This window comes from Marmota monax, unplaced genomic scaffold, assembly GCF_021218885.2.
Source record: "Marmota monax isolate L192 unplaced genomic scaffold, Marmota_monax_Labrador192_F-V1.1 WCK01_AAM20220418_F8-fsc00200, whole genome shotgun sequence".
Lineage (NCBI taxonomy): Eukaryota > Metazoa > Chordata > Mammalia > Rodentia > Sciuridae > Marmota > Marmota monax.
Genome location: NW_026692549.1, coordinates 1107214 through 1248124, shown reverse-complemented (window position 1 = coordinate 1248124; position 140911 = coordinate 1107214). Strand labels below are relative to the sequence as shown.

Below are 140911 nucleotides of genomic sequence, written 5' to 3'. Positions count from 1 at the left end.
CTCGCCAACCCCCAGGCAGGGCCTCAGAAGCCCCTAGGGAAGGCGACAGTCCACCTTCCGCACCCACTGGCTCTGTGCAGTTCTGCTCTGAGTGATTGATGTGAATGAAGTCATTTAGTCCTGGCACCCTGTGAGATGTCTCTGCTGCCACGTCATGGGCACAGGGACCCACCCCAAGCAACACAACAGGCAAGTGGGCGATTGGCATCCCCAGACTTCCTGGCCCTGGGGCCCACTAGGACCCCCATGTTCACACCAGAGGTGAGCTGGGCTGCCCTTGCCTCCCCCCCACCTGCAGACTAGAGCTTCTTGGACAAGCCATGGGCTGTCAGCCAACATGCCATCCAGCCCGTGACTTCAGAGCCACCCCTGGTCCTGCCAGCTCCAGGAGCCACAGGGCAGGTGGGCTCCCAGGCCGGAAAACTCAACTCCCAGAACACGGGAGTCATGGGGACCCCCACCCCCAATTGCAGGCAGAGCCATGTATTTCAGGAGCAGACAGAGCAGCAGAAGAGAAGCCCCCCCAGGCGCTGGACCCACAGGAACAGAAGTGTCTGCAGAGGGCAGCTCCAGCCTCAGGGCCGAGGTCAGCAGGGAAGCAAGGCCCTGGTGCCCCCAGGAGCTCTGCTTTTCAGTTTGCTGCTGGGCTATGCCTGGCCCAGTCCTATCCGGGTCAGGGCCATGTCCCCCTTTGTTTTTCTTGTTAAATCCAAGTCTCTGGGACACACCCCATTTATGTTTATTTTCTTCCTCTGCCAAAAATGAACTCTGAGCGATTCACATTTACAGACAACACAAAGAGAGTAAGGCAGGAAAGAAGCCCTTGCCAACGGGAGAGTCTTACACAGAGAAGAAAAGAAAGGCCCCTGCAGCTCTTGCCTGAGGCCAGCTTTAAGAGTCAGGTTTCAGACAGGTGAAGACCTGCTCTCTCAGTCTCTAGAGCAGCAAGTGCTTGAGAAAGTCCTTGGGGGGGGGGGGGTGCTCACATAAGTAACTTGACCTAAAAATGGCAGGGTCAGACACCTCCTTGGCCACCAGGTGACCCGACCCTCGCTCAGAGAGTCCCAGGACCCCAATGTCCTGGGGGCCGAGCCCCTCCCACCCCAAACCCTCCCCACACCCCTGTGAGGCAGGAGAGGCCAAACTCCCCTCATCTAATGCATCTTCGGAAGCCCTGCCTGACGTCAGGACACACAGACCCTCCACAGGCCCTGCTGCTCCGGCCTCCCCTGGGGTGTGTGGCCTCAGCTCCTAGCAAACAGCTCTCCTGGGGCAGAGCAGACTGCAGCGCATCCTGCGTCTCTGGGCCCCACTGGTACCACCAGCCCCTCCGCCTCCCTGGCTCAGTCTCCGTGGGATTCTGCCACCTGCCCAGGTATGAGGGTGGCTGATCTGGTGGCTTTGGGAAAGTGGTCACGGTATTTAGGGCCTGGTGAACCTCCCCAAACCTCCCCTAGTTGGATGGTGTGCACAGGGACCTGAAGCAAGATGGAAGCCAGTTTGGGTCTCCACCAGGAGGGCAGCCACTGCTCAGAGGCTGGACTGAGGGACCCAGGAAGTTCAGCAGGATTTCCCCTCCTTCTCCCTCCCTGGGGGTCCTGGGGTGTGGGCCTGTGCACATCCTCCTCCTATATAGCTGATAGGACTCCACTGCTCAGACTTGCAACCTGCCAGCTACACTTCCCAACCTCCCTTGCAGAGGCCATGGTCACCTGACAGAACTCTGGCCAGTGCAAAGGAGCGGCCAGGCAGGACCGGGGTCCTCTGTGGGGGGGCATGGACCTCTCTTCTGTCTTCCAGGAATGCAGAGGGCAGGGAGGTGGCACAACCTCTAACCACAGGCAGCTCACATGTGTGTGCAAGTTGCATGCTCACACAATGACACACCCACATGTACACACACTGACACGCCCACATGTGTGCACACGTGATCATGTAGCAGACACAGTCATACGCTCCTGCAGGTATGCACACACCCTCACACCAACAGTCGCGCATGCTCTTGCTCCCACACATTTATACACTCACCTATTATACACAACACACATATGTATGCACACTGTCACACACGAAGACGTCCACACCAGCTCACACAGGCTAACACACTCAGTGCACACTGTAGGAAGACAGCCCTTGCTCCTCTCATGATGGACAGGCCAGCCCTTGACCACAGTTGGACGGGTGGTCAAGTTGGACAAGGAGGCCCAGGACTCTCCCTGCTGTGAGCAGCCATCCCTGAAAGACAGACATGGGACCATGGGACAGAATCCCTGGCAGGGGTGGGAACCTAGGTTGTGGCAGGCTCTCCAGGTGATCCTGGGGCAGTCCAAGTCTGAGAAGCCGCTGGATACCAGCTGTGCACTGGGGTCACAGTCTGGGGCTGTGGTCTGGGACTCATCCCTTGGGGAAGTGGAGGGGTGGTGCCAGCAGCTCAGGAAATGAGATGCTCCTCCACCATAACTCAGAGGGATAGCACCTGAGGACCCAGCTTTGACGGCCAGGGAGTGTGGGCACAGCCTGCTGCCCAGCCATTGCACTGGGGACACCCAGGGGACAGGTGTGGCCCCAGTGTCTCTGCTGGCTGTTTTAGGTACACCACAAGTTCCTCTGCCCTAATTGTCCACGTTCCATCAGGCAAGGAGAGGCTTGCACAAGCAGCTAGTGCTCCTCCTGCTCCCGCTCTCTATTAAAGACCATGTGTGGCTTTTAACTTATTGGCCAGGTTTAGAAGTCCAATTCAGGAACCACAAATCAGGCAAATATGAAAGCACCAAGGGCCCTTGTGTGGCCTCCTTAACTGCCCTATCCATCCATCTGCAGGCACACAACACCAGCCTGCCCACCAGCATTCCACCTGTCCATCTGTCCCTTCCTCACTGTCCATCCATCTTTCACCCACCCATTCCTTCCTTCATCCGTCCACCTCTCCTTCCAGCCACACAGGAAAGGCGCTGAGCAGTGCCAGGTCCCAGGCAGTGCTCTAGACACTGTTGTGCCCCAAGGATTAAAACAGCAATGTCGGGAGCTGGGGTTGTAGCTCAGTTGGTAGAGTGCTTGCCTTGTATGCACAAGGCCCTGGGTTCAATCCCCAGCATCACCAAAAAAACAAAATTTAAAAAAAAAAAACAGCAATATCCTGCCAGCTGATGCTTTCCTTATGGAAATGAGACTTTGAAAAGGACTGAGGCATGTTCAGGCTCAGCAATGTTCACGCCTGTGACCTTGAACTTGAAGCTCAGCCTCTCAGAACCCACCTCTTGGGACTGTGTCAAAAATCAAAAGTGCTGAATGAAACCTGGATCTGACCTCGGCTGACTGTGAGTGAGTGACTCCACCACATCCTGACCCTGCCACAGGGCACCCTCCCCCATCCTCCAAGCCAAGCTGAGCTCCCCAGCTGGAGGAAAGCCAGGCAGGCCATTGCCACACCTCTGCTCTTGTCCCCGGACTCCATTTTGGTCTCTTTCTGGTGAACTGGATTCTGTGGGACATGCCACCAGATAAGGTGGCAGAGGGACAATAAGTGATAGTTTGTTACGGATTCTAAAATGGTCATGTCAAAAGTTCTCGAAGGTCAGGCTGGACTTGGAGACGTCCTTCTTCACCACCCTTCAGGTCACAACCCCAGCCTAGGCCACTGAGGGAGGGGCTTCTCAAGGCAGCCGCATCACAGAGAGGCTGGGGGCTTCCTGACAACGGTGCTGCTGTCCTGACCCCAGCTGAGAACAAAGGAGGAGACGGGATGCATCAGACAGAGGGTCTGAGCTTTTTCACACAGGCGACTCCCAGGGGGACAGTCCAGGCCCACACCATGACCGCTCCATGAGAGGAGGTGCTCCCTAAAGCCACCCCACCAGGAGAGGGCTTCAGGACCCCAGCCCACCCCATCTCTGAGAAAGAGAATGGGGCGTCCCATGAGCTCAGCCCAAGGGTCCAGTGGAGGAAGGACAGTCAGAAAGAGCCCACGGCAGGGGCAGGCTGGGCAGCAAAGTTTCCAGGGGTGTACAGCCCACGTTCCAAGGGGAGGGCCACCGAGGCCCCAGCATTGCTGACAGGACGCTGGTCTGGCCTTCTCCACATTCCAAGGTGTGGCTCAGGCTCCAGAGGGGAAGGGAGGAGCCGAGCCGAGTACCTGGCTTCTAAAACAGCCCCTCCACCTTTCCACACGGGTCTCTACCTCGCGCTGGCTCCTGAATTATTCAGAACGCCCAATTCCGGCAGGTCCGCTCCTTTTGGCCCCCTCCAACTGTGGAGGGGTGCAGGAACCACGCTGACCCTCCTAATTGGCTCCGGCTTCCAGGGCGCTTCCCAGGAGGCCCAGCTTTTCCACGCCAGGAAAACCTCTCCAGTTGATGAGACAGTTTTACAGGCTGAACCTAAGTCTGATCCGTAGGAAGGAGTTCCAGATCCGTGCGAATGAATTATGGATCCTTTTTTCCCTATCCATCTTCCCTTTCTCTCTCTCAAATGGCTTTCAAACAGGAAAAATATTGTTTCAATAACACAAACTGCACAGCAGCCTCCCTGACAAATCCGTCCATCTGTCCGGTGGGGAGCTGCAGTAATCAGGCTCCCAGCTAGAGGCCCAGCCCCGGGGCACTTCTGCTCCTCCCAGGGACTGGAATACCCCTATTCCTGTAACATTTCCCTTCCTGCCAGGAGCCGGTCAAGTTTAAAATGCAGCGAGGTGTTGGCTCCCACGCTGGCTCCCAGCTGTTGGGGTCACAGCCCGACTGGGGCCCTCAAGCTTCTAACTCATCTTACATGATAGACAGTTGGTTCCTCTCAGGGTTCAGAGTAGGATTTCAGGAGCTATAATCTGTCCTGGAGCCGCCTGGGGCCAGCCGGACCCAGAGTCGGGGCTCCTGGTGTGTCACGCCCTATTTGACACCTTGAGTCTCTCATTCCTGAGATCAGTGCCTCTCCAGGGTGGTGAGAATGAGAACAGAGGCAACAGAGATGCTCTGTGACCCAGGCTGCCTGTGCCTCCCTGCAGGTGCCCCTGGGCCACAGGGCCCAATCAAGGAGAAGACACCTCTGAGGCCCCAGACCTCGCCCATCACACAGAACAGCTGTTCTGCCATCAGACAGCACAAGACCCGGCACAAACCATCAGACCCAGCACCATGCAAATGGATGTGGGGACTCTGAATACCATCTGTGGGCTGCACACATACCAATGGTCTACCTGTGAGGTTGTGCTTCGATATAACATTGTGCTACAATGTAACATTTAGCAAAATGTTCTCTTGAGAGGAGCCACTTGTCAAAAGAAACTAACTTTATTTTTAGAACCACACACGCCAAACAAAACAGCTCCTCAGGAAAAATCCTCAGAGCCTCAACTGCCACCACCGGCTTTCCACAAGCCTCTCTCTCCCACCCAAGCTTCTCCCCACCTCCCACAATCCTCCTGCTCTTGAGGCCGATTGGCTGGGTCACGTGGGCGGAGCCAAAAAAGTCCCCCAATGAGCAGCTCTGTGGTCTGAAAGGGCAGGGAAACAGCCCAATGAGCATCACCGCAGAGGAGCCAATCAGCTAGATGTTGCTGGGGCCGCTGTGAGCCAATCATCAGCTGGCAGCTGGAAGTTTGCTGGCAGCTGGAAGTTTGCTGGGGCCCCTTCGGCTGTGGCTCTCAACATCTCCCCCTCTCTGTTTAAACAACAAGCATGTGGCTTAGGGACCGTGCCTGCCTTAGGTTGTCCAATAGTACATATGGTCCTTAGGTTGGTACCATTGCAATTGGATCTTACCCGTCACTGACTACCGGTCCAGTATACAGCCACACCTGTGGAGAGGTCTTTGTACCAGCAGGGGGGTGAGGTTCTTTGCCTCACCTCTGTTGGCCCCCAAATTTTAGCTGGACGATCATGACAAGCAGAAGGGAGGAAGATACACCAAGCCAATTGACGGCTCCTTTTGGAAAAATTGTACCACCAATGACATCATCAGCAAAAATACCCCAACACTACCACAAGTCGCTGCACCAACAGATAGTTCACAATGCATACAGGTGAGCTCACAATGTGTCCAGGCAAGTTCTGCAAGCAGTTCAGTGATGGCTATTGTAGAAGCTGTAGATTGGTTTTATCTTTGATTTCACCAGCACTGGGATGAAGATAGGAATTCTGGCAATAATGGCTAAATAATGAGATTTGTTTGGCAATTTGTTTGGCACTAAAAGAAAACAATTTTCTTAACAATTTACATTGTCTTCACCGGCACTGGGATGAAGATAGGAATTCTGGCAATAATGGCTAAAGAAAAAATTATGTAACATTACAGAAGGCACTAAAAGAAAACAATTTTCTTAACAATTTACATTATCTTTAAGAGAATTATTAAATATAATGAAAAGGAAAGGTGAAAGTAAACAAACAGATCTGTTAACCTTCTTTTTTGTTTACATATTAAAACAATCCTCAACAGTTGTTTACCCAATTTAAATTAAACCATATAAATCACGTGAAAAAAAAATATTTGGATCCATTTTATCATGAGCGCTCATCTTATATGATATATGGACATACATACATTCAAACATATAACACAAAACACAAGTGTGCACACATAATATAATACATACAACACATAACATTATAGTAAAGGCCTTATAACTTTTTACAGGTGAAATCTCCATTGCAATGTTTAAAAACTCTATAGTCAAAAAATAGAACTGATCAGCAAAACATTAACCTAGGTCTGTATGAGCTCAAAAAACAAAATAGAACTTCATGATATGGCAAAGGGCAATAATAAAATAGATATTGAAAAAAGCATCCTGGTTCTGTTGCAGATGTAAGAATAGCCAAACTGGAGTTTTGGATATCAGTTGTTATGGATTTGAGCCAAATCATCTTCTTTTTGGTCTGTAGAAATCGCTTTAGTTAATCTTTCTGGAATCCAAATCGGCTGCTGTTCTCCCTGTGGAAACACATAAACAGACCCCCGACTCCAGACAATCACTGGGTCAGGACCTTGGTTAATCTCTCTGGAATCCAAATCGGCTGCTGTTCTTCCTGTGGAAACACACAAACAGACCCCCGACTCCAGACAATTACTGGGTCAGGACCTTTCTATTGTCCTGTTAGAATATCCTTCCAAAGTACCTTGGGCTTATGTACATTTTTTGGACACATATGCCTTTCCACAGCACTAAGTCCTGATGAATCCAAATTTTAAAAGTTTAGAGTAAAAAGGGTTATTTTAAGTTTATCTTTGGGGAATATATACCCCTTCTCAATTCCTTCTTTTTGCTTTAATAAGTACATTTTAATAGTTTGATGAGCTCTTTCAACTATGCCTTGTCCCTGTGGATTGTATGGGATTCCTGTTATATGAGTAATGCCAAATGTTGAGCAAAATTGTTTAAAAGAGGTAGAAGAATAACCAGGGGCATTATCTGTTTTTAACTGTTTTGGAACACCCACAGTGGCAAAATTTTGTAAGCACATCTTTAGTTTTTTCTCCGGCATGAAGGGAGCCCATCAAAAATCCAGAAGAAGTATCAACTGTAACATGCAAATATTTTAATTTTCCAAATTCTGGCAAGTGTGTGACGTCCATCTGCCAAATATGGTTAGGTATCAATCCTCTAGGATTGACTCCAAGATTAACTTGTGGTAAAAAGGTCACACAATTTTGACATTGTTTTATTATTTGTCTAGCTTGTTCCTTAGTTATTTTAAAACGCTTTTGTAAAGTATTAGCATTGACATGGAACTTTTTATGAAAATTTATAGCTTCTTCTAGTGTAGAGAAAATATGTATGTCATGTGTAGTTTTATCTGCTAAATCATTGCCCAAACTAAGGGCTCCAGGCAATCCTGTATGTGCCCTGATATGTCCTATAAAGAATGGATCTTTTCTGTCCCAGATTAGACTTTGTATAGTGGAAAGCAAAGAGAAAACAGTAGAAGAAGGGGAAATCCTACCAGCATCTTCAAGAGATACTCTAGCATTAACTACATACTGACTATCAGAAAATAAATTAAATACAGAATCTTTAAACATCACAAAAGCTTGTAAAACTGCATTAAGCTCTACCTTTTGAGCTGATTGTTTGGGTACTAAAAATGTAAAAGTTTGATCAGGGGTAACTACTGCTGCTGTACCATTATTTGACCCATCAGTGAATATATTTGGAGCATTCATGATAGGTGTTTTTCTTGTCATTTTTGGAAAAATTACAGGATGCAATGACCAAAAAGACAATAAAGGATTAGATAGTAAGTGGTTATCAAATGAAACATTAGATTTGCACATGATTATTGCCCAAGTATTTAACTCATTAGCTAACTCATCAATTTGATTCATAGTATGTGGAGTAATAATTTTATTGGGAGAAATTCCAAACACTCCCTTTGCTGCTTTTATTCCTTTGAGTATTAATTGTCCTACAGCCTCAGGATACCTAGTAAGAATAGTGTTAGGAGAATAAGATAAATGTATCCATAATAATGGACCTTCTTGCCAAAATACTCCTGTAGGAATATTTTTTGTTGGTAGTACAATAAATAATAAAGGCAAACTTATATCAATTCTATCCAAATGCATATTTTCCATATATGTTTCAATGATTTTTAATGCCTTTCTTGCTTCAGGCGTTAGCATTCGGGGTGAATTTGGATCTGATGGACCTTTTAGGATATCAAATAAAGGTCCCAACTCTCCTGTTCGTATACCTAAATAAGGCCTTATCCAATTTATGTCTCCTAATAACTTTTGAAAGTCATTAAGTGATTTGAGTTGATCTACTCATATTTGAATTTTTGGTGGACAGACCATGGTTGAGGATAATAGAACTCCTAAATAATTAATTGGAAAATTTAATTATACTTTATCTATTGCTATCTCTAGATTATAATTTTTAATAAGTTTGTAAGTGTGGCATAACATTCTAGCAATGTGTTTTTATCTTTGTGTGCTAATAATACATCATCCATATAGTGAAATATTTGTAGTTCAGGATTTTGATTTCTAAGTGGCTGGATTACTTTGTTAACATAAATTTGACACATAGTTGGGCTGTTAGCCATCCCTTGAGGGAGTACTTTCCATTCATATCTCTGATCAGGACCTTCATGATTCAGTGCAGGGATAGTAAATGCAAAACATGGACTATCCTCAGGATGAATTGGAATTGAAAAAAAACAATCTTTAATATCTATAACTAAAACATACCAGGTTTTTGGCAAAGCAGACAACTGAAAAATCCCTGATTGAGCAGGTCCCATAATAACCATCTCATTATTAATGGCTCTTAAATCTTGCAATAATCTCCATTTACCAGATTTCTTTTTGATGACAAAAATGGGAGTATTATGGGGAGATACAGAAGGTTGTATATGTCCTTCTGCTAATTGTTGTTTGACCAGGTCATGGGCTGCTTGTATCTTTTCTTTAGTCAGGGGCCACTGAGGAACCCATACTGGTCTTTCTGATTTCCAAGTAATTTTTATTGTCTCAGTGGCCCTTTCTGAAAATCCAACCCATGTCTGTCTGTTCCTTGATCTATTTGTATTGGTGCTGCTATGCCTTGTTCTTGTTTTTCTAATCTTTTTCCTTTCCTAAAACCTTGTCTAGTCATAATAGTGGGTGCATTTTGGTTGATGTTATTTGTTAATGTCAAACCTAATTGATCTAGGACATCTCGTCCCCATAAATTTACAGGAAGATGATCCAATACATATGGCTGTATAGTTCCTTCCAATCTAATACCATTGCACTTCTATGGGGATTAGTTGCCACTCCTAGGCCTCGAAGCGTTTGAGTGGCTTGTTGTAATGGCCAATGTTTTGGCCATTCTTGACAAGAGATGATGCTAAGGTCTGCACCTGTATCCAGTAGCCCATTAAATTCATGTCCTTGAATATTTAGTTTTAGCATGGGGCGAGAATCTAAATTTAAAGAAAGCATAGCCCAATCTACACCTGTGGAGCCTAATCCCTTGGAACCTCTTTCTACAGTACGACTGGAAAATTTATCATGTAGGCTGGGTATTATTAGTAACTGTGCTATTCTATCTCCTGGTGAAATTACTGATATACCCTTTGGAGAACTGGCTATAATTTTTATTTCACCTTCATAATCGGGATCAATTACCCCAGGACTTATCATAAGTCCTTTTAGAGTAGAAGAGCTGCGTCCCAATAATAAGCCTACTGTTCCTTTGGGAAGAGGTCCTTTCACCCCTGTGGGAATGATTTGAACTCCCATCTCTGGAGTTAGTACTGCTCTGGCGGAGGCGCAGATGTCCAACCCTGCGCTCCCTCTGGTTTGTCTGATGAGGGATCTGATGGACAATGTGTCCTGGGCACTACCCTGATGGGGTTGCTGGGTTCCTCCAGTGCTCCGTATATTTGTGGTTTTGGGCCCCGGAGCATTGGGCCCCCCTGTCCATTTTTTGGCAATGGAGCCCAATGCCTTTCTCCACGATATCGTGGATAAACACCTGGTCCTTGTTCATTTTTTGATAATGGAGTACCCTCTATGGTGGTTTGAGAACGGCATTCATTAGCCCAATGTCTCCCTCTACGGCATCGTGGGCAAATACCTGGTATTCTACTCCTTTGATACCTAGTTTTGTTAAACCCTCCTCCAATGGGGCAATTCCTTTTAAAATGTCCTGTTTGTTCACAATTGTAGCATGTTCTTGGCCTGGCATCTAAAGCCTGTTTTACTGCAGCTGCCACAATTTGCCCTTGTTCATTAATGTCTCTGGCATCTAAAGCCTGTTTTACTGCAGCTGCCACGACTTGCTCTTGTTCATTAATGTCTCTACATAATTTAATATATGTGTTTAAATCTTCATGTTTCCATGGTCTAATGATATCTCTGCACCAACGATTCGCTTGCTCATAAGCCAGGTGTTTTAGTAATGGCATTGCTTGTTCTGTATTCCCAAAAACTCTGGTAGCTGTTTGAATAAGCCTATCTACAAATTCAGCATAAGGTTCATTAGCTCCTTGTATTACCTTAGATAATTGACCTTGTAAACCTCCATGTCCTTGTAAAGTCTTCCATGCCTTAATTGCATCTGCAGCAATTTGTGCGTATACGCCAGGATCATATGCAATTTGTTGCTGCTGATCCTCATAAGGTCCCTTTCCTAACAACATATCTAGATTTCTCTGAGGATAACCAGCTGCTGCATTTCGCCTAGCCATCTCCTTGCAAAATTCCTCATTGGCAACCTTCCATAACAGGTATTGTCCTCCATTTAGCACAGCTTTACACATATTAGCCCAATCTGCTGGCGTCATGTTCAAGTTGTTAATGGATTCGACCATGCTTACAGTGAAGGGTGCTTGAGGACCATAGGTTGTTACAGCCTCTTTTAGCTGCTTCACTGTTTTGAAATTTAAAACTTGGTAAAATCGCTGCCCTCCTGCCTCAAATACAGGGCATGTTAATATTTGAGATCTTGTCTCAGGATCCCAATTATCAACTGCGGGGGTTGGGGGCCTCCCAGCATATGGAGGTGGTGCTGTTGGTTGGACACTTACGCCCTCTGGTGATAGAAAGGTGTTAGTAGCAGTCTCCTGTTGTAACTTTCCCCCTGATGGCTTTTTCTGTTTTACACTTTCTTTCTCTGTCTGACTAGCTTGAGAGGCCTTCTCTTTTACTTGAATCTTTTCCTCTGTCTGACTAACTTGAGAGACCTTCTCTTTTACTTGAATCATTATGTCTTCTCCTTCCTCTACCATTGTCTGAACTGAAGGCTTTGGACTAAGCAAACAAGATATGAACGTCCACAATGGCAATGTGCCATCTGGCAGAGTCCCTGGGCTTTTCTTTTCTATTCTTTTTAAATCTTCACCATGATGGTTCCATTGTGATATATTTAACAACTCCTCCTTAAAAAGCCATGGGCTACATTTTTGTATTGTATCAACATATGCCCTGACTGTTCTTGATTTTACTGAGATGCCTCCTTCCTCTAACAATTTACTTAACACTCTTTCAGTTTGTTTTTTACTGATTTCTGATCCCGTATTTCTACTATAATACAACCCAACAAGATGACGCCAAACAAAACCGAGACAGAATGAAATAAAAAGGGAACAACAAAAAGTCATTATAGCCTTTCTATCCTCCTGACATGTGCATCCGTCCTTTCTCCCTATCTGTTCCTCAGACGTAAATAGTTTTTCCTCAGATGTGAGCGGTTTTTCTTCCGTCTCACTCATCTCCAGGGACAGGCAACTTAAAATAAAAGTGAAGCAAAATAAAAGAGGAATCTTAAAATGGCTACCCATCCTCTCGCCTGTCCCTTTGGCCTTGCCAGTGGCCACAGGGGCTCTCTTCTAACCTGGCTTCTCTCTATGCCAGCAGGTTTTTCTCAGCAGATGGTCTGTGTCACTGGCACCTCTTACTTCCTGAGGTCCTCCTTCCAGATTCAGCTTCACCTGCACAGCTTCCTACAGGTGTGGCCCTCTCAGGGTCAGCTTGGGGGATTCTGACCCTGCACGATTTGCCTGGCCTCCCAGGTCTTCCTTTGAAATCTCAGTGGAAACCTTCGTGGCCCCCTAACTTTAGCCTCCTGTATTCCTGCAGAAGCAGCACCAGGAACAAGGAGATCTTCCACCAGATGGCTCCGTTCCTGGGCCCTGGGACCATGACCACAGCAGTCTCTGGGTGCCTGCACAGTTCAGCATGATAAGACAACTTCCTAGGGGCCCCTGTGTGAGCAGGAACCCCCAAAATCTCTTCTCAAAGGATTTGGCCCTTGTAGACCAGAACCTGCAATGGGTATGGTCTTGAGAATTCCCAGGATGCCCTCAAGGCATCTTTCCTACAGTCCCTGTGCAAAGTGCTTAGCTTCTCTTTAGGGATTATAATCTCTTCAACAAGGGCACCCACCGTCCTTGGTCCCAGCTTTACACACCCTTTTCTGACCAAATTGCAGTTTTTTTAAATCCTTTCTCTCCGCTTTCTGCTCATGTCTCTCTCAGTGAACCTGCTAAACTGCCAGCGACATCCATGCTTCTGACTAAGCACCGTGTTGTCTTGAAACCCCTCTACCAATTAAGTAGTCCCTCACTTTTAAACTCAGCCTCATAGAAAGTCTCAGGACATGGGAACATGTAGACAAGCTCTTTGCCAGCATAAGACCCTAGTGGCCTCTGGTCCAATTTCCAGTGGAGTCTTTGTCTTCCTCTCATGCCTCAGTCCATGTCCATATCACCATTCCAGTCCTCTGAGCACCCCCCAGGGTCACCCAGGTAGCTCCACCCAGTAGCTCTACAGCTTCCCAGCTTGCACCTCTAAACTCTCCAAAATGCCTCCCACAAGCCAGCTCCAAAGGCTTCTGAACCACAAGGTCAGGTTAGTGACAACAACAGCCCGGCTCCTCAGTACAAAATACTGATGACGACGACGTGGAGGAGCAAAAGTTTATTTGGGACTCATGGTTTCTGAGGTCTCAGTCCATAGATGTGCAACTCCATCGCTCTGGGCCAAGGTGAGGCTGAACATCTTGGGGCAGGTCCCAGCAGAGGGAAACTGCTCAGCTCATGGTGGGGTCAGGCAGCAGAGAGACAGACGGGGACAAAGCCACAGGGAAGATGACCTGTTAGGGTCCATAAACAAGTCAAGATGGCACCTGGCACTTTGCCAGAGGGAGTGGTTTGAGAAGTAACACCAGCAAGCCATTAAGATGATAGAGATCCCTTAATGACTGACTGCTGTGTCTAGATTATGTCAATTAAGTTAAGCTGTGTGTAATCATTATGATGAGGATTCCTTATTGGTTGACTGCTGTATCTAGTTTATGTTAATTAAGTTAAGCTGTGTATTCAGTTATATATATATACCCCTCCTGTCCTACAATAAACAGCTCCCGCTCCTGCTGTATCAACCTCCACAAGTTGCTCGTCACCCCCCCCAGTTAGTTTGCTGCAGCCAGACTGTGGCAGATGGTGGCCTGTACGGGGAGCCCCTGGACACTCGGGGGTAAGTGACGAGAAAAAGCTGCCCATCCCTAGAGTAGACAGGACGGGAGCAAATCTGCTCGTCCCTAGATAGGGCAAGAGGAAATATGGCCATTTCGAGAAAATAGAGAGGATTGATACAGTATGTTTGTGTCTTGTTTTGTCTCAGTGTATTGCTTTGTCTTTGTGAAGAAAATATGGAAGGGATGTTAAGTAAATTACTAAGGGAAGGAGGCACCCCAGTGGAATCAAGAATAGTTAGGGCATACATTGATAGAAGCCCAGGAACTCTAGTCAGAAAGAAGAAAAAAGTTCAAAGGAGGAAGGATTATCAGGAAAAAAATTGCAGCAAAAGGCTATTACTAAATACTTTTCATTACCGGAGGGTGCGTGAATCCGCGCGGCAGCTACCACGTGGGCAAGCCGGTCACGGCACAGCAAGGACTTTCCAAGCAGTGGCAGCCGGCTCTTCCCTGCCCCCCCACCCCGGAAGCGGGACGCCACTGCTGAGAGCCCAAATCCAGACCTGACCCAAAGGCACAGTCTCACAGGCTCTTGCTCCCTGTGCCTGGTGGCAGTTTGAGTCCGGGATACTCCCCGTCTGGGGCTGCCCGAGGAGGCTGCAGCCAAGTGGAGGATCATTAAAGGTCCTGACCCAGTGATTTTCTGGAGTCGGGGGTCTGTTTGTGTGTTTCCACGGGGAGAACAGCAGCTGATTTGGATTCCAGAGAGACTAGCTAAAGCAATTTCTACAGACCAAAAAGGTGCTTACATCTTCGATAATGGTTCTCCCACACCTGGAGGCCAATGAATAATGAGCACCATTAAGGCCTATTTCAAATGTAAAAAACCTAGAGATAATGTACTAAATTGTTCAGAAGGTTGTTTTCTTAGTGCCTACTGGTGCTACAGGATTTTCTTTAGCATCATTGCCAGAGTTCCTGCCTTCATCCCAGTGCCGGTGAGGATGAGCTGGGAACCGGACCAGTCTTCAGATCATCAGAGCTGATGCTGTTTCTGCTGCTACAGCTTAAGCTAGCTGCCTGCAGAACTTACCTGGACTGTGAACTTACCTGGACTTTGATTTACCTGGACTATGTGTCACTTATATGCATTGTGAACTGTCTGTTGATGCAACGAATTGTGGTAGTGCCAAGGTATCTTTGCTGATGGTGTAATCTGTGGTACAATTTTTCCAAGGGTTTCTTACTTGGAGCCATCAATTGGCTTGGTGGCATTTTCTATCCTCCCCTTCTGCTTGTAGCAGATTATTTATGGTGTTTGTGTAAAAACCACTATGGTCATTATCCACAAGTGTGGCTGAGTGTGTTGAGCCGGTAGTCAAAGACGGGTAAGATCCAATTACAATGGTACCAACCTAAGACAGGAGTCTGATGATTTGAGGTCAGAACATCCAATGATGGGTAAGGACCATATGTAGTATTGGACAACCTAAAACAGGCACGGTCCCTAAGCCATATACTTGTTATTTAAATTAAACAAAACGGGGAGATGTTAGGGTCCATAAACAAGTCAAGATGGCACCTGGCACTTTGCCAGAGGGAGTGGTTTGAGAAGTAACACCAGCGAGCCATTAAGATGATAGAGATTCCTTAATGACTGACTGCTGTGTCTAGATTATGTCAATTAAGTTAAGCTGTGTGTAATCATTATGATGAGGATTCCTTATTGGTTGACTGCTGTATCTAGTTTATGTTAATTAAGTTAAGCTGTGTATCAGTTATGTATATATACCCCTCCTGTCCTACAATAAACAGCTCCGCTCCTGCTGTATCAACCTCCATAAGTTGCTCGTCACCCCCCCCCCCGCCCGTTAGTTTGCTGCAGCCAGACTTCGGCAATGACCCCTCCAGGGCAGCCCCCCACCCACCCCCCCCACCCCCCCCACCCCACCCCCGTGATCCACCTCCTCCAGCCCCAGCCCACAGTCATTGCCTAGTCAGTCCATTCAAACCAGGATATAAGGCGGCAGCTCTCGCAGTACGATCATCTCCCCTTGGAACATTCCTGCACTAACAGGGACCCCTTATTCCAAATCATAACACAAACCCAAAGCAAAAAGAAGGAAGGAAATAAAAAGTAAGCACCAATGAAATAGTAAACAGAAAAAAAAATAGAAAAAAGAATCAATGAACAGCTTTATTCAGATATTAGTAATAAATGAAAATTGTGTACATTTAATGTACAACGGGATTTCTTGTTTGTGAAAAGAGTCATTGTTTCTTTGAAAAGATCAATGAATTAGATAAATTTTAGCAAGATTGAAGAAACAGAGAAGAAACAATCTGCCACTATTAGGAATAAAACAGGATGCATATTACAGACCCTGCAAGTGCCAAAAGAGCAAAGAACACTTCTGAGCAGCTGGTGCAGATTTCACAGCTCACACACAACAGATCAATTTCCTGAAAAGCACAGATTACCTCAACTCACCCAATATGATCCAGGTAATGTGATTATCTCTGCAACTATTCAAAATTGAATTCATAATTAAATATAGCTGGAAAAGAAATTTTCAGGGAAGGCCACTGGAGGATTCAACTGAAGGTTTAAACAAGAATTAGTGTCAACTGCAACAAGGTTTCCAGGAAACGAAGATGGGGAAGCAGCCCAGATCACCCCCAGACTCCAGAGCCACGGAGAAAGACAGACACACAAAACCAGAGGAGAGAGCAAAGCCACCCCTGTGTGACCACAGAGGAGGGATGAGCAACTCCACCCCAGGTCCGTTCAAGGGAAGCAGGACTCCAGGCACAAGAATCCACAGGGGACCTGTCATGCGTCAGGCCTAAGAGGGAGAGTGTGACATGGCAGCTGACTCAGGTGGCACAAACCAGGCCTGGTGGACTGGACGGTGTATGTCCCTGGGGTCCAACGCTGAAACCCCACCTCATGGTGGCAGTGGGGGCAGTGGGGCCTAGGGAAGTGGTTAGGCTGTGAGGGAGGATCCCTTGTGAGTGGGAGCAGCAGCCCTGACAGAGACCCTAGGAGTCCCTCACCCTTCCACCCCATGAGGACACAGAGAGGACATTGGTCCTTGCCAGACTCCAGATCTATCCAGCCTGGATCTGGGACTTCCCCGCCTTAGGACTATGGGACGTAAATGTAGGGGTTTAAGCCTCTCTGTCTACAGGCAGCCCAGTGGACCAAGGGAACTGCATTGGGCACCGCCCTGTGGGAGCTCTACTTAGCGCACCAGGCACTGAGCCCAGCAGGAGACAACTCTCAGGAAGGAGAGTAGACTGTCCACCCACATTACCAGTGACTTGGCCATGGTCACCCATTGAAGAAAGAGCTAGAGTTCAAATGCATCAGGGAAAACTTTCTGGTTCCCTCTGTGCTCACGGGCTCTCCGGACAGAAGGAACTACCTGCCTGGCCATCAGTGATTGTCCCCTCCCCAGAAAGCACACCCTCCATCCCTCAATGACAGAGACCCATTCCCAGATGCAGCATGCAGGACACCAGAGATCCTTCTGGGCTCAGACACCCCTGCCAAAGCGTCCTCTGAGATGCTCCTCCTTGGCACTGGGGGGCTTCTCTACCCAGGACCAAGAGACAGGGGCTTCCTGGGGGAGAAACACGGGTTCAGACCACCCCTCTCCATCATCAAAGATGCTTCACAAGATCACACAGAAAATTGGCTTGAGCAGAGAGCCACCCACCTGCGTGAGGCGCATGCAGAAAAAGGAGACAAGACACATTCCGGGCAGGCATTGGCGGAGTGGGATCCTCCGGGAATGGGGGGGCCAGCAGGCGTGGGCGGTCTGCAATTCACTGTCTCAGCAATCTCCAGAAATAAAAGGGAAAGTCTCTCAAAGTGACAGAAGGTCACTCAGCTGGAAGCTGGGCTTGGATCTGATATTGCAGTTGAAATTATTGAGACTGATCCTTTTGGGGTAAAATTTTCAATTCCCTATTGAATACTAGTCCTGATTAAGCCTCAATTCTGGCATCTATAAGAAAGAAAGCTGAAACAAAATCCTCAGACATAAACAACAGGCCAACTAGTTGAGGCCAGTAGCTGTCAGATAACAAACAGAAAGACTCGGACAGCAGTTCCACTGCTGGGCTGGGTGGCCTTGGGCAGATCACCTGCCCTGCCTGGGCTCTCCCTTGCCTGATTATGAAGCAGTGTGATACATGACCTGGGCTGAGCTCCGCCATCGGACATCCCTGGCCTGAGGCTGGATGCACCCTCCTCTCCCTCCACATGGCCATCTTTCCCCACAGCCCTGCCCTGCAGAGGTGCAGAGTGGGATGAGCAGAAGAATTGGGAAGCAGAGGGGCACATGTGTCAGGGTGGGTGCCGTCTGACCCCCTGCCCAGCCCCTCCTGCACACTGTGCCTGCAGGATGCCAAGTTCGACCCCTCCCTCCCAGAAGCAGAGGCCGTGACCTCAGGCTCAGTGCAGGACTGTCACTGGTTCAGGGAAGCCAGGCAGGCACTGCCCAGAAGAGCAAGTGTCCACTGAGTGCCAGACACCCCCCCTCAACTCAGCCCTTCACTGGCATTGGAGAGCACTCAACACTCCCGAGTACACCAAGGCAGTGTGCTCTAGGTGCTCCTCACAAGCCAGACAGGGCCCTCGCAGGGCCAGGTGAGGCAGTGTGTTGACACCCACGCCTCAGGAGGGTGGGACCACACAGGCATCACCCCGCCCACCGGGGCTTCGCTGGAGACTTGGACATGGCTCAGCACTTTCCCCCGGGGATCCTCCCAGGCCTCCTTCCCCCAGACCTCCTGGAGCCCACCCTGGGCGCAGGAGGGCAGCTGGCCTTGTCAGAGCAGGCTTGTTGGGCCCAAGACCCCAAGGCCTGGCCATGTGCACAGCCCTGCCCAGGTTCAGAGCCCAAATCCTCTTCCACCTCACCACCCGCACCTGCACCACCCAGCTCTGCAGACCCACTTTTTCTGAGTGGAACCCCAAGGACTCTCGAGGCCTTTGACCTGCCACTGTCACTCAGAGGAAAGCTAGTGGGATGCCCCTCCACGTCAGGACCTGTGGGACATGCGCTATACAGAAGGGGAGGGAAAGCCCTCCAGTGCTTACCCATGTGGCCGCACCGGTCTATGCCCTTCATGCCCTGAGACCCCTTCGGTCATGGTAATGTCCTCCTGAGGGTTGGGACCCCAAGGCTGGCTCCAGAAGGTGCCGTGCATGCTCCCAGGACTCAGACCTCTCAGCAGAGAAACTCCCCTACACCCTCATCCTCATCCAGAGGTCAAGGGCAACCTACGTGGTATTGTGTGCAGAGCTTTCCGGAGGCTGCCCCACGAGGAGGCAACTGGTGCTTGTGTCCCCAAGCCCAGAGATGACCTGGCGCCCAGGGCTTGCTGCACAGGTAGGAGAACCAGTGGCTGCTCTTCTTGAGGCCATGGGACGGCAAACCATCAGGGAGACAGATGGCTCGAGGCCATCTGTGAGGCAAGAGGCGACAGGCCCATGGTGTTTTCCTCTGCTGGGCGCTCCGCTGGGCCTCTCCTGTGCTGGTGAGTGAATGCCTCTTTCCTCCGTGGAGACAGAAAGGCAGACTGAGAGGCTGCCGTGGACACCCTTCGGTGCTGCATGGTGTCTGATCCCTCTTCAGAGACCAGCATCCCTGGGCCTTCTCTGGGGTCCCCTCTCCCCTCCCCTCTGCAGATGACCCTGGACCATGGATGACCCTGGACCACGGGCAGGCCAGGGGTGATCTTGACTGAGGCCAAGCCTGTGAATTCCACACCCCGCCCAGCCTCCCGTTGTTCCTTAGGCAAGGTCAGCAGAAAAGACTTCTCCCGGAGGAAGAAGGAGACCCAAGAGGTGGAATCCATGGAAGGGCAGTTGTCTCCCCTTTTTATAGCTAAGGTCTTCTTTTAGCTTTCCTGCATTCCTGTCACATTCCTGTTCTTTGTTCTGTTAAGTGTGGGGCACAGGTGGGCCAAAGGTGTAATCTGGGCAGGAAGGACTTTGGGGTTAGCATCTCTGTGTTTGCTGTGAGCTGTTTCATTAACACTTCTTTGGGATGGGCTCTAGGCCTTGGGGACATTAACATTCCAAGGCCTGCGGTGCACCCTCCCCTTGTATTTTCACAGACCCTGTGGGGTTGGACGGCTGGACAGTGAAGCCAGATTTAAAGTTAGGTAGTCAGTGTAGTTAGGTAAATCGGGTCTAATATTGAGTAAGATCCAAAATGGAGGCCATGTTGAGAATGAATTCCGGGGAAAAGCAGAACAACTCTTGGAATGTTAATGAAGTCCGGGAAAAGCAGGACAACTCATGGAATGTTAATGTTCCCAAGGCCCAGAGCCCATCCCAAAGAAGTGTTAATGAAACAGCTCCCAGCAAACTTGAAGATGCTGACTCAAAAGTTCTTCCTGCCCAGATTACTCCTTTGGCCCACCTGTGCCCCACCCTTAACAGAACAAAGGACAGGAATGTGACAGGAATGAGGGAAAGACCTTAGCTATAAAAAGGGGAGACAACCGAGCTCCCACGGATTCCACCTCTTGGGTCCCCTTCTTCCTCTGGGACAAGTCATTTCTGCTGTTCTTTAATAAACTTCTCTGGTGTTATACTTCAACATTGGGGAAGCAAGGACTCGTCACCGGTCAACAGCAGTAACAACAGCTGCCCTTATTGGTAGGGGACAGAAGCCTGGAGAAGTGACAGGTGACTTCCCAGGTCCTGCTGCTCGTCCTACAGGAAGAGGATGTGAACCCAGGGCCACCTGCCTGCAGGCTGGTGCTCAGAGCAGGAAAAGACAGGCTTGGGCTCCCCAAGGCCCCTTAGCCTCAGCAATGGGATGCACAGGGTAAATTGTTGTTGGTCAAATGCTTTGAATAACCTGGAATATTTGTGACCCAAAGCCATCTATGGTCACCACCTTGAAACCTCACAGTCAACAGGAGAGTGTCCACCTCAGTCTGACTCTGGTAAGTTCCCAAACACTCCTCTTGGGGACAGGGGCTCATCAGAACCCCATCACAGGGCAGCCCTGTGCTGCCCAGAGGCTGGGAGAGGGGGAGGCTGGGAGAAGAAAGTGGGAAGAGGCCCTGGAGCAGACACCAGACCTGACCTGGGCCTTCCGCACTCGCCAGCTGCAGCTGTAAGTTCATCCTGACCTATCCTGCCCCCCCAACCCCCTGTCAGGTCCTGGATGACGACCAGAGAAAGCCCTGCTCTGTGATGCCTGGGCCTGCTCCAGCCCCACCACAAGATCAACTTAGGCTCCCTGTAGGTTGAAGGAACCCTCTCCCTCAGGTTAGAGGTGCTCAAGGTCCCATGGACATGGACACCAGCCCTTCACAGATGTCCACAGGACCAAGACGTATGTCCAGGGGGACCAGGGAGAGAGCAGAGGTCACCTATCTGAAGGATATGGGAATGAGCCCACAGACACCTGTGCTCTGAATTTTAAAAGCTCCCTTCCTGAAGAGGTAGCCCCTGTACCTTGGCAGGTCCCATCACAGGTTGTGATCCAGGCCTGACTGTGCTCTGCCCTTGGGGCAAGCAGAGAAAGAGCCCCTTACCCACAGCCACAGCCCCTCAGGCAGCTCAGAGTCCTGGCTATTTTAACAGAGGCAGAAGCTCAGACCAACCAGCCAAGGGAATGCTTGTGTTCTGGTCCAGGCTACATGGGCAACGACCAAACAGACTCCATCTTACCCTGAGATCTCCCGTGGGAAGCCCGCCTCTGTGCCCATCCACAGTGGCTTAGCTCAGCAGGTTTGGCAACACAAAGTGGCAATTCTTATACAATGTAAAAGTGTTCTGTCTTTGGTTCCCATTTTTCCTGGACAATGTACCCTGTCAGAGATTGATCATCCAGATGTTAGTAACCATTCTGTAACTTGTCCTCAACTAGGACGTTTTGACCCACTCCCTTTTCTGCTTGTGATTTTAGATCTCATGATGTTTGTTTATGGTTTTGAATCATAGCAACAGCCACTTATGATTAATGTGGATTTGGACTATAACAGGTGTACTGAAACCCCAGGAGAGGGTCGAAGGGTGCAGACTTGCAGCCTGCCCCTTGGCCCACCAGCTGGTGGATCCAGACCACTGGCTGGTGGGTAAAGGTTCTGTCTCCTGCTCTAAGATTGGCTCCATGATTTACTGCATTCTCACCTTAACCCTTGGGACATTGGAGGACTCGGGGCACATGCCAGTCAGACAGAAATCTGCACATCTGTCCCCAGTGCCCCCAGCCAGCCTCAGAACATGGAACCGGCCTCAGCACCTCCCGGGACCTCCAGGGTTTTCTGATGTCTGTCAACATCAGTCCCCAACCTAGTTAATGCTTGTCCTTCTTCCTGCCCAAAGTCTCCAGGGGATACTACATTACAGCCTTTTCAGAGGTCCACAGGGCCTGACATTTTTGTTTTATTACAGAATTCAGCGGTGGAAACTACACATGGAGAACCCAATTATTAGGTATGCTCTGTAAAGATGGTTAAAACAAGCAAATAAAGCCCGACAGGCTCCAGTCCCAGCCTCCCTGCCTCCCAGCCTCCCAGCCTCCCTGCCTCCCAGCCTCCCAGCCTCCTAACACAGGCACTGCTGCCTCCTGGGCTGCAGCAGGAGTCGGCTCTAGTTTGAGCCTCTGGGACCACAGGCTTTCACTCCCTTCCGATGCACTTGACTTGGGTTCCCATTGTTCTATTCACCTCTCGGGGAATCAGTCCAATGCACAAATGAGACAGAAATAGAAACTCACCGCGGCACCTGTTAATGCCATGTGGCTGCTTTAAGCAACCTGGGAACAAGCCCTTTAAAATCCACTTATTATTGTTCAGAATTAAACAAACGCTCTGCACTCAGGGTTGCCGTGGTCTGACTTCCCTGCTGTTCTGAAGCTGCCTACCTCTCACAGGACGCGGCTGCCCCTGTTATGCCCTTTGCAACCTGGTCTTGGGCGCTGCCTGGTGCATCCACGGCTCCCTGCTGCTGGCCGAGGCAACCACCTGTCCCACCTGCAGGCCCTCAGAACGGAGCAGGGTGCCCAGTCCCATCTCCCACGGCAGCTCTGGCCCAGACACCCTACCAACTCCTGGAATGACCCCCACAGTGGTGCCCACAGGGGCTCAGAGGCTTGGTGGAGCCCCACTTCCAGAAGGCGGCACGTGGCCCCCATGGAAACTGGAGGGAAATTAAACATTAAAGAAGAAAAACACAAAGTCAAGTGTCTGCAAATGATCCTCAGGTCAAACACACAGTAAGTGACTATCAGTAGCAGAAAACCAGTGCACATGGGTGACAAAGGCAAGAGTCTGCAGAACCTGAATCCGCAGATGGAGCCTGGAGCACTGCCTCATCCAGCACACGTGGTGGGGTGAGGCCTCCTGGGCAGTGCCAGGGGTTCCTGGGTCCTCCCCACCCCTGCTTCCACTCACAGGGAGGGGGCTTCACAACAGGAGGGGCCTTCACAAAAGGCTGGGCTGGGCCCCTCCTAGGTGATGTGCGCACCTGCTGACAGCCGTCACCCTCCTGGATCTGCCCAGTGTTAGGCCGCTGACCTGGGCTGCTCCCCACCCCTCCTCCGCCCTGCCCACGACACTGCAGACAGGCTCTGGCCAGGCGCCTGCCCGCAGTCGTCTCTGCTCAAGAAGCCCCCAGGCCTGCCATCTGCAGAGGGCGCTGAAGAGCACAGAGACCCAAGCGTCTCCAGGCCTCTTGCCGTCAGCCAGGAAGGAGCTTGACCCGCGCCCAGCACATGGGGTCTGACCCTTCTCCCCCGAACCCACCCTCCCCTGGCTGCCAGGCTGCTTCATCTCTGTGTGTCCTGGCAGGAGAGCCACCAGCTGGCCACATGAAAGCAGCAAGCCAAGAGGGGCAGCTGCACTCACTGGACAGGAACAAGTGCAGGTCCACTGGGCCCCCTGTGTCTGCTGGCCCTCCGGGGACAGAGTCAGCTCTGCCCCAGAACACACACACACCCACCTGGACACACGTGCACACACTCATTGCTGTGGACACACCCACTGTGCTCTCAGCTTACTCCAGCTTGGAAGGACCTTCCCTGGCATTTTCTCTCCTATACCTTTTGCAAACCTGAAGAAGCCGGGCCCCGGTCACGACAGGCTCCAGCTCCTCCACAGGAGGCTGCTGTCACCGCTGTGGGGCTCGCCTTTGGGACTCTGGCTGCAGAGGAGGATGCATTGAGTGGGCCGGGGTCGGGGAGGTCAGCCCCTCCACGGAGCCCCTGAGGTCCCGGCAGAGCCAGCGGCAGCTTCCTGGCTGGAGAGACTGGAGGGAAGGGCAGCTGCCCCCAATCTCGCCTTGGAAATGTACCAGTCAGGATCCCTTGGTGGCAAGTGACGGAAAGGGGTACACCTGAGAGGCCATGGGAGAAGCAGTGTCAACCTGGACCCAGGCTTAGCCCCGTCATCAGCATGAAGCAGCCCAGCTTCCGGAGCTCACACAGCACCAACTCAAGGTGTTTGATCCTGTCCCAGCCACTGACAGGCTGTGTGACTTGGACATTCTGCTGAGCCTATCTGGACCCCAATTTCCCCATCTGTAAGAAGGGAAGTTGATTAGATGCTGGGAGGATTCCACAAAATGGTACAGGCCAGTACACACACACACCGTGCTTTGTGGTCACCAGGCCCACTGCCAGCATGGCCCTGGCCTGGCCCTGGCCATCCCCTGCCCTTGTTGCTTCTCCTCTCTCTGCCAGAGTGTAGCCAGATCCCCTCCCATGCAGGGAAAGGAAGCACAGCCCTGCCCTGCAGCTTCTCCTTCCTCTGAAAGGAGGGTCAGCTGCTGTCCCTGTGGCTGGTGTGAGATGACAGGTTGACACAGAGCAACACACATCCTTCCATTTCAGAGCTCATTTTTTCTTCGAATTTTAAAGAAGTTGAAACATTTCCAAGCCCCTAGTCCTAGAGGGCTTTGTACAGCACCCACGTCCTCAGGGGAAGTCACCTGAAAACCACGCTGGACTCCAGAAGGCCCCTCCTGGCTGGGCACCCCCAGCAGGGCCTCAGAACTCTGAGAATTGATTCTGGCTGGAACAGCCTGGGGGACGTGATGGCCAGAGCCCACACCAGGCGCAGCCCCCCCCCCCAGAGCCAGGGCCCACCCCAGGCACGACCCGCCCCCCAGAGCCAGGGCCCATCCCAGGCACGGCCTGCTCCCCAGAGCTGGGGCTCTGATGCCTTCCTGGGTCCAGAGGACCAAGTCTGGTCATGGTTGGGACAGGCAGGTGAGCACCAGCAGGAACACATGGCATCCCATAGGGACCATGTGGCAGGCATATCACAGTGATATCCACGGCCCAGAGAACTCCCAGGGTGATGGAACTGGCTGTCTGGGGAGGGGCAGCTGGCAGGAGGACACCTACAATGCATGGGTGGGGCCAGAGCTGACCACTATGACCCAGCCCTGGCCAAGCTCCAGGGGCTCTGTCCTCAGGGCAGGTGGATACAAGGGCATGTTCTGGGCCAGTGGTGCAGGCACATGGTGGCTCTGGGCCAGACCCTCCTCCCCTGGTCAGTCCAGGATAGCCTGGCCTTTCTGCACCTGGACACTGCTAGTCAGCCCCTCCTGGGCAAGGGAGGCCAGGTCAGGGCTCCACCAGACAGAGCCCCAGGAGGCCCCTCCCTTCCATTGCCAGGCAGTGCCCCTTGTGGGAATGTGCACACTTACCCACCCACTGTTACCTAAGGATTCACCAGTCTGGCCTTGTGAACAGAGCCGTGTGCACCAGGGGCAGGTGAACAAGGTGTGTGTGTGTCCTGAGAAGGGGCCTCTGCAACGCCAGAGATGTGCTGGACCTTTCCCAAGGACCCAACATGTGGCACTTCCAGATCAATGTAAGAAAGTCCCTGCCTGCTGTCCAGCTGGCAGTCACAGCTCAGACCACGCACAGGGAGCCACATGGACACACTGCACACACACTTCCTGAGCTCACACTCACAGCTGTGGGCCACGGCTATGCACAGGTCCCAAATGTGTGCACACAGCTGGCGTCACCCCATCCCTGGCCAAGGACCACCCAGCTACCCCGGGGCAGAATCTAGACTCTGCTTAGCCCATCCTGTGCTGGCAGCCCAGGGGCTTCTGCATTGGGGGAGAAGCAGTGGGTGGCAGGGGGGACTGGCAGGCAGCTGAGCTTCCTGCAGTGCTACCCACCATGGCCCCTGCTCCCTAACCGCCTGGCTCAAGGTGAAGGGACCAGGGTCAGTGGTGAGCAGGGGGCTGCAGCTGGGCCATCCTGGGGGAGGGTGGGGCGACTGTGAAAGGCCCTCAGAGATCCACACAAGGCAGCCTTGTGTGGGAACCAGCCTCCCCGGAGTAGGCGCTCCTCCCACACACAGAGGAAGGGGTGGTCAGGCCACGGTCAGATGGCTGCATTGTGTGGCTGGGTCACTGAACATCTATTTCTAGCTCCGGCCTCTGGCCTCACAGGCAGCTGGGGCCACTGAATGAAGCTGTTGGCAGCATGGGGTGTCCACCCCCTGCAGCGGTGACCTCACTGAGGGCAAGAGTCAACCCTTCTCAGGGTGGGAGGGAACCCAGCTGTGGGGGCACATGGCTGAGGCTTCAGTGCTAGCCAAGGGGCTCCCCGAGGGGCCCCGGGAGTATAATGACCTTCCTTCACAACCTTCCACGGCTCCCCATTGCTGTGCAGGCGTGACCACACCCCTCCTCACCCAGGACTCACCCCTGTCAGTCCCACCATCTTCCTCCTGTCCAGCCTTCAGCCTCCTGGAAGACCAGCAGACCCCAGGGCAGAGCAGGATGCTGCCCACTGAATGCTGGTGCCTGGAACACACGGGGCAGGGTCCACCCACAGCAAAGACAGACACGGCAAGTGCTCAGGGTGACGATGACCAGGACACCTGCCTCAGCTTGCTGTGAGCAGCTGGCAGGAGGACGCCTACAATGCATGGGTGGGGCATTATAGTGCTGCTCCAGGTTCCTGGAACCTGGGGACAAAGGGAACAACAGCTGGCCTGAGGGCAGCACAGCCAGGCAGGCAGCAGATTCGGCCCCAGTGGCCCAAGTGCAGTCTCCCTCCAAGTGTGGCCTCTCTGGTTTTGGTTTCCTCACCTGCCACATCTCTCTTCAGTGTGTCCAGTTAGCCATCGACACCATAGTGATGACATTCCCACTGTCCCCCATTTAAAAGTACAGCAGGGAATTCACAGGACCCTCTCTCCCCCTGACATCCCCAGCCTTCCCTTCTCCAGGACCGCCCAGGTGCTGGAATCATGAGAGTGACCCTAACAGTTCACATCCTGCAACAGGAAACCTCCCTCTGTCTCCTTCCATCTCTCTACATGCATATGATTGAAATTCTACCAGCAAGGTAATTCTTGTGTCTAAAAAGCTCCTAATGTTAAAATATTCTTCTGAATTGAGTTATTGTTGCATTATTGGCAGCAGATACTTCATCAAGACAACATAAATATCCTAACTATAGGTGCCTGTGATTATGGAGGTCCTTCGATTGTGAATTATATGCTCTGTGTTTCCTGTGATATGCGCTGGGGAACGCAAGCCCTGCATTCCTATATTCAGTATTACAGAGGATGAGTGCATCCCTAAGGACATGGCCTGGGCACTTTCCCACCAGGAGCAGCTCCTGTCACCCAGGGACTTCTCACCCCCAACCCAGGACCACGCACCTGGGGACTCAGCAGGCAGGAGCTCCTCTCCTGCCCAGGGCTGTCCTGCAGGGCTGCCGGCCTTCATCTGTCCTCAGCTCTCCCTGGTGGGGCAGCTCCTGCCCTGTCCTGCTGCCCCTGCCCTGGCATCTGCCCTGAGCAGGTGCTCGGCCTCCCGCTGTGCGTTACGCAGAAAAGGAGCCCCTCAGCTCAACTGCTCTGGCCACCTGAGTCCTCAGCATCAGGACCCCTTGGTGGGGGAGGGGACAGCAGGTAGCTTGAGTCCTTTCCCCACTCATGCTGTTGGGAGCGACTGAGGGCCAGGCCATGCTGCCCCAGAGCCTGGGCCCAGTGTGGTCAGAGAGACCCGGAAGGCTGGAGGACAGGACTCCAGTCCTCAGGCCTCCCTTCTGTCCAGGAAGCTCTGTCCAGGTCCCTCAGGTCCTGACTTGTTCCTGCAGCCTGGTTCCTGCTAGTCGCTATTCTGGGGACTCTCACTCCCCACCCTGAAGGAACAGATGTTATTGCCCCTACATCTTGCAGATGCGGGCACAAGGCCTGGGAGGCCACGGGTCTCTATGAACAAGGCAGGAGGGCAGCCCAGAGCTCCAGCCCAGTGCCCTGCTCTGCCCACTGCCCCAGGGCAGAAGCAGCTGCCCACAGCCTGAGGGCCTCAGGCTGCAGGTAAGGGGAGAGGAGGGGCTGCTGGACCCAGGCCCATGCCTTCCTGGCCCACTGCTCCCACTGCTGTTAATGGGAAGGAAGGGGATGCCCGAGCTACAAGCATGAGCTGCTGCTCCAGGAGGGGCAGTAAAACCATCTAGAAGCGGGTGGTTCTGGCACCTGTGCCCTGTGGAGCTGGGCTGCAGGCCTCAGGTGAGCTGAGCACAGCTCCGGCCTGCACAGCACTACGTCTAGGGAAGAGGAATGGCAGGGGCTTGCAGGGAAATGGGTTTCCTGGGACTGAAACTGGCCCCTACCTGCTGACCTGCCATTGCCTCCCTCACAGTGTCAGCGCCCCTGCCCACGCCATCCACCTCTGTCCAGCCCTCTGTCCACACTGGACCCGCTCACTCCTCCACAGGACCTGCACTTCGACACGGCTCCTGCAGCCACCCCGGGGACCACGACCCTCACAGGCCCCACTGAACCCAGAGCTTCCCTGGGCATCCCACAGGAGTGGCAGGAGTCCACTCTCAGCCCCAGAGCTCAGGGATGGAGAATGTCACTGTGAGGTCATTCTCCTGCTGGGACAGACAGAACAGGCGCCACCAGTACACAGGACACTGGCTGGAGAGCAGGTCCCTCTGCATGACCCTCGGCCCTGCTCCCCTCCCCAGCTTCCCAGGCCTCCTGTAGGGGGGGATACCCAGCCCCTCACCCCAGGCAGTTGCTCACCTGTCCACACCTTGCTCTCAGGAGATAGGGCGTGTGGGCCAGCATCCCTTCTCATCACAGAGGGCTTACCTGGCCTTCGCCCTGCCCATAGTCTGCTCTGGGGCTGGATATCCCAGTGTCACTCACCCTCCCTACTGGACCATACTTCATAGGTCTCAGATCCTTGGGGACACAGGTGGTGCCTCTGTGGGAACCCCTGGAGCCCACTTGGTGGACAGCAAGTATGTTGTAGCCTCCGTCTGTAATCCACCCACTCAGGTGAGCTGCAGTGCTGTGGGCCTGGAGGAACCCAGAGACCCCTGCAGGACCGTCCCACCAGGTGCTGGCCCTGTGCTCACCTCCCTGGGCTGCGGGGAGTGTGGGCTGAACAGAGCCTCTGACCCTGCTGGGGCAGCTGGGCGCCTCTGTGCAAGGGTCTGTGTGCCGCGCATCTCCTGCAGGGGGCAGCACTGGGAGGCAGGCCCCTGCCACCCTGGACATGACTGCACTGCTGAGGACTGCAGAATTCCTGCTGTGAAGCCACAAGAGCCCTGCCTTCACCTGTCCCTACCATCCCCCTGTCCCTGCTGTCCCCCTGTCCCATCCTGTGTCCCCCTGCCCCTGCTCTTTTCCTTCTTTTTACAAAGCTCTACCACTGCACTGGCCTCTCTCGTTGAGCCCTTAGTGGCCATTTCCCTCATACTCAGGACCTAGGCGTTTCTGGGCTGCTTCACATCTCCCACCTCCACTCTGAGAAGATGTAAAAAGCCTTCCCCAGTTTTTACAAATTGACTTCTTTACTTTGTTATTGAGCATTACTGTTGCTTATTTGTTCTGGCTACAAGCCCACCGGTGGTTGTCAGACGCATGAATTACAAACAGTTGCTTCCAGTCCGTGGCTCGTCTTATCAATTTCTGAAGAGAGGCTTTTGCAGAGCAAGAGATTTTAATTTTGATGAAATGCATCAATTTTCTCTCTTGCGGATCTTGCTTTCGACATTTCCTACCCCAAGATCCCACAACCTTCTCTCATTTTCTTCTAAATCTTGTGATTTTACATTTTTCATAATGTCCTTAATGATTTTGAGACAGTTTTTGTACAAGTTCTGAGGTACAAATGGAGGGCACTTTGTATGTGGATGTCCAGTTGCTAAAAGGCTGTTTTGTGAAGACTCCTCTCTGAAGTGCTCCAGAGGCAGACGCATTTTCAGTGTTAGCAGATACACAGATGGCCCTCCAGTGGGCACCAGGTGTTGAAGGCATGAAGCAACAGAGGCAGGCTGGGGACGGGCTGGGCCACGTGGCCACTCACAGCCAGGAACCACCCTGGCTGATGTGGATGTCCACACCTGTGTGTCCAGAAGGTGGCCAGGAAAGGAAGGCCCAGGAAGGTGGTCCTCACCCTGCTGCACCTCGCTGTCACCTGACAACTGGCACAGTCCCCGAGGCCCTGCTCCTCAGGGCTGGCATTCAGCACAGCATTGTCCACACTCCTGGGGCTCCAGAGAGCTCTGGATGGAGAGCCATGGCCCCTCAGGCCACTTGCTGACCCAGGTCCTGGCCAGGCTGCTGGCTGGCCCAGGTGGGGTCTGGGGCCTCTGAGTTTGAGGAGCATCCCCTCCTTCCCCAGGCAGTGAGGCCCCATGGCTGTGCCCAGCTCTTTCTGCTCTGGAGCCCAAGCTCCAGCTGGTGGCCTGAGTCTCCCCAGGGCTCCCTGGGGAGCAGTAATTGGGTCCCACACAGGGAATTGATGAGAATGGCCTTTCACTGACTAATGAGCTGCTGCCTTCTCTGCAGAGCCACTTAGTTCATTTAAGATGCAAATGTGAAATCAATAGAAAGTGGCAGAGCAGGTCTGAGAGTTAGGAGAGTCAAGGGCTCCCGCCTGGGGCAGAGGCCTACTCAGACCTGCCCCAGGAGGGCCAGACTCAGCAGCGCCCTCCACAGGTGAAGGGCTGCAGAGCCTGGAGCCAGTGCTCAGGCTAAGCTCTCTGGGCAGTTTCACCCAACAGTCCATGTGACCTCCTTGTCTCCTCCCCTCTTGGCCTGTGCAGGATGGAGGTCACCACCCATGTGCCGGCTGCCTAGGGTACCCCTCCACTGGCCACCTGGCTGACTGGCATTGATTCCCAGCCCTGGGGCAGATCGGCCTGAGCTTTGGAAAGCTATGAAGGACAAACCAATCCAGCAGACATCCAGGAAGGGCAGGGGGAGAGTGGACCAGGAAGACAGGGGGGCAAGAGGGGAGGCAAGAGGACAGGACATCATGTGTGTCGGCGGGCGGCAGGCAGGACAGTCGGGAAGAGGAGATGTGGAGGAGCTCCCAGGGGCTTCCTGACCCCCAGACTGTGAACTTGTAGGTGGACCTGTAGTGGAGCCTGAGCTGGCATGGACTGTGAAACTTTAGTTGGGGGACTGAGAAAAGACCCCAGGAGTGTCCAGAGAGAAGCTGTGCCCTCAAGAAAGAGACAAAGGACAGCATGAGACTCCCACCAGCCACCCTGGAAACCAGAGGCAGGGACCACACCTTCAGACTCCGAGGAAAAATGATCTTACAACACTCCACACACCACTCAGCTACATGGGGAGACAGGTCAGCACTTGTGCGCTTGACCATGGCTGTTCCTGGCTGGGAACGTGACCAGGCAACATGGAGCCCAGGAAATTAGGATCCCATGTCAGGGAGCACAGCAGGGGTCCCTATACTGGGGAGCAGCCTGGAGAGCAAGAGGGCCCCGGGCTCCAGGGGAGGAGGATGGATGGCATGGCCAGGGGAGCACCCCCTTTGTGCACTGTTGGGCTTAAATTTCTTCTCAGGAGGTTCTGAGAAAACTGCAGAGGACAAAGCAGAAAACCCAGGAAAACAGCAACAAAAATAGCCAACACAACAAACAAGAAGGCAATTGTCCACCAGGAAAACACCAGGTCACACAGGAAGGGGACACACCACGGCCACAGCGGGGCTCAGTGGGGAGGGTAGTTCTAGGTGGTGGCCCTGCTGTCCCCTGTCCCTTCCCTGCATTCCCTCCTCCTGGGTGTTGTTTGTCCTCTGTCTCTGAGCTCTGAGAGTCTTTTTTTTTTTTTGTACCAGAGATTGAACCCAGGGCTGTTTAACCCCTGAGCCACATCCAAAGCCTTATTTTAATTTTTTGAGACTTGATCTTGCTGAGTTGCTCTAAGTTGCTGAGGAGGGCCTCAAACTTGCAATGTTCCTGCCTCAGCCTTCCAAGCTGCTGGGACTATAGGTGTGCCATTGCGCCTGGCTCTTTGAGGGTCTTGACCCTCACACACCTGGTTGTGCCTGGCTGTGCAGAGGGAAGCTGCGTGCACACATGGGGGCTCATCCTGGGACTCACTGATGGGGACCCAGCGGGTAAGATGCCATTCATAGGGCCGCCACATGCAGTGGTCAGGGTCTCACATGGGGACTACTCAGTTTTGCCAAGTTCACGTCAAATGTCCTTCCAGGGACAGCGGGTGCCACATGTCCCATCTGCTCCACGTGTCGCACTAGGAATGGAGCAACCACATGCGGGTCCTCCACCCTGCAGCCTACACCACACCTTCCCGGACACCACTGCACAGAAGACATCAGGCCGCCCGTGTCTCCAGGGCTTGCCTCCTTTCCTTTGCCTGGACGCTCATGGCCATGTTGTTGACCTCCTGGTGCGGGGCAGGTTGGCATTTCTGAGACACTGACAGCAAAACAATAAAGATGCTCTCATCGTGCAGGTGAATAGCTCTGGAGATCTGCCCTGCAGCCCAGCACTGCAGCCTCACTGCACACCCAGAAACGCACTGAGAGGCCACATCTCAGGGCCACTGTTCCTACTGTGAGAGAGGAGAGAGGGAAGCAGAAGGCGAGGGACCTGCCTGGGCCTGGACGGGACGATGGCTTCACAGGTGTGCGCAATGTCCACATTCATCAGGTTACACGCGTTAAATGTGCAGTTCCTGTAAACAGATTTCCCCTCAATAAAGCTGCTCTAAAAAGCACCAACAATATAAAACATCCTCAGCATGATGGTTTCAGAATATTTGTGAGACTATGCAGAGGAAAAATCACATGAATTAGATTTGTGATGTCGAAGATTTTTAAAGGTGATGACATGTGAGATTATTTGCACAGCAGATATGACGAAACCCGACATTAAATCATGCATTTTGAAAGCCAAATTCAGCCCACATTTAACAAATGCTGAAAATATGGGAAACAAATTCCACCCCAAAAAGGTTATTGAACATTCAGTAATTGTACACTTCTTTACAGGATGTATGATAGGAGTGATGGATGCATGGATGGATGGATAGATAGATCATCCAATGGGTGGACAGGACAGTGGATAGATGGATGGGGGATGCATGGATGGATGAATGGATGGACAGACAGCCCAATCACTCATCTGTCCAAATATACCTAATTCAGCAAACCCAGCCTTCTAACCACCTGCCATAGAGCTCCTCATTCAATACTGGTCCCTGTGATGAGGAATGAGGCTTCTGGTGAGAGGGGTCCTGCTACATGGAGTATCCTGCAGGGAGCTGACAGGACCCTGGTGCTGTCTGTTCTAGGAGGAGGTAAGATATAATGTGAATTCCAGGGCAGTCAATCCTGAAGGAGGAGGTGGTTTGAACGGGAACCATGAATCTAAGGTGGGCAGAGGGATCTCCCTCTTGCAAAGTGGAGGAGGGATCTCAGGTCAGATGCACTGCATGTCTTTCAAGATACAGGTGGGCAATGTGGGAAGGGAGGGGGAGGGGTCAGGCAGGGAGGAGCAGGAGGTCCTGAGGAGAGGTCCAGGTGGGTTGGGAGTGTGAGAAACAGATGAAGATGGCCCAGGACATGTCACAGAGCATGATGTACAGAGACTGTCCTCTGCGCTGTGTACCAGCCCACAGACCCAGGAAGAAGGCAGGTATTTGTGGGATTCAGCCCAAGCATCACCCCTCCAGGAATCCACCTGGAGAAACACAGGTGTGCTAAGAAACAGTCCACAACATGCGCTCTGGCCCTATAAGGGACAGGCTGACCAGCAGCCAGCAGGTTGGGTGCATGATGCTCACCTCTGCCCCAGAAAGGGCCTGTGTTAAGACAGACCAGGGCTAAGGGGGCTGCAGCTTCTGATGCTGAAGGAGCCGGGGTCTAGACCATCTGGGAGCTGGCCTGAGCCTGCGGGTGTCTAGCCCACAAGCCCTGCCCAGGCCATGTGCCCATTATTGCTGCTGCCGCATCCATCCCTGCCATTTGGGAGGGGTACAGACAGGAACATACTTCTAAGTGAAAAACATCAAGTCCTGGGCTGGCTTGCCTTGAGGGGAGAGGGGAAAGGTCTCTCTGGGCTCAGGTGGCCCCACAGAGGGGTGCACAGTGGAAGCTCCAATGGAGGACACCACGTTTGTGCAGGCCTGGCCCTCCCTCCCTGCATGCCAACATCAGAGAGACCAGTCCTAAGCAGCAACCTGGCCTCACTGAACCAGAGCATGGGCTATTTGGGAGGTGGGGGATTCATCCCCAGGTCACACTGCTCATGGGAGGCCTAGCATGTACTGTGTGGAGTATGTTGGTTGAGGGAAGCCTCACGTTTGAGAGAAATGGGGACTTGTTCCCCCTTCATGTTCCCCATCCTCTCCTTGTGGACCCTCCCCCTGGAGACCACAGAGGGGCTTAAGGATGCAGAGCCTTCTCCTGTATCTCCCCTCAGGAAGGAGCTGCAGGGAGAGGGATGGGAAGATCCCAGCTCTTCCTTGCCTCGTGACATGTTCCAGTTGGAATAACTCTCAGCAGGACACTGAACCATCTAATAGTGACACTGACCAATTAGAACAGGGCATGGACCAATCGGGATGCAGCATGGGACATCAGGTTGGAGAGTGTGCCAATCAGGATGGAGAATGGGACAATCCAGATGGAGCATGTCCCAATCAGGATGCTGCATGAGGCAATCAGGATGGACACCTGCCAAAGACCCAGTGTTGGTGGGCAGCACATTCAGCCCAGGCTCTGTGCTGGGGCCACACTCCCAAAGTCACCTTCTTGTCCCAGCATCTCTAAGCAAGGGGTCTTAAAATCTGGAGGTACCTGGAGGAGCCAACACTAAGCCTCACTTCTGTCTGCAGGAGGGACACCCACCCTGGGAGAGGCTGCTGTGTTGGGTAGAGGGGAAGGGGCCCTGGGCCACCCTCTGTCTGTCTGTCTGTCAGTGCCAGAACCCAGAGCCCTCAGGCAGCCTCAGGCGTCAATCCCATCCTCCAGGGATCTGGGGTGGACTCTTCCATCAGCTGTTTCTTACAGACACAGAGATGATTTAGACATGTCCCCAGGAGCTGACACTGTTACTTAGGGTGAATTAATTTTTAATAGTCAGTTGACACTTATTGTAAAAGATGAGTCCTCCCTGCTGGTCCTGATCTATCTCATCCTTGAGATGGACGGGAGGACATCACTTTAATTCAAGGCAATGTGTGTTTCCTGGAGGCTTTATGGCTCTGTTTTCCCATTTATCATCTGGGGACACATTTACAGTGCTGTCCTCATCCACGTGTCAGGCTCTGGTAAGAAGGGGAAGGCCCATGGGCGGCATCCTTCATGCTCCAGGAGTTTCCTAAACCGACCTGCAGCTCAGGGCTGGATGCGGGGTGGGGGACACCAAAATCCAGCTGGTGGTCAGATCATAGACCTACCAGGTGGGTCCAAATCCCAGTGCTGCCTCTGACAGCTGTGTAGCCCTGGGAGGTGTCCTGGCTGCTCAGCTCTGTCCTTCCTCTGAATAGCAGGAGAACTGGCCATTTGGAAGGGCATCACTCAACGGCCCTTCATGCCAGTGCCCAGTAGCAGCCCCTGGGAATAGTCAGGGCTTGAGGACTCAGTCCAGGAGGTTTGGAGACCCACCCTAGGCCAGGGAAGATCACATGACCCTGTCACAGCCAATTAGCACACTTTCCCCTCCCCTGACACATGATTGGCTCAGACACAGGGGTAGGATTCCACCAGGGCCAATCAGATGCAGGGAGACCTTAGAGAGAATCTAGCCACACCTACTGGGTGTGGCCTGAGAGGGTGTGGACACAGGACCACCACCTGGGATGGAAGAGGCCAGCCTGAGCCTGGAGTCCAGAGAAAGCCAGGGCACAGGGCACGACCAATGCCCTGGGGGTGAGTGTCCCCAGCCCAAATGCATGGACCTGAAGTCCCTATCAGTGAGAGGAGCCTGTCCTTCCCCTATGGGTTCTAAGCCAGGGCAGGCTGGGCTTCTGTCACTAACACTGTGGGGATAAATGGTGCACATTTCAGAGGATGATGTGGGAGTGATGGGACAGGCCCACTGAGCACAAGAGGACACTCAGAGCGGCTCTCGGTGACTGTTACGTGAAGGTTGCTGCTAGGGTCACAGTGCCACCTGCTTCTGTGGAGCAGGTAGACCCAGGGGCTTTGAGACGTGCAGCACTCATTAAAGGGTATGTGCTGTCATTCTCACTGCAGTGCTGTTACTGTCATCACATGGCTGTCACTGTATAGCTGTCATCCCTGTGCCACTGTCATCACATGACTGTTACTGTCATCACATGACTCTTATTGTCACTGACTGCATGGCTGTCACTGCATAGCTATCATCACTGTGCCACTGTCATTGACAAGATGCCACTGTCATCACATGGGGGCTATCCTTGTCACTGCCTCACTCTCATTGTCAAGGGGTCAGTGTCACTGAAATGTCACCATCACTGTCACTAACCATATCATTGTTACTGCATGGCTGACACTGTCACCTGAACATTGTCACTACACTGCACCACTGTCACTCACCACATTGCTGTCTTTGTCACTTCACCACTATCACCAACTTGTTGTCACAGACATTGCATCATTGACACCATATCACTGTGGTCACCGTGGCTTTGCCCCACACCGCAGCCTGGCCCTGGTCCCCAGCAAGGACACCCCTTCTCTGTTCGCTGCCCCACTTCTTCCCTACAGGTGGGGACCAGGCTCGTCCCTGGGCCACTTCTCCCATGGCTATCACTCCCTCAGGGTCAGTTTCTCATCCAAACGCCTTCTAGACATCGCTGACCACATCCCAACACTCTAGCCAAACATCCCATCACACCATTGCCACCATTGCCTCTCTATTCCCTCATCTCCGTCTGCCAGTTCCACCTGGCTGTTTGGCTGCTCCATGCTGCAGCACAGGAAGCTCATGGAGGGAACTTCATCCTGTGCTCAGCTGTCCCCCTCCTGGAACGGCCACATGGAGGGCGCTGCCTATGACCTGCAGGGCTCATGTTCTCCCTCAGATGACTTTCTGAGTCCTCCCCTTACCTGGCAGCCCTGGTCACCTGAAGCCCACAGCTCAGGAGGACCCCAGGTGGGACAGCCTGCAGATCAGGGTGTGGAGGTTACTGTGCGTCCCTGGGAGGCGGGTGGGTCTCACAGCCTTTCTTCATTGGACCTGATACATAGCTGGCAGCCCGTTTTCCCAGAGTCCTTTAATGAGAGCTGGAAATTAGGCTCCGGGGCCTGTGGGAGCCAGGCCAGGCGCAAACTGCCATCAGACCCCACAGTGCTGCTCATCTGCATATCATTTGCATGGCCCTCCTGTGCTCCTACCTCCCGGCCCGCCTTCCCTGGGCCCCTGAAAGAGGGTCTGGTCCTCACATCATTCCCTGCCATGTGGCACAGGCATCATCACAAACACAAGTGGGTTCCCAAAAAGTGTGGCATCTGGGAGGGGCTGGTCACCCCCCTGGGGCCTGAGTCCACCCTCAGAATAACCATTGATGGGCTCAGGGGTCTATGAGCTCCTCTGGGGTCCACCAACAAGCCCAGTGTGGCCAGGGACCTGGCCCTGCTGGCTTGGTGGCTGAGTTTATTATTGGTATTGTTCTTGCTCTGTATAGACTGGACACTTTGGCATCCTCTGCTTGAGCTGAGGGACGCAGGAGAGTCTCGCCCCACCAGGAAGCCTGGGGACACCTGGGAGTGCTGTGAACCCTCCAGAGCTTGGGACGCAGGAGAGTCTTGCCCCACTAGGAAGCCTGGGGACACCTGGGAGTGCAGTGGATCCTCCAGAGCTCGGGCTACACCCTGACAACTTGCAGCAGAGCCTCAGGGGCAGGCCCGGCTCCCTGAGCTCTGATGGCCCAGGGCATCCACTGTGCAGCTGACCCTCACTGTGCTGTCTGGCCAGGGTCCAGCAGCTTCACGGCATGTTGGGGCCAGATCTCACCCAGACTGCTGGACCAGCAGGATCTCAGGTCCCTGTGGACTCTGGGGGCGCTGTCCAGGAGGCGGCAGTGCCCTACCTCCCTTTCACTCTTAGGGAGCTGCCAGCCCTCTCTAAAGTGCCCTCAGACCTGGACAGGCTCCCTTCCCACCCACGGGGCAGGGCAAGGACCAGCCAAGCCTGCCAGGCCCTTCCTCCTGGGGTTTGAGTCTGGGAGAAAGAGCCAGGGCAGAGGGAGAGGACACCAAGTCTTCCCATTGAACCCTCTGCCTGCCCCGATCACTGGGCCCCCTCTTGCCTGTTTCTCACTGTGGTCATCGTGGCTCCCCCTCCAGGAAGCCTCTGCTCAGGAACCATCTATTAAGTGGAATTGACCAAGTCACATCCCACTGGCTGCTGCTCGGATCAGGCTGCGCCCAGCTCTCAGACTCAGGTCCACAACCTGCAGTGGCCTCTGCCTTCACTCTAGCCACCAGCCCCCAGGCCTCCCGGATGCTTCCCGCTCTCCTCCCTCATCTCAGTGGCCACCATCCCCAGAGCCTGGGAGGAAGGGCTTTGGTCATACCACTGCCTGGGCATCAATACCTCCCACCAGCCAGGAAAAAGGAAGCCCTGTGGACATGTTCTCTCCCTGGGCCTCTGATTGGGGACCATGAAGCTGACCACCCAGGGCCACGGTGGGCCTTGGCATGAGGCAAAGGCCTGAGTCAGCTGATTGCCAACAGCTAGAGTCATTGGCCCTGCTCAGCACCTTCCACTGAGCTGGGGTCTGTGGGAGAAAATATGGGCTGCTGACCCTGACCCACAGGAGCCAGGAGACCACAGCAGGGCTCTGATTCTACAGAACATGTTGGGCACAGAGGCCCTGGCCCAGCTTCAGGAGGGAGCATGGGAGCCCCGGGGCCTCTGCTGTCCCTGAGGCTCACAGCCCATTGGCCAGACAGGGCACCAGGCACCCTGCAAGGAATTCTGGGGACAGGGAGCCAGAGCAATACTGGGTCCATGACCTCTTCCTTGTGCCCAGGAGGGAAGAGCAAGGCCACCCGTCTTGACGAGGCCTGGGCTGAGGATGGAGCTGAGCCAGGACTCTGCTGGCCCTGTCCCCAGGGGAACCCCAGCCCCTCCCAGCCCTGGACTCAGGGCCATGACAGTGTATGAGTGAATGACAAGAAGTGATTTCTCCCTGGGTGCGGTTCAGAGGTCACTAGGGGGGACACATGGCCTCCATGGCATTGGACATGTGGCTATTCTTGTGGAAGAAAGTGTCAACTTGAGCTTCAACCTCACAGCAACCCCCAGACCCTCCCAGGGATTCAAGAGCTAAACACCATGCATAGCTGGAAACTCATTGGATGGACAGGAAAGAAGGTCCAGCCTGAGACACGCAGACCCGTGGACTAGGGGAAAGGCCCGGAAGGCGAAACACACCAGAGGCTCAGCTCGACAATGTGCAAGTGTAAATTTCTGTAGGACCAAGAGCACCACGCAGCCTCAGGAGCTGGAGAGACCCACGCACAATGTGCAGCTCGGGGTCCCTCACTGAGTGTGTGGCTCCAGCATCATCACGCAAGGGGTGACCGCTTCATGATGTTCGAGCAGCAGGGCAAACAAGCAGCTCACAGGACAGGGCTTGCAAACCCTGGCCAGCTCAAGAGCAGAGGTCAGCACAGAGGGACGGGGAGCACATGGAAAGGAGGGCACCTGGCCTCTGACACAGATGATTAGGTGACAGCCTCGAGTGTTTGCAGAGTGCTGGGGGAACTCTGCCCCTGCGAGGCAGGGGCTGCCCATGCTGCTGGAGAGTGATGGGTCAGACCTGTCGGAACAAACCAAACCCACCTCAGCTCCCGGGCTCCAGCTCTGGAGGCCCCGGGAGGAAAGCTCAATGGGCAACAGGAACCAGGGTTAGGATGCCCAGGGACGCGTGGAATGCAGTGTGGACACTTGGCAGGATAAACGAAATAGATGTGGGCCAAGGAGCCTGGGTAACACCAGGAGGAGGCTAGGCAGAGACGGTCACTAGCCGGGCCCTGCTGACCCTTTGCCTGAGCTGGGGTGGGGGTCGCCAGGGCAGGAGGGGGCTGCCCATGCTCACTGTGCTGCCATGGGCTCAGGGAGGCCATCCAGCTGCACAGTGCTGCCTGCAGTGTGGACAGGCCAGCCCAGGAGAGACTCCCTCCCCTTCTTGTTGCCATTTGAGGGTACAGTGAGCAGAGACCTGTACCTCAGAGTGGGAAGAGCTCTCAGGGACCAGTTCAGTCAGGCTGTGGGCTCTTGCCCTTGGCACAGGACCTCGAGTCCACTCCACAGGGGCTGTGGCCCAGGTGTCCAGGGGTTGGGCCCCATCACCTGTCAGTGAAGACCTGTTATGCCCTGCCCGGACGCCCCATGGGTCCACTGCCTTCATCTTGGACTTGGTGTCCTCCCGTGTCCTTCCTGGGACTCAGATTCTGCCCACAGGAAATGGAGGCAGGAGACATGGGAGGCCAAGCTGCTCCGCTCCCCCGCCCTCACCTGCGGTTCTGATGAGCAGCTCTGGGGAGCCCGAGGGCTGCTTGGTTTCCACAGGACTCGGCCTTCTCCCTGAGCCAGCGCAGCACTCGTCACACACACCTCAGCAATGTGGGGACAGCGCACACAGGCGTGGGGTGGCCTGGCCATGTGCTCTGGGGCCCGGCCACCACAGGAAATGTTGCAGTGATCAGCCCAGAAAGCACAGAGGCCTGTCCTCGGCACTCAGCCAGGGGGCTCTGCAGACAGGGACGCTGAGCCTTGGCGAGTGACGGGAACAAATGTGGACCTCCTGGCCACTGGGTGGCACCTCTCTCAGTGGGAGGAGCAGGGTCTTGGGGTCTGAAGCTTTGCTACTCACATGGGCCTGACCAGCAGTGCCAGGAGTCTGTCCTCCACCCCGGTTCCCCTGTGAGGAGGGCCTTAAGTGGGGTCAGGCACACCACTGCCCAGAGCAAGACTGCACTGGCCAACCCCCCTTATGGCCTCAGGTGACCAAGTGACCCAATTCTGACCAAGGTTCTATGAGCAGAGGCCACAAGTCTGACCAGGTGAGGCCCCTCCCTCCCCTGGCTGAATGAGGTCTGCTTGCTGGGTCAGTGCTGCTCATCTCAAGGCCAGAGGCCCAGGGACCAGAGGGATTGTGTGAGCCCTGGAGTCAGACCAGCAGGGTTGATGGGTGACAAGGGGACTAAATCTCATCCTGTGGGCAAGAGGTCCCTTAGCTTCAGAGGCTTGGCCTACTCAGCTGTGACAGAGGAAAAATAACGATGATTATGGTGGTGATGGTGGTGATGATGGAGGTGATAGTGGACGTGATGGTGGAGGTGACAGTGATGATGGTAATGATGGAGGTGATGGTGAGGGTTATGGTGATGGTGATGATGGAGGTGACAGTGATGATGGAAGTGATGATGGAGGTGACAGTGGTGATGGTGGTGAAGGTGATAGTGGTGATGGAGATGGTGATGGTGATGGTGATGGTGCCTCATCCCAGGGACAGGAGACATGAACCCATGGCCAGGCTCAGAGCAGGTCCAGCCAATGACAGATGCTATATGAATGAACCTCTCGCTGTTCTCACCATCATCTCACATTCTTGGGTGGGCGTTGCTAACCCCTCCCAGTGGACATCTCGCCTCCCCTGGGCTCCCTCTTTATTGGACACGAATCCAGTCCCCTTTACCAAACCTCCCTGCTGGGCTCTGCTCAGCAACAGGCCCTGCACGAGTGACATGAACTTTCCCCATGGAAAGATAGGTGACAGTGGCCCCTGACCCTGCACCAGGCAACCTGGGAAGGATCATTGATGACATGAACCTGTTTTCCTGCAGAGGTCTGTGATCAGTGGCCTTTTCCTTGTGCCAGGTTGAGGGAGGCGGGATGACTGTGGATGGCAAATGCTGGGTTACCTTGTTCATGAGGTCGCTGTACAGGGTTCCCACAGGAGGCTCCCAGGGCAGGTCTCAGAGCCGCAGCCACCAGGGAAGTGGCTGGTGTCCCAGGCTGGCATCTGCAGTCCTAGTACGTTAGCATGATGGTGTGCAGAAGTGTCACAGACTGTGCCCAGCGCCTGGCAGGAGTCCGCGAGGGGTGACATCCCCCTGGCTTCAGGCTCCTTTTTCCGTACACATCCTGCTCAGAATGTTGTCCACTTTCTGTATCGAGTCCTCTCTGCTTGTTGCTGATAGGGCAGCTCTGTAGACGTGGCCTGTGCCAAACCTGCACTCAAGGGAAAAGCTCCGCGGGCAGGCTGTGCCAACCACCTGGGCCACTGGGCACAAGCATCACTTTGAGATAAACGCTTTTGAGCTCCTGAAATCCCTCGTGTGCCTAAAGCAGGGCCTCCTGAAATAACTCCAGTGCCTCAACTCTCTGCACAGGAGCAGCTCCAGCCTCCCACTGTCACAAACCGCTTGCCATCTGCTGTGCTAAGGGCCCCCTGGTCTTTCAACACTGTCCATTGTGATTCCACAAGTGCCCCCAGCCCTCCTGCCCCATTAAGATGGCATGAAGCTCTCAAGTCTCTCGGGCCTTCAGGCATTTACTATGTATGTGAGGCTCCCATGCACAGAGTTGTATGCTTTGTTTCGTGTTAATCTGTCTTTTGTCAGTTTAATTCACAGATCCCCAGCCACTGAACGCATGAGGGTGGAGGAAAAGCTGTTCTCCCCTAAGTGTCTTGAAATTGGTTTCCTCACCTAAATCTCCACACTGTCCTGCCCGGCAACCCTCAGAGATTCCCGCACTAAATGAGTTCAAATCGTGAGTTTGTGAAAGCAGAACCCTGACAAAGGGTCTAAGTAAAAGGATTTTTCTGGCAGAGGCTCCGCTGCACACATTCCTGTGGTTGATCTAGGCAGGCATTTTAACCCTGCTGCTCTGAGCCCAGAGGTAAGGAGGAATGGTCCTGCCAGGCCCAGGAGCTCTGCTCAGCGTGGATCCATGCCAGGGAGGCAGGCACCTGGGGAACGCACTGAGGATTCCAAGGGCCCACGAGGCTGCTCTGAGGAGCTGACATTAGGGGACCCCTGGAGCACAGCCACCTCCCTGCAGGGCTCATGGCTCAGAGCTGTCCCCCACGGAGCCCACGTGGCAGGGCAAGGGCTGGTGGACACCTGCGTCCATGGAGGTCCTCCTCGGCTTGCTCTAGATTGAGGCAGCTCACCCTGAGTCCCCTCCTGGTCCATGTCTTCCTCAGATGAGTGAGACGTCCCTCTAGAGCCTGGGATGTAGGAAGGCAGTGTCCTGAGGTCCGCCCTGGGGTTTACCACCCACCTGTCCCTAGCAGCCCTGATAGCTTGCACTGGCTCCCTGTGCACCCAGGAGGTGGGCCAAGGAGGGCCTCCAGGAGTTCAGGCAGAGGATGCAGGAGGCTCACAGCCACCGAGGCCGTGCAGCCCCAGCCCAGGGAGGCCATACTCACCCCACCAGCACCCCATACCCGAGAGCTCCCACTGGGGGCCAGGGTCCCTCTGGGCCACCTCCAGCCACATCCAGCTGAACAAGGAAATGTGAGCTGGTCACTTTGGTGGTTTGCTCTGCAAGTTAAATGCGCTCATATTTCACTCAGATGTAAAGAGCGCAATAATGCATGCTCATAGCGTTAAGGTTTAATTTGTATTCCTTACAACAATATTAAATGGCAAAAAAGAAAATTAAAAACAAAACCAAAATATGCCTGAAGAGGAGAGAGACCAAGCAGACAGAAGCCCCTTCATGTTCCAGCAGCTCAAACCTCCCTTTCCTGATTGGAGACTGGGCTGGCACTTCCATATTGGGCTGGGCCCTGTCCCCAGCCCCAGAGCCCCTGAGGGTGGCTTGTGCATGGCTGGGCACACCCTCAGCCAGGCCTGTCAGGACTCCGGGGGGCTCTGCAGGATGGTCCTTGAGCTCTGTCCCTGGGGTCCTGCTTCTCTGGGGCCTGCTCTGTGGACAGGGGCAGGGCCTCCTCCAGGTTGCTGCAGGAAGGTTCTCTGTGTGGGGCTGGGAGTGACCCTCAGGGAGGCCAGAGTGTCTAGGGATACGGGTGACAGGGTCTTGGAACCTGGGGCTGGGACATCTCAGACCCTTCAGCCCCCAGCCCTGTGGAGGTCTCCAGGGGCCCAGGGCTGCAGGCCCAGGTCAGGGGGTTTCCATGAGAGGTGGCAGAGGCCCCCGGGGCCCCCAGAGGCTGCCCCTCCCCTGCCAAGCCCACCTGTTCCAGGGGGCCTTTGAGTCAGGGCTGGGTCTGGGGCCAGATGAGAGGGGAGCGGGCACCTCCCCCTGGGCTGTCCTGTGCTAGGCGGGGTCTCCTGCCTGCTGGGTGCAGGCTAAGGACACAGTGGAATAGCAGCCATTATCTCAGCAGGGCCCCTCCCCCCTTCCCTGCCAATCACACTTGTTTTCAAAACAAATTCATGAATTGAAACATGTTGACAGGCCGGGGAGTGATGCCTGCAATGCCTGATGAATTCAAAAGGAACCTAAGAAATCCAGGCCTATTTCATCCTGCAGAAAATGGACTTGTTGTCCAGGCTCATAAATTTTCATAATGGAATTTTTACTTAAAAAAAAAAAATGGCAAGCTTCAGAAATGTCCTCTGATCCGGTAGCTGTGAAACCAAAACACACTGTCCCCATACTCAGCGAAAGCCAGCCCTGCCCTGGGGACACCCAGGGAACTTCATCTGAAGATGGAGGGTCCCCAGGGCCACCAGGGCACAGGTGCTGGGTGCTGGTCCTGGCGGGGTCCAGGGGGTGTGCTGGAACCCACCAAGGACAGCAGGCCTGACTCCTCCCCTCCAGAGGAGCAAGGGGAGGAGTCGAAGAAAGATAGTGGGTGGTGAGAGTGACAGAAGCTCTAAACACCAGCAGCTCCAGGGAGGCAGCACATGGCCTCTGGGAAGAGAATCCAAGGGAGGGGTCCTCTGCACCAGTGTTTTCCCCAGAACGTTGGCTCCTGCAGTGACAGAGGCAGGAGGCCAGGGGAGCCTCTGGGATGGAGTCTGTCTGCAACATAATCCCCCGTGGACCCCAGGAGCTCGCCTGGCTCTGTCCAGGCTCTGGCCATGAGAGGCTCATGCCAAGGAGGGGCCAGAACAGCCTCAGTCCTGAATTAAAGTGTAAACCACCCTCACAGAAACATCCAGAATCACGTTCGCCCAGATATCTGGGTGCCGTGGCCCAGCCACTGTGACACTAAATTAGCCGCGCGAGTCCCCTTAGGCCCTGCAGGAGCTGTCCCTACCCCGTCTCCTCTGGTGGATGAGCTACCCAGAAGTGACAGTCAGGACCCCGCTGAGGGATGAAGGCAAAGTGGGCACAGGACCTGCCCCGTCCTGGTGTAGCAACGTCCTGTAGGGGCACAGGCCAGGCAGAGATACAGGGGGGCCCGCCAGGACCGCTCTCCTCAGGCTGCAGCAGTGGTCCCCCTCCGGGCAGCTGTTCTCTGACCTTGAGTCCTCTCAGCCCGTGTGACCCAGGTCTGGCCCAGCAGACGGTCTCATCGTCCTGCCCAAGCACAGTTGTGGGTGGTGTGCAGCAGTCTGAGCCCATCAGCTTCAGGCAAGCTGTGCTCTGGAGCCCCTGGACCAGGTGACACCCCAACACCTGCCCTGGGAGGCTGAGAAGGAAGCCCCAGCCCCAGCAGAGCTGAGATAGCAGGATCAGTGTCCTCACGGCACCTGGGAGTCTTGCTACAGGGACAGGACAGGGAGCAGGAGGAGTGGAGGGGCCTTGCTGCTCCCCTGGCCATTGTCCTGGACCCAGCATGTAGACGTCTCTGCACATGGGCGGAGCATGGCATCTGTTCCCTGGTGGCCGTTGCCCAGCCTGTGCTGGTTGTTATGATAGTGGCTGCTGCTCCCCCGGCCTCCTGTTCCCTGCTAGGCACACGCTGGGGTGAGCACTGCCCACCTCAACCACCAGCCCCTGGGCAAAGGGCCAGACAGACCCCAGGGCCTCCTGCAAGGGCTCGAGAGAAAGACTGCCCACAGTGACCCACCGTGGGCACCAACAGCCCCATGCCCACACTGTAGGGGGACAGAGGAGTCTCACAGATGAGCTCCTGGGGATGAAGCACAGGGCATGGAGACACAGGCCAGGTGTGGATGCCACTGCCTAAGGTGCGATTCAGGCTTGGCCTGCACCTAGCCTGCCTGTGCCTCCGTTTCCTCAACTGTCCAGTGGGAGAGACCACCCTGCTGGGAGCTGTCCTGGCTAAACCAGGTGGAAGCAAAGGCTCAATGTGCCCCAGGTCTCCATTCCTGGTCTATCCAGGGGCTCTGACTGCTGCCCTCAAACACGGACCTCAAATCATCGCATTTGCCCCGAGACCCCATAACCTGGGGTCTAAACGGCCACCAGCCCCAGGCAAACACCTCACAGCCCAGCAGCCCAGTGCAAACAAACCGCCATGTGTCCTTGTCCTGAGTGACTGAGTCACAGCCCTGAGGTTCCTGGCTTGGGTGACACATCCATCCCTGTGTGGTCACAGTGGGTAGAGTGAGCAGGGACCCTTGTGGCCAGTGTCGTATGCTGGACCCCATCTCCTGGGTCATGATGCCCAAGTGGCCCTCAGAGGTGATGTGTCCCCCCTGGGTTCCTAATGATTTTATTGCCCCGAGGTGCAGCTGGGCCTATCTAAATTTCCACCATCTTCCCCCCCAAAATCCCACTTCAGGCTTCTCGGGCCTCCCCCATTCATGCTGGACAAGTCAGTGGTGAGGAGACTTATTTTGTTTGACATTTATTTTATTGACATTTACTTTTTTGATAAGGAGAGAGTGTGCAGTTTGAAGCCCAGTAGGGATATGGGAAGAGAGCCAGCACCCACTGTGGGGGAGATGAGAGCTTAGGGGCCCTGTGGTTACCCAGGCACACACAGGGACTCTCATGTTTGTAATTACAATACCGTGACACCCTTATTGGGCGTTCCTGGTGGCCACCAGGCTCCTCAAAAAATGCCTGTCTCGGGCTGGGGATGTGGCTCAAGCGGTAGCGCGCTCGCCTGGCATGCGTGCGGCCCGGGTTCGATCCTCAGCACCACATACAAAGAAAGATATTGTGTGTCTACCGAAAACTAAAAAATAAATATTTAAAAAAAAAATGCCTGTCTCGGGGCTGTGAGGCAGCCCATGGGAGGCCGTTGCACTGTGTGACCAGCATTTTCTTTCCCTGATTGACTGAGGCTCTGTTGGTCACTTCCCGTGATCTGGCTATATCAAAGTGGTCCTAGATGGCTGCCCCAATCCCAGAAGTCACAAAATATGTCTTCATGCGTAGGCATCCCTTCCTGCAGCCACATGGATCGAGCTACACTCACCTATTCCTTCATGATATTACCCCTTTGCCCTGTTTGGGATAGAATGTTCCATGGAAACGCCCTCTGTGTGTCCCCTTCTCTTGCTTTGCTTTTGGGTGTGGCCTTCCTAGATGTCAGTCAACCTGCTGACAGCAGACATCACGAAGCTAGATGCAAACCCCTGAAACCTGACCGCTTGCCTCATTTGAATGGCTTCTTCTCAATGAAAGGGGTCAGCATGTGCGCTCTCGCTCTCTTTCTGTAGACCCTTAAGGTCAGAGGAGCCATCACAGGACCCCCAAAGGAAAAGGTATCTCTGTCTCTGTGCAGTTATGTCATGCAGCCCAGTTCCCCTGGAGTGACCTCTGATTGTTTTTGTCACCAGGAACACAACAGCAGCCCCTGCAGGACTTCTGGGCCTGAGGATTCACATCATATCCCCACTGACAGTCCTCAGCGGGGACATGTGAGGCTCAAGCATCTAGGCAGCTCTTGGAGCAAAGTGTGGGGTCTCCATCAGGTGTGGCCAGCCAGGCCTGGGGCAGTTTTACTGTCAGTTTTACTGTACAGTGGAAATACCATCCTTCCTGCCCCGTCCACTGCACCCCCAGCAGCCACCTGTCCTCACCCTGGGTCCAGAGCTCCAGAGTAAGTCAGGCCTCCTGGGATGAAGTTGGGGCCCCTCCCCTACCAACTCTCCTCTGCAGCCACCCCCCCCTCACAGCCTCCCCTGCTCCTGCAGGCCCTGGGTCCCCTGCTCTTCCCTTCTGGTACTTGCCGCCTGTGCCCAGGGCTCCTCCCACCCTGCAGGGCCGTAGCCAGCACACTGTGGCCTGACCCCCTTTCTCTATGCCCACTTATTAACTCCCCCTCCACTCTCCCAGGAAGGAGCTCCAGGAGGGCGGGCTCTGTTCTGGTTGCTGATGGAGCCACAGAGCCTGGGAAGCACCCAGCAGGTAGGAGCTTCATGGGTGTCCCCTGTTGGTGAATGAGTTGATGGATGGAGGAGGGAATGGATGGATGGAGGGAAGAATGAATGGGGAATAGATGGATGAATGGTTGAAAGGATGAATGGGTGTGTAACTAGAAGGATGAATGGATGGATGAACAGATGGATGGCTGAGCAAATGAATTAATGAATGAATGAGTGGAGGGATGGATGGAAGGACAGATAAGGGAATTGATGGATGAATGAAGGGAGGGATGGGAGGGTACATGAATGAATGGTAGATGAATGAATGGATGGATGAGGATGGGTGAATGGTGGGTCCACACATTGAAAGCCATCTTGCTCTGTGGGGAGGACTGAGCTCAGGAAGATAGCACTTAACTCAGAACCAGCAAGAGGAGAGCAGAGGGAGGCTGGGCCGTCCATTTGCCCAATGAATTCAGGGAAATGATTCCAGTGGACTTTATGCTGCAGAAGAGCAGGGAGAATAATTTCAAGGTGTGTCCAGCTGATTTATCATCAGGCAAAGTGAGGAACCTCTCCCGGTCACTTGGCCACGCAACCTGCCTTTTCAAGCTGTTCAGAGGAGTCAACTGTGAGCCCTTGTCTGGGTCCTGGGCAGCGCTGCCTCCTCCCCTGCATCCTGGGTCCTAATTCTGCGGACTCCTGGGCAGAGCTCCCAGGTCCCCAGGAGAGAGGCCAGCTTGCTGAGACATGAGCCCCATTTCTGGGCCCCTCGTAAGCACTGCTCCATGTCATTGTCTCCACCATCTGTCTCCTCTGGGGGACCCCTATGTCACCTAGGACCAACTCAATCCGTTCTCCTTTGAACCTGCCCCTCTTGTCACAAACGCTTGTCACCTCTGACTCACCCCACAACTGCCCTGGAGAGCCCTCCCTGGTGAGGGGCAGGGCTGAGGAGTGGAGGGCCACTGTCCCTCCGGCGTCCCCTCTGTGCTCCCCACATCACCAGGAGAGCCTTGGGGCAGTGGTCACTGATTCATGTTCTGCCCCATGACATGACATGCCTTGGGCGGGTCCAGATGGAGGCCGCAGGCCAGGCCCCGGGCAGACGCCTGCCCCTGTGAGAAGCTGCCTCTGGGTGTAGCAGCCAGTGCACAATCACACTGCCAAGTGCAGCCCAGAGCCCGGAGTAAAGTTGTCCCGTAAATATTTGAAGAGCGCACAGGTGCCACTAGCTGTGAGTTTCAATTCAAACTCTGAAAACAGCTTTCGACTTCTGTAAAATTAAACATCTCAGTTGAATATTAGATTTGGGAGCAGGTGGGGTGGTCAGGAGCACGAGGCTGTCTCTCAACTAGGAGGAGTTCACTCCAGATTTCACCTTCCGGAGCTGAGCTTGATGGCTCCATTTCTCCCCCAGTGGCCTGTGCCTGGGTCCCTCGCCAGGCAGCAGCAGGGGATCTTTCCAGATGTACAGATCATAAGGTTGAGGTCACCAGGTACACGTCCCAGGAGATACCCCACGGCAGCATGGCCACCTGGTGCCATCACAGGGGTGAGGAACCCCTGGGGACCAGCTGCTCCTGAGCCTCCCTGCATCCAGTCGACCTGGGCCCAGCACCCACCAGGAGGAGGCAGGTGGCCAGTGCCCACTAGGAGGATGCAGGTGCCCAGCACCAGGCTCATGGCTCCCACCAGCAGCCCAGGCACAGCAGCCCCTGACCAGAGAGGGGAAGCACCTGTCCCTGCAGGGAGCTGTGCGGGCACTGCCCAGGCTCCAGCCAAGGGCATCTGGCCACTGGCCTCTGGCCTCGCTGAGGATGGAAGTGTCAGGCCTCCCAGTGCCTCTGCTCCGGGACCTCCTCTTGGGCTTGACCAGGTGCAGGATGGGAGTCAAGGGCGCTCGCAAATGTCACCTGAGGAGACCCCGGCTGAGAAGAGCAAGAAGGTCGAACCGGAGCCCACCCACTCCCCAGACACTGCACTGACCAGCATCCCCCAAAGGCCTTTGGTGGCACCTGGGCCACTGTGTCACTGGACACAAAACAGAAAAGAATCCATCACTTGTGACAAAGCCCCGGGGATGTACGGGGTCGGTTCTCACGGAGACTGGAGTTTGGTTGTTACCGTTTAGCAGAGACTGTCACAGCTGCAATGTTCTAACTGTGTGGTCTCCATAGCAACCAGGAGACAACGGCTGCAGAGGACACACAGAGGAAAATGGAAGACCTCAGAGCCAGTGACCGCAAAATCATAAAACAACAAGGAGGGCAGCAGGAGGGACAGAGGGAGAGATGGACAAGACTGTCAGAGAGCACTGGACAGAATGGCCACAGCACACCCTTGCTGCCAGCAATCACGTGGGTGTGACAGCCACCCTCCCCATCTAAGGCAGAGCGGCTCCATGGAAGATGGAACAGACCCACTGCACACTGTCTACAAGACCCTCCCTTGGGGACAAGGACACAGGAGGTTCACAGTGAAAGGGAGGAACGTCCTCCATGCAGAGGTGGCCCAACGTAATCAAACAGACATGAAACCAGGGCCATCAGGAGGGGCCGAGGCACATTACGCCACAGTGATGCATTCTCCAGGAAGGCACACAGTGTGACTGCATCTGCCCCCGAACAAGGCTACAAGATGCACAGGCTGCGGGAACCCTGGGGAGATACGCAGTGACACAGTGACATGGGGATTGCTGTACCCCTGCTGCACTGTGACCCCAGGCAGAAGACCCAAGAGGAAACAGGACCTGAGCCTTCCCTGGGCAGTGGACCTCACAGACACCCAGAACCTGCGCCAGGCCAGCAGAATGGCCACGCGGCCCAAGAGCACTGAAGACTCCCCAGAAGAACATTCAGAAGCTCAGAGGGAATTGCAGTCACCTGGGAAGCAGCCAAACTGTGCCCAGTGTGTTGTCCACCACAGCAAGACAAACCAGGGCAGTGACGCGTTTGCAGGGGATCATCTCCTGCAGTGAAAAAAAAATTCACCGCAGCCCTGTTAGAGCTAACCAGCAAACGCAGCAGTCCCAAGACTCCAGAATCAGTTGTGCTTCAATCCACTAAGAAGAACAATCCCAAAAGGAAATTAGGAAAAAATTCCATCTACAACAGCATCAAAAGGAGGTGCATGCAGGAGTGGACACCAGCGATCCCTGGAGGCTGAGGCAGGAGCACCACAAGTTCAAGGCGCAGCTAGGAATCTCAGCAAGACTCTGTCTCAAAATGAGAAATAAGGAGGGCTGGCTTTGCGGCTCAAAGGAGGTGTCCTGCTGGGTTCAACCCCCAGCACCATTCTCTAATGAAGGAGAAGGAGAAGAACATACAGAGGAATGAAATTAACCAAGGAGACAAGATCCTTCTACACCCATAATTACAAAATGTCACTGAAGGAAGGCACACATGACTAGAAGGACCCCTGGGAGCCCTGATGCCACCAGCCCTGACCTCTCAGGACCCAAGGTCTGCGTATATGTGTTGCTGAAACGCCCACTCCACACCAAGTGGTCGCCGTACCCAGTGCGACCCCCACCAACCACCCTGTGGCATGTTTTATGGAAATAAAAAAAAAATCCTAAAATTCATCTAGAATCTTAAAGGACCCCCAAGAGCCAAACTGGCCTTGAGAAAGAAAAAAAGAGCCGGGACCTCACGGTCCTGACTGGAACCCATTACAAAGCAGCAATGATCAACAGTGTGGTGTTGACAGACGGCAGTGCGGGTCAGCTTGGTGTCACTGAGACCATGAGACCCAACAGGAGCAGCTGAGAGGAGGAAACGTTTATTTGGCTCGTGGTGTCAAAGGTTCCGTCCATGACGTCAACTCCGTAGCTCTGGACCCCAGGTGAGGCGGAACATCGTGGTAGGAGGTGTGGTGGAGGGAAGCAGCTCAGGCCCAGCAGCTCTGCTAACCAGGGAGAAAACAAACACCAGAGCATGCCCCCTGTGGCCCACCTGCTTCAGGCACTCCCTACCTGCCCACAGTTCTGCCCCTTAACCCACATCACTGATCCATCCACCGATTACATCCACCACTCATAACCTGGTTATTCCACCCGTGAGCAGTCCTGCATTGTGTCACACACAAGCTTTGGGGGACACTTCCTATCCAAACCACAACACAGACCAGGGGGACAGAACAGAGCCCAGACGTAACCCTCAGGTTGACCTTTGGAGAGATGCCACGGCCACCTGGGTAAGGACAGATGCTTCAGCAAGGGGTGCTGGGAAAACTCACATGCAAAAAGAGGAAAGTGTGTGGTAGCCTTGTCCCACACGCAGAATGAACTCAGCCACCGCACCCGAGGCCTTGCCCTGCAGAACTCCTGGAGGAAAATGGGAAATGCAGTGACATTGGCAATGATTTCTTGCATGTGACACCTGAAGCACAGAAGCAAAAGCAAAAATAGATAAACAGGACCGTGTCAAGTTTACGACTTCTGTGCAGAAAAGGGGACAATCAAGGGAGTGGAAAGGTACCCGTAACGGTGGAAAGCGTCTGAAGCCAACCTGCGAGACGGGGAGCTGACATCCAAGGTGTAAAGAAGTCCTCAGCTGAGCAGCCAAAGGAGAAGCCACAGGTGAGTGACAGACCCAAGGCTTGAATGGACCTGCTTCTGGAGAAGTTAGAGAGATGGCCACCAAGTGTGTCAACAGGCATCAATGTCCTCCATCCACAGGAAAATGCAGATGGAGACCTCAGGGAGATGGGCACTGCCCTGAGCTTAGCCCCAGCAGCACAGCCCAGCAAACAAATCCAGAGAGCTATCACCTCACACCCAGTGACAGCCGTCTTGGAGACAGAGCCAGCAATGCCGTGGGACCTGGAGCAAAGGGAACCCTCAGTGTGATGGGAAACGGTGCACCCACTATGAAAGCATCAGGAGGCTATTCTAAACACCAGGATGGAATCACCACAAGACCCAGCAAAGAGGGTCAAACACGAGATCCAGAGGCGGGATCTGTGTACGCGAGCAAGCTCACTGTAGCACTATTCACCAGCAACAATAGGTGGCAGCCACCTCCGAGTCCTGTGATGGATAGACTGACAAGGAGAGCAGAGTTGTATAAGAGCAGGACGTTATTCAGCCCTAAAAAGAAGGCACTGCAGATTCCTCTCGCAGGATGCATGTAAAGTAGTGAAACCTCAACACAAAAGGAAGTGTCTGCCAGGGCATGCTCGGTGGACGCAGAGATCCCGTTCTGTAAGATGCACAGTTCTAGAGACTTCTTGACCTCGGCGTGTGTGCAGCTAACATAGCTCTACTTTAAAAGGCTAAGACGATCAACTTGATAAGCCTATTAAGAAAAAAGCCAGCCCAGGGCACCAAGGGGAGGCCGCATGCGCTGGCTTCGGAAGGTCTCCTGGGTCAAGCAGTCCTGCTCCTCCTGGAGGCTCAATTCTGAGCCACGTGTCCCTTGCTCCCACTGAACCCCCTTTCACATGGTCAGCCATGGTCTGCAGATGTACTGGGCCCTGCAGACCCCTCAGGGGACCCTCCACTGGGAGCCCTGTTGCCACCAGCCCTGACCTCTCAGGACCCTAGGCTGGTGTCTGGAAGTCTGAGGCTGGACACGCTGCTGCCAGGGGCAGAGGGTACCACTTGGCTGCCCATGAGCAGGCCCAACACCTTTAACTCACCAGACCCGAACCTCACGTCAGAGCTTTGGTGACCAATCAAGGGGAAGCATTGCCAAGAGCAGCCTAGACCCAGGCTGGAGCAAGGGGCACAGCTAGGGTGGACGCCTCTGGTGTGACTGGATCTACACTCTGGGGATGGGAGGAGACAACCCCTCTCCCCGTCCAGTCAGCCGGAGCAGGGTGAGGTCAGAGAGGCAGCAGCTGAGGCAGCCCAGCCGCCCTGTCACCAGTGCACTCGCTGCCAGGGCGAGGGCAGCAGAGCCATTGTCTCCAAGACCAAACGGACTTGTCCCTCTGCTCAGAGGGCTTCCCAACCCCTGAGACCAATGCAGCCTGGAGCAGTGAGGTCTACCACAGCCCCCTGGGACTGACCATGTCCCTGGATTGACTCCCATACCTCCAGCCTGTCCAGGCTCCTCCTGTACAGCTCACCTTGCCCTCCCTCATCCACACACACTGCCTCACTTCACCGGGACACCTCATTAATCCTCATTAAGTCCCTGCTGCCAGGCCCCGGGGACTCCACAGAGGAGCCCCGGGGAGGAGGAGGGCAGATGCTGGTTTCTTCCCTCAGCCTCTGGTCCTTCCTGGATCTCAGGCCCCAGTCAAGGCCCAGGTGTCCCTGTCTCCCCTGACCACGTGCTGGTCCACAGAAGGTCATTTCTGACTGCAGATGACATCCTGACTGCCCTCAGGGGTCATGGTGGGTCAGGGGCTCACTGGTCAGGGCTGGGCCCAGAGCTCTGGAGAGCATGTGTGCCAATTGTAAGGCCAGGAATCTTCCCTGGCCACAATCATAAAGTAAATCACAAAAACTTACAGTTAAATAAATTACTTTGAAACCAAAGGCAGTGAACACTCAGGAGTGTCAATCATAGCTCTGCTGCATCAAGTGATAGTGTCAATCAGCCCTCGGGATGCCCTTCCACCACGGAAATCACCAGCGGCACAAACGAGGGCCTGCTGTGTTCTGTTGCAGACTTTCTAGAAAGTGAAGAAGAAGGAACGGTAGCAAGGCCAGTATTAAGGCCAAGCACACGGTGGACGGGTAGCTCAGCAGGAGGGAGGGTGCTTCCCATGTCTGAGAGCTGTTTTCCCCTGAGAGAGAGGAGGCTCCATCAGTGATCCAGGCAAGAGTCCCCTGTGCGACTCCTTCCAGTGTCTGCTGAAGCCATCTCACCTGGGCTAGCGAGAGAAGGCCACCAGCGCTCCCACTGGCTCAGCACTCACCTGCCAGGTTGATGCCTCTTCTGCTGAACAGATAGCAGTCAGCATGTGATCACCACGGACTCACCACGGCTCACATGCCCAGACATGCTTGACCAGCAGCCACAGCTACCAGTCTGGGTCCTCAGGAGAGAGAGAGAGACCCAGTGACTACAAAAGGCAACCTCTATCAGAGGCTTGTTCATCTCCCCAGGGGACTAGAGTGACCAGCACTGACCAGAAGAGAGAAGAATCTGCAGACAGCAGCCAAGGCTGGAGTGAGGCCAGCCCTAGGGAAGCCACTCAAGGCAGGTGCTGTGGGCAGCTGCTCCCAGGGACCAGCCCCTGGCCCTCCTGCCAGGGCTCCTCGTGCCCACTGCCACAAGGGTTGGCAAAGGAGAAGCTCTGCAGGGCCAGAACCCAGAGCAAGCAACTGATGACCAGCACACATGGACCAATGATGGATCTAGTACTTCAAAAAGAATCGGTGGAGACACCCCGTGAGCAACATGGAATCGCCCCACAGGGACTGTCTATTGTATGATTCTGAAATTCAAGGCCACGGGACCTTCATACTAGTAAAATAAAAGGTGGTCTCTGCACACGCCTGGCGGCCTCTCAGAACCCGCTGCCCACTCCACCAGCACAGCCCTGGGTGGGGCGGGGAGTGAGACACCCACACCTTTAATGTCTTTCTCCTCTCCCAGTAATTCACTGCAAATGCCCTTGCTCCATGGTGCTGGTCACATCCCTGGGTGTCCTAATGCCACTAGTGGTTACCAGTGAACACGGGTGCCTTCCCCCTCTGGAATGGCTGGAGGAGGTCTAAGGAGGCCAGAGGAAGGGGAGGTCATCCTCTTCCCTCCCCACCCCTGCCTCCCTGGGGAGGAGGAGGCAGGGCAGAGGGTCCCTAGGACTGGCTTGCACCTGCGGGAACTTGGAAAGGAGTGGGCCCATCCCTGCACACCTCTGCACACCTCTGAGGGCGCCATCCACTGGAGCATCTGACCCTTGACTCCAGATGGCCGAGGCTCTGAGACCTCACCTCTGGAAGGGAAGCCATGCTGCAAGCTGTTTCCCACCTGCAGTTGCAGGTTTGCCCGCCTCCCTGGCGGAAACCCAGTTCACACCCTGCTCCTGATGTCTTGAGGTGCCAGGTGGCTCTGCAGGGACTCTGGGCCCTGGGGGTTCTCTGCCCTGCCTTTCTCTGCTGATGGTCACCGACAATCATGGTGCTGGGTGGACGAAATCCTGAACAGCTGAGCACGTCATAAATGGGTCCTGGATGTGCCATTCAATTAATTGACGGGGCTGCTGCAGTGCAGGACACTGGAGGACCAGGCCTCTCTCCTGGGGGGACCAGGACTCTCTCCTTGGGGGATCAGGCCTCTCTCCTGCGGGGACCAGGCGTCTCTCCTTGTGTATTCCAAGCTCCACCAGGTTGCTAGATGCACCATTTCTGAACTTAAAATTCCCATGAGAGTCTCCAGGGTCCTCTACAAGGATTGTTCCAGAAGCCAGGGTCTCCTGGGCCTCTGCTCAGCTATCTCCCTCCTCCCAGGAGTCCTGTGAGCTCTGCAGGGTCCAGGACAGCTCCGTAGGTGGCCCTGCAGCTCTGAGCCCTTTGGCCAGGCTCACAGAGGCTGCTGCCGGCTTGTAGAGGGTCTTGGGCTCCAAGGCCACCCCTGGCTGCCATGGGTGCCCCAGCCTAGAGCTCCTGACTTCTCCCCAACTTCTTGGCCATCCTGCCCCCCGCACCCTTCCAGGCTGGGCTCCAGTCTCAGGGGACATCTGTCCCGTGCCCTGCCCAGTGCCCCTGCCCTGGTATTCTGGAAGAACACTCCTGCCTCCCTCTGGCTCACAGGGCTCAAGGGTCCAACCCCACCTGTGGCCAGGGCGGGGTAGAGGGGTGCAGGAGACCCTTGGCCACAGTCTCTGGCTGAGGTCTGGACACATGGCCCTGTGGGAAGAATCACACCGTCCTGGGATGTCTGCGGGAACTCATGTCACAGGATGCTCTGTGTCCAGCAGGAGGGACAGCCCTTAGGATGCAGCCCAGCTGCAGTGGCCAGCCCACCTCCTGTTGAGGGAAGGCCCCAGGGCACGACTGCCGCTCATACCCAGGCCAGCTGCCCCTGGGGCTCAGTGACCCACACAGGACACCCTGTCTCTGAGGAGGATGCTGAGGGGCTTCTGCCCTGTCCGTTGTGCCCTGAATGCTGCCTGTGTCATTGAGGATGGTGACTGAGGAGAGCCTGGAGGGAAGTGCCTGGGAAGCATGGAGGGGGCAGCCCCAAGGGCCCTCAAGCTGGCCAAGGAACAGAGCCTTAGTGTCCCCTCCTCACCCCCAGCCCTTCCATCCTGAGTCTGTGTCTGGGGGAGCCTGGAGTGGGGTCCACCACGGGGACAGGGATTCCCAGGCGGCCTCCAGTGAACCCCAACAAGGTCATCAGCATAAGCAGCCCGACTGTCCAGGGCGAGGTCGTCCCTGCGCCCACCTGCAGAGTCCTTCCTCACACCTTGAGCTGCGCTGGGGAAAACCGGCCACTGTGGGCCCTTCATGGTCAGCTGAGTCTGGGCCGCATAACTGCAGCCTGGGCACCTCTGAGCCGTGCCCTACCCAGCTGCCCCAGAGACACCCCCTCCAGCCCTCTCCTGCGCACTCCAGCCTGCGGAGGATGTGGCCCGAGGCCCCCAGGCCCTGCGAGGTCCCCTGGCCCTGCCCTGGGCCCTTTCTTCCACTCCCCAAACCCAGACCCAGACCCCATGCAGCAGCCACGGTGCTGGGAGCAAAGCCACAGGAATGGGCCCCACGTGCCTCCCTCCCCCTCCCTCGATGTGCTCTGAATCACAGGAGGGACAGCAGCATCAATCCTGGTGACAGACGGCAGCAAGCACCAGAGAAATGGGGGCCTGCCATGCCTGACTCTGGGGGCCTCCTGAGCGAGGAGCCCATGCGGCAGCTTTATCAGGATCCAGCCGCTTCCTGAGTCATTACTCCACAGCCCTGGATCCGGGGACAAGGCTTCTCTGTCACTCAAGTGGAAACAGACACAGGCTCCCAGCCTCCTTTCCACAGCCTGCGCGTGATGGATGGTGTCCAGATGTGCGGTGGACGCACCCCTGGGACATGTCTGAATCTACAGACCCAGAGAGGCTCTGCAGGGAGCGAATGGCCACAGGAGTTCCTAAACGCAGGGCGTGAAGGACAGTCAGCACAGCCAGGCCTGCCCTCCCACCACATGCCCCTCCCCTGGTGCCCTCTACCTCCATGTGTGGTGACCCCTCCCTACTCTCAGCCCCTGCCCTGCCTGGGCCTCGTGTTCTCCTGCCAGGGGATCCTGAGACCAGGGCCCACCTCCAGCCACAGCACACTGGGGTAAGGCACGGACCTCATTTGGACTGTCCAAGCAGTATCAGGTGGGGGCAGTGGCCACTGGAGAAGTCCTGTGCTCTTTCTGGAGAGCAGGGGAGGGGAGCTGCTGCCACCCTGAGGAATCTCAGCCAGAGTAGCCTGGAGCTGCCTGGGCCCTGTGTGGAGCGCAGACTGATCCACTCACAGGAGGTCAGAGCCAAGAGCAGAGCGTCCTGGCCACGTCCCAGTGACCACCTTCCTGGCAGTCGACGTGGCTAGACACGAGTCCTAGGGATGAGCTGGGCTGGGAAGCGACTCGATGGGAGAGGGGTCCTCGGGAAGTATCCCTAAGGGAGGACCCTTTGCCACCTCGTCTGTCCTGCAGGCTTCAACACAAATACCTGGGGGCCCCTTGGGACTCCGCGGGTGGTGAGGGGCCACCATGGCCTGGGTGGGGACGGCCACAGGAAGTGTCTGGATCCTGGACGACTTGCCTTCGACCTCCTGCCTGTCGGAACCTCTGCTTCCATCAGCCAGGTCAGTGTCTAGTGCGTCCCCAGGACCCTGGCCTGCATGCCTGAGCCATCACTTGCAGGGGAGGCACAGGTGTCCATGGGCCACCAGGCTGAGGCACCTACAGTGGCAGCAGGTGTGTTGTGGACAGTCTGAGGCTGTCCAGGGCAGAAGTGGTCAATCACTGCTGCAGCAAACCCAAGAGACGCCATTTAACAAGGGTCGCATAGAGGGGGCTCGTCCTCCCTGGAAGGAGCCTGAGATCCCTCAGGACTGTTGCCCCTCAGTTGCTCTGTGCCCAGGAGCAGGGAGGCTGCGCTGCCTTGGCTGCGTTTCACATAGAGCTTGCCTGTGCCAGGTATGGGAGGTGCTGACCAGGAAAATACCCTGTGAGCCTCCTCATTGTTGACCTAATGGCCCTGTCCTGGGAACGGGCCCAGACGGGAGCCCACTCCTAGACTGCAGTTTACACCCTGCCTGAGGCAGACAGCACCTCCCCCTCGGCCATGACACCATCAGGGGAAACGTTGTCACTTCTGGTCCTCACCTGGAGGGACCACCACAAAGCCCTCCCGGGAGCATCTGTTCCCTGGACGGCTGACTGCACCCAACCTCCTGTATCACCGAAGGCACAGGGGGATGGACAGGAGGAGGGGGTGGTGGGGGACCACTCCCAGCTGGTCAGGGGAGCAGGAGGGATGAACAGTGCCATCCAGGATGATGGCTAGTGTATCATTGCAGGATTCTTCCTGCCAAGGAGGGTGTAAGCCACCCGAAAACTCAAAGTCTCAAATAATTAGTGAGGAACAAAACACAGAGTCAGGAACGTGTTTACATAAAGTGGAACCCCTTATAGACCCAGTCCACACAAGAGCTGCGACCAGACACAGCAAAGGTGGCTCAGGGGCTTATTGAAGGGGCACATCAAAGGCAGGGATGAGGTCTCAAGGACAGAGTCTTGCTTTGTGTGTCTTGCAGTCAGCAGGTTGATTGACATCCTGACATGTCACACCCATCTCAGGTGCCGTGTGGGCCACGGCAGAGCGGGGTAGAAATTCACCCTGTCCCTGGGAAATTGACCAGAGAAAATGTCCACTGGTCATTCCCAGACACCAGAGTTTCTACCCACTAGGCTTCGATGCTCAGTGACCCACATTCAGCCCGTGGATGGCTTATGACAGGCACCTTCTGAGGGTCCTCTGCTCCGTGAGGCCAGCTGGGCATGAGAACTGTGTGACTCTGCAGAGCAAGGAGCCAAGCTCCCCCAGGGACTTGCTGGGCTTGAGGGATAGAGGCCACGGCAGGTGGGAGACGGAAGCCCCCACGATCCCTGGTGGCCCCAGAAGGAAGTCACTAGTCACATTCCGAGTCTCCCAGGACCCTTGGCAGCCTCCAAACACAGTAACCCCGAGACGGGCAGAGGGAGCAGGGGGGGCTGGCCTGCTCCAGGAGGTGGCCAGGCCAGGTCTGCAGGAGGTAGCCAGGGCTGCAGGCCAGGAGCTTAGCGCAGAGGCAGGAGCCTTTCCTGCCCGCTGGCCCTCGCTCACCACTCTCCTCCATTCCCAGGCCAGCGTGAGCCTGGCTGCACTCGACTATGACCACCAGAGAGGGCCTGGTGTTTGTGTGTGGTTTCCTAGTGCTGGGTATGCTGGGTATGGGTGGGATGGTGCCTTCTACTGTGGTGCTCTGCGGTGGCGTGGTGTGGTTGTGAGGTCGCGGTGCTCTGTGGCGGCGTGGTGTGCTATGTGCAGTTGTGGTGCTCTGTGGTGGTGTGATGTGCTGTGTGAAGTTGTGGTGCTCTGTGGTGGTGTGGTGTGGTTGTGAGGTTGTGGTGCTCTGTGGTGGTGTGGTGTGTGGGGTTGTGGTGCTCTGTGGTGGTGTGGTGTGGTTGTGAGGTTGTAGTGCTCTGTGGTGGTGTGGTGTGCTGTGTGAGGTTGTGGTGCTCTGTGGTGGCGTGGTGTGGTGTGTGAGGTAGTGGTGCAACACGCTGTCTCCCACCAGCCCCCTCCTGCCAGGCTGCAGGTGCCACCCCGGGTGTCCCTGGCTCAGCAGCACCTCGGGGTCTTGCTTAGCACCAGATACTGGGGAGGGTGTCTTCCAGTCATCAGCCATCTGTCCACAGCTCTCCCTGGCCCTTGGGGACTGTGCGTGGCCCTGGTTTCTGATGTACTTATGGCCTCTTTGCCTTGTGGACAGTCCAGGGTCAGCTGAGACAGGGACAGAGTATGCACCTGTGTCCAGTCCTCGGCAGGAGCCACCTGCAGGGGTACCCTGCACTCCCTGATGGAGACCCCTGCCCCTGTGGGTTCCTGGACAGACACGTGTCCATTGCCGGCACGTGAGCAAGGTGGGGACCCACAGGGAGGTGCTGACCCCCCTCCCTCTCTGGACAGGTGGGCACCTCCTGGACTCCTGCACTGTGTTCCAGAATGCAGGCCTTCCACCCTGGGCAGAAAAATCAATGCCTGCCTGTTGGACGCATGGGAGAGAACGCCATTGGTGTCAGATCGCGTTAAGCTTGTCTCCAAATAGAGTTGAAACCAGGTCAGCCGGCAGCCTGGTGTGTGCCCTTCCACCATGGGGTGTTGCCTGATTCCAGCACTCACCAGGGCAGTCACCTCAGAGCTGGGGAGGCACAGCAGGGCCTGGACCGACCCTCAGCACCCCAGGGACGTCTGGGCCTCCCAAAGGAGCTGGCCAAGCCCATCACACCCAGTTCTGCCTGCAGCCTAGGCAGCTCTCTCCTGGCGGTCCTCAGCCACAGGATGGCCCTAGAAACACAGGTGCTGGGTGCCAAGGAGCCTGCCCTTGCGCCACACTGATCTGTAAGCAATGACAACAGCAGTGACTACTCCCCACACTGCAGATGCCCCAAGAGCCGCTGTCCGATTGCTCCCCAGGGAGGAGAGGCGGGGGCTGCAGAGGGCAACCTGTCCACACACATCTCTCACAGTGCAGGTGTGGGGTGTCTCAAGGTTATTGGGTGATGTCCAGAGGGATGACGATGACATCCACAGTCATGCCAAGTGGCCGAGTGAGCTCAGTAGAGCAGGGCCACCGGTGTGAGCCCCACTGTCCATCCACCTCCTGGAGCCCTGAAGATGTTTCCACCCGCTGTGCTTCAGTGTCCCTTCTGTAACATGGGAGCAGCTGTCCTGTCCCAGTTAGGATGATGGTGCTGAGCGCCACAATCCCAGGGTTGGCAGGGTCCCTGGGGAGTCCAGGGCCCTTGTCTGGTCAGCCGGTGGCTCCCCTGCGTCTGGATGTCGTGATCTGTGGTTGACTTCTTGAAATCCTCGACAATTTCACCTTTAAATCTATTTTGCAAGTTAAGTTGATGTAGCTTGTGCCCCCCACCCACTGACCTCCCCCTGAAGGCTCCCTGTCCCCACCCCTGGACACTGGGCCCTAGGGCTGGCCCTGCCAGGCCTCTAGAAGGTATATTTGTGCAGTCCACAGAGGAAGCAGTGGGAAAACCCAGGGGTGACCAGCTGATCCATCCAGCAAGGCTGATCCACCAGAGCCCTGTCACGGGAGTAGCCGTGATATCAGGTCAGGCCTTGGACCAGAATGACAAGATGCATCAAGCTGGGGTTTCTGTTTTGTTTCATTTTTTTATTTTTTTGGGTGTGTGTATGTGTGTGTGTTTTGGGTACTGGGATTGAACCCAGGGATGCTCTACTACTGAGCTGCATCCCCAGTCCTTTTTATTTTTTTTATTTGGAGATAGGGTCTTGCCAAATTGCTGAGGCTAGCCTTGAACCTGTTATCCTCAGCTCCAGCCTCTTGGGATCCCAGGCCTGGCCACCACACCCAGCCAAGAAGCTGTTTTCAAAGGGGTTTCATCCTGATATTCACAGCTTCACTCTACAGCCCAGATCCCAAAGCAGCCTGGGCGAGGGGGAGGTTGTGTAGCTACTCTGTCACTGTGGCTCTGCTGCCTCTCAACCTGGAGAACAGTGCTGGTGCAGGGGGAAGAACACTGAGGGACTTTGTTTGCACTGCAGGGTTTTGTTATTCTTTTGGCTGAAAGGGGTCTTTCTCTCCCTGAGGCTCCAAAACTCTTAGAAATACAGAAAAGGAGGGGGATAGAGGGAGCGGATGAGCTAACTGTGAAGGTCTGAGATGCAGTCCTGAGATGTGAGCCTCCTCTACCAACGCACATTGTGTTTGAACAATTCTGCTTCCCGGCCTCTGAGCCAGCCTGTTTGAATGGAGCCGAGCAGCCCAGCCGTCACGCAGCAGCCAAGATGCTTCTGGGTCAAGAACAGAATGGAAAAGGCGGCAAAAAGCTGGCATCTCCCAGTGCAGGATGGGGGCTCCTTTAAAGAAATGCCGCATTAGGGCTGGAGGTGTGGTCAATAGCAGAGCCCTTGTCCTGCTAGCTGACCACTGACCACACCTCCAGCCCTAATGCGGCATTTCTTTAAAGGAGCCCCCATCCTGCACTGGGAGATGCCAGCTTTTTGCCGCCTTTTCCATTCTGTTCTTGACCACAGAGCACCGTGACCTCACACCACAAGGTGTGCAAGGTCCTGGGTTCCATCCCCAGCACCACAAAAAAAGAAAAGAAAGAAAAACAGAGATAAATGCATCTCTGGTTCTTGTGTTGAGCACAGCCATGAAGCCTGGCAGCCATGGTAGGATGACTCAGGGCCCGTGGCCCCCACTGTGGAGCCAGCTGGCCAGAGACCTGTGACCTCCAACAAGCTACTTGGCATCTCCATGATGTAGCTTCAGGCAAGATCCTCTCCACCCCTCTGCAGGTTGGGTCTCCAGGCCTCCTTGCTATGGCTTGTACTTAGGTCCCGCCAGGGGCGGCTCTGCCTGGGTATGGGGAGGGAGTCTGTCCTCTGTGCTCTGTCCTCTGTCCCCTGCATCCTCCAGGTCACCTCCTTGGTTCCAGCTCCTTCAGGAGAACCTCTCCTCCACTGTCTCAGCTCTGGAGAAAGCAGGGTTCCCCAAGATTCCCACTCCAGCAAGTGCCAGTCCAGCTTCTGACTCAGCCTCCCATCTTTCCTCGTCCCTAAGGGTGGCTGGGCTCCTACAGGGCAGGTCTCGGGCTACCGCACCTGCTCTGCAGCCAGTTCCTTCTGTCGACTTCCCTCAGTGAAGGTGCTGACGGTCTCCTGGTTGGTAAACCACTTCATAAGATGAGCTATCATTTTTTAATTAAGTGTGTTCAGATCCATAATCTGCCTTAACTCAGCAACATAGTGATTACGGGCTTCCACATGCTCCCGCCATTTGATTATGGTTTAGGAGCAGGAATGATGTGGAGCACAGCAGGCCCTGCTAGCTGCCCACCAACACCCATTCCTCTCTTCTTGGTTACTAAGAGATGTTTTACTCACAGAGTCAAATGCGTTAGTTAAAAACACATTTCCTGCCATCTATCTTGCTGCTAGGGGTGGGCATATTATTTGCCACTGAACAAATTCCCTGTCCACAGAAATGGCATTGTTTGGGGCTGGTGTTGTGGTAGAGTGCTCATCTAGCACGTGAGAGCCCTGGGTTCAATCCTCAGCACCACATAAAAATAAATAAATAAAATAAAGGTATTGTGTTCAACTACAACCAAAAAATAAATATTAAAAAAAGAGAAATGGCGTTGTTAATTTTTGTCAAACTGATCCTGTTCAATCACCCTATTTCCAGAGGCTCCAGTGTCTCCTGGGGACAGGATGACTACACCTGCTTCTGTCCAACCCCCAGCCAAGCCCAAAGCCCTATAAGATGCACTCGGGTGCCCTATGTGGTCCGGGTGCCCTCACAGGCTCTTCACAGTTGGTGGCCCCACAGCCAAATTAGGACAAGATACAATGCAGGCTTATTTTCCTGATTCCTTACATTATTCATAGCATCTCTTGAAAATATGTAAAAATTGAACCAATTGGGTTGAAAAGGACAACATTGCAAGAATTTGGCTGGCCTGGAGATCAGACCACAAGGACCTATCTGCTGTGACCACTTCACTTGGCTTTATTCCACGTGTAACGCAGACATGTGAGCTGATACCAACTGCTCTACGTATTCCCAGACCAAAGCCACTACTGACACTGGTGAGCAGATTTTCCTGGCTGGAGGTCCACTGAGACTCGGGAAAGTGGCAGCTTTGGGCACTGCCCACGTTGCATGGGTTGCTTTACTGAGAACCTGAGGGTCGCGCAATTGTCTGATTCAGACCACATGGAAAACACCTCCTTGACATTCTTCACATATTCCAAGTTGAGGGAATTCCCTGGACTCTTTACATTCTCAATGCAAATAGGATGTCCTGCACTCACCCATCTTCTAGTTATCAACTTTGTCTTTTTTTAAGCATACAAAATCCCATTGTTAGGAAACATTCGATCAGCCAGCTGTCACTGTGTGGTCGCATTGGAGATGAATTAGAGATCCCGTAAATCTCGGTGAAGTGAGACAATGTTCAGAAAGCCTTTACCTTTCAAGGGCTTTATCGTCCCTCTGTAGCCTTTGCTACATGTGGAGAGAGACTTGGGGACAGAGCACTGCCACCATGCCTCCTCCTGGGGCCCTCGCAGGCACTGTCAGCTGCTTAGTCCACCGAGAAGGAAGTGGCTGGACATCCAGGCTGCACATCCACCCTGCATGCCTAAGCCGGAGACACCAGACACCGCAGTGGAAGGGGCTGGCCTCCCTCCAAGCTGGCCTCAGCTCCACCCACCCAAAGACTCCAGTTGCTGTCAAAGAGCACGTGCTCCTGGGAAGGACGCTCCTGGACGGTGTCCAATTGCAGAGTAGGAGAGGAGCTTCCCCAGAAATGGCTTTCAGACTTTTTTTTTTTTAACCTTTCTAAAAAACATTGAAGAAAACCATGCTCAATAGTAACAACAGCAGGTAACAACCCAGCCCATCAGAGAAGGTCAGCAGGCTCCTGGGCGTCACCCCCACCTCAGGCGACAGCTTCTCAGACCAGCACTGTTTCCTTTGCCTGGGTTCACGCCTTGCTCAGCCCCCAGCCTCCCCAGAAAGATGGCAGCTCTGTGCCTCCTTGGACTTCAGGGTGGGAAGCGCACCTTCTGCACTTTTCCGACTGGCTTCTTCAGCTCCATGTTGGCTGCAAGAGTCATCCATGCCCCAGCTCATGACTGCAGTCCACTAATTTCCATTATTATATCCCATGGTATGAATATGTGCTTTTATTTATTTATTTAGGTCCTGGGGCATGAACCCAGAAGTTCTACCACTGAATTACACCCTCAGCCCTTTTTGAGACAAGGTCTTACTACTTGCAAAGGCTGGCCTCAACCTTGACATCCTCCTGCCTCAGCCCCCCAGGTTGGTAGGTTACAGGTGTGCACCCCACACCCAGCATATATGCTGTGATTTAAATGTTGAGTGTCCTGCAAGGACTAAAGTGTTGAAGGCGTGGTCCCTTGGATGGAGCCTTCAGGAGGCTCCTTAGTCATGGTGGGGTCCTCTGAAGGGGGCTGTGGGACCCAACTTTCCTTTGTCTCCTGAACATGAGGTGAACAGTTTTGCCACCCCACCACGGGCTCCCACCATGGTGCCCAAAGCAGTGGAACCTACTGATCCTGGACTGGCACCTCTAAAGCTGTGAGCCAATCAGCCTTTCCCTTAAGTCAATTATCCCATTTCCACAATTATCTCAGATATGTCGTCATGGCTACACGAAGCTGACCAGTGCGTCTGCCCGTCTCGCTTTGGTTAACCCTGGGGGTGCGTCCAGGTTGGTGCTGCTCAAGCAAAGATGCTACAGATCTTGGCGCGTGGGTCTCTCACTCATGGGCAGGGGACCTGTGGGAGAGCAGAGCACCGGGGTTGGGTTGGTGTGGTGAGCTTCACGAGGTGCCGACAAGCAGATTCCCAGCGAAGTTCACCCACAAGGTCACCAAGATTAAACAAATACGTAAATGGAGTAAGAATCAGGGGCCGGGGGCACTGCTCCGTGGTAGAGCACTTGCCCCCGTTCCACAGTCCATCCCCAGCACCACAAAGAGAGAGAGAGAAGGAAGAAGAGGGAGGAGGAGGAAGAGGATGAGGAGAGCGGAAGAAGGAGGAGACCAAAACTGAGAGAGCAGCGGTGTCAATTATAGCTGACAAGTCGCTACCCATTCTTGCTAATAATGCCAGGCTTAAGATCCCGCCCATCTCGAGTGTCGAGGTGGCGTCCCGCAGAAATGTGATTTCCAATTCCCTGATAACCAGTAAGATGAGCCCCTCTTCACCTGTTGGCTGGCACCTGTCTCCTCTCTTGTAAAGATCCGTTTACCTCTCCTCGTAGCTCTGCAAGAATTCCCTGCGTATCTGGACAGTTGGCTTTTGGACACTGTGACAGTTGGCTTTTGGACACTTTGTGTCATAATTACCTTTCCCAGTCTGTAACATTGTCACTCTTTTCTATGGAGTCACTCTATTAATGGGCGGGGGTCGAATATCTTAAACATTAGCAAACCATAAAGAATCAAATACCAGGGGCTGGGGTTGTGGCTCGGTGGAACAGCACTTGCCTGGCATGAGTGAGGCACCACATATAAATAAATAAATAAATAAAATAAAGATCCATTGACAACCCCCCCAAAAAAAAGAAAGAAAAAGAAATTGGCTATTAAAAAAATCGAATACCAGAAGCAAGCTGTGATTGTGAAATTCAAGATCACTTTAACATCAGAAAAGTAATGTAATTCACTGAACAGGTTACAAGAAAAACATCATATGAGTATCTCAATAAATGTCAAAGGGCAATTGATAGAATTCAACTTCCTTTCGAAATTAAAAGAAGAAAAGTTAGGAAACAAAGAATACACATTTCCTTAATCTGAGAAAGGGACCCTGTCCCAGAGGCCATGCTTAATAGTGCAGCTGAGAAAACGTAGGCTCTGGAGGCGGGTGCTGAATTGATAGATGGGTGAGGGTCACAGTGCATGCTCAGCGCCCATAAGACCCCGGGTTCAGGGGCCAGCACTGGCAGACAAGTGGGTGCTCTCACGCTAATGCTCCCTCTTGCTGCCTGGAACTCCCCCCACTGCCTTTTTGTCATCCTCTCTGTTTTGAATAATTGACCAAAACTTTGGGCATTAACACCACTCTGTTGTCACTGTTCTAATTGGAGAGAAGCCACCTGAGGTGGACAGCTGCATGCACAGGCCGCATGGAGGACAGCAGGAGGACAATGCCAGAGACTGGAGAGAGCATGAGGAAGGCCTGCAAGCCAGACCAAGCGAGGTAAGCAACAGGAACTCGCAGGGTGGGCCTGGGGCAAAGCTAAGCTCAGTCTGGGCACAGAGGATGGCTAGTTGAGACTTTAAGATTCGAACTCAGAGCACACTTTCCTGGCTCCAGCTGGGAAGTCCAGGTTACATGCCGGGCATCTCATGAGCTCCCTGAGTGGCCCACAGCTTGGCAGGCATAAGGGTTGTCCTCTGAAATTTTAGTACCCCATGTGAAGTCTTGGGAACAGAGCAGTTTATAGAAGGCAGGATCTCAAGGACAATGAACAGATGAGGCTCTGGTCATGGGTGCTCCTTAGTTTCCTTCTGAAACATAATTTTAATCTCAACAGTTGTCCCCATGTCCACCTAAGACAATCAGGATAGCCAGCTGCTTCACCGAGAAGGCTATACCTCATTAAACCCGGCCTCATTACTTACACAAGTATGGCAACAGGTCAAGGGTCACGTAGGCTCTTTTCAGTTCTGGGGTATGTGTGTGGGGCTGGGATCAAACCCAGGGCCTCCTCAGCACACACTCTGGGCCACATCTCCGCCCTACCGAGCGTTTAATAAGCCATCTGATTGGACTTCATTGCCTCTCTGTTAGGATGTCAGGCCAAGAACCTGCTGGCAGACGTCACCTGTGAGGCCCATGGACCTGGGCAAACTCCTCTTTAAGGTCCTCACAATGCTTTTAAGCTGCTTGGCTTCCTTTTGTAAGGCCATGGACCCCTGAGACCTGGATGCTAGGCAGGTTTTCTGAGTAGTTTCTGAGTTTTCTAGTCATACTTGACGCTATGCACATCTTCCGAAGTGACAGTCCAGTCAGGCCCTTGGTGAAGTCAGGTGTGTCTCCACCGTGTCCTGTCACAAGGAGGAAAGACTCTTGCTCAACTTATTCAAATGACTATTGTTAGGATCTGTAAACAAGACAAGATGGCGCCTGGCATTTTGCCAGAGGGAGTGGTTTGTGAAGTGACACCAGCAAGCCATTAAGTGTGGAGATTCCTTATTGGTTGACTGCTGTATCTAGTTTATGTTAATTAAGATAAGCTGTGTGGAATGTATACCCCTCCTGTCCTACAATAAACAGCTCCCACTCCTGCTATATCAATGTACACAAGTTCCTCATCACCACCACCCCCCACCCCCCCACCCCGGTTATTTTGCTGCAGCGGGACTGCGGCAACTATGTTGCCGGAAAATAAAAATACTAACCATTTCCAGATTCTGTAGGAATCCAATAGGGAGGGAAATTGTTTCATCTCCGTTCACAAACATATACCTAACCCAACTGTCATGAGCTACAGATAATTTAGGAGGAAATAAAAAATGTTACTTAAATATGGGAAACATTAAAGGAAAAGCAATGTTTCTTACAACAAAGCCATAAAGAAACAATAACTATTCAGTGTATTCAGCTGCTTTTAACTATCTCTTGTTCTGTAGTAGTATGGGGGTCAGAGTTTAGGGGACCAACTGTTTCTTCCCTAGAGTTCTAGAAACTCCTAACAGGTTGGTTGGTATGATCTTGTCACAGGAAAGTGGGGGTTGAAGCTCCAAATCTCATTTCTTGTGTCCCAGTGAAAGAAAATTCAGACCAATGTGAAAAGTCAAGAAAGAGAATTTTATTAGGAGTGAAAGTGGAGTCAGGTTCAAGCAGAGAACACTAGAGAGCTCTCATCACCATATACTAACTAGAATTCTCAACGCTTAGTAGCTAATTTTTAGAAGCCTGTGTTTCCTTGCAGTTGAATTTTCAATGTGGCCCAAGATATGTTTGCTGACAGATCCAGAACCGGAAACCAAAAGTGGGTAACTCGTGTTCAACAATTAAAGCTTTAGTATTGGATATAGACAAGACCTAGATACCCAATGACTACCCGTCAATCAATTTAATGAAGCAAAACTCTTAGGGTTCAATTTACCAAACAAGCAAACAAAGATAGCCATAATCAAGCTTTCTGTCGGATGTGTTCACAGCATGTCAATAAAACCGTGTATCTGCGGTTATATTTAATGCCGACACTCTGAAGTAATACCTGTTTTCTTTTCTTTTCTTTTCTTTTAAAGAGAGAGTGAGGGAGAGAGAGAGAGAGAGAATTTTTTAATATTTATTTTTTAGTTTTCAGCGGACACAATATCTTTGTTCGCATGTGGCGCTGAGGATCGAACCGGGCCGCACGCATGCCAGGCCAGCGCACTACTGCCTGAGCCACATCCCCAGCCCAATACCTGTTTTCATTAAGCCAACAAATCTAGCTTTTATTTACTGAAGATTATTCGAGATCATGAGATCTTGAAATACATTTTGGATTAACTCCCATTTTTCTAAGAATTTAAGGAGTACAGATGTTTCTCAACCTATGATGGGATTCCAAATAAACCCATCCTAAGTTGAAAACTCTATAAGTTGAAATGTACTCAGGACACATACTTACTGAGTATCATAATTTAGCAAAATGACTGACTGAAAATTGTCCTTACGCCAAAGACGCAAGTCCTGGAGACCAGCCCAGCTAGATGGGCAGCTTTCCAACCCAGCTTGTTCTTTCTAACTAGGCTATGGAGTTGGGGTGCTGCCCATTAAGGCTCTCCTACCAGGACTCAGCATGAAGAGGCCAGACTGGCTTGCCACGTTTATAATATCAAGTGACAGGCCTGTCAGGAATGCTGCGATCATCTTTCTCTGGCCTACCTGTTCTGCCACTAGGAGTTTATTCATGAGGTAGCCAATGATGTGGACACAGAAGATCAAGCCTCAGGTTGTGTTTGCAGGGAAAGGCTTAGGGATACCTAAGGGACAAAGAAACCTGGGGGCCTAAGGCATGGGGAAAGGTGATTGGCAGCCTGGGCGTAATAATCAAGCTTCATAGGACCCACGCTCAGCAAGTGGCTCAGCAAATGGCAGCGTATGCAAGCTCTGAGGATGGAGTTCAGTCCCTATGACACCAAAAGGTCATGCATGAGATTCAAGCACAGGCCCAAGTGAAGGATGGGTGGGTGCAACAGGTTTGTACCATCAAGTTGCTGAAAAGCATCTCAGGCAAACTTTACCATCATGATCCATACATACGCCAGAGCGTCATCCACAGCAAAGCTATTGGGAGAGTGCTACAGCTAAGTGGCCTCTGGAGTTGGTGACAGGGCAGGCGACTGAAAGCAAGTGACCTGCAGGTTCACTGGGTTCGGAAACCTACACACGTACTGACTAGAGCCCCAGAGGCATGGGTTCCAGGTTCCCTGGCTCTAGATGAACCCAGCACCGCTGTCCTCTGTCACCATCCCTACAAGAGGGTTCCCACGGGACCCAGCCTAGCTCCCATAGCAGCAGTACAATACAGCATTGCTTTTGTTGAGATTTGCATTCCCAGTTCAGATAAAAACTGCTCAAATAAAAATCCGAAAACTCACCACAAGTTATAGAACTTGTTCCAGCCAATGGCAAGTTCCAAATGCTTAGGAAGAAACAGTGACCACAGCTCAGCAAATGAAGTAGGTTTACTATGCACCAATCACAAATGTGTGTGAATCCAGAGACAGAAACACTCATGTAATGAGTTACATAAAGTGGTTTATTACCAATAGACAGGCAGCCCTGGACAAAAGCAGCCTAGGATCCATTGTGGGCCAGTCCCCAAAGCTCAGAAAGCTGCCTGGCAAGAGGATCTTGAGTTCAAAGCCATCCTCAGCAATTTACTGAGGCCCTAAGCAATTTAGCGAGATCCTGGCTTTAAACATAAAAAAGGGTCAGGGACGTGGCTCAGGTGTTAAGTTCCCCTAGGTTCAATGCCTGGTCTTTAAAAAAAAAAAAAAAAAAAAAAAAAAAAACCTGCCTGAGGCAGAAGAAATTTCAATTGAACACAGATGAGGGTCCCAAAGGCAGCCTGCTGCCCATCTCAGGGTCACACCAGTCAGGGAGCTCAAGCACTGAAGGACAGCCCACTTCTAAGGGAGGACGGAACAGTGAATCCCTCCCTACCTCAAGATATTACATTCCCAGGGAGTTCTGCAGTTAATCTTGAGCATTATAAGCAAGAAAGGGTCAAGAAATGGGTCAGTCCAAGGCCACCCAGAGAACAGTCATGCAATGAAACACCAAGGCCTATTTACTCATTTCTCCCAGGGGCTGTGCATGGTGAGGGTTGGGGACAGCCTCACATCCCACTTCTGACACTAGAACTGTTTAAAAAAAAAAGAAATCAAAGTTTATCAGAATTTATGTGAGTAAAAAACAATTCACGAATGCAGCAGCATGTGGAACTGGAAGAGCTCTGAGGAGCTCATTTCTGCAGCATGAGGTAAGATTCTAAAGGCCACGCAGACAAAGCCCAGGAATCAAAAAAATCAGACAAAGCCCTGGCAATAGCTAGGCGTGGGCCATATTTGGGTGCCATCCAGTAAGAAGTCCCCAGTGGGGAGCTGGCTGGCACTCTCTGACTCCACGACTTTTGTTTTATTGTTTACATTGAATTGGGTTTTGATTTGCTTAAATTGGAGCTCCAGTTATAGACAAGCTAATGATCTCCTTCCTTTAACACACAGCTCTCTGAATTTGAGGGGAAGCTGAAGGGGTCCAGCACCCCAACAACAGGTACATGCCTAGAAGCCACCAACATAGGACTGACCAAGTAACCAAGACATGGTCCCGTCCTCCTGGGGCAGCAGGGCCAGCTGCAGTCAGACAGGAAAATGATGGCCTGGCCACCGCAGCAGCTCTTCATTCGTCCTGTGCTGACCAGCATGTGGCCCACTAGGTGCCAGGCACTGTTCTAGGCACCTCGGACAAGGTGGGCCAGCGAAGTCCCTGCTGTCCGAAGCCAATTCTAGTGGATGCTGAACATATAGGAAGTGGTGTGAGTTTTACAAAAACGGGCCAGCAGGAGTGCCCGGACACCTTGTTAGGGGAACAGACACCCCGTTAGGGGCAGAGGAAGCCACGCTGAAGAAGGAGTGCTTGGGTTAGACTAGTGATGAGGAGCCTATCAAATAAAACACAAAGGTGTGGCCCGGTCGGGGGAACCGGAAGCGCCAAGTGCTTCTGGTGCGAGCTGCTCATTGCTCAATTTTCAAGAAACGGGTACTGCGGGTCGGCACGTTTTCAGTTGCTGCCCAGCGGAGCGTGGGTGGCGCTCTCCAGGCCCAGGGCCGCACCTGGCAAGGCCTCGCACCAGGGAGGGGCCGGCAGGCCGAGCAGCCCCCGAGCGCGGGCGGCAACGGTACCCTTGCACTCCCCAGGGTGCTACCTCCAAGCACCACCGACGTGAGCCGAGGGGAAATCGCAGGGCCGGCCCACCCCGGCGAGGGCCCGGCCTCGCTGCCATGTTCCTGACAGGAAGACGTCCTCGGCCCCCGTGGGGGGCTCCAGGCACACCCGGCGTAAACGGGCTGTCTGCCCGCAGGACCCGTGGCCCTCCAGCTCCTGACCCTCCGACCCAAAAGCGCTGGGCCAGAGCCCCACGTGGGGAGGCCGCGGGCCAGACGGAGATGCGCCGCCCAGCACGCGGCCCCGGGGTCTGGGGCACTCACGAACCTCGGGCACTTTCCGAGGCTGGGGCCTGGGACCCAGACCCCTAAGCGACCCCAAACAAGGCGGAACCGCGGTCACGCGCGGCATCTGGGGAGGGCCCCCGCCCAGACGCCATCGCGGCCCCACCGGCCTCAGCCGAAGCGGGCGCGCGGTGCCCCGCCGCGCTTTCGTCAAGTTGCCGAGCACCTCCGGAGAACAAGAAAACAATGTGGGTCCCCTGAGCGCGGCCGCTCCGACGGCGGCAACGCGTCGGAAAGCGAAAAGGAAGGCCTACGTATTTTCCAGCGGCTGAAACGGCTCCTGGCCCTGGCGAATCTGCCACTACCCTCGCCGGAAGTGCGGCCCTCCTGCCGGAAGTCGAGTTTCCTCCATTTTGTGGCCCGCCATGGCGGCGGTGTTAAGGTTGCGGACGGGATGCGGCGCCTTTGACTGAGGGGGTAGGCCAGGCGAGCCATCGGGAACGTCGCGCGGAGCAGCAAAGGACCGGCCCGGACGCCGGGGACGCTGTCATGTACGGCGCGGGCGGGGGCCGCGCCAAGCCCGAGAGGAAAGGCGGCGCGAAGGAGGAGGCCGGGCCCGGTGGCGCCGGCGGCGGGGGCAGCCGAGTGGAGCTGCTGGTGTTCGGCTATGCCTGCAAGCTGTTCCGGGACGACGAGCGGGCCCTGGCCCAGGAGCAGGGACAGCACCTCATCCCCTGGATGGGGGACCACAAGCTCCTGATCGACAGGTCGGTCGCATCCCCAACCCGCCGCCCCTGCCGCCCTCCCTTCCCCCACCGCGGGTCCGCCTGGCGCCGACGTGGGGTCCCGGCGTCCGGGGGGCGGGATTGCGTCGCCCGCCCCAGGGCTCCGGCTGCAGCCGGCGTCATGCCTGTCGCCGAAGGGATCGTCTCTGCCGCGCCGCGCGCCCCGGGCGGCCGCCGGCCACGAAGCGCGGTGGAGCCACGGGGTCGGCGCCGCTCGGCGCCGTGCGGCGGCCGCCGGGAGCGCGCTTTTGTTCTCCGCGACGCCGCCCTCGGACCCCGCGAGTTAGCCTGCGGCCGCCCCGGCCAACAGGACCCGGGCGTCGCGAACCCTCCCGGGCGGTGGGCGAGGCCCCGCGCGGCCGATACCCTGCCGCAGCGGCGTCCCTGGGGCTAGGCCGCTGCGGGTTCTCTTCCAGTGTCACCGCCCGGGGCGGCGGAGGGCCGGCTGGCGGCCGAGTGTGTGGTTGGAAAGGGTGACGTACGTGCTGTAGGGTGTTTGCTCCCCGCTCGCTTCCCTCCCTCTCCCCGGGGTGCTGGGATGTCCCTGCCGCTCGGGCAACACTACTTCTGGGGCCCGGACTGAAAGGCTAACCGTGGAATAGTCTCTCCGAGTGAAGGAAGCCGTCGTTTGAGACGATTAGAACTGGATTCTGCAAAGCCCTGGAACCTGACTGTAGGGATGACCTCTGAGCTGCCCAGAATGGACACAGTAATGACCAAATAGGCCTTTTTCCGTCCCTGACATTTCCATTTGGAGGTAGAGCTAGGAAACAAGGACTCCGAGAAGGGAGGGTTGCAGATCAGATCGGCTCTGGATCTGATGCTCCACGCTCTGCTCAGACGTGCTGTGCCTTTGAACTGCCATTTCTATGGAACGATGTTGCCTGAGCTCTCAGGCTTGCTTTCCAAAGTGTGATTTGTAATGTGCATTATTAAAGTTCGGTGAGCGCTGGTGTCTCAGCTCTTCATGCAGTTTCCATGTCATTCTGTACATGATTTGACTTAGGTCTCTCAAGACTGGTGGGGAGCAAACACTACACATGTAAATGTGTAATATTTTTAAATAATAATTTACATTTGTAAGTTAAGGAGGTTTACATTAAAATAAATCTAATTTTAAATTTTAATAAAATGCAATAATTTGGGTTCCCTGGTATCCCCCCCCCCCCATTAACTTGGTCACCATTACAAAAGTCAGCATTAAAAAATCAGGCAGACTTTTGTTGCTCAATATTTGCTTCTGTGACCCCAAATCTGAGTATTTTAAGTAAAATTAACCGACTCACTCGTTTTCTGACAGTTGTACGTTGACAGCATTTTCATTGAATCTTTTCATGTTAAAAGTATAACAGAAAGTGCTTTTCTTGTCCTTGGGTTGATGAGGGACCTATTGGTCCATGCCAGAGAAGCATGGGTGTGTCCTCATCTGTGTTATTTCCTGGGGTATCAAGTTCAAAAAGAAGTACTGATACGCGTCTTCTAATGGTTTTTGCCTGTTCCAGTGAACCTCCCTACACTGCATGTATATGTCGCTGTTCCTATGTATGTGTGTCTCTCTACCACGTAACCCAGCACTTATTTCCTCAGCCAAGTGGCTAGGGGCGAGAGCCTAGCCAAGATTTTACCTTCCATGGACGCAAGTTTCTTTGATGAAGATCTCTCCTGAGAGTTCGGGACTAGCAGAAAGAAGCGAGGAAATTTCGACCGTTTGGTTCTTACGGATAGGTATTTATGTATTCGGTTTGTGTGAATGTAAGCTATGATATTTAACTTTTCAGAAAAAAAGTTTTTTGTTTTTTTGTTTTTTTACTAGTGGCATTGAATGGTTAATCAAACCATGCACGGTAAGAACTGCTAGTGAGGCAGATGCCATTTACGCTTTAAAGGATTGTCTGCCTTTAATTATGAGTTTTATCGTGCTATACAGTGGAGTTACACTTTTTTAAGATAACTTGAGTTAATCAGTAGGAGAGATGACTAGCCACATGAAGTGTAAGTCTGAGCAGTTTTGCATTTCCCTTAATACTTTTACTTTATTATTTTAATCGGTAAGTACACACATCGAGTGCCACACGCCACCAGCCTAGGCGGTGACTTCTGTGTGCTGACCAGCGTATTCGCATTACAGATACGATGGGCGTGGTCACCTGCATGACCTCTCTGCGTATGATGCCGAGTATGCCACTTGGAACCGAGACTACCAGCTATCTGAAGAGGAGGCGCGGGTAGAGGCGCTGTGTGATGAAGAGAGGTATTTAGCCTTGCATACGGACTTGCTTGAGGAGGAGGCAAGGCAAGGTACTGCTCAAGAAAGACTTATTTCAGCCACAACTTTAAAAATTTTTAAGTATTTAAAAGTTTACTCCCATTCATTTTTTTTATACTCACTCTTTCTGATATTATCTTGACAGTACCCAGTGGATTGGAAAAACAGGAGTCTTTGCGTTCTGAGAGGACCTCAGGATAGTTTATATATAGAGCCACAAAGAATTTTCCCAGCTTTTGAGGGCAGACTGGGATTTGAAAAAACAAAAACCAAACTCTTTAACTGTTCTTCTTTAACAGTATCGTATGAATTAAAATTGATGTTCTTGTCTTTGCCTTAACAATCTTTAATACAATTCTTAATCCCAAAATTTTCTCAGCAGGAAGAAATTTTCCACAAAAGATGTGTATTCTGCTTTCTGTGGGTAAACACTTACTGGCAAAAGTATATATTGATAGACATAAAGTGTGCGTTTCTAGAAACACTTTTGCCTCAAAAGAAGGTTGAAAAAATGTGTTGTTTGCTTTATCGATAGCTACAACTTTAGAAATATATGAAATTTTTCTCAGTAAGCTTCCATTTTTGTTAACAAAGTTCTTGTTTTTATTCAAGAGGAAGAATACAAGCGGCTGAGTGAGGCGCTGGCAGAGGATGGGAGCTACAGTGCCGTGGGTTTCACTTACGGCAGTGACTATTACGACCCATCCGAGCCAACGGAGGAGGAGGAGCCTTCAAAACAGAGAGGTGAGCAGGCCCTGACTAGAGCACCCCGAGCTTTTGTGGGGCTCCTTCTGGTGGGGTGGATCAGCACTAGAACATGAACTGCCAACAGGCAGGTTGTGAACTCAGACTCATTTTCTGCACTGGATCCAAGTTGCCTGCCCAGGCAGGGGCGACAGCAGACTTCCTCTGGATCCTGTTTCTGGATTGGTAGTACTTGTGGATGTTCTTGCCTTTGTCTGGCAGCAGCAGCAGAGGGTGGGCAGCAGCCTTTCCTTCACGTGGCCTACTTCTGATTACCCCTCATAGCTGACCTGATGACCAGTGTCCAGTGGAAAGACATCCCTGGAGTTTGTTCACGTAGCACAAGAATTTTAGCATAAGATTAAAGATTTCATATGTGCCTTCCTGGATTAACTCTGGGAACTATGAATATACAAAACCATGCTACAAAGAAATCCAGGCTCCTCTAATACAGCAGGAAATGTCCTTGTCACTTTGTAAGCCCTGGGAGCACCATTACCAATTTGTCACTGCCATCCGCAGTTGTGTGAACCAGAGGCATTAAGGACAGGTTGCTCTCATGTAGGGTATTCTGTTGCAAAGGAGAACTTTGGAAACCCATTTAGATGTTGAACAAACTGGATCACATCCTATAGAGACTTAATGTCAAAGCTAACTGAGTCTGTTATTTGGGACTTGATTGGTTTCTGCTTAAGTAATACTCGTGAGGCGTCGGAGCAGCCTTGTGGGGGGCCTCCCCAGCCATCCACTGAGGAGTGGTGGCCATGGAGGAGCAGACCAGGCACGCAGGCACTCGGGCACTCGGGCTTTCCTTCCACCTTATACTCATCATCTGGGCAAAAGCGTCACACGCACAGCTCTGTTTGGGAACATGGAGAGAGATCCTCCAAGTGAGATCATGACGTGCTGAGCTCAAGACTGGTGGAGGAACTTAGCAGTTTGCATTGGCTTTGAAACCTGATAGTCCCTTTCGTGATCATCGTGATGTGCTGGAAATGTTGCAGATCTGAGAAGTAAATGTGCGTTTATCCAGATTAAGCTATTCTTGGAAGTTCTGGATAGTTACAATGCAGTTGTCTCTTCTCTGGACCACATCCATTATTTCAGTTTGAAACGCATAAGGTTTTTACCAGAAGGCAAGAATACCAACATTTCACAACTGAAGAGTTAAAATGTGTAAAGGCCTCATGTCTTTTATGGCAATAATCTTTAGAAGAGTCCCTTACATTAACTTCCTAATATTCTAGATCAGGCACAGGCAGCCATGACTGCAGGCCCAGTTCCCGGGTTTGTGTCTGTAGGATTTCATTAGAACAGCTGAGCTCTTTTGTTCTGTCTGCTGCCAGATGGGGCTTTGGCAGGCATGAGGCTGAGATAGACCCTGGGCCCACAGAGCCATTTCACAGTTGTCCTCCTGTTCTAGAAGTTGGGCCATTGTTTCAATGTAATTATTGGGCTGAGAGATAATAGACTGTTACACTTTCTAAATTTTGCAAACAGTGTATTTCTTCACTTTGTCTTCTGTTAATATAAAATACTCTTTATAAATGGTTATTGGGCTCCTGGGAAACTTAGAGCTTGGCATTTTATGTTTAATTTGCACTAATATAAATAAAACACCACCCCCAACACACACAAACACCCTCAAATGGGATTAATTTTGGTGCCCAGTACCACTAGCAACCAAGTTGAATGTTGTTTCTTTTTCCAGTATGGGGGACTGAACTTAGGGGCACTCACCAATAAGCTGTATTCCCATCCCTTTTTATTTTTTGTTTTGAGGCAGGCCTTACTAAGCTTCCTAGGGTGGCCTTACACTTGTAATCTGGTTTGCCTCCTGAGTGGCTGGGGATCATAGACAGGGGCCACTGCATCTAAAGTAGAAGATAAAATCAGATTTTTCCATGTCAGCAGAATCTCTAAATAGTCCTTGGTTTTTAAAATAACTTACTTTAACACCTTTTAGTATCTGTAACCCTGTGGTGTCAGCCAAAGGCGCTTTGACGCCTCTGTTTTGCCTGACCTCACCTCTCCTCTCTCTCATTAGCACAGTATTTTTCATCCTGGTCACAGTTTATTATCGTTAAAGATCCTTTGTTTTTAAGTATTTTTTCCAGTTCTGGGGCTTGAACCCAGGGCCATGCGCGTGCTAGGTGCGTGCTCCAGCCCTCTGCCACATCCCAGATCTGCATGTGCATGTTCTGATAAGAAAAGGCTATTGGAATATGTGAGTCTGTGTTGCAATGGTAGATTTTTACTTTGTGTCACTGAAAGTAAAGGCCTGTATGAGAACAGAATGTCCCATTTGACCTGTCTATCCCAGGGAAGGCCTTCAACTAGAAGGCCTTGACTTTTCCACATGTCTTAAGGTTACAAAAAAGCTATTTGAAAAGACAGAATTTTAATTGCTTTTTTTACTTTTGAAAAATGCAGTAAGAATTGTTTTAAACACATACACCTGGCCTCCTTCTCAGAAAGGTTCTGAGGAAGCTTAGCTCAGTTGTCACTTGGCTTTTTCTTCCCAGTGGAAGATCTCACAGACCTTGGTTTCTGCTGCCTGCAACTCCACTCTGTTGTTTGGCTGCTGGAGCTAGACAGTGGCCTTGCCAGACATGGGGGTTTAGGCAGTAGTAGCTCTGCCCTCCACTCACCCTGTCCTTAGTGTGTGCAGAAACAGGTGGAGCACAGTTCATCCTCTGTTACAGTTGACTTGCATCTCAGGTGAGAACCCCGAGTGTTCACCTACAGGGATGCCTGCTCACAGCTCCCCTAGGTTCACTGAGGAATTAGACTTGAAGAGATGTTGGCAGATTGTTGACTTAAGAGGCTGCGTTGTGTGTCATGAGAATGTTTATTTAGATGAGGATTTAGTGTTTGGTTCTTTTATCACTTTTTTGGGAATAAAAACCTGAGTAAAAGTTGAAATTCATTAAAATGTTTTGGTTTTTTTTTTTTTTTTCTAATTTTGTGCTGATTTTTGTGCATTTCACTATGTCCCTTAGGTTGATAGTCATCTGAATTGTTGGTAAATTGGAATATCTTAGAATTCAAGAAGTTTTAATTGTAAGGCACCTTATCTAACACATAGTAGGCAGATATGGATATTAATAATGAGTAGAATTGAAGTGATACATCCGACTGTGGGAAAGCAGTAGTTTGCTTGGGTGGAGAAGTCATGATGTTGTTGTTTAGGTTTTTGCAATCGGATGATCAAGGTTGAGTTGTCCGGGGGGTGTTACCTTGTCTTATACCTAGTGCCCCAGAGTCTGCAGGAACAGTGCCAGTTCAGTGCAAATGTGTGTGGCAGGGAGGCTGGGCAGCACAGAGCAAGGACTTTGGCCAAGAGCCTGCTCGGAGTCCAGTGTTCTGCTCTGGCTGAGGTCATATGGGTTGGCTCACACTTCACATGGCCCTTGGAAACCAGAGCCAGGAAATGGCAGGGTTGGGACTGAGGCTGGCAGTATCATCTGCACCACCAGCCTCTTGGGAACTCATTATGTGAGTCTGCTTCAACATGGTGGGATCCTCTCCACAGTGTTTCAGAAGGAGCCACAGAAAGGAAGAGCCCATCACTGCTCTTCCCTGGGTGCTGTATGCTGTTGGCAGGAGCCTTCTTCTCTGGTTATTGTTCTGAAGGTCTCAATTTTCTTTTTTAATAGAAAAAAGTGAGTCTGAAAATTTGGAGGAAAATGAAGAGCCTTTCATCGCCCCTCTAGGACTGAACGTTCCATCTGATGTGGAATTGGTACGTATGCTTCTGCAAGCCCCTGCAGTGGGTGGCCACTTGTTGTTCTTCAGTGCTGTGTGTGAGGGCACAGTGACGGTGCAGCTGCCATTTAGGTGAACCAGGTTGCAGTCATTTGTGAGTTAATGGGGGAAAAGGCCACTTCCTGCTTGCTTTCATTTGAAAGAACGATGAAGGGATTGTAGCAAAATAACTAGGGTAGCTTGTCAGCACGTTGTGTGGACCCCAGGGGCTGTGTGGTTGAGTCCCGTGATCTGGACAGCGTGGCCAGCATGTCAGAGTTGGCAGAGAGTGTGACGAGCACACACTGGTGGAGGTTGCATGCTCAGGGCAGCGTTGCTCGGTGCTATGCGTCCTTCCAACTTTTCCTGATGTGGTTTTTGTGGGCTCCTGGCCTTGGCTCTACATGTTCTGGGTACTCACCTCCATCATGAGTAGCCCTGCACTGCAAGTCCTCTGTAGCTGGTTGCTGTTGGGTGGAGTCCCCAGGATGGCCCTTGTCTCAGCCCGAGGCTTCAGTTGCACCTTGTTGAACTCAGGTCCAGTTACAGTGGCCTTAAAGCCAAGCCAAGGCTACTACTTGAGGGATCTCTGTATTCCAGCGCTGTGCCAAGCTGCTGCTTGTGGGTCTTCTCATTTGATGCTGATAGCCCTCTGAGATAGCGTTGTTACTCTCCTCCTTGCAGATGAGAAACAGACTTAGGAAAGTCAAGAACTCTGGCTCATGCAGCAGGCAGGAGCCTGCAAGTCTCCTTATTGTATTAGAGGTGTTTGAATGTGGAAAGTTTCCCAAGTGCTCATGCACAACCAAGAGCTTTCCCTTGCCTTGCCCTTGCCCTCCGCAGCTGGGCTGCAGGTGCTGCACTGCGGGCCCTCCAGGCCTTATCTGTGTCTGGCAGAAGATGATGTCTCTTAATCTCTGCATGTGTTGCTGCACTGCCTCTGTAGTTCACAGCAATGTGACAGTTCTTGTGTTTTTTTCCTACCCCCTATTCTGTGACCAAAGGAGATGATCGCCCTCAGTTCCCGCTCAGGCCCAGTGCCTCTCAGGGATTTGCTCATGTCTCCAGCTCTTCCCAACATGGGCTGTGTCTCTGGGTTTTGCCTCTGGTCAGTGCTGCTCAGGTTTGCTCCTGTTTCCAGCTTGTGACTGTTGTGCTGTGGTCAGAGCTGAAATATCACGTGCAGACTGATGACTAATGTCCCCAGACTCCCATCAGCAGGCACTGGCCGTGTTGGCATGTCCTGGGTTCCTGAGTGATCATTCTGCAGGAGAGACCCACCAGAATTAACCCTTGAATATCACATTTGCTGTGTTAGCTACAATTCATACTAAAAGCATTTGCTTGAGGCTGACTCTAGGGAATATCACTTATTTTTATATGATTTTTAAAGTTTCTATGTAAATATAAACTTAGAAGTATGACAGAAATTTCTTGCTTTAATTTCTATTAGAATATTTAATGGCTGTTGGAATCCTCCAGAACCAAAACACTTGCCACCCAGAGGAAAGCAGGAATGGCCTCCGCGAGAAGCACAGGCTCTCGAGGGTTAGTTTCCTCCAGCGTCCTCTTGGAGGCCCCTGGAGTGCAGGGTTTTGCCATGTGGGTGCTTGGTTGAGTCTCGGCTTGGCGTCTTCCGTTTCCTCTGTGGCAGTGCCTTGTTCTTCAGTCATTGTGGTTTCTGACATAGGCTTGTTGTATAAACTGCTCTGGGGTGTCAATGTTGGTAGGAAACATGGCGTGGAAGGCCATGCTGGCCTGTGGTGGCTGTGTCACGAAGGCCATGTGGGAGGCTGTGGTGGCCATGTCGTGGAGGCCATGTGGGGCGTGGTGGCCGCATCGTGGAGCCGTGTGGGGCTGTGGTGGCCATGTCATGGAGGGCGTGAGAGCCCGTGGTTGCCGTGTCATGGAGGCCGTGTGGGAGGCCGTGCTGGCCTGTGGTGGCCGTGTCGTGGAGGGTATGCGGGGCTGAGCTGGCAGGATGCTGGCTGGCTGTGTGTGGAAAGGCTGGCCTGGATTCAGGGGGCCACTGGGTGGGTGTGACTTGTTGGCAGGGAGGTCAGGCAGTTGGCAGAGAAAGCAAGCACTTTGGGGGGTTCTTGCTCTTAAAAACCTGATGATGTCACAGCACCTGGTGGCTCTGCTTGCCTCCTGCTTAATAAGCTCCTGTGCCACCAGGAGGGATCCCACATAGCCCTTGGCCCTTGACAGCTGAGCCTGTAGACTGAAGTCCCCTCAAGTGATCTGATGCCTTTATTTTAGCCTTTTATAATGACTCCATGTGTGTGTGTGTGTCTGTTGTGGGAAGTGGGACTTACATTTCCTCCAAATGTGTAACTAGGCAACGGTGTCTTGACATGGCATAGTCAGTCACTGTCTTTTCCCAGGGACCTAGACACCCATCTGTCCCAAGTTCCCTGCATTCAGGCCAGCCCTCTGGACCTGCTCTGCAGGGCTGTGTGCTGTGCAGCTGGCTGGGGGGAGAGCCTGTCACTTGGCCCATCCCTGCCCACCTATCTCCTCACTCTTCTGAGACACTGCAGATGGCACAGAGCCGGAGCTCCTAAGCCACTGTTCAGTCATGGGACCCAGAGATCTTTGTGGTCAACAGTGTGTTCAAGTGTGCTTCTAGGGGACTGGGTCTCAAGAGCAGGGCAGGGGTGGGGGACTTGATTTAGATGGGTACATTCGAGGCAGCTCAGGGAAAGGTAGCTCGCAGCAAGCCTCATTGTTCATGCTTCATACCAGGCCCTGTGCAGAGTGCTTCCGAGTTGCTGCTCGAAGTCTTGGTCCACAGTAGATACAGCTGTTGCCCATTTTCCAGATGAGGAGCATAGAGGTGTAACTCGAGGCGGGTAGAAACTGCCCTCAGCCCTGCCAGTCAGACTTGGGGTTCCAGCAGGCAGAGTTCTGCTTCCCTGTTTGGCTGCGGTGTGGAAAGTGGGAGATGGGCGGGGGGCAGAGGCTAGTGTGTTTCTGTGGAGCTAGGTCCTTCTCTTTTGATGTGTGATGGCTGCTGTGTGGGTGGACGGGGCTCTTGTTTGACTGCCTCGCAGGTCTCTCCGCAGTGCCTTGTCTTGGACACTGTGTGGCTCTTTCCTCTCAGTCTGTGCTGCTGATGGCGTGGTCCCTCTTTATGGCTGCAGGGTTTTGAGGCTTGCTTTGAATGCTTTCCCACTGAAAATATTTTCCTGTATTTCCTGCTATTTTGTAGTTTTACATTTGAATTGTGACTGGATCTGGGATTTTTTGGGGCCTGAAGGCAAAGCAAGTATTTTGGGGTTTTTTTTCCCATCCCCAGTGGAAAAGGCAGCCTGGCAGCTGCCCCTGAGGTTCTTCGCTTGATCCCCACCTAGCTCCCCATCCCTTCTCTTCTCCTGCCACATAGTCCATAGTTGCCCATGACTGAGGGTTTCCTGACCTTAAATGCCCCCATCCTGCTCCCAGGACTGGCTCTGCCTCTGAATTTTTACCAATGTGTCAGAGGAGAGAGCAGGCGACCACAGCTTTCCTCTCAGCTCCTCTCAGCTCCAGGCTTTCTCAACAGAGGGTTCCCCTGGGGTTCAGAAGGGAAGGACACCCCTTTTATCAGGTCATCTCTGGGACACACATTTACACATGAACTGTTAGTTTTTGTGGGTTTTGTCCTGGGGAATCAAACCCAGGCACTAGGCATGCTAAGCACATACTCTGCCATTGATCTGCATCCCTAGCCTCTGTCAGCTGTGTTTAAGGTACCATTGGACAGTAAGAGTGATCACCATCTGAAATGGAAAAGGAGTTATCTAAAATCTGCATGATAACGATGGCAAAGAATGACTCTTTATCCCCTGTCTACTTTCTCTGGGAACATAGCTTAACCTATGCTCATGAGATGCCCTGCTCTTAGGGCATCACCTACCCTTTGCATTTTGACCAATGTGGTCATGTTACTGTGTCATTAACAGGCCTACCTTTACCACAGTTTAGACTAGCACATCTGTTTGGTCAGTAGAGCCTGCTCTAGATGGCATCATATTTTCCTTTAAAGGTCATTGTTCTTAAGTGATCGCTAATTAACTAGTTTATAGATTGTACCATTTTAAAAATTAATTGTAAACCAGGCTCAATAGCTCATGGCACACCTGTAATTCCAGCAGCTCAGGAGGCTGAGGTAGGAGGATCGAAAGTTCAAAGCCAGCCTCAGCATCTTAGGCCCTAAGCAACTCAGTGAGACCCTGTCTCTAAATAAAATACAAAGTAGGGCTGGAGATGTGGCACGGTGGTTGAGCCCTGAGTTAAATCTCTGGTACCAAAAAAAAAATTGTATTTAACCAAAGCCAATGAAAAACCTGCATCAGGGTTCATATTTCAGCCCACAGTGGGCTTTTAACATGGAATCTAATTTATTGGGGAATCTAAATACAACTTTAATCATGGGGCATTTATCCTGAAGTGTGAAGGACGTTATTAATTCAGAAAATTAAATTTGAGAATTAAGCCCTTTAAATTTTATGAAGGATGAAGCCCCTAAACTACATGGATTCCTGAGCACTCTTTTTTTATTGTTGTTTGTTTATTTATTAATCCTTTGTTGTTGTTTATTTTTTATGTGATGATAGGGATTGAACGCAGGGAGGGCCTCATGCATACTAGGCAAGTGCTTTATCACTGACTATCTCCCCAGCCCATTAACCACTCATTCTTTTCTTTTTTAAAGAGAGAAAGAGAATTTTTTTAATATTTATTTTTTAGTTTTCGGTGGAAACAACTTCTTTATTTTATTTTTATGTGGTGCTGAGGATCGAACCCAGTGCCCCACGCATGCCAGGTGAGCGCGCTACCACTTGAGCCACATCCCCAGCCCAACCACTCATTCTTAATGAGAAAAATTTCCAGTTTTATATGCATGGGATTTCCATGCACCTTTCCAGTGCAGATCTCTCTTGAGATACTGAAGGCATTTTGGGTGTGTGGCTCCCAGCTCTCGGTCTGACAGGTTGTGTGTGGGCCAGAGTGGCAAGTGCACTGTGTGGTGGAGTGACTCGGTGGCCCTGGGGAGGGAGGAGGCGGGCTATGAGTGCCAGTCGTGAACTGATAGCAAACCATCAAGGACTCTCCTGCAGGGTGACCTGGCTGCCTTAAGGATAGGACACCATGCTTCAGGTGGGGGTGGCATCCTGCTGGAGCCTTTGCCAGGACCTGAGAAGAGCAGAGGTGGTGGGGCACTGAAGAGACTTGGCGGGAGCTCCTCGTATGAGCTTGCACTTGCGTGTTCAGGTGTTGGAGGACTGTTTGGCAGCAGGGAGCCTCCAGGCTCTAAAGCCTAGTCCTAGCAAGACAGGAAGCAGAGGGATTCTTAGGTCCTTGGGAAACATGGAAGTACATGCTTCTCCCCTAGAAGAATGCATGTGTGCAAAATTTGCATACCCCTTCAGAAGATTCACCAGTCCCTGGAGCCCACCATGGAACCCTGGTTGTATGGAAAGGTATTAGTTTGGTGCATAAGAAGATTCGCTCCCCTGGGTTCTGTCCAAAGGCTTTGGTGTGCCTCGGCAGGTGTGTTCTCTTCCCACCAACACCAGTGAGATCCAGAGATAGGGTATTATGTCCCTGGGACAGCACCAGCCTGGGCTCCCAATTGAAGGGTTTCTTGAGATAAACAGTAAAACCAGTGTGCAACCAACTGTGTGGTTAGGGGAAATGACGACAGATGAATGACTTGAACGTGTGTGTTTTCTCTTAGCCACCAACAGCCAAGATGCATGCCATCATCGAGCGTACAGCCAACTTTGTGTGCAAGCAGGGAGCACAGTTTGAAATAATGCTGAAAGCCAAGCAGGCACGGAACTCGCAGTTTGATTTCCTGCGCTTTGATCACTACCTCAACCCCTACTACAAATTCATCCAGAAAGCTATGAAGGAGGGGCGGTACACAGTGCTGGCAGAGAACAAGACTGAAGAGAAAAAGAGTACGTGACCCTGGCTGTGTCCTGTTGGACCTGGGTGTGGGGTGCCAGTGGAGGGCCAGGCTTTGGGGTCCCTGTGTTTTTCATGAACTCCTGCTGGCATACGACATGAAGCTCCCAGCTGCTGTCCTACACATGGTGACATGCAATTAAATGCTGGTAGGATCTGAAGGTGGCCACCTGGGCTGGAGCCTTCCCTCTCCTTTTGCTCAGCATTCTGTAGAGAGAAGGGTCGTTCCATGCTTCCATTAAATCATTTTCCTGGTATGAGTCTGCACCTCTGTTCAGAGAGTGAAGTTAAGTTGTGCACTACAAAAAATGAACGGTTCTTACTTGAAATGTATGTCTGAAGCTTTTATATTTGTAGGTGTCTCTGTTTTGAATTCTTATAAGGCCACTTGCCTCTATTTGGAGTAAAATCCAGGGGTCAGTCTGCGTCTTCCATTGAATCTGGTAATCAGATGTTTCTCATCAGTTAGCACAAGTCTTCTTCCCCCCAACCCCCAGTGCTGGGAGGACTGAGCCCAGGCCTTGTGTGTGCTAGGCAGGTGCTCCACCCCGAGCCATGCCCACACCATTGTGTAAATCTTAATACAGATTTCACCTCCAATTTTGTTGTCTTTTTTTTTTAAATTGGTGTTATTTTACTTCCCCTTTATAGTAAGATTTTGCCCCCTTTTTTCCCTCAATGATAAAAGCTCTTTCATTGCTCCCAGACTAGTAAATGCTAGAGGGAGACATGAAATGGCCAAGGGTCCTACTTTCTACTTCCTGTCTGGCTTCCTCTGACCAACTTGGGTGTCCATAGGGAGTATTCTCCACAGGTATTGGTAGACTGATAACCCAAAAATGGCCAGATGTAGCTATGCCCTTGTCTGCTGCTGAGTTCTTGGAGGATTTTTTGGTACATTTTTCCTACCACACGCCAGAGTCTTTGTTGTCATTCTAGCTGTACTTATTTGTGCAGTGAACTATGATAACGTGATGCATGTAGACGGTTACACCAGAATCTTGATTTTGATTTCAGAGTCAGGCACAAACTCTGACAATGAAGATGAGGATGATGAGGAAGATGGGAGCTACCTACACCCGTCTCTCTTCGCCTCCAAGAAGAGCAGCCGCCTGGAAGAGCTGATGAAGGTCTCTCTCTTGTTATTGAGCTATAAAATTGATGCTGGTTTAGTTTGGAAAGTATCAAGTGTGTCACTTCTAGTGTGTTACATCTGTGTCTTCCTTGGTTGCCCCTGAGTGATGTTGTATTCAGTTGGGTGACAAAGCTTTCTGCATGTCTATTTCATAAGCAAATTATTTTTGGTTTTTTGTATTTTTGTCCCCTGGGATAAGAAGAATGTTGAAGAAGACTAAGCAGTAGTGTAGGTTCCATTACAGGATTGGATTTTATGGGTGTTCTGCAGATCTGCTTCTTGAAGTCCTTAGTTACCTTCATAGATGGTTTCTCAGTAAATGTTTCTGTAGCTAATCTTCCTTCATCCTTACAAAAAAGCCACCAGCACTGTCTTAGGGTTCATTCATGCACCTGTCTTCCATATAAGGTGTAAGGACACAGAAGTCTGAGATTAGGAATATGATTTTCAGCAATTGTGTTGTGTGGCCAATCCCTGGAGGGAATCATTCTTGATTGGGTGATTAAAAACCGTTGATTTAAAATCAGAAATTTATCTGAGGAAGGACAGTTTCAAGTTTTTTATGAGCTTCTCACACTTCCAGGAGTAGCAGTCCAGTCCTGACACACCCTCCTTTGCTTAGTGGGCATTATGGAGAGAGGCCACGTGCTCTCTCAGTTCCTCTGGGACTCACAACTAGCTGGAGCACAAGGCCACAATTCACCAGGACCTCCTGTATGTGTGCCCAGGGAGGGGTTCAGGACCCAGCAGAAGATTGCCTGGAGTCTGTGGGCTCTGACAGGTGGCTGCACATTCAGGAGGTCAAAGGAAGACAGGGTTTTCAGAGCCATATAGCACCTGGTTGCAAGGATCACGAAGAGGGTGCCAGCACCAGAGAGACAGGCAGCTGCCAGGCCCACCTCCCACAGAAGCTTCTGCAGAGCTATGGTTCTGGAGGCCTGTGCCACCACTCCTGTCCTTTATGCATCACTTGGGGCCTGGTATGACCTCCCCTGGGCATTGTTAGCATTCTCTGTGTGTGTGCCTATCCAAATGCATGCACATGCATTGAGGTTGCTCTAAGGTGTACACAAAAGTGGAGCTGAACCTTTTTTTAATGGGATAGTTTGTTGTGGCTCAGAACACAGAAAATGCTAAAACCGTGTCTTCTCTGTCCTTAGCCCTTGAAGGTGGTGGACCCGGATCACCCCCTGGCAGCCCTGGTCCGAAAAGCACAGGCTGACAGCTCTGCCCCAACCCCAGCTGCAGACGGGGCGCCTGTGCAGCCCTCCCAGGTGGAGTACACAGCAGACTGTGAGTACTCACTGTGCGTTCTGACCTGCATCCAGCTGCAAGGCCCAGCCCCCAACCACTGTCCTCATGTCCAACCCGGGGTGTGTTGCCCTGAGAGAGGTGCCTTGACGAGGGGCAGGACGGGTACTGTGCCCTGTACCAGCTCAGCATTCCAGCAGGGACAGAAAACAGCAACTTGTCCTACCCTTCTGAAGTCCCTCCCAGAAGCCACACTGTGACTACGGTGCCCCTTAATTGACTAGAGCAGTGTTCCATGGTCTCCCACCTAGAGCACAAGCCAGAAAATGGGGCCTGCAGTCGGGCACAGCGCTGCCCCAGTCAGAGCTCTGCTAAGAGAAGCAGATGCAGGTGCTGGGTGGACATAGTGTTACCTGCCCTGTGGATGGTGTCATGAGACTGTTGGCACTGATAGCCAGGATTGGGTGGACATACAGTTCTGTTGAGAGTGGGAGGTAGGTTGTCTGCCATGGTTGCTTTCTTTAACAAGACATGGTGTAAGGTAGTATGGATGGTCATCCTGCAGCATACCTGCAGAGTATGGGGCTCAGGACCCTGGCAGTTCTGGTGAACCCAAGCATGCTCAAGTCCCTCCTGCAGACTTTATGACCATCTGCAGAGGACTTAGGAAACCTAACAACTCAGGTGCTGGGTCAGCAGTTGTTACACTGTATTGTACAGGAAGTAATGAGGAGAAAAAGGTTTGCAGTTTTCAGTGCAGACACAATGTTGTTTTCCCCTGAATATTTTCAAACTGAAGTTGGTTGAGCCTGTGCACCAGAAGCCTGATGGCGCAGGGAGCCAGCTGCGTCATCGCACAGCACAGCACAGCACAAAATAGCTAGCCGGTCTTCCTCCTCTCTTTTTCCTTTCCTTATTTCCTGGTGCTGGGGATGGAACCCAGGACCGTATGCATTCGAGGCCAGTGCCTCACCACTGGGCTGTACTCCAGTCCTACATTGCTTTCTTCTGTTTCTTGCTGATTGTCTTCGTCTTTTTAATTATTTGGAGATTATTGATTCAGTGGTCATTTGAGTGTTTTGGCCCTGGTCTCTGTGCCAAGTCTTGGGGTAGTTAATCTGTTCCAAGGCTGAGGGGGCCTGAGGACGTGCAGCAGAGAGGAGTTGGCCTGCCCAGTGCCTCCTGCAGGCCTGTGTGCTGAGTACACCTGGGAAGTGACACTGGGTCAGCCGGCCGGGTTCTGAAACGCACACTGCTGTTTATCTGAGCCAGCTCTGGCCGTGCGCTGGCACCGCCCTCTCGCACCTTCCTCTCAGCTCTGGACTACTGATGTGCCATTTCACTGTGCTAACTCCACATTCGCAGGCTATAAAAATCAGTCACTTCCCTGAACTTTGTGCACATGTCCCCAGAAAACCTCTGAGATTCAAGAATCAAGTAATTTCCTTAAGTGATCAAATCAAGATTTGTGAGTGCTGCAGTCAGATCTCACATGGCAGAGCTGCATTTTGCTTTAGGTCCTGCGTCAGCTCCTGGTGTCAGCATCAGAAGGCAGCTGTCCCCAGTGTCTCTGACAGGCACCCTGTGTGTGGCCTGCCCTTAAGCCCTGAGCTCCATGTGGCCTCATGTAAAGTCTGCACAATTGGAAGCAGCAGAGGCTCTATACAGTCCCTGTGCATGCCACAAGGGCACCCTCACCCTCTCCCTTTCAGGCCTGCCTTGAGTCTGCCCACGTGGAGGACAGCGTCCAGGCATGTCCACGGCACCCCTGCACGTCACTGCACTGCTCTGCAGGAGAGCAGTAGGAATTGGGGGTTTGGGATGCTGCCCACCACTAGTAGACAGACAGTCGGGGTGCAGTATGTGCACAGCCCTGTAGCACGGGGCAGGATGGTGGAGCAGGCTGAGAGTGGCTGCGGTGTGACACAGCAGCCCACACGTGGTGGAGGTGGTGGCCCAAGCCCAGCCATGGCAGTATGGGACATTAGCCAGTTGGGCAGACTTCAGGCAATGCCTGGCAGGGCTCCCAGGGCTGACCTGCAGGAGTTGACTCCTGCCTCCTGATCCTTCAGTATGCACAGTCCTTGCTTCAAAGTCCTCCCTTTTTTTACACAGTGAGAGTGATGAACACCTGGAAGAATAGGGCAGGGGGTTGTCTGGAGTTTTGTGAGGGCATGCAGCTCTGACCTAGGTTTATAGTTGCAGACACACACTCCTGCTTCCACTCCGCTATCAGCCTGGCACTGAGAGTCCCTTCAGAGAGTGGCAGCCTTCCAGGCCACCACCACACCTGCCTATCCAGATCCAAGGAGGTCATAACCTGGGAGAGGTGGCCTGGTTCCAGTTTCCTAGGAGAACTTGGAGCTGGAACTTGGGATCTGAATCCCAATGGAACCTGCCAGAATTCCCAAAACTCCTGATTTGGGGTTCCCAGCATCAGGAGTCCCTGTGCGTCAAGGGCTCTGCCTTATGCTGACCTGGAGGCCGTAGCACCCTGGCATGAGGCCACTGTAGGTAAATGCAACCCACACAACGCCTACCTTCCCTCCCTGTCTGGCTTCGCTGGGTGCCTGCTCACCTCTGCCAGCTTAATGCTGTTTCTCACTGTCCTCTGAAATGTCTCATCTCTGAGTCGTCGAAGTCCCTGCATCTCTGGTGACTGTTGCCCTTGCAGCTTTTGCATCAAGTAGCTCAGGGACCTGAAGCTCTCTTGGTGGCGTGTTGTTGACGGGGCAGCTGTGTCTGCCGAGTCAGTCAGGCTTGGGTGCCTACAGTCTGACTGACAGCTGTGTGTGAGGCTGCTGTCTTGTGACCAGCCACTGAGAAGGCCTGACTTGTCACAGTTGTTCCAGGGGAAGAACACCAATCCTGCTTTTCAGTCTTAGTCTCTTGCACTAAGGAGTCTCCCATTGCGGTGTTTAGGGTGCGTGAGTGCTGACAGTGACGACCCACTGTGTTGGAGATGGTGGACAAGAGAGAAGCACGCGGAAATGCCAACTAGCTCACAGCTGCCCCTGAGAGATGGCACCCAGCTTGAATTTCTTCCTTGCACACTTTTATTCTCCAAATCGTCAGGAGTGTGCATTGCTGTTGTGCTTTCAGAGATTCGTGGGCTGATCAGTGTCTGGAAGGCTCTGTGTGAGGACCTGCAGCTCCTCCTCCCTGGCCAGGATAGCCTTGTGCTTCCTCAGGAAGGCCCTGAGCTGAGCCTGGTGGGCCTCGAGGCAGAGCGTGCTGGGTGTGGCTGTCGGCAATGACTGCTGGGGCTATGCTGGGTCAGCTTCCAGAAGGATCCTCCTGCCAGGGACACACTTTGCTTTTCCCCTTCTTCCTCTGCCTCAGCCTGTCCCTGGTTGTGTTCCTATGGGTTTTCACACAAGGTCTGTCCCTCTGGGGTTTCCAGCATATTGTCTTGCTGTCCCTTGTACAGCTGGCTTTGTGCAGGAGTGGGATAACATTCACAGGCATTAGGTGGCTTTTTTGAAGAGAGCTTCATTTGTAGACTTTTCACTTGAGAAATTATTAGAAAAGCTATCATGAAAATTACTGAAGTTTCACTTTTTGAGGGGCCCTTACCTGGGCCAGAGCTGTGGACATGTGGAGTCTGGAGAGAGGGCCATTGGCTCTGGCTGGCGGGAAAGGGCTGAATCTGCACCCAGCACTTGACCACCTGTCCCAGTAACAGAGAAGCCGTGTGCCGGTGGGAGTGTGACTTGCGGAAGGCACGGCCCGTAGTGGAAGTGGGGCTCTGTGGCCTGTCCTGCAGCCACAGCTATGGGAAGTCCTCCTTGGGCTGGAGAGGTGACGTCTGTCATCAAGTTCCTACAGGTGTACCTGCTGTACATCTCTTCTTTTTACTTCTGACCTTGGAGGAGAGTAGACTGAGAAATGTTGCTGGTCTCAGCCTTGCGTCCAGCTTCAAGGCAGTGGTGGCTTTGTGGGCGTGGGAGTGGTTCGTTGTGCTAGAGCCACTCTTGACAGGCCCAGGCCAGGGAGGGTGGCGCTTGAGCCTTCAGACATTTCTATGAGCACTGCCCCCATGGTGCCCATGGGAAGCCAGCCTCACCAGCTGTGGCTGTGGGGAAACCTGTCACAATGTGTGCAGCAGAGCCATGAGGAGACAGGCTGCCCATGGCACGGTGGTGTCGGTGGTCTCAGTCTTGACGGGCAGGACCAGTCTTGAATAGGCAGGGGTGGACCTGAGTCATACCTTCCCCCAGGCGTGGCTTCAGGCCCTAGGTGTGGAGTTTGGCAGATTTCAAGACGCTAGTGCGCACACCTGGTTTTTGCTGTGATCTATAGCATTACTAACTTTGGGTAACTGGTGTGGGGAACAACAGTGAATGAGATCACCTTCCAGTCCTGGCACCTCAGATTCTGACCAACCACTGCATTCACTGTGGCTTAGGTGGGGTCTAGCTCGGATAGCAAGGGTCTTCTTTGTGGGGCATGCCCCTAGGGCTGAGTTACACTCACCTGTCCCTTGTAGTCCTGCCCCTTCTGCCCTTTTTTGAGTAGAACTTTCTAAGAACAGGAGTCCCCCCAATAAAAGAGCACTTCCCAATGTGCTCTCTCACCAGCCTCTCGTGACTTTCTCTCGCTCTCCCTTTTGGGGATCCTGAGGCTGAGAGCGGGGAAGCCGTCCTGAAGCTTGTGTAAAGGTAAATTGTGTCTGTGTTTTATTTGGTTTCCTTGCAAATTCACATGAACAATCTTAAGTTCAGCTGCCCACTGGTCGGGGTGGCATTTTGGTAAGAGAACAATGAACTTGATTGTCTAGCAGACCAAGACCTAACCCAAGGGCGCTCTAGAATGAAAGGGACTAGGATCAGAGAGGCTGTGGGGGGTCAGAATGATGGCCACCACCTCAGTCTTTTCCTTACTAAGCTGGTTCAGTGTATGTTACACGGGTGCATTGAGCAATTGTGTGTCAGTCTTTCTGTGCGTGTGTGGATCCCCCCCACAGACACTAAGCTTTTCAAGGATGAAGACCACATCTGACCTGCTGGCCAGGGTGTCCCCTCGCCTCCTTCCACAGGGACACGGGTTCTCAGGAGTGTTTACTAATGAGTGTATTTAGGAAAAAGAGGAATAAAAGCTCCAAAGCACCTCTGGTTTGTAGGAGTGGATGGCTGTGTGAGTACTGGGGTGGACCTCTGTGCTCAGACAGTTGTCACACACACCCACGAGCAGGCCTGTGAGCACAGGCAGAGCCACTGAGAGCATCTCACTGTGACTGATGATGGTGGGAGTGAGGGTCTGAACCCACAAGTAGGCATGTCAGGAGTAGGACAGGTGAGCATGCCTTCTGGAAGGGCCACACCTTGAACAGCAGGTTGACCCCACTGAAGACGAGGGTTTCCTGGCTGGACACAGTAACAGTTCACTAAGTATTTGGGTTTAGGGAGAAGAGAAACTGCAAAGCTATGGAAAATCTTGAAAATGAGCCCACAGCCACTGCAAGCAAGCACAGGCTAGAGCCACGGGGCATGTGCCGGCCCAGCCCAGCCCGGGAGTAGCGGGCACCCAGGTGTGCGCTTGCTTTAGTTCTGTGGGCCTCTATATACAGGAGGTGTGAGTTCACTGTGTTCTCGAAATACTGACAGTCTATAAAGACCCCAGGTTGGTAAGCTCCGGTTAACCTGGGTGGGTTTATGGGGGAATTTGATGTTATTCTCATAAAATGATTCCCTGGCTGTCCAAAAAAGTGATGAGCCAGAATAGAAAACATTTGGGGAAAAAAAAAAGCATAATAAAGGGAGATAGGCCGTATCGGGTCATAAAGCTCTACTATTACCATAGAAGTCTTTAAATAGTCAGTTCTTTAAACCCAGGTGCTGGCAGCTGTTGATAGCATACTATTTCAGGGCATGGATGGTTATTTCTCTTTCCTCTAGTGCATTTTTGAAAGCAGTTGGCTTTTTAACCTATTTTTCCAAAGCATTCAGCTTCATAGTCACAGAAACAATAATTTTCTTTTCTCAAATTGCATGTTTGCACAAATTTTAATCAATTAAATGCATAATTATAGTAAGTTTAATTGGAAAAAAATAGCTTAAGAAAAAGCTTGTCCTGAAAGCAGAAGTCCCAGCCTTCTGAGAGGAGGCCGCACACTCCGTGTTCACCCTGGCACCTGCTCCCCTACAGGGGGAGCCGCCCCCACCGGGAGCTCCTCGGGGGCCAGAAAGATGGTGCCCAGCACATCAGGAACTGCAGTGGGAAGGACAGGGGCAGCTCCAGGGAGAGGCCCTGGAGAAAGGAACCATCTCCAGAAAGCAGATCCCATTCGCCTGCGGGGGTCTGCCGGCACAGTCACTTCCAGCTGTAAGAGCCCACACTAGGACATTTTTGGCAAGTAGGGACACTTCGGCAGGAGAAAGATCATCTGTTTAGCAGTGGTCAGCACTGTATCAGCCAGTGGGGATGGGAAACTGGTGGGGGGTGGGGCACACACATCCTCACAGACAACAGCATGCCTGACACCTGCCCTACAGCTCTTCTGCTGGCCCGAGCCCAGCCCCTGCTGCAGTGCCAGGTGTCAGGGGAAAGTCGGTTTCTAGGCTGTTAAATGAGTTCAGCCATCTTCAGAGATTAAACAGAAATGCAGAGGGGCTTGCAGGGACATCATTTTCCAGCTGTCAGGGAAGCTAGGAAGGAAGAGGTTGACAGATCTCCTGTGGTGGCAGAGGCCACGGCCATGTGCAAGCAGTGTGCAGGTGTGTCAGAACGATGCATGTGCCTCCGACCTGGGATCTCTGCTGTAGTCTACAGATACACAGATAAAGGCAAAGCTACGAGGGGGCGTGTGGTAAGCAGGGCGCCCGGCGCACCCCTGCAACCCCAGCGACTCAGGAGGCTGAAGCAGGAGGATTGCAAGTTCCAGACCAGCCTTGGCAACTTTGTAAGACCCTGTCTCAACATTTTAAAAAGTTTCAGAGGGCTAGGGATGTAGTTCAGCAGTCAAGCATTCCTGTGTTCAGTCCTCAGTGCCCCCCCAACCCCCACCCCCCAAAAAAAGCCACCATTGTGGGATTTTCAGTGGCTGCAAAAGCCTGAGGCTGCTTGTGCGCCCTGTTGGAGGACCAGTGCTTGCTCTCCCTGGGCACAGCCTGTCGCAGTCGGCTAGAGCTACCAGCACTGCAGACTCCTGAGGAGAGGGCAGGGTGCAACAGGAGAGGGGTCGACCATATCCACCTGTGGTCAGGACAGGATCAGCTGGAGAAGAGCTGGGAGAGTCAAGGCGGGCCTCCAGCACGGCTGCTGACTTGCTGCTTTGTGCTGTATAGATTTTTTAGTATCTTATTTGCAGATTCATGTGATGCTTATGTGGAGCCCAGTCTAGTATCCTGGGTTAATTCTTTACAGTTCTGTTTTAGTGTGAATTTCAGGCGGGTTGTGCCTGCAGTTGTGAGTGGCAGGGCTTGGGCACCACCTGGTTGGTTTGCTGTTACCCTGTGTGATGTTTTAGGATCCCCGCGGGTTATACTCAGGTGTTACACAGGTAGAGACTTTCCTGTATTTCAGAAAGAAAGGCATTTGTTTTTACTTTAAAATAATTTTTCTATAAGCCCTTTGAATACAAATATGTGGAACTAAAATCTTTCGTGAAGCCTGACAGTGAACTATTTTTCAAGCTTTTTATTTTTTATTGTGACTTAGTTGTTTTCTATTATTCAGTTATACATCCTTGCAGAAGATTATAGTGAATTTAATTAATTTATACAGGAGGCAATAATATGGAAATACGGTCCACTATTTTTTATACAGTGTAGTAAGTTAAAAAGTCATAAACTTAAGTCCATTTCATGTGACTAGGCTCGATTTTTTTTTTCTCTACCCCTTTTTTTAATGTACTTTTTTGTTGTTTGCGGCATTTTCTTTTTAAAACTAGTTTTTTCATAAGTCAAGAGGGCTGGGGCAGGGACTCAGTGGTAGAGAACTTGCCTTGCATGCTTGAGGCCCTGAGTTTGATCCTCATTACCACATGAAAATAAACAAATAAAAATAAAGATATTATGGGGCTGGGATTGTGGCTCAGTGGTAGAGTGCATGGGTGCAACCTGGGTTCGATTCTCAGTGCCACATTAAAAAAAATAAAGGCATTGTGTTGTGTCCATCTACACCTAAAACAAAAATAAATATCTAAAAAAAAAATAAAGATATTGTATCCATCTACAGCAATAACCAAAAAAAAGTATATTAAAAAAAAGAGAAGTGTAAGAAAGGAAGAGCACCTTCAGCACTCAACTGGGCGTGGGAGCAGCATTAGCGGCGTAGTGTGGGATGCTTGATATCCAAGGGAGGGGGCACTTGACCTGAGGAGTAGACAGGCCTCAGAGACACGTTAAAGGGGAAGTAAACTTAGGTTTACTTGAGTTCCACCAGAAAGTAGAGTACAACAGTATTTAGTTCTGACTATAATCCCAGCAGCTCAGGAGGCCGAGGCAGGAGGATGACAAGTTCAAAACAAAGCCAGCCTCAGCAACTTAGTGAGACCCCATCTCAAAATAAAAAATACAGTAGGCTGGGGCTGGAGCTAAGTGGTTAGCACTATTGGGTTCAACCCCTGGTGCCAAAAAAAAAAGAGTTCTGAAAGACCCTTTATGATCAAGAGGAAAGATTCAGAGAATATTAGGGGGTTGTCATTGTGGCTTTTGTTTTTTGTTTTGTTTTTAAGACAAGTGTTTTTATGGTCAACACTAGTAACTATGAAACTAGAGGAAATTACTTCTTAAAAAATACCTTCCCTCTGTCCTTCCCCTGTCTGTGGCCTTTCTCACGACTAAAACACTCAGGATCACCTCAGGGGAACTGGGCTGCACGAAATAACCAGACAAGAGACTGAGATACCTTTTTCTTTGGGTCCTGTGAGGGCTCCTCCTACCTTAGGGGTCCATGGAAAGAGCAAGAGAGCACTGCTGACCCCTTTTATTGGAGAGAAGCCATTCATTGAGGCCAGGGGTCAGGTTTCAGGGGTCTGAGTCTAGCCTCGTGATGTCTGCTGTCGGCAGGTTGACTGACATCTAGGAAGGCCACTCCCAAGGGCAGAACAAGAGAAGGGGACACACAGAAGGCATTTCCATGGAACATTCTGTCCTAAACAGGGCAAAGGGGTGGGATTACCAAGGAACAGGTGGGCATAGCTCAGCCCCATGGGTGACACGCCTACCTCTAAAGACACACCTTCAACTTTCCAGGCTGGGACAATGCCCAAGTCACTACAAAATGTAGTGAGTGATTGGTCAGAGCCCCTTGCTTCAGGACTGGAAGTTGTGGTCATTGAGAGCGGCCCCCCACAGCTGACTCCAGGTTCTATTAGAAATCTTACTGTCACCTCAGGGGATTGAGGGAAAGGTGCCTCTGTCGTGCTGGTTGCCTGGTGGCCTGGTCTTGGTTTCTGGCGGGTGGAATTGTCTTTTCCCTGCCGCTTCTCTGTTAACTATCTGATGTGTCTTGGGTGTGCAACCCATGGACAGGTGTGTTCGATTCTTGCATCCTGGACCAAGTGCTGCCTTCGACCGCACGGGAAGAGGACAGCTGGTCCGGGTGTAGAATTCCCGGTTCCGCCGTTTCCCGGGCTTCCTAAGCAAGAAACCCAGAGAGGACTGGGCCCCTGGCCTTGCCGCCCTGGCTGCATGTCCGCCGCTGCATGTTCTTCTCTGCCTTTTGATTTTCCCAGCCTTTTAAACAGTAGCTGTGGGGTGGGCTGCAGGTGGCCCCGGACCTACGTGGAGGAGGGCAAGCCCCCTGCCTTCTACCTCCCAGCTGTCCTGCTCCAGGCCTGTGCTGTGCAGGCGCAGGCCGGGCCCTCGTGCAGGGGAGAGCTTCTCTCAGGTCCTCTGAAGACCTTCCCTCAGAGTCTTTTTCCTCTGCATTTCCTCGTTTTCCTTCGTTTTAGCCTGTGTTTCTCCCTGACATCAACGTGGATTATTTTCATCTTTCAATTTTTTTTTTTTTTAATCCATGTCTGTTTTACCCTTTGCAGTTCTCATTCTGTTGGTTCTGTGATGGTCCTGTCGTGGTCTTGTCATGGTGCTGTCATGGTCCTGTCTTGATGCTGTCTTGGTCCTGTCGTGGTGCTGTCTTGGTGCTGGCGTGAGCCTGGCAAGCCTTCTCCACTGGTGTCCCGGTGGCCTCTCAGGCCTGTGTTGCCTACCTCTCTGGCTGAAGGCAGCCACTGGCTGTCACAAGTGAGGGTGCTTGGGTGCCAGTGGAGATTTTTTTTATGGACACTCAAATTTGAATTTCACATCATTTTTACATTTCGAAATATTATTTTATTTGATTTCCCAACCATTTAAAAAAAAATAAGACCACCCAGTAGAGCGCTCGCCTAGCAAGTGCGAGGCCCTGGGTTCAATCCTCAGCAACACATTAATTAATTAATTAAGGTATCGTGTCCAACTACAACTAAAAAATAAGTATTAAAAACCATTCACCTATACTTGTGGGCTGTAGACAGCAGTGAGGAGCCCCGCTGGCCCCAGCTTGGTATCATTACAGACCCATCTGCAGCTCAGAGCTGGTCCTCTTGGTTTCCCCTGGCTGCCTTCTCTGCTCTCAGTGTGGCGTGCAGAGCTGCCCCTGCAGGCCTTGTGCTCTGACAGGGAGGGGCTCTTCTGGACCCTGCCTTGCTTCAGAAGAGTGCCTCTGCTCTCTCGTCCTCGGGCAAGATTCCTCCCAGGCAGGGCCCAGTTCCAGGCACCTGTGCACTGCTGCCCCCAAGACTGCCACTTACACCCTACCCTGGTGTGGAGCAAGATTTGCCAAGAAAAATGCAAGCTTTTAAGCATGTCCAGCTGGGATTCCACATCTGTTCATCCCTGCTGGATGCAGCAGCAAGTGCTGTGCCCTGGCTTCTCTTAGTGGCCAAGGCAGGAGGATGACTTGAGCCCAGGAGTTCAAGGCCAGCGTGGGCAGCACAGTGAGACCCTGCTCCAGAAGGGGGTGGGGCATGTATTAAGATTCACAGCTTTACAAGGGCACTGTTCTCACAGCCTGCAGAAGTCCTTCAGGCTTCCTGCTCAGCCTCGAGTGTCAAAGCAAGCCTCCCTTCGTGTGGGACGTTTTTAAAGACACCGGCTTGTCTGGAAGCTACAACAAAGCAGAAAAGGTATGGTTGCCAGTTAGCTCTCATCTTCTTGGGTGCCCTGTGGCATGGGAGAGCATTGGCTGGCCATGGGTGACCATCCTGTCATGATGGGGACAGGCTCCTACTATTAAAAGGTGGCATTGTGCCGGGCACAGTGGCGCACGCCTGTAATCCCAGTGGCTCTGGAGGCTGATACAGGAGGATCATGAGTTCAAAATCATCCTCAGCAACGGCAAGGTGCTAAGCAACGCAATGAGACCCGCATCTCTAAATAAGATACAAAATAGAGCTGGGGATGTGGCTCAGTGGTCAAGTGCCCCTCAGTTCAGTCCCTGGTACCAAAAACAAAAAAGGTGGCATTGTAGAGTTCTACCTATGTATGATAGGGACACAGCTGCGGGGCGAGAGCTCTACCCCAGGCCCAGCATGCTTGCCTGGGTTGCAACCACGCATGGCCAGAGAACAGAAGAGAATGGGGAATCAAGGTCATTGTGGGATCCAGGAGAGATTTTTTACTCCCTGACTTTCTCTATACTTTCAGAAATACTTTTAAAATTTCCGAGACCTAGTTGAAGAGCATTTCAGCCAGCTTTTTAGAAAAACTTGCTTTTAAAAACAAACTGCAAAGGGCTGGGGATGTGGCTCAAGCGGTAACGCGCTCGCCTGGCATGCGCGGGGCGCTGGGTTCCATCCTCAGCACCACATAAAAATAAAATAAAAAGATGTGTCCACCGAAAACTGAAAAATAAATATTTAAAAATTCTCTCTCTCTCTCTTTTTTTAAAAAAAAAAACTGCAGAGCTGAGGTTGTGACTCAGTGGTAGAGCGCTTGTCTAGCACGTGTGAGGCACCACATATAAATAAATGAATAAAGATTCATCAACATCTGAAATATTATTTAAAAAAAAAAATGCAGTGAGTCCAGGCATGGTGGCACACTCATCCTGGCCACTTGGGAGGCTGATGTAGGAAGATCATGAGTTTGAGGCTAGCCTGGGCAGCCTAGCAAGACCTGGTGTCAGGGAACCTGCAGTGTGTGGGAAGAAGGAAGGTTCTGGAAGTTTTATCTGAAATCTGTTTTGGTAAGAATCTGTCTTTTGTAGTAATGGTTTCTCTTTTTGGTAAATAACTCTGCATCTCATCAATACCAGTCTCCATCTCCAGTCCTGACCACCCCCTCCTTCCTGCCATTGCTCCTTGGACGTGTTATGGGCATCTTAAAGTTGGGGTGCTCAAGGCAGGATCCCAAACTCCCCACTCTTTCCCATTTTAGGAAACAGCTGTCCAGGCCAAAGTGCAGGTGGCCCAGAGTCTTCCTGCCTCGCCCTCCATATGGTCCAGCTGCATATCTTTGGACCCATGCTCAGGGCCTCAGCTGCTGTCTGCCTGGCCTGCTGTAGCCAGCACACTGTACTCTTGAAAGTAAATGCCGTCTCGTCAGTACTCCTGGAAGCTCTCTGCGTTCCATCCGTTAAACCAGAGGCCCTCCTGTGGCCAGCTGGCCCTTCACGACTGTTGAAACTCCCCTCCCACTCTACCTCACTGCCCCTGTGTCCCTTACCCTTTCAATGCTTAATAGTGTGCTAAGGGAGCCCTGACCTCAGGGCCTTTACACTGGCCCCTCTCACCCACAGCCCTGGCATGTTTTTAGCTGGCCCCTTTGTGGCCATGACACCTTGAGTCCTTCTGCCAACTCATCCTCTAATCACACACCGTGAGCATCTGAGTTTGCTGTGTTGACTCAACCTTGTCAGCTGTGTGCATTGGGTCCAGGGTCCCAGGCAGCTGACAAGTCCTTGCTTGATGGATACTGGCTGGCCAGAGGGAGAGAGGGACAAATAGGCCCAAAGTCACCCCCTAAAAAGGAATATGAGTAAATGTTTTCTCTGGCTCTCCGCCTGAACCCAAAGATGTGATAAATAGGATAAGATGCTCATCATCTTTGGATTATAAGGACACTTCAGATTTTTACTTAACCACACTAATGCGTGTCTGTACTTTGGAAGTCAGAGATCAGGTGCTTGTTAAGAGTGTCTGGCACACACCACCCACTGACCGCCCACTGACCTTATCCTTAGGTAGCCTAGATGCCTTAATCCTGTCTCCACGCAATTCCCACTGTGTGTCTCTGAGCTTCTGTTGGGAGGCTCCCTGCTCCCTCCCTCACCCTTGTGAGGCTCCCTGTCTTCCTCTGGGTCCACAGGGACAGGTGGGGTGCATGCTGCCCCCAGGCCACCCACACCCAGAATTCACATGCCTCCTGTCTGTTTTCTCTTTTGGTTATTGTGTGGCTCCGGTATATTTGTGATCAGAATTCAAAAGAGAAAAATGTGGGAGCAGCCTGTCCATCCTGCTCCTCACTGGTCTGTGTGAGGCCGTGGCCATGTCTCCACTGCTGGGTCAGCAGCCCCTCTGCAGGTGCTGTGGGCTCTGATGTCCCTAAGCATGCCCAGATTGCTGGCCACCTGCAAGTGTTTAGGTCTCGCTGAGTTTCTGAGGCTGGCTTTGAACTTGTGCTCCTCCTGCCCCAGCCCCGTGTTGCTCTGTGTCTGTGTTGGTCTCTTTGTTTCCTTCTTGTTGTTTGCTCCTGTGCTTTGCCAGAGTGTGTCCTCAGTAACTGCCAGCAAAGGGTACGTGGAAGACACCTTATCCTTAGGTAGCCTAGATGCCTTAATCCTGTCTTCACTGGACAGATGTGAGATGGCCCTAGAATTGTGGGATGGAAATTATGTGCCCTCAGATTCTGGACTGTTCTGTGCACCGTCTCCTAGTAGCTTTGCCTCTGCTGAGAAGCCTGCCATTCTGATTCTCTCCCGTGCCGTTTGTGATCTGCTGAACAAGTTTGCACTGTGGGTACCGTGCCAGGAGTGCACGGGCACAATTCCTCCCATCATGGAGCTGACACCACAGAGAACACAGACAGATGACACAGATGAACACTTTTTTCTCATTTTTACTTTCTCTGGGACACATGGTCCAAAAACCTTTAATGGAAAATTCCAGAAATAATCCCTGTGTTTTAAGTAGCACACCATTCTGCATTGCAAGATGAAACCATGGCCCTTTCCCTTTCTCTGCTTCCCACCAAGGATGTGAGCCCCCTTTGCCCATTGTGTCCAGTGCTGCCCTCCCGGCAGTGATTTGACAGCCGCCTCAGTTACCAGATCTCTGTCATGGTGTCACAGATCCTGTGTGCAGACAACTCTTAGGAGATGGTCTAATGCTGCGTCCTGATGCTAGGGTCCTGGCCTCGCTTACCTCTCCTCACAGGCTGCATCCTCTCACACCCCAAGAAGGCTGAGCACAAGCAGCGCGGGGCAGTGAGTGACAGGGCCGGTCAGAGCCTCCCCTGCAGCGCAGTGTTGGGGTCTCTGTCTCACTGTGAATTTCTGCGTTAATCTCCCGCTGCGCCTGCTTTACAAGTCGAGCTCTGTCGCGGGTGTGAATGTACAGGAATGAAGAGTCCACATAGAGTTTGGCACTGTCTGTAGTGTCAGGCGTCCCTGGGGTCCTGGCACGTGTCCCTGCAGAAAAGGGACTGCTGTGAGACTGAGCACAGTGGAGCGGGTGGTTACAGCAGGTCAGGCAGTCCCTTTGTGATCAGAGGCGGCCTAAAGAAGTCCAGAGCACGGGGCTGGGGCTGGGGCTCAGAGGCAGGGCGCTCGCCTGGCATGCCTGAGGTACTGGGTTCGAGCCTCAGCACCACATAAAGTTATTGTATCCACCTATAATTAAAAAATATTAAAAAAAAAAAAAAAGTCCAGAGCAAGCTGGCGAAGTGGTTCTCATGGAAGCCTGAGAGGGGTTGGGGGTCAGGGGAGACAGAGAAGGAAGATAGGACTGCATGAGAGGGCCACCCAGACGAGGAACAGGCTTGCTGTGGTTGAAAGGAAACAGTGGCCGAGGAGTGACCCGCCTCCGTCAGCTCTGGGCTGTGCAGTAGGAGGGTGGAGCTGCAAGTGGGGGCATCAGCCTTGGGTCTGTGAAATCATGGAGCCCAAGCTAAGTGGATGCATGGCATTTCTGGGCAGGAGCTGCGGGAGAGGGTGTGGAGACAAACCTGAGACAGGTAGGAGTGCCAAGTGGGCGGCCACACACCAAGGCCCTCCAGCTGGAGATGGATTTCGCAGTCAGAGAGTGTGGCATTTAAAGCCATTGAACTCAAGATGCTCGGGACGTGTATGAATAGGTGATTCAGATCCAGGAAAGGAGGCTGAGATGCAGGAGACAGGGACAGGCTTCGGGTGGGTCAGAGCACCGTGCACAGCTGTGGGTTCCTGGGCATGGGCAGTGAGCTGCCACATGTCTGCTGCCTCCAAGGAGAGATGCTCAGTGGTGCTACGTGAGCAGCTATGCAGTGCTGCTTTCCTGGTGCCTGTTCACTAATGAAAGGTGTTTTCCTCCGTAGAACTCAGAGGCTGAGCTCAGAGTTTTTGCAAAAAGCCCATCAAGGGGCATTGGGAGGTCATGGGGCAGGCTTCTCTGGCCTCGCCTAAGGAAGACATGCGACGAGCACTCCTGTGTGCACTGCGCCTTGAGCAGCTTGTTCCTCTCACTGTGCTTCCTTTAGAAAATACGGCACTTGCTGGAATTTCTCTCTTGGGTCCATTGGAGTAGGTTTTTGCAGTTCTCATGAAGCAGCTTAGTTTGGTGCTTACCTGTGGTCCCAGCACTTGGGAGGCTGTAGAGGGAGAGCCCTGCAGTTCCAGGCCTGGGTAACAGTGTGAGGCCACAGACCTCAGTTGTGGATCTGAGGTTTGTTCTTTCCTTGGTCTGGCCCAGCACCTCTCAAGCTGTGGTGTCACTCAGGAGACTGGCTGTGGGGGACCCTGGGCCCTAGCTCAGCTGGTGGCTAGGGAGGGGCTTGTGAGCAGCCCTGCTGCTGCAGGCCATGGCCAGGAAGCCTCTGGAACAAGGGCCACACCTCACTCGCTGCTGGTCTGCAGGGAACATCATTCCAGTGTGCCTGGAGCAGTACTTTGAGCCAGCCAGGCTGTGTACAGAGCGTGCACGCTGCTGAGGTCTCGTCGTCTCCACTCCGGGCAAGACGTGCCCAGCCACCACAGGGTGTATACAGAGGTGTCTGGAAAGGATACCTGTTGGCCCTGTGCCTGTGCCAAAGACAGAGGAAACAGGGCAACCTGGGGCTGGGCGCCAGGGCAGGGCCAGGCCTCTAGGGAGGGCACTCGGGGCTTCAACCATCCCACCTCCCTAAAACCTTCCCGTTGCTCACAGTCCGTGAATTGAGAACCGGGGAGCAGCACCCAGGGTGGTGTGAAGAAAGTGTCACATTACAGTGGCCTGTGCTCTGCTGCCTCCCCCACTTGCCACCCTCTCCCCGCGCACGTCCTGCCCACCTTCATAGCAGGTGGTTACAGTGCTGCTGGGGAGAGCCGAAGGATGTGGGTGAGAAGTTGCGGGTGGTGTGGACTGTCCCTCCTCTGTGTGAGTCTCTCTTGGGGTTGCAGGTGTCCTAGGCAGGCTTTAGCGTGGGGATCAGGCCTGGGGTTTCTCTTAGAAGTGCGCAGCCTGGGGTCCATCCCGACTGCTCCCCTAAATAGCCCTCACCCTTCTGCAGGCCTGCTGCACTGTCTAAGCTGTGTGCAGTCTTCACTGCACCTTCGGAGGTCTGAGGTTGGTGGGTCTCTGAGTCACACGAGCCTGCCTTGTCATGAGCACTGCTGTGTTTAATGCCTTGTTCAGTTGGCACACTGCGAGGTTCCGGAAGCTCACGCAGACTGATGGCATGGTGGTTCTCAAGGCGTGGTGCTTGGTTTGAAGCACAGTACTCACTTTGCCATGGAGGAGTGCAGCAGGCTAGAGCTTGTGACTCTGCCTCATGGGAGCTAAGTCCCAGCCACTGTTTGCCCTTGGGCTTCAGGGGTCTTACTTGTGGCTACAGTTGAAAACAAACCTGGGCTTTAGCTGGAGACTGGCCAGGACAGAACCGCGCGTTTCATCCTTCACCGAGATGAGCAAGGCCTGGGATCTAGCAGGAGCATCTGACTCGCCCTCCTTGCTCAGGGCGCCTGTGCTGGAGGACTCCCTGCTTCCCCTCGGGTGGCTCTGCCCAGGGTGGGAGGCAGAGGCAGGTTCTCACACGCCTGCTTAGCTTTGACAGTGTTTGAACCATGTATCACCGACACATGCTGTGTGCTCAGAGCTAGAGCTTCAGAGATGGTAGAGACAAGGTCTCTGCCCTCACAGGTGCCCACGGAACAGTGCCTAGGCGCCACAAGCCCCTCCTTGTTCATGTGGTCTTGTCTGTTCTGCTGTCTCCAGAGATGACGCAAATGCTCTGTGTGGCATTGGTGTGACATGCTCGTTGAGACCACACACCCTATTCTGAAATTTTAAATAGTGCCTTTCTTGTGTACAGTGGTTGGTGTGTAGCACTGAGCCAGAGAGGGACATTTTGGAGTTTGTTTGTGTCTACTTAATAAAAAGTGAGTCCTTCGTGGTTGGGAGCTGTTGGTAGTACCAGGGTGCTTCAGAGCAGACAGACACTGTGCCTGTGCCAAGGTGGAGGGAAGAGCAGAGCCTGGGTGCTGGCGGGGCCAGGCCTGCATGGGGAGAGAGTGCCCTGGGGGCATCATCTTGCCAGCCTGGGGTGGAAAGCCTTTGCTCATGACTGAGGACTTGAATGCCCCTCTGCAGTGTGGCAGCCATGGCCATACTGAAGTTCTGCGGACTTGTCTCACCATGTTGCTATTTAAAGTGAAAATCAAAATCACTTCATTGGAAAAAATCTGTATGCCATCTTCTAATGAAGGAGAAATTAAACCTGTATATAGAGAACCCTTTTTTATCTGCTGTAGGATTAGGACTAGACTCTCAGCTATATCATTGAGTCTTCTTGGTTTCTGCTGGTTTTGAATATTTTCTAAAATTAGGTGTTTTAGCCTGCAGGGCTCTTCATGGCTAGCACAATGGCCTACAGTCCCATGGGTGTGAGCCTTTGTGCGGAGGAAACTGTTGTGCGTCTGTGGATGATAGGGAGGCCCAGGAGCAGTCCCAGGGCCGTTGACCTGAATGAATGGCAGTGCCCCATCACGGGGTGCAGGGGTGATGGAGGTGTCAGCTTGCAGACAGGACTGTTTCCAGTGTGAACAGTCAAGTGGAAAAGAGACTCTCCTGAGAATGTGGAGTTGGCGTCAGAACAGGGCAGGCCAGCTGGGCAGGCCCCTAGGAAAGGCCACCAGTTGCTGCCAGCGGAAATTTTTCCTGGGCTGCACAGTGCGCAGCTGGGGCGTCCTCATGCCTGCTTACCTTCCCCTGGTGGCGGGGGTCCGCTATCACCTGGCCAGTGCCGTGAGAGGAGGGGCAGAGGGTGCTCCTGGCCCCCCTCCCGGCCTCACCCCACACGTCTTTGCAGCACCCGTGGCAGCCATGTACTATAGCTACTACATGTTACCCGACGGAACCTACTGCCTGGCACCACCCCCTCCAGGGATCGACGTGGCCACTTACTATAGCACCCTTCCTGCTGGGGTGACTGTGTCCAGCTCTCCCAGTGTGACGACAGCTGCCCCGCCGCCTCCTGGGACCACACCACCACCTCCCCCAACCACAACCGAAGCGAGCAGCGGCACCTCCTCCTCCACCACCACAAGGTACATGCACCTCCCACTCCGTTCTCAGTTTGGGCCCTGGTCTGGATTAAGCCTCTGGATTTGAATAGTCATTACTCAGACCCCAAAGTTGCAAAGTTGAAGATGCCGTGAACCTCAAGTCCCAAATACCTGTTAGGACTGGAGGGGTGGGGGTGGGGCACAGGTCTAGGGATGGAGCCTCTGCCTGTACCTGGTGTGGGGCGGAGCCTCTTAGTTTTAGTCTGAGCTAGTTCACCTGAGCTCCACAGCAGGCCAGGAACCCCTTGAAGAGGGGGGCCTGCTCCAGCCTGGGTGTGAGTGCGTACGTGTACATGTTCTGCACTGGACAGAACAGGAGGCTTGTGAAAAGCCAGTGGTGGCAGTTGAGGCTCTGAGGGTTTTTCCTGAGAGGCTGTTTTGTTTGGCGTGTGTGGTTCTAAAAATAAAGTTAGTTTCTTTTGACAAGTGGCTCCTGATTGTGCCCAGCCAGACTGCGGCACCGTGACGTAAAAGTTCTTAAAAAGCTGAGTGTGGTGCTGCTTGCCTGTCATCTCAGTGGTTTAGAAGCTGAGGTGAGAGGATCCAAGTTCCAGGCTAGCCCTGTCTCAAAGTTAAGAAGGTGCCTCATGGTGAAGGCTGACCACAGGCACTTGTGGCTTGTGCAGCATCCCACCCACCCCTTACCCAGAGTCTGCCCTGTGCCTGGTGCTGCATCCCATCAGGCAGTACCAGGCAGGTCCCTCTGGGAGCGGCAACTGTTTGTAGACTGTGCAGGTTCAAGAGGTTGGTGATGCAGCCCCGGGGCACACCCTGAGGCCCTCGCAAGCCATGGTACTGTGGCTTTCTAGGGAGGCCCCCTAGTAGCTTGTAAGGGTGCATGGGCTCCAGGCAGCACCTACATATTTCTGTAGAGTGGCCCTGTTCCTGTCCTCTTGAGGAGGTCGAGTGGGAGGTGAAAGGTCGAGTCGAGTCGTGCTAGCAACAAAAAGGCAGCATGTGATGTACTCTTGGTTGTTGCTAGAGTTAGCTCCTCATCGAAGGGAAGCCTTAATTAAGAAGAAAATGAAACCTGTTTCTGTCGCTCTGTGTCTGGCTCCCCAGTGAGCTCCTTGTCGCCATAGACCATGGTACTTGGTCGTGATGTGAGAGCACTGGCTTTGTTGGTTGGAGAACACAGCATCTTCAGAGCAAGGGCCTTCAGCGTGTATTCTCTGTAACACCTGTATTTATTGCGCCCCTTGCGAGACCCAGACCAAGAGGACCTTCAGCCACCAGTGCTGGCCCAGTGCAGCCGCTGGGGAATGTGTGACTTACCGGGCCTTTCTCCACAGTGCACTTGCTCCCGTGGCCGCCATCATCCCCCCACCCCCCGACATTCAGCCTGTGATTGACAAGCTGGCGGAGTACGTCGCTAGGAATGGCCTTAAATTTGAGACCAGCGTTCGTGCCAAGAATGACCAGAGGTGAGAGGTACAGTTTTAAGCATCGGGCTGCAGCTCATCAATGGAACTCTGGCCTAGCATGCCCGAGACCTGGCTTCCATCTTCGGCATCAGAAAAGAAAGGAATTCTAAGCAAATTCAGTGCATGGGATTTGGGGTTTTCATTTAGGTCTTTTAAAAATCCAGCCATGTAGTTTCCCGTTTTCATGGCTCAGTGTCTTTGGATAGACATTTTTTCTTGGCTTGTCAAATTACTGAGAGTTACTTAAAGTGAGTGAAATGTCTGTGCCACCTGAGGTGAAAGGCTGGGTTCCCTCTGCTGGGGGGGCCTGCCCTGGGGTCTAGACAGGAGCCTTTCCATAAAATCCAGTCTCGTCTCTTGGCCCCCAGTAGTGGAACCTAAGCCATGTGCCCGCATGGTAGTGCCTATGCTGCGGGCTCTTTCGCGTGTGGCATGGATGGGATGCCCGTGGGAGTTGGTCGCATCCAGCAGCAGGAGGCCGCAGCTCACACAGGTTCTCAGAGAGGCTGCTGCGGTGTGTTGAGTGGCCTGTGTTTGTTCTCTTCACAGATTCGAGTTCCTGCAGCCATGGCACCAGTACAATGCCTACTATGAGTTTAAGAAGCAGTTCTTCCTCCAGAAAGAAGGCGGTGAAGGCACACAGGTGCGTGTCCCGAATGACAAGGGCGTGAAGCCCGCGTGGGGCTGCAGAAGTTGGTCCCTACGTGCTCGCTGTCCAGTGTGGCAGCCCGTGCTGGTCAGCTGTGTGTCTCCTGTGCAGCCACCACTCAGCTCTCCGTGGGCCTGTGTCCAACACGTGCCAAACAAAAGCCCCTGCTTCCTTGCCCTGTGGCCTTGGGTGGTGCTACTTCTGCCTGCTCAGGTGGAAGTGTGCACGGGCACTTGAGCTGCGTGGCTTGCGCGTGAGCCTGTGAAACAGAACCGCCTGCCCAGAGCGAGCACAGGGCCCACGCGGCCCGCCCTCCTCACAGAGCCCCCTGCTGTCGTTCTCACTGCCTTGCTGTCCTCCTGCCTTCTGCAGATTCCTCTCAGCCTTTATCTCAGGTTGCTCACAGGAAAGAACGCTGGCTTCCCAGCAGGCCCTGGGGAAAGTGGGGTTCTGACAGGACAGGTGCCACGGCCCAGTCCATGAGACAGAGCAGCACCCTGCCACGTGCACTGGGGGAGCTCCTTCCACTCCTCTTCAGCCTACTGTGCCAAAAAGTAGCGAGTACAAATTTGAAATCTAAAAATGTGACTGTGTGATGTCCCTCATGTTCTGACAGATGTCATGTGGTTTCCATGTAATGGTGTGTGGTGATGTCACTCTCCCCAGGCTGTGGCAGCCCCAGAAGAGGCCCCTGCAGAATCTGCTCCTGAAAAGCCAAGCGAGACCGGGGAGGTTGGCGTGCCTGAGGACACAGGCGAGGCAGGGGGACGAAGCTCAGGCGGGAAGAAGGAAGCTTCGTCCAGTAAGAGCGCTGCGGACGGGAAGCTGGTAAAAGGTGCGCTGCTGCGGCTGCTCGCAGGCCCCGCTGAGCTGCAGGAGAGCCTCTTGGCCTGGAACACAGGCCAGGGTGGGGCTTGCTGGGTTGTGTTCTGGCTGGGCGTTTGGAGTCCTGTGAACCATGAGTTAGTCCTGGGGATTCATTTGCTTAACAGCCTGTTTGGAGCAATTCAGAGGAAATGTTTATGAATTATTAAATAATGTGTCATCCCCCTCAGACTTCTGAAATTATATTTGCTTGCAAACCATTGCACCGAGAAACCCCTTTTCTTTCCTGGTCAAAGCAGCCCTCTGAGTACCTCTGCCAGGCAGCACGATGTGCTCTTGCTTTTAGTCACCTTGCTCTCTCCCTGGAGCCTTTGGTCCAGCAGTACACACATGCGTGTGAGTGGCTGGTGCTGTGGAGACCAGGAGAGAGCTGGAGCAGGCTGCCTAGAGCCCCACGTAGCAGAAGTGGGGAGGCAGCTGTTCCCCTGATGAGTATCGAGAGGATCCGTTCACAGTGGTGCTGCTGTGGGATGTGCTGGCCGCCTGCTGTCCCAATGAAGAGTGTCTGAGTGACTTCAGCATCCAGGGACAAAGGGTCTGGAGTGGGACAGCCAGCTCGTTGCTTTGCCCCTCCCATGAGGCCCCGGGCCTGCTGGGGGATGGCCTCATCCTTCAGTGGCTTCCCAAGGAGATGCAGGCAGAGGCATCCTTGGAGGCTGTGAGAGACCGTGGCCTGGAGCACAGCTATGCAGAGGCAGGCGCAGTGACAGCAGTTCCTAGTGGGGAGGAGGGTGGGCAGTGCAGTGGGGAGCGAGTGGTGGTCATTCAGGGTAACCCAGTTGTCCCAAGGAAGCTCACGTGTGTTTAGTCCCTTGCCCGTTGTGGCCACCTTCAACTCTCCTTGGAATAACCAAACACGTAGACTGCTGGGTAGTGGCGGCCACTGCTCCAGAAACCAGGGTGGAATGCTGTCCCCGGATCGGAAGCCACCTTCCTGGGGTGTGGTTTGTAGGGAAGGAAAGGACACGCTGGGACTTGAGCAGTGGTTTTGGGGAAGCCGTTGTTAATGAAGAGGGTGGGCGGGAGGCTTGGACAAGTTGGGGACACCCAAGACCTGGCCTGCCCACCCCAGTGTAGCTCCCACACTTGCTGCCCACCTGCAGGCTTCCTTTCTACCCCCAACTCAGTCCTGGACAACACAGGCCCCCTGTGAGGCTGGGGACGGAAAGCTGCAGCTTGCTGAGGCGCTGTTGGGTCTCTGAAACGGACCCCCACCCCTGTGACAGGAGAGATGTCAACGTCTCTGCTTTGTACTCCTTGAAAATATCAAGCTAGTGCACCTGATGATCTCACGTCTGTAAGATGGCTTGGAAATAAACTGCCACGTCTTAATGTGAAGAAGTCATCAAGGACCAGGCTGGGTGAGAAAACACCTTTAGGTTTTCTGAGAAATCTCAAAGGAAAGAGACAGAAGAGGCATCCAGGTAGAAGAGCAGGTGGGCTGTTCTCCAAGGGGGGACAGGTCAGCGCGTCACACTTGGTACCGTTGCATGTGGGCAGTTGAAGCAGATCTGAAGAGCCCATAAAGCGGTCCGAGTGCTAGAGCAGAATGACTGAGGCGCTGAGCACTTGGCGTCATAGGACCACGAAAGTAAGGACAAGAAGAACATTGCTCTGTTCACAGCCTGCTCTGTCTGTGCTGGCAAACCAAAAATAAAAACAAAGCAAGCACCGAACTCAAGGGCCTTGGAAGCAGGCTGGGGCTCAGGAGGGGGAGTGCTGTGTCTGCAGGGCCCTGGGTGGTCCCAGCACCAGGACGGAGGAAGCGCCTGCACGGCAGTGGGCGCAAGTTAGAGAGCAATGAGAAAAGCCCATGGGAGACACCAGCAGCACGCAGTCACTGCTCTCAGTGGAGGGAGGAGCAGATGCACCCGGACGAGAGGAAGACGTCGGTGTCTTTGAGAACACAGCATAGTGTATGCGACCTAGGATTTGAGTAAATTTGAAATCACTGAGAACCATTTTCAATAAAAGCATAAATTTCTAAAATCATGTCAAGAAATGAAGGAAACTGACATAGATGTGTCTGCCTAAAAGAATAGTTGAACTAGTGGTGGGTGAGCTGCCCCTAGAAGTAGGCAGCAGGCCAGGACAAGTTAAAGGCCCGTATGATTCCCCTCAGGAAGCAGATGCCTGCATCAGGAGAGCTGCTCCCGAGCACCCAGGAAGACAGGTACCGCAGGCGCTCGGGCGCAATAGTTATCCTCCATGGCCACCGCAAGCATAGGTGCTGCCGTGGTGCAGGGGGCCTGTCCCAGGAGCCCAAGGTGGTGCCGCATCTGCCCCCTGCTATGGGTGTCCTGTCGATAGGGCAGGCTTCCCGGTCGTTATCTCATGATACTGAGAGCATGCTCTGGAAGCATGGTTCAGCAGTAATCCAGCTGGGAAAGCAGGCTGTACCCCCACAAAGAAGTCAAATCAGATCACGGTGCCTCCAACAGTAGTGGTTCCATTTCAGTCCAGCAGTTAGGGGTAGGAGGTAAAATTGAGGAGAGGAAAGTACAGGTGATGCTTTGATGATCTTGGGGTGGGAAAGGGTTTCTAAGATTGAAGCCATGAACCACAAGGAGGGTCAGTGGGTCTCTTGGGGGCTGGGCCTGAGGAGAGTCAAGACCGTGTCAAAATGGTGGTGGTTGGTCACTGGGCTGGGCTCAGCGGTAGAGCGCTTGCCTTGCACGTGGGAGGCACTGGGTTTGATCCTCAGCACCACATAAGATAGATAAACAAAGTAAAGGTATTGTGTCCAACTATAACTAAATATATATATATATGAAAATTTTTAAATGGTGGTCATTGTTAATTAAAGGATCAATGTCTTTACCGTGGAAAGAGCTCTTACAAATCAATAAGGAAGGTATCAGTGCAGTAGAAAAATGGACAAAGGAGATTTTTAAGAAAAGATAGTTCAGAAAAGAAGAAAGCGAGGTAGCTAATAGATTTTTTTTATTCTCTTAAAAGACACTGGCTTTGGCCTCTCAAAGTGGTAGTTTCAAAGTATTCCCAAGGCGTGGTGGTGAGCCTGGATACTCTGGGGGCCGAGGCAGAGGACTGTTTGGGACCAGCCTGGGCAGCAAAATTTAAAAAATAAAATCTCAAAAGCAGTTGGAGATCGTTAAGTCAGCTGGTGCATCCACACCACGAAGCTCTAGCCTGTTGAGGTGGGAGCTCACATGTGTGTGCAGGGACGTTGCTGGGGCACTGGAGCCCGCCAGGTGTGCGGGCAGGGATGGCACCCAGTGCGTGTCCTATTGTTTCCCACACCTGCCTGAGCTGCAGTTGGACTTGCCTCTGTTCACTTGGCTCTCCCCACGCCCCAGAGAACCCCGGCTGCCTCTGGGCCGCAGTTTGGCATGACAGCTGATGCCTGGAGCAGAAGCCCTGTGGTACAGGAAGTGGAGGCTCCCTGGGCCCCGCTCTGCCTGCTGCCTTGGCCTGCCCTGGGGCTTGCTCCACTTCAGCTGGGGCAGCAGGGCCTGCCTGGGAAGCACTGTGGCGGACCCACTTGCACAGGTCCTGACACTGTGGAGGAGCGGGTTTGGTGTGTGACGTGGTGCCCTGCTATTCCTTGGGGCTGTCAGGAGAGCTCCCATCTGCTATGATCTGTAGAGTCCTAGGCAGAAGCAGCCTCCCTGTGACTGAGCGAGCCCAGGTCTGATTCTCTCATGTGGGAACTGGGATCCCCGTCCTCCCCCAGGGTGTCAGCCTTGGTGAGAGAGGCAAGGATGGAGGCTGCGGGGTGGAAGGAAGTCTCTTGCCCCACTGTGCCTGGCTGTGGCCCTGCCTGTGAACCGTGCTGAAAGGCAGCTCCAGGGCTTTCATCCTAATGGTCTCTTTGCTGATTGCTGCCTCTTCTAGCTTGAGGGAAGAGGTGGCAGGGCAGAATTGTCTTAAAGTCCTTTTGTGTGTATCCTAGTCTGCTTGAGTGATTTCATTAATTAACGCTTAATGTGCATGCTTTTTTTCCCCTCCCCTTTTAAAATGCCCCTGGATTCTTTGTTCCTTAGAGAGGTTGCATTCCCACAGGCAATAAAGGGTGTGCTTTGTTAACTTTGTTTCAAGTGCATCCGGAGAGAGGGGCCAGAGGGGTGAGACCTTGCATTGGGCCCCAGGCCACATCTTAGATTCCACTCCAGAGCACTTCCCCCGCAGATGATGCACACATCTCTCTAAAAGAGGAGGGCTGTTCAGGGATACTGCTACATCGATGTTCATAGCAGCACAATTCACAATTGCTAGACTGTGGAACCAACCCAGATGCCCTTCAATAGATGAATGGATAAAAAAAATGTGGCATTTATACACCATGGAGTATTACGCAGCACTAAAAAATGACAAAATCATAGAATTTGCAGGGAAATGGATGGCACTAGAGCAGATTATGCTTAGTGAAGCTAGCCAATCCCTAAAAAACAAATACCAAATGTCTTCTTTGATATAAGGAGAGCAACTAAGAACAGAGCAGGGAGGAAGAGCAGGAAGAAAAGATTAACATTAAACAGATACATGAGGTGGGATGGAAAGGGAGAGAAAAGGGAAATTGCATGGTAATGGAGGGAGACCCTCATTGTTATACAAAATTACATATAAGAGGTTGTGAGGGGAATGGGAAAATAAACAAGGAGAGATATGAATTACAGTGGGTGGGGTAGAGAGAGAAGATGGGAGGGGAGGGAGGGGGGATGGTAGAGGATAGGAAAGGTAGCAGAATACAACAGTTACTAATAGGGCATTATGTAAAAATGTGGATGTGTAACCGATGTGATTCTGCAATCTGTATTTGGGGTAAAATTGGGAGTTCATAACCAACTTGAATCTAATGTATGAAATATGATATGTGAAGAGCTTTATAATGTTTTGAACAACCAATAAAAAAAAATTAAAAAAAAAAAAAAAAAAAAAAACATAGCCACACCACAGTAAGATGGTGGCATTGCCTATCCCCACAGAGCCTGGGTTCAATGCCCTGTGGTGCCCCAGTTGCCAGGCGTCAGGAATGGAGACAGACACCACATGGCCCAGGAGGCAGCTTCCCTTCTGTGGCTTTTCCAGTGTGGCATGGGAAACCCGGTCCCTCAGCATTGGGCCAGGATGACTGCTGACTGTGGCTGTGTGTCGCAGAGCCAGGCAGCACAGCTCAGTGTTCGTTGTCCTCACGCCACACATGAGTGTGGGCCAAGTGAGACTCACGGAAGCCCCTTGCTGTGGCTTACCTGTGTCCCTCATAGGCAGTAGCTCACCATGGTTAGAAACCAGGCTCTTACTGCAGCTTGAGCTATTGGTGAGCTGTTTGTAACCCATTCTGGCCTTGTCTCAGGGAGGCGGAACTCAGTGCTCCCCCGGCAGGTGGGGACTGGGACCACGCTCTCTTGTTGAGCTTGTGTTTCTCTTGTTTTCCCATATTCTAGGGAAAGGGCATCACCTGGACTCTTGTTTTGCCTGGCTTGAACTTCCTTGTAGGGGCAGAGCCTGGGCTGACGTGGTACCCAGCAAAACGGTGGCTGAGTAAATGAATGAGTTCTGTGACTGTTGCTCTGTGAGAACAGTGTCTTACAGCTGGGATTTTTGAAAGATGATCCTTGCCTAGTGGAGTCGCATCTTATGCCTGCTTGTGCAGATTGTTACATGCTGAGCCAGGAAAAAAAATTTTAAAGAAAAATGATTTGATCATTTAAAATGGCAAGTGACCCTGAACTGGTGCTCAGCAGGAGCGTCCCTGCTGTGGCCCTAGCTGACCTCTGTGCAGCGTAGGCCCCATCAGTCCTGACTTACCTGTGAGTCCAGTGTGAGCTGCCCCTATTGAACATGGCTTGGGAGCGCAGAGGTGTCAAACAGCACCCTTGGGCCCTGAGACGGCCCTTGCGCCCACAGAGCCCTGCATACGATGTGGCTCCACTGCAGATGCTACCTCCCACCCACCGAAGCCTAAGTAAGTGTTAGGGCCGGGATGGTTCAGCTCTGCGCACTGGCTCCCTAAAAATGTGTCCACTTCTCACCTTCTCTCAATAGCTTCATTTGCTCCAATAAGCTTTGCAATCAAGGCCAAAGAAAATGATCTACTTCCCTTGGAAAAAAACCGAGTTAAGCTAGATGATGACAGTGACGATGATGATGAAGAAAGCAAAGAAGGCCAAGAAAGTGCTAGTAGTGCCGCCAACGCTAGCCCGGCCGCAGCCCCGCCTTGTGTAGTTGTCGAGGAAAAGAAGCCCCCGCTTACCCAGGAGGAGCTAGAAGCAAAGCAAGGTTTGTCGATAGCTTTAAAGTTCTCAAAAGAAAGAAAAGACATAAGTATAAGATTTGTCTGCTAAGCCAGAAATTCCAAGGCTGCCACCTGGACCCCCAACCACGGGGTTGGCGTAGCACATCTGAGTGTTTGAACACCCTCTGGAGCAGGCGCTCTGCTCCTCCGTAGCTTTGGATACAGTGCCCTTGGCGGTGTGCTCAGAGCAGTCTGGTGCACCAAGTAGATGGTGCTAATGGAGGCCACTTTGTGCATTGACAGCAGCCCCAGGGTGATGTGCTTGGCCTGGACTCCCAGCCCAAATTAACACACCAAGCTGGGAGCTGCCTTTTGTGAGGCTGTCTCAGCAGAACCATCGCCCTTGAAGATGATGCACTTCGGAGCCAATTTCTCAGCTCCGGCTCATCTTCATGGGTTACAGCGTGGCCCCTGCATACCTGACACGTGACCAACAGCATTTAGGGGCTCTCCTATAAATCTTCCTGCCCTTACTCCCAAATAAATGACGTTCTGCATAAAAGTAGTTAAATAGCGTCTATATTTGTGGTCTCTGTCTGTTCTGACTGGCTCTCTTGAGTTGCCTTTTCTGTGAACACAAACAGGTCAGGCCACCCCCGACAGGTAGCTCTTTGGCCACAGCAGGCCTCCTGTCAGGAGCTGGCACCATACTGCAGCTGCCAACCCCAGCAGCTGTGCTTGGTCTGTACGTCCAAACCTGCACCTCCTGCACATGAGCTCAACAGGTGTTGGGTCACGTGGAGCAAGGCTCTTCAGAGAGTGTCCCATCTGCAAGGGTTGTTAATGGTTGCACTGAGCCAGAGCCATCTTGGAGCTCCTGCTGGTTTGGAACCCACCAGCCTGCCAACTTTGAAAGCAGAGTGCCCCTCCTCAAAACAAGCTGCTGTGATTTGCCCGCCCTGTCTGCCGATTCTGAAATCGGTGTCATCATCATAGCTGCATTGTGTGGGAGTTAAGACAGATACTGCTTATTCTAGACTCTTTTTTTTTCTCTGCCATTCCTTTAGCAAAGCAGAAGCTGGAGGACCGCCTTGCTGCTGCTGCCCGGGAGAAACTGGCCCAGGCATCCAAGGAGTCAAAGGAGAAGCAGCTTCAGGCAGAACGTAAAAGGAAAGCAGCCTTATTTTTGCAAACTTTAAAAAATCCTCTGCCAGAAGCAGAAGTTGGAAAGATTGAGGAGAGTCCTTTCAGTGTAGAGGTATGTTGAAGAAAGTCTGCGTTGGTGTTCTTGGGGAGTTTGGTAGGTGAAATCATATGAGCACGGGCTCTCCCAACTCTGCAGTGTCCAACCAGAGGGAGGTGCTGGCAGCCCAGCTCCTGCCTCCTGTGAGGCTGGGCCTCAGTCATGAGCCTACTGGCGGCCCTGAGTGCACATGTGCCATCCACCCCAGGTGCTGTCTGATGTTCTGCTCTTGGCCACCTTGTGGGCTGGCCAACAGGAGGGCTTTGTGGGGGTTGCACGGGGTCTGTGGTGGGAGGTGGTCTGACTCGTAACTGAAGCAGAGTCTTAGCCGCATCAGGCACATTGCGAGCTTGTGCTGGGGCAGGGAGTCCACACCAGGGCGTGCGCTGGGCTGAGGCCCAGAGGTGGATGTGCTCCCGGCCCAGGTTCCATAGCCAGCACCACAGGGGGAAAGTTGTGTGAGCACGGACAGCTGCTTTTCAAGTAGTGTGGCCAGGAACTCAGCCCCAGCAAGGATGTGACATGGTGCTTAGGAGCCTCCCCTACAGAAGGAGCTTGGAGCAGCACTTGGACCAGGGACCTCCATACCCTGACGACTTCAGCAGTGGCCATAGCATTCAGCGAGAGATCTGCTCTTTTCCTAGATGCATTGATTTAGAATCATTTAAATTGTGATTTTTTCAGTCAGTCGCTTGGTGATTGGGGAGCCTTCTCGTGGTGTGAGGGGTCGAATCAGGGCAAATGCTTTACCACCGAGCCATACCCAGCTCCAAGTCTTGACTTTCAGATGCTTTATAGCAGTCCCACCTGAGTCTTGTTTGGTATTTACATCGTATTTCAAGGGTGTCTGAGAATAGGACAGGGGTGCAGCTCAGTGGCAGAGCCCCTGGGTTCGGTCCTCAGCACCATTTTGGCATGAGCTCCTTGAGGGGTGTTGTCCTCTGCCTTCGTCAGAGTTCTCCATAGACTGGCTCTGGTGAGGGAACAGTGGGCACCACCTGAAGGCTGTCAGGCAGCAACTGACGCTGAGGTACTTCTGGTGCTCTCCGAGGAGAAGCAGGAGGTGCGGCATCTGCGCTTCCTGGTGAGTTGAGCTGGTGCAGGCAGCAGGAGGGAGAAGCCCAAGAGAACCGGGAGCTGCTCCCATGGCAGGGCTGCAGGGGGCTGGTTTAAAATGGGGCCTGTGTTCCCGTCGGTGTGCTAGAGGGAAGGGTTCCCGAGGGACATTTGCAGGCAGAGACTTGGGCCAGTTGTGTTGTACTCGAGCCCCAGAATGCTCCAGGGCATGGTGTCCTAGTGGGAACGCAGTCACAGCTGCCAGAAGTGTCCCTTCCCCGCAGCGTGTCCTATACGGGGCCTTTTGTCTTCCTGTGTTCATCTTGGTTTGGGCTGTGCTTCGTGGAAGTGATTTGAGTGTCCAGATCTTTGGGTGACTCTTCCTGGACAGGCATCCTTCAGCTCACAGCCACTGAACCTTTTCAGCATAGATGCAGTGGTAGCTGCAGATGGTAATGGCTGTCTCAGTAGCCCTGAAGCAGAGGTACTTGTAATTAAATTGGCAGTTGTCATGAGCAAGAGTCAAGCTCAAAGATACTTTTAGCCTGGGGCTGGGGATGGAGTTCAGTTGGTAGAGCACTTGCCTTGAATGCCCAAGGCCCTGGGTTCAAGCCTTAGCTTGTGTGTGTATTTAGCCCAAGCCGAGCATTGTGGCACACACCTATAATCCAAGTGACTCAGGAGGCCAAGGCAGGAGCATCACAACTTCAAGTCCAGGCTGAGCAACTTAGCCAGACCTTGTCTCAAAAAAATATAAAAAGAGTTGGTTGCGTAGCTCAGTGGCCAAGCACTCCCACTTCCATCCCCAGAACCACAAAAGGGTGAACCAGGAACGTGGCTGGTGTGAGCACTTGCTGGCTCCATCCCCACGGTTGCAGATAGTAAATGTATGTGTTTAGAGCCCAGGGGACTTGAGACAGGACCAGGTGTGGCCACTGGTACCCCTAGGTGAGGCAGTGTGAGGCACCGCCAAATGGCCATAGCTGTGGCCAGCTGAGCAGGCACTGAGTGCAAGAGGACCCTGCCAGGAGGGGAGGACACGCTCCGAAGGCCGGGCACACGGCCTGGCTGCAGTGCTCCTGCCTTCTCTTCAGGCTCCCTGGAGCAGCCCTGGTACTGCTCACGTGTTTTAAGGACAAGCACTCTCCTGTGTTTAGTGTGCTGTAGGCTGTGTTGGTCTGGGCTCTGTGGTTGAGCACCCCCTGGGTTCAGTCCCTGGTATCAAAAAAAAAATTTTTAAAGAAAAAAAAGTGCCCTTATTGAATATCATTTGGGATGCTGTCTTGCAGTGTGCACGTTGGCCTAGACTGGTGTTGACAGGACACTGGTACCCACAAGCCTGTGCGTGGACTGCCTTTGTTCTTGGTGTGTGCCTGTGTTCTTAAAACAAAGACAGGGGTCGTGGATGCCCACCCTTCTGGATTACTACTAGTCAGTCACTAGTCGTAAACATTTTAGGGCTTTTTGGATTCTAGTAATTCTTTTTAAGCTGTTAGTCCTGTCGAATAAAACTCGGAAAGGAAATGGTGATAGAAGTCAACCTGTTTGCGAGCCTGTGGGCTCCAGGGTCTGAGGCTGTGGGCATGTGAACCAGGACTGTCTGTGGACCAGCGGCCGTGCTGTCCCGTGTACACAGCCAGCAGTGGGGGGGTGGGGGCTGGTGGTGGTGAGCCTGGGCCTCTGGCCAGCTGCCCAGGGGTGAAGTACTTGGGCAAAGCTGGAAGGGGTGGCAGTGGCCAACAGTTTGTGGGGCACCCAACATGCTGAGCACACATGGTAGCCAAGAGCAGCCTGGCCACGCCTGCCCGTGGAGTGGGTAGGGTGGTGGGAGGTGCAGGAGGCAGGCAGTGTGGGTCCAGGAGCACCCAGTGTGGTTTGTCAGCCTGTGGGGCGTGGGCAGTGGGTGTTCCGTGTTCATAAGTGATTTATGCAGGAGTCCTCCATGATTCCTCCAGGTCTTGCTTAACACCTGCCCCACCCTGTGTCCGGTCATAATTTGGGCTTTGGTCTTTTTTTTTTTTTTTTTTTTTTGAGAGAGAGATTTTTTTAATATTTATTTTTTAGTTTTCGGTGGACACAACATCTTTATTTTTATATGGTGCTGAGGATCGAACCCAGCGCCCCATGCATGCCAGGCAAGCACCACTTAAGCCACATCCCCAGCCCAACTTTGATTATTTTTGCTGGAGTGTTAAAATCCTTTCTGAAAGGGCAGCTTTAGTTCCTGGGAGACCCTTGAAGAGTCAGTGCTGCAGCTGCTAACCTTGCCTCTGTGGCCTTGGGCAGCTTCTGCCTGCCACTCTCCATAGGCTGGGCCAGGCACCCTCAGACCCCAAGCAGCAGCAGTGCTGGCACTGGGTTGGAGTGTGGTCCAGACTTAGATAGTGACCACTTAATTTTACTCCAGTTGCTCATATGTGTAGTTGGCAGGGGAGCGGGGATGGAGGTTGTCTGTTGTTTTTCCATACTGTGGTTGAACCCTGGGTGCTCTTCCATGGAGCTAAGTCCCCAGCCCTTTTTTTCACTTTTTACTGTGAGACAGGGTCTTATTAAGTTGCTAAGACTGGCTTGGAACTTGTGGTCCTCCCAACTTAGCCTCTCCAGTCACTGGGATTACATCTGTACACTACCACCCAGTTAAGAGTAGTTTCGGTTAAGACAACTGGGAATCCGGAATCCTTAAACAAGGCAGTGTAAATGTTAAACGGTGTAAGTTGTCATTGACGTTGACAGTTATTGTTGGGTGTACACTACAGTATGGGGTTCCTAGCCACACTGACTGATTTGATTAACATCAAGTAGAGTGAGGATTCTGTCCTTTGTGTTGGCTAGCCACGTCAGGTACGCGGTGGCCTCGTGTGTTGAATGCGGTGCCTATGGTTGCGCTCACCAAGGACAAACCGGCTTTTGCAGCAAAGCCTAGAAGGAGCAGCTAACTAGGTGTTGATTCGGCCTTGATGTTTCTCTACAGTTTTCGAGCCCACCAGTGCCTGTGGTCCCAGCTACTTGGGAGGCTGAGGCTAGAGGATCATTTGAGCCCAGAACTTGGAAATCAGCCTGGACAACACAGAATGACTTGTCTCAAAAAAAAAAAAAAAAAGAATCCCGACAGTTGTGAACTCTTGATCGTAGAGTTGGACCTGGCTGTAATAGCACGTCAGCGCCTATCCACATCCCCCAGCCACTTACGCAGACACAGCTCTGCTCTCCTGCCGGTGACAAGGGCTACCGAGAGGCCACCGTGGCTGCCTGTTTCCACCTTAACAGGGAAGGACAACCATCTCTTTAGAATAAGTAGACCCTCAGCTGGGCCGCAGCTCGCATCGTGAAGGTCTCATTTCAGACCAACCCCTCCTTTCAGTGGAGCCGCAGCCTCAGTGGGACAGAGGTTGGCAGGCTGCGGTCAAGCAGCTCGTGCCCCTGCCCTACCCACCTGGTGTGAGGGCAGAGGGTGAGGAGTGACGTGCTTCACTCTGGGAAGCCCCATCCGTCCTTTCAGAATGGCCTTTGGCACATGTTAGTAGGCTCTAGGAAGCCTCGGGTGCCGTCAGGGTTAGTGGGGGCTCGCACATCTCATGCAGGGTGCACTCCTTGCGCTCTGAGACTGCTGGCCTTTCTGAAGGGCACAGAGCTAATTTTTCTGGCAGTCCAGCATCCGCGAGCTGTCCCACACCCAGCCTGCCTCCCCCTTGCTCACCTTGAGAGGTACTGCACTCCGCCTGTTCACCATGCTGTGCCTCTGCACACGGGGACACAGGTGAAGCTGCAAAGTGGCTGCCTGTGATTTAAAACATCATTTATTAGTGTGTGCAGTGGAATGTTTACATATTAAACTCTTGTAACAGTGAGATAGTTTTATACTAAACCTGAAAAAAAATATTATTCTAATAGAATTTGAGTGAGAAAGACGTTTTTGACAAGAACTGGCCCACGTTGAAATGGGTTCCCTTGAGAAATGGTCCCTGGAGATATTAGGAAATTCCTTAATATCTGGGCATGGTGGCCACTCCATGATCCCAGAGAAGGAGGCTGAGACAAGAAGCTTACAGGTTCCCAGGCCAGCCTCAGAGACTTAGAAAGAGTCTATCTCAAAATGAAAAACTGGGGATGTAGCCGAGTGGTGGGGCACCCTGGGTCCATCCCCAGTACCAAAAAAAAAAAAAAAAATAGCAAACCTGGTAGAGGTAGGAGAGGGAAAATACTGGGGAGTGAAATTGATCAGATTATCATGTTCATGTGCCTGTCTGAATGTAGCATGATGAACCCCACTAATGTGCTCCAACGACAAACAAATCTAAGAGAAATAAGCCTGCACATAAACATAGACGCGGAAGCCACCTTGCAGATGGGGGTGCGGGGCCATCTGAAGCCTGCGCTCCACAGCTCCGGTGACTGAGTTCCTTTAATGAGAACGGACTGCGGATAACAGCTCCCTGGGACTCCAGCCCATGTGCTGCCACTGCTGCCTTGGGAGCCTCTGCTTAGTGTGCAGGCGTGTAGAGATGCACACCGGGTGTAGGCAGCAGGGAGGCTGGAGGGTCTCACATCTTGAAGCAGCCAGCTCCAGTGGCCGTTGGATCCTAGACAGCTACCTGCCCCACAGAGCACCCCTGACTGGCTCCTCCTCTCAGAGCTGCAATGAGAAGCAAGCTCTGGAAGTGGCCTGTGAGAGGCCCACCCATCTGCCCTTGTCAGGTGGTCTCCAGGGAGGACAGCCACTCACCAGGCAGATTCCCAAATGCCAAGCCAGCTGCTGACAGTGCCTCTGTTGAGGGCCCCTGTGGTGTCCGGGGACACGTTCCACAAGCCTCACAGTAGAATTCCAAGTGAGAAGTTTTTAGAGGCTTCAACATTTGGTCAGAATCTGCTTCCAGCTGAGCTGTGGCCTGAAAGTGCAGCTGCCCCTCTGGGGAGGCAGCTGCCCTACATCTGGGTGCCGTGCTCCTGCTGTGAGGCTCCCTGCAGTGCAGTGAGACTTGTGCACCCTGGAGCATGCCTCTGTCACCCAAAGTTTTCCTGCACTCCAAGAGGTACCTCCTCCTCTGGTTAAGACTTGCAAAAAAGTTGCATTCGGATGTATGAAAACCCTCGTATTGGAGATTTACAGAATCTGTTTTAGTGGAAAGTCATTGAATAGCAAATACAGAATTTTTAACATAGTGAACTTCAATACTGTGGTGGGGAGTTACTGTGCAGGAAGAGCCTCTGGGGTCCGTGTGCCCTTTCGGTATAAGGTGTGTGCTGTGGTCCTCCTGAGGGCAGGGCTCTCAGAGAGGCAGTACTTCCTGAGAGTGCAAGGCATCTGCGTGTGAGGGACCCAAAGCTGCTCTTGTGTGGTCTGTGTTCTAAAACATCCTGTTGTCCCGTTTGCTTCTGTTCCTAGGAAGCCAGTGCTGTGCCCTGTCCTGTACTGACTGGAGGCAGACCTCTGCCTACTTTAGAAGTGAAGCCACCAGAAAGGCCTTCAAGCAAAAGCAGAGATCCACCGAGAGAAGAAGAAAGAGAAAAGAAAAAGAAAAAGCACAAAAAACGGTCTCGAACTAGGTCACGCTCTCCCAAGTACCATGCATCTTCCAAGTCCAGGTCTAGGTCACACTCAAAAGCCAAGCACGCGCTTCCCAGTGCCTACCGGACAGTGCGGCGGTCGAGGTGGGTGTGCGGGGCAGTGCCCAAAGCCCTCCTGTCTGTGGATCCTCCTCCTGCTGGTGCCAGTAGAGCTGGGCAGAAAGCTTAGCTGCAGCCCCATGTGCCTGGGCAGATGTGCATGTGGGTGTCTGTGTCCTGCAGATAAGTCCTTCAACCAGGCGTGGTGGCCACACCTGGGATTCCAGTGGCTCAGGAGGCTAAGGCTGGAGGACAGCAGGTTCTACTCCAGCCTCAGCAACCTTAGCAGCATCCTGTCTAAAAAAATTAAAAAGTTGGGGGTGTGGCTCAGTGGTTAAGCGACCCCAAGTTCAATTCTCAGTATAAAAAATTAAATAAAGACTAAAATAAGTAAATAAGACAGGCCAAGATGTGGCTTCGTGGTGGAGCACTTGCCAAGCATGCATGAGGCCCTGGGTTGAGTGCCCAGCACCAAAAAAGATCACCAACTACTACCAAGCAAAAAAAAAAAAAAAAGATGAAGAAAGGGAAAAGTCAAAGCTTTATTTAAATTGTAACAGGTCAGGAAAGCAGGCCTGGCATGGTGCTGAGTGTGAGAAGGTTCGCAGGGTGGCATGGGTCTCCTGTTGGTATGAAAGTCCCTTCCTGGTTTATTTTGAGCGTACAAATTTCAGTACAGAAGAAATCTCTGCTGCTTGGTTCATGCTTGGACGAGGCAGGAGTATAAATTTGTCTTCTCATTTAATCCCTCTGCTGTCCCAGCATCCCACTGTTGAACAGAGCCTTCTTCAGGATCCGGTTCTGAGAAGGCAGTAAACACTGGGGCCAGCACCTGCCAGGGCCTCAGAGCTTACTGCCTGGTAAAACCTCTTAAAATGAGGTACAGCTGTGGCTAGCTTGCCAGAGGCTCAGGCATGGCCCATCCCTAGGGCTCATGCCTTTGGATCTGTCACATTTTTTCTCACACAGCTCTCACATTGCGGGTGCCTGGTGTTTCTTTTTGGAATCGCTGTCACCTCTCCCATAGGAAAAATGCAGATGCCCTGCACTCTTAACTGTTGAAAACCATATGCCCATTTGTCTCTGTGCTGTGTCCCTGCCCAGGACAGTCCTGGAGGCCTGGCGGCCTATGTGTGCCTGTCTGTGTTGACCTGGACCTGCCTTCCTGACAGGTGGACCTGATCATCTACTTCCTGTCATTACACCCGGCAAAAAAAAAAAAAAAAAAACATAAAAATCTTGTTATTTTTTAATTAAATTAACAGCCCTGCTAACATGCTTTTGATATTTTTTTTTAAGCCCCAGGAATTCTGAAATTTAAAAAATTGAATAAGTTCCTTTTGCCATTACGGAACTGAAAATATACGCCAGAGTTGACCAGGCCCCACTGCAGCACATGCAGGGATTTCTTCCCGGTTTCCTTCCCCTCTGGCTCGGACAAGCAAAAACAATTCATTGTGATCCCTGCTCAGGGGCCAGTGATGAAGGTCCCGTGCCCATCTGAGCTACGGGCTCTTCTCTGGCTCCACAAGTGGTGTGGGTGAAGCACCTGGTACCCAGGGCTGCACATGCCCTGCCTGCCTAGCTTGGTGGGGTTCCTTGGCCTCAGGCTGTGCCCAGGTGGGTGCTCATGACCAAGAGCACCACCCAGCACAGGCGCTGTAGGGCTGTGGGTCTGTGTCCTTATCATGGACTGAGTGCTAACACGGTAACTTGGGGATTACTTGATCTTCCTTAATGTGTTTACATCTTAGATAAGAGGTGGGCAAGTGGCCGTTTCCTCATTATGCTTTCTGTCTGATGGTAGGCTGTCAGTTTCAGTCAAGGAAAAGAACAGCTTTATCATATCATAAAGTACATGTGATAATATCGTGAAACAAAGCCTTCCAGTGAGCTCTGTGCCCAGAGCTGGCATCTGCCGAGTGCCTCTCGGTAACTGCCTCTCCTGCCTGGCAGTCCGGGTGCCCCCCTGGACCCTCACACCTGGACCCTGCCTCATCTCTTCCTTCAGAAGATAGTGGCATGTTCCAGGGGCAGATCTGCTGGCTCCACCTGAGCCCTGCCAGCACTCGCCATTCCTGGAGCCCGAGGGGAGTTAACACACTGCAGTCCTTGGGCTGGGTGTGGCTCAGTGGTGGAGAGCTCACCAGTATGTGCGCAATCCTGGGTCCAACCCCAGCACCACCAAAAGCCACAGTTGTAAATAAGATAGGAAAGGATGGTGTTCTCTCCCATAATATGTATTATTGATGTGTTAAAAGACAACTAAATTTTAACCAAAATATTGAAAGTGCTAACTGCTGCCAGCTCCAAGTGCAATACCACACCAGGCACAGTGGCCCTGGCCTGTGATCCCAGCAACTCACAAGGCTGGGGCAGGAGGATTGCAAGTTTGAGGCCAGCCTCAATAGCTTAGTAGACCCTTCTCAAAATTTTTTAAAAGTTGGAGATGGGGCTGAGGTATCAAAAATTTTTAAATTCAACACCACAGTTCTTAGCATTTCTGATTGTGGTAGGGTGCTTCAGCTGAGGTTCACACTGTGGAGTCAGGTAGCCCCTGTAAGTTGCAGTGGTGTGAGACTGGGAAGCTCTTTCTGTCCCAGCAGATCTGTTTGTGGGCTGCTTATCTAGCTGAAGCCCCTCTCACTCAAGTCGTCCCAGCCATAGGTGGCTTCGGACTTCCAGATGCAAGTTATAGCAAAAATCTTTAGTTTCACAAAACCCGTGTGTTATTTCTCAAGAAGCTCGCTGGTTTGGTTTTTGTTCGTTTATTTTAATTTTTTTCGTAGTTGTAGATGCACACAATACCTTTATTTTTTATTTACTTATTTTCCTGTGGTGCTGAGGATGGAACTCAGTGCCTCCATGTTCTAGGCAAGCGCTCTACTGCTGAGCCCAGCCCAGCCCGATCACTGGTTTTGACGAGGTGATACTCAGCATCTTAGCCAGCACTGACTGACAGACGTGTAAGACTTCCTCACCTGTGCTGCAGCTGGTTTTATCTGTGTTTTCGTAAGGTCCATTGTTTTAATGGAAGGAAGAAGTACTGATGTAGTTCACTCGTGTAAAATTCAGTATGGATTCAGTGTTAAGTGTCACTACACTGAATTAGCAAGGCTGGTGCTTGATCCTCCACTAGCCTGTAAGCCTTGGTGAGCTCCCTTGGTGTTCCTCTGGTGTCTGGGGCTCAGCCGTGGGTTCTGAACAGGTCTTCAGGACTTCCCCGTGCAGAGGATCTGTGCAGTAAAGATGTGTTTTTTCCCCAAAAGTTAGCTCCCAATGTACCTTAAGGGGGTTAATAAGACTTTTTTGAAAATGACTGTATTTAACGTTCAGAAATAACTCAGGTAGGCAAAGTTGAATCAGATGTAATTTTTTTTTTATATTTATTTTTTAGTTGTAGCTGTTGACAGGACACAATATCTCTCTTTCTTTCTTTCCTTTATTTATGTATGTATTTATTTTATGTGCTGCTGAGGATTGAACCCAGGGCCTTGCACATGCTAGGTGAGGGCTCTACCGCTGAGCCACAACCCAGCCCTAGATGTGATCTTTACTGTCCTTACTTCCCATGATAAAGTGCACAGCAAAACAGTAAAAGATAATTCTGTGTCTCAGTCCTGTTTTTTAAAGAAGAAACCGGGTGCTTAAAGTGCCCCGGGTGGCACTGGTTAGCATGCCGGCCTGGGTAGTCGCTAATATCAGGTGAACTGTGAGCACACACAGGTGCCAGGCGTCTGCACCTCAGCCTCAGAGAGACCAGCCATGTGAGCATGGGAACTGCCAGGCAGGAGTCTCCTGGTGGTTGGGTTGAGCTGGGCTGGCCGACCCCAGCTCCCAAGTACCCGAGTCACCTGTTGCCAAGACCTGTGAGCAGTGAGACAAACAAAGCAAGCACCCCACACAGGTGGTCTGGGGTGAAAAGAGGCCACTTACAAGTGTGGCCACTGCATCCAGATAAAACTTCTGGAATTTCATCCTTGGAGAAAAGTCTCCCAATGCCCTTATTTTTTGAGCAGACTATTGGGATTGTGCAAGAAGTGTTAAGGTCATCTGCCTTTGTCAAAGACTCTGGATACATGGGACGATTGGCTGACAAGTGGAGTGCCTTTCCTGGCACTGAGTCATGTCACTGTGAAAACCCCACTCGATAGAATGGAAAGCATCAAGTGTCCTTCCTTAAAGTGAGACCGGAGAGCTCTGAGCTCTGAGGGGCTCCTTCCCAAGGTCGTGGAGGCTGGTGGGAGCTGCCCCTTCCCTCTGAAGAGTGTGGCTGCAGGCACTGGGCTCATCGTCTTTACTGATCTTCGGGTGCGTGGTAGAGCTCTGTCCAGCATCCTGCAGGTGTGAAGGCTCTGCTCAACCGAATGCTTTCCCCATTCTGTAGTGCCCGGCCCAGCTTTACACACTCTGAACGAGAAGTGTGTGCCCTGAGCAGATGCACCAGCAGCCCAGCAGGAGCGCTCAGGCAGCCTGGCCTCCAGCAGACCTGACCTCTGGAGCTCTTGTGGGGCACCTGGCAAGACGTCACGGGCTCTGACTGGCCTGGCCCTGGCATCTGTTGGGGGGAGCCCAGGGACATTTCCGACACACAACACCTTCCAGAGGTCCAGCAGAGAAGACCCTGCATCCTCCTTATGTTGGAGCAGGCTTATCAGGGCCAGGGTGCTTCCTGCAACACCAGAGGGTAGATGCCTTAGTGAGCTGGTCTTCCGAACCACGGTGTGTGTTGCTTTGGGTTTTACCATAATTAAAATGATTCAGTGAAAAACTTTTTTAAGTGGCGAAATCCAGCTGCTCTTTATCTCGTTTCTGGATGGGCTGTCATGAAGATGGCCTGGAGAGAAGAGATCCCTGCCAGAGTCTGCTCATTGCAGACTTTTCCTGAAATGGTACTCTTTTTTTTTTTTTTTTTTCAGGTATCTGTGGCCTTTAATTAACATCTAAATAGATAACATCTCTTCTATAATTATAATATAGAAATGTCTATGACCAAAAATAGATAAAAGTTTTTGGCAAATGCCTTGGGAAGAATGCCATCAGTGAAATTCACCCAGGGCTTCAGGCAGCAGCATCTGTGCAGTCAGGGTGTGGTCAGTGCTTGGGGACGGAGGTAAAGATCCGCAGTCCGTGCATGCTTTTGATTTCTTCTTTTAGTGCCTGATTAACCATCTGGTGCTGCTGGACAGTTCTCTTCTCCTTAAATTCTTCTGATTCGATTTTAATTTCATACATTGCCCCGCAGCCTCCTGAAATGTCAGTGACTTTGATAGCTGTAGCTCGAGGAAACTTTTCTTTGAGAATCTGAGTCACTTTGAGCTCCCCTTCAGTCTGGGATGCAAACATCCGGTGGACACAGTGCAAAGGCGCTGCACTCCCGCAGAGCAGAGGCGCTGCCGCGGCGGGGCTCCACGCCGCCATGCCGGGCCGCAGCGGCCCGCCCTGAAATGGTACTCTTGCTGAGTTAATAGAGTGAAAAATCCCAAAGGTGTCGTTTTAACCTTTTCTGTCCCAAGTGGGAAAGGGTCTGGAGGGTCTTTCTGGCTATGTATGGATCATATCATGACATGGATAGAAGGAACCTTGTTTTAGACACAAGGGAAGGGCCAGTAAATATTCGGGGGTGATTTTGCATCCATGAATCCCATGAACTTGCATTACTTAGCCCAGACTGTCAGGACGGCATGCTCTGGGCCAGGCGAAGGTGGGGCTCTGAGCCAGCAGACCTGACATGTCCCTGCCTGCTCCTGCACAGGCCATGAGGTCTGGGGTGCCAGGCACCCAGTGCCTTTCCTCTGCAGAGGTGAGGGCCATGCCTGTGAGCGCCAGTCCTCAAGCAGGAGGAAGGAGGCCCAGCATTCTGGGCTGGCTGGGTGGCAGTGTTTGGCAGTGGTAGCCTCCAAGACTGGTACCTGGGTACAGCGCTGTGGAATGGGCAGAGGCATATGCCTCCCAGGGTGACGCTGAAGCTGGTTGGCCGGAGTGGGCATCTGCTGTGGGCACCCTGCAGGCTAAGGCAAGAGAGAGTGCACACCAGGAGACCAGACAGCAGAACTGAATGCCACGTTACTCTGTCCAGGTCACGCTCCCGGTCCCCTCGGAGGAGAGCTCACTCCCCAGAGAGACGGCGGGAAGACAGGAGCGTCCCCACTGCCTACCGCATGAGCAGCAGCCCCGGAGCCAGCAGGAAGCGGACTCGCTCCAGGTAGGCTGCTTGGGTATCCTGGCTAGAGGGGTCTGAAGCTGTGTCCACCTGTGTCACTAGCTGCCCAGGATGACGGCCATAGTCTCCGCAGCAGCACTGTCACTGGGAGCACTGGGGCCTCCATGGGGCTCTCGCACAGCCTAACTTGGGAGCTGGGTTCCCTCAGCATAGCCCTGAAGCAGGACCCACCGACAACGCCTGCCCCCTTGCCAGTGGCAGGAACAGAGAAGGAGGGGCAGACCTCCCAACATGGTGGCCTCGGGTCTCGTGGGGAGTTGGTGCCTGGGCAGTATATGACGGTGCCAGGGCTGAGGCTGCCGCTCCCAAAGGGACAGTGTCCTGTGGGTGCCTCCTGAGCACTGATTCAGCTGCTCCTGGAGAGCCAGGCCAGTGTCCACGTTTAGGATGGCGGTGTGCTGAGCCCTGGCAAGATGGAGTCCCAGGTTCACCCCCAATGCCAAAAGATATAAAAACAGACGTGGAAGCCACCCTCCCAGACTGCCTCCGCTCGTTTCAGGCAGTTCTGCTCTCAGGTCAAGGACCCGAGGTAACAGCTTTTAAGAAAAGGTTGGGGCTGGAGATGTGGTTCAAGCGGTAGTGCGCTCGCCTGGCATGCACGGGGCGCTGGGTTCGATCCTCAGCATCACGTAAAAAGTTAAAGATGTTGTGTGTTTACCAAAAACTAAAAAAGTAAATATTTAAAAGAAAAGGTTTACTTTGGCTCACTTTGGGAGGTTTTAGCCCAGGCTGTGGTGAGGCAGCACACGGTGGGAGTGCAGAGTGGAAACTGGGCCTCATGCCCCAAAGCAGAGGGTCCTCCCGTCCCTTCCAGGGGTGCCCCCCACCCCCCATAGGTCCACCCTGGTAAGCAAACCTTTAGCTTGTGGGCCTCTGGGGGGCATTCCAGCACTGAATGCTAGTGGCCCCCAGCAGTGGCCAACAGTCTCCTCCTGGCCACGGGGAGTGCTATCTGGGAACAGCCCCCTCCAGGGCTCAAGCTCATGCCGCCTAGCTGATTGCCATTGTCCCAGGGCACATCTGGAGCCCAGTTGCTGGCCACCACCAGGGACAGCAGCTGGGAGTCTCCTAATAGATAGAACCTGAGCCCCTTTTCCTGAAGCGGAGCGCAGGCAGAGGAGCTGGCAGCTGGCGGGGTCAGAGCCCTCTGACACATGCACTCTGGTTACGTTTTGTGCTGTGGTGATCTTGCCAGGTGTCCCGGCTGCCTGGCATGTGGAACTCATTCCTGAAGCCAGCAGTGAGCCTTGAAATTTATTACCACCTCAGACACGTGAGGAGAGGATCTAAAATCTATTCCTGTAGCAAAAGATCTCTGAACACAAGAGTTCTCACTTTGTCCTCAGCTTGATTTTTGCATTAAGAGGAGTGATGGACGGCGGTGGTTACGGGTCTGCCTGCACAGGTGGGAGGCCCAGGGCCTTCTGGTGTGGTCTCATGAGCTCCGCGGACCCTAGGACAGGGTTCTGGCGACAGCCCTGCAGAGGGACGGCCCTCTGGACGCCTCTGCATTGCTGAGAGCTGGCATCAGAGCTCGGCAGTAGCTCTCCATGTGCCCCCATGTGGCCTGAGCTGTTCCTGTCTGAGCATGGTCACCTGGGGGCTGGTTTTTCAAGTGGCTTGCGAGCACCCCTGTGCCCACCTTCTGAGGCTCAGGCCCACACGCACCCCTTGCTCCCCCACACACCTGGATGTGTGTTGTGGCTTTGACGTGTTTGGAGAAGCCAGACCACAGCCTTGCCAGAGGTGCTTCTCCCATTCTGTCTCTGGCAGGGTGCTGCCCATGGTCTCCGCAGCAACCCTGCGTGGGTGCGGCTGTGCAGAATCCCTTGTGTCATCCCCAAGACACATGTCTGTCTGTCCCTGTCAGTGATGTAGAGTCAGGCCACTCTGCTGAAGTCACTCCCGCCTGCTTCTGGATCAGGGAGAGGTCTTTGGGGTGTCCTGTGGTCCTGCGGCACCCTTTGCCAGCAGCTCTGCTAGGGTTGCACTTGGATGGCGCCTGCGCAGGCAGGTGGCTGGGCGAGAGCAACTCCTGTTGCTGCTCACCCTTCTTCCTTAACCAGCGTGATGTCACCGCAGGTCCTAGGCCTGGGGTCTGTCGTCCTCGCCGGCCAAGTGGGTGCCCCGGCCCCTTGTACTCTTGGATGGTGTGTTGTTTCAGACTGGGCCGGGGGGCCCTGGACCCGTCCCTGCCTCCTTGGACACGTCCTCCCACTGCTCTCCAGGCACTCTCCTGCTTTTTGGCCTGAGCTGTTCCTGGTGCTTCCTGCCTGCACCCTGGGTCAGCCGTCCCGAGGAGAGACTCCTTGTAGTGATGAGTGGAAGTTCACACCTGGGCCAGGTGGAACAGTATTCATAGGAAGTATTTTGAGCACACTGTTTATGCCTCTCTCGCAGGGATGTTGGTGAAGTCACTTCAGCAGGGAGTCGAGGCTGCCTTATTAAAGCAGGTAACAGATGACAGTGATGGTGCTTTGTCATTGAACCTGCGGGAGGCTCTGTGCTTGGCCCACAGAGGAGTGCTTGGCCAGCAAGTGCAGGACCTGGCAGCTGCCAAGGGGCCTCAGGTCATGAGGCCCTCCTCCCTTGAGGCAGCTTGATAATGGAAGGAAGTGTCGTCCCCAGAGCAGCAACCAGGAAGTAGCCAGGAAGCCGGGGGTAGGGAGAAGCAGGGCCACAGCCCTGGGAGCCACAGCACTGTGGCAGCCACCCTGAGCCCAGTGGTCTCGGCAGGTCCAGGAGGTGCAGGCAGGTTCCTTCACCACGTACCACGCCACAGACCCTTAAAGAACCTGGAGAATACCAGGCACTTGAAAATTCAGCAATTACAAGAGCAGTTAAATAATTACCTTTTCTAGTACTGGGGATTGAACCCAGGAGTATCCCCAGTCCTTTTAACCAGAATCTCACTAAGCTGCCCAGACTGGCTTCAGGACTGGATCCTTCTGCCTCAGCCTCCCACACCCGGTTGGAAGTCATTTATGTTACAAGAAAATAAAAGTGTAGAAGCAGTGATCCAGTTGAGCTTAAGAAGCCTGAAGAGGAGCTGGGCGCAGTGGCCATGCCTGTTCTCCCCGTGCTCAGGAGGCTGAGGCAGGAGGATTGAGAGCTCAAAGCCAGCCTCAGCAACAGCGAGGCACTAAGCAACTCAGACACAATAGGGCTGGGGAGGTGGCTCGGTGGTCGAGTGCCCCCGAGTTCATTCCCTGGTACCAAAAACAGGAGCTGAAAAAGGAACAAATCAAACTCAAATAGAAACAAGAAGGGATGCAAGAAAGACCAGAACCAGAGATGGACAGAGCCCTGGAAGTGTCCGGAATGGGAGACCCTGTGGGACAAGGAAATGAAGTTAATTCAGCAGCTTAGATAAAGTAAGTTCCTTAAAGGAACAGATGACCAAACTGACACCAGCAGAAGCGAGTCCCCTGGAAGTGTCACATCTGCCGAGCTTTCCACCAGGCCCCAGCCAGGCAGCCTCCCCAGCAAGACAGTCAAGAAAGGAGGGGACAGTTGCCACTCGCTTCACGAGGTCACCACAGCTGACCCCTGAAGCAGGCAGGGATTCTGAGTGCCTTCTCGGGAGCCCGGGTGCACTTGCAAGGGCTGGGCGCTGGGTGGCTCAGGCTGAGCAGGTGCCTGGCCTGCAGGAGGGCCGGGTTCCATCCTTGGCGACCAACAGCAGGAGGGGGGAGGGGAGGAGGCAGGGCCTTCCCAACACACTGGCAGACACTGACAGAGCTCTCCTCCCCAGAGTGACCCACAGACCCAGTCCAGCTTGAGCAAATACCCCGAGCTTTTTGTGGAAATTGGCACAGAAACCTTAAAACTTGTATGGAAACACAAAGGACCAGGAAAAGCCAAAACAATCTGGGAAAAGAATAAAAGTGAAGGACTTTGACCTCAGATTTCAGAAACTACCAGAAAATACAGCAGTGTGGGCAGTGTGGTATCAGTATGAAGGTGTGCAGAGGGAGGAAGTCCAGGAGACTACCTGTATGGCCACGATTGTTGCCCAAGGTGCCAAAACTATTCAGGGAGGACAGGAAAGACCTTCCCACAAAATTTGCTTGGACAACTACGTGTCAGAATGGGGAAAAAAAAAATACCCTGCCCAAAAGTCACTTCAAGGGGGATCGCCATACTGGACATAGAAACGAGAATATCAAGCTTCTGGAAGAAACAATACATGTGACTAAGGCTCCTTAGGATATAGAGAATGATGATTATGAGGAAAACCTGTGAACCCACTGAAGGTGAAACTTCCCCTAGGAGGCACAGTTGGGACGGGTGGGCACAGTGGCCATGCCTGCATGCCCAGCGACTCAAGGGCTGAGGCAAGAGGATGGCAAGTTCCAGGCCAGCCTGGGACACCTAGCAAGATCTTGTCTCCAAGTGTTAGGAAGGGGCTGGGTTTGCAGCTCGGGGGGCTGGGTTTGCAGCTCGGGGAGCTGGGTTCAATCCCAGGGCCACAGATGTGAAGCGGAAAGGAGAAGGAAGGGAGGGCAGGCCCCAGACTGGGAGGAGAGCAGAGGCCTCACTGATGCTTCACAGGACAGCATGTACGGAGCCCATGAGTGCAGGGGAGGTACTCGGTCTCTTCGGTCACCCAGAAAGTGCCCTGGAGACCAGGGCGGTGTCCGCTGTGTTGGTGGACTGGACTGGCTTGGTGATGTAGCCAGGATGTGCTCAGTGGTGCTGCCAGGCACAGCTGGCAGGCAAAGAGTGCACTCACACACACCCCCCACAGCCTCGCTGCCCATTCCAGGCACTGACCACACAGCAGCTCACAGACGGCTCCTCCGGCTATCACAGGAAGGAGAAGGAACACATGGCCCTGTGGCACTGCTCAGGCTGGGCCTCAAAATGCTGCCCAGCAGACCTGCAGGAGTCCATGCTCGTGGCTTCAGGCCATGGTGCGCAGCAGAGGCCAGCTTAGGGGTGGAGTGGGCACAGACTGGCTCCCCTGAGCAGTGGGGTCTGGTCCATGGCTTGGGCTCTCCACATAGCACATGGAAGACCCTGCCCATGGCCACGAGCACCCTGGTGGTGTCAGAAGTGAACCATCAGCTTTCCTCCTGTTGGAGACTTGCCGTGCTCACGGCCCCTTTTTCTTTCTGGTGCGGTGCTAGGGCTTGAGCCCAGGGTGAGTGCCCGGCAGGTACTCTGCCACTGAGCCAGAGCCAGCCCAGAAGCCGCCTTTCAGTCATTCTGCAGCCACGGAGAGCAGCCCGAGTTGGGGCTCAGTCATCTGGCCCTTGGTCACGTGCTGCAGTGTTAAGTGGCTGTCAGCAGAGAGCCCCGGCCCACAGCATCCAGCACCAGCATCGGCTCTTTCTTCCTTTTGGCTCCAGGCACTGTGCCACCCAGCCTCAGCCCCTGCCCTCTTTATTTTTTGTTTTTTGAGACAGGGTCTTGCTGGTTGCTGAGGCTGGCCCAGAGCTCACTGTCCTGCACCTGCCTCCTGCGTTGCTGGGAGGGCAGATGTGCACGCCGTGCCTGGCCACCATGCCTCTGCAGCCGTGCCACCCCCGTGCTGACTGTGCTGCAGGCTCTTGCTGCAGCGTGGTGGCCCCAGGCCTGGCCATCACTCTGCTCCATCCCGGACGCTGCCAGGGAGCCCAGGCTGGCACATGGGGGGCCCTATGCTGCCAGAGCTCCAGAAGCACTGCTGGTGCTCGTGGCTTCCAAGTGCCTCAGGCTGGTGGCCCTACTGGGCCACCTCAGTGGAGTCGCATGCTGCAGACTGTGAACTCTGCTTGTTGTTGAACAGAAACAGCCCGAATGAGGGGTGTGACTTGGAATGAAGTGGGTTCTGGACGACCCCTGGGGTCCTTCCCTGCAGGGTGGGGTGGCCACATTGGGAAGGGCCCCGTGCCGTGCTGAGTCCCCAGGGAGCCAGGCAGCCACACTGTGCCAGCAGTGGCCCCAGGAGGGACAAAGCCAGACAGCGAGGTGCTGCTGCCCCTAAACCCTGTGGAGACCCCGTGGGCCACCAGGAGGCAGCCTAGGAGGGACGGTGGGAGGGATGAGCCAGCCTGGGCAATGAGTGATGTCCCTGCAGAGACTCCGAGGGTGCTGAGAGAAGGCCTGGCCTCCAGGGAGGACCAGGGGCGCTGTCCATGCCGCACATTGCCTTTACCAAAAATATGACCTCCCTGTCTTTTTCAGTGTTTCTCAAGTCATAGAAAGGGTCCCAGGACACAGGTGTGGGAGGGACTGAGTCCAGCCCAAGCTGCGGGAGGAGGTGCAGGCAGGGGGTCTGGAAAGCCTTGCTGCTGACACGGAATTGTGGGGGTTTGGGGACTTATCTTCTGTGGAAAGCAGGAGCAGTGCTCAGAGCCGAGCTGGGCACTGGATGTGGCTGGGGCCCCCCAGGGAGTGGGCCCAGCAGCCTGCGCCTACCTTTCTCCAGGGACATGCCCCAAAACTGCCATCCAAAAGAAATGCCAGGCCTTTGTGTCTACAATACTTGACTTTAATGACTTTCCATATATTTTTGGAAATTCTCATTAAATTGGCATAAGTGAGAGAACAGCATAGATGGAGGGGTGGCCGTCAAGGGCCTCTCAGTGCAGGTCAGATGCTGACTACACCTCAGATGCCAGCTTCGTGCCCGAGGCCAGGCTGCCTGCTGGAGCAGCTGCTTTGCACACCTCCCTAAAGCCTCGCAAGCCAGGGGTCCATCCCCTCTGCCTGGTTGCAGGGTACAGTGCCCCACAGACGTGTCGGGCCACATGCAATATGGGTCTCTCACCAGGGCACTTTCCTTTCAGAAGTCCCCATGAGAAGAAGAAGAAGAGGCGGTCGCAGTCACGGACCAAGGCTAAGGCGCGGTCACAGTCAGCGTCCCCTAGTAAGCAGGCGGCACTACGGCCTGCAGCCCACTCAGCACACTCGGCCAGCATCTCTCCTGTGGAGAGCCGGGGCTCCAGCCAGGAGCGCTCCAGGTGATCTGCCTCCGGGCAGTGCTCAGTGGGAGAGGGTGGGTGGCAGGCGGGCCTAGCCCCAGGGTGCATCTGCTGATCCCAGCCCCTGCTCCCCGGGCAGAGGGAGGTCCCCAGGTGGCCCCAGCTTAGTGCCAGCAGGGCAAGTGACCTCTCAGGACCCTGCTGCAGGGGAAGAGTACCTGTGCAGGCTCCTGAATGCTAACTGGCCAGTCCTGCACCTGCCTTTGGGAGCAGGTCCCAGCATGGTCCTAGGGACGGAAAGAACCACCACTGGGGGTCTGCAGCATCCAGGGAACTCAGGGCTCCTGTCGCCACAGCACCAGTCACAGGGGTCAGGGCTACTAGCCTCCCCACCAGTCGGCAGTCCAAACTGGTTGTCAGGGTACGAAACCCTGGCAAGACCCAGTGTCCCTGTCCTGGACGTAGTGATCCTCAGGTGAAGGCAGACCACACATGAGGCAGCTGCTCTTGTTCAGGTAGCAGCAGTCAAGATCCCTGCCACACCCCACACCCAACGGGCTGGGAAGGGGTGTGTGGCACTGCGGCTCACGCCTGGCGTGGAAGGCACAGGCAGCTTTCCCATGTAGGGAGCAGTAGCCACAGGTCAAGTGCAAGAGCCTGGGCCAGGGCAGGTCCAGGAGTCCCCGAGGTCCCCGTGGAGGCTCGGCCTGTCTGCTGGCTCCCATGTTTCTCTGGTCCCATGTGTTTACGTAGCGTCTCCTGAGAATGAATTCCAAACTAGTTTCCTTTTACAAACGCTGTATAAATGCTTGACTGCGTGGCCCGCGTGGCCCTGGTGTTCAGGAGAGCGGCCCTGCTTACCCTGGGAAGCCGGCCTGTGAGGGCGCCCACCCACAGTGTCCTGGGCCCCACACTACAGGGTAGGTTCAAGCTCTGGTCCCTTTCTTTGCTTTAGGGGCGTTTCTCAGGAAAAGGACGGTCAGATCTCTTCGGCAATCGTTTCTTCCGTGCAGAGCAAAATAACTCAGGTAAGTCGGGCCCTTGGGCCTCTGTCCTCCTGGTCTCTGGAAAGGGGCCTCGTTTTTTCTCCCCTGACTCCCACTCCTGCTCCCACTTCACTCGTGCTGACCCAGGAGGGAGTCCTGGGCTGGTTGGTGTCTGGCTACGCAACATGCAGAGGCCAGGGCTGCAACACCATAGGACCCTCCCCCGATGGACCTGCATGAGGTCATGGCAAAGGAGACTTGGACAGAGGTCAAGGTTGAGAGGGGGCTTTGGCCTCAGTGCAGCCTGAACGTGCCCACAGCCCACACCCACCCTCCCAGGCCACCTCCAGCCAGTGTGCAGGCTCTACTCCCCATCCCCATGGGTCCGTGAACTCCCCGCCCAGTGGTCAGGTCCCTGTCTCACCCTGTGCAGGATCTCATGGCCAAAGTCAGAGCAATGCTCGCAGCTTCCAAAAACCTGCAAACCAGCGCCTCCTGAGGCAGCGGCTGTGGAGCCAGCCTGCCGCACGACCCGGAGCCCTGTATGGCCCACAGCTCGGAGCCACCGCCGCGGAAGTCGGAGTGGAAGAGCTTGCTGCTGGCAGGCCCGGGGCAGAACCGTCCAGGCTCACCGCCCAGGACTCTGGGGACAGTTGGTGGCTTTTGTAAATTAATTTTTGATGACATTTTCAGTTTAAGATTTTTGACCAGCAGTCTCTTACTTGTATATTTGTAAATAATATCATGTTTCTGTGAAAATGTATTATCAAATAAAATGGAAGAAACACCTTTTCTAGCTGGCAGCCTGGAGCCGTGTCTGCCTTCTTGGGCTCACAGTGCCCCTTCATGAGCTCTGCCTCCTGGCGGACTCTGTGTAAGTAGGACAGCTGGGCTCGCCTGTCCTGCCTGCTGCCCTCCCGCAGCAGCTGCTCATGACCTGCACAGCCCCAGTGAGGCACCCAGACCCCACCTGGACGCAGTCAGCCTCTGGGATGGCTGTGTGTCCTCACGCAACAGGCTCGGCAGTGCTATTGGAGAGCCCGGGTGGTGGTGATGTCACACGGTGCAGCCCTTAAGACAACCAGATGCCCAGAGACACCCTGTACTGTGCTTCGGAAGCCCCACAGGTTTGAGTATGTGGATGAAGGTGCAGGTTTGTGTGTCCCTCGCTGGCCAGGACCCACGTGTCCCCCGTGTGCTTCGTAGGGCATGCTGCATGCGTCCCCACATAAGCCATCTCTGCCACCAGGACCACTGAGCACAGGGAAGGCCCTGAGGTGCCCACACAGGAATCCCTGCCTCCCACACAGGGCACGAGCCTGGCCTCCCCTGCGTCAGGAGGGCAGGGTCTCCTGCTGAGGGTGC

General features: G+C 53.0%; 2 protein-coding genes and 1 non-coding gene across 7 annotated transcripts; 2 read left to right on the top strand and 1 right to left on the bottom strand.

The window, feature by feature from the left end:
• Window positions 1-3027: 3027 nt before the first annotated feature.
• Trnat-ugu (transfer RNA threonine (anticodon UGU)) lies at window positions 3028-3100 on the top strand. Its single transcript has one exon. It is a non-coding gene; the product is annotated as a tRNA-Thr (tRNA).
• A 70307-nt stretch (window positions 3101-73407) lies between these two features.
• Window positions 73408-140349, top strand: Sfswap (splicing factor SWAP). Of its 5 annotated transcripts, XM_046445957.2 has the most exons (19): window positions 73410-74527; window positions 76674-76843; window positions 77424-77555; window positions 81215-81300; window positions 87028-87253; window positions 88278-88390; window positions 89556-89688; window positions 108114-108351; window positions 109662-109793; window positions 110343-110436; window positions 111109-111277; window positions 117334-117567; window positions 118591-118781; window positions 125206-125533; window positions 129865-129952; window positions 131479-131631; window positions 138426-138599; window positions 139516-139588; window positions 139980-140349. In XM_046445957.2, exons 1-19 carry the CDS (start codon window positions 74310-74312, stop codon window positions 140043-140045), a joined length of 3018 nt encoding a protein of 1005 aa, XP_046301913.1. In that variant the 5' UTR covers window positions 73410-74309; the 3' UTR covers window positions 140046-140349. The 5 variants fall into 5 exon arrangements, with proteins under 5 accessions (XP_046301912.1, XP_046301913.1, XP_046301910.1 ...); XM_046445953.2 differs by lacking the exon at window positions 129865-129952 and having other exon boundaries at window positions 73422-74527; window positions 125206-125471; window positions 131506-131631; XM_046445954.2 differs by lacking the exons at window positions 117334-117567; window positions 129865-129952 and having other exon boundaries at window positions 73418-74527; window positions 125206-125471; window positions 131506-131631.
• On the bottom strand, window positions 130337-130847 carry LOC124093500 (bolA-like protein 3). The gene has a single exon (XM_046445958.2). It carries the CDS (start codon window positions 130845-130847, stop codon window positions 130521-130523), a length of 327 nt encoding a protein of 108 aa, XP_046301914.1. The 3' UTR covers window positions 130337-130520.
• Window positions 140350-140911: the final 562 nt, after the last annotated feature.

What these genes read in the sequence shown, in the direction of transcription:
- Sfswap (XM_046445957.2), top strand. Translation starts at nt 74,310, where the DNA reads ATGTACGGCGCGGGCGGGGGCCGCGCCAAGCCCGAGAGGAAAGGCGGC. An exon ending in GGTGGAGTACACAGCAGACT is followed by an intron (nt 89,689 to 108,113) that starts GTGAGTACTCAC and finishes ACGTCTTTGCAG; the next exon opens with CACCCGTGGCAGCCATGTAC. An exon ending in CGTGCCAAGAATGACCAGAG is followed by an intron (nt 109,794 to 110,342) that starts GTGAGAGGTACA and finishes TTCTCTTCACAG; the next exon opens with ATTCGAGTTCCTGCAGCCAT.
- LOC124093500 (XM_046445958.2), bottom strand. Translation starts at nt 130,847, where the DNA reads ATGGCGGCGTGGAGCCCCGCCGCGGCAGCGCCTCTGCTCTGCGGGAGT.